This window comes from Megalobrama amblycephala, linkage group LG13 (genome assembly GCF_018812025.1).
Source record: "Megalobrama amblycephala isolate DHTTF-2021 linkage group LG13, ASM1881202v1, whole genome shotgun sequence".
In the NCBI taxonomy this organism is placed as follows: domain Eukaryota; kingdom Metazoa; phylum Chordata; class Actinopteri; order Cypriniformes; family Xenocyprididae; genus Megalobrama; species Megalobrama amblycephala.
Genome location: NC_063056.1, coordinates 38,346,936 through 38,491,114, shown reverse-complemented (window position 1 = coordinate 38,491,114; position 144,179 = coordinate 38,346,936). Strand labels below are relative to the sequence as shown.

At 36.0% G+C, this 144,179-nt stretch overlaps 9 protein-coding genes across 25 annotated transcripts in view; 4 read left to right on the top strand and 5 right to left on the bottom strand.

The window, feature by feature from the left end:
- ubr5 (ubiquitin protein ligase E3 component n-recognin 5) overlaps window positions 1-15,579 on the bottom strand; it is a 51,306-nt gene extending 35,727 nt beyond the window's left edge. For 3 of the 5 annotated variants that reach the window (XM_048153909.1, XM_048153911.1, XM_048153910.1), the window contains exons 1-9: window positions 15,328-15,579; window positions 8,159-8,203; window positions 7,962-8,043; window positions 7,563-7,639; window positions 5,582-5,701; window positions 4,525-4,795; window positions 3,441-3,600; window positions 3,200-3,349; window positions 798-1,009 (exon numbers count right to left, since the gene is read on the bottom strand). In XM_048153909.1, coding sequence (XP_048009866.1) covers window positions 798-1,009; window positions 3,200-3,349; window positions 3,441-3,600; window positions 4,525-4,795; window positions 5,582-5,701; window positions 7,563-7,639; window positions 7,962-8,043; window positions 8,159-8,203; window positions 15,328-15,389 — 1,179 coding nt within the window. In that variant the 5' untranslated portion in view covers window positions 15,390-15,579. The remainder of the gene's footprint in view (window positions 1-797; window positions 1,010-3,199; window positions 3,350-3,440; window positions 3,601-4,524; window positions 4,796-5,581; window positions 5,702-7,562; window positions 7,640-7,961; window positions 8,044-8,158; window positions 8,204-15,327) is intronic. The other 2 variants (XM_048153912.1, XM_048153913.1) reach the window with 2 other exon arrangements.
- Window positions 15,580-21,084: 5,505 nt separating this feature from the next.
- klf10 (Kruppel-like factor 10) lies at window positions 21,085-27,365 on the top strand. Of its 2 annotated transcripts, none has more exons than XM_048154054.1 (4): window positions 21,085-21,416; window positions 21,829-22,020; window positions 26,336-26,858; window positions 27,038-27,365. In XM_048154054.1, the coding sequence occupies exons 1-4, from the start codon at window positions 21,318-21,320 to the stop codon at window positions 27,316-27,318; spliced, it is 1,095 nt and encodes a 364-aa protein (XP_048010011.1). In that variant the 5' UTR covers window positions 21,085-21,317; the 3' UTR covers window positions 27,319-27,365. The 2 variants fall into 2 exon arrangements, with proteins under 2 accessions (XP_048010011.1, XP_048010012.1); XM_048154055.1 differs by having other exon boundaries at window positions 21,088-21,416; window positions 21,845-22,020.
- A 1,125-nt stretch (window positions 27,366-28,490) lies between these two features.
- On the bottom strand, window positions 28,491-48,386 carry azin1a (antizyme inhibitor 1a). Of its 3 annotated transcripts, none has more exons than XM_048153172.1 (12): window positions 48,190-48,386; window positions 43,470-43,591; window positions 41,987-42,177; window positions 41,722-41,895; window positions 41,392-41,564; window positions 38,198-38,332; window positions 36,343-36,424; window positions 34,094-34,168; window positions 33,841-34,006; window positions 30,193-30,311; window positions 29,816-30,012; window positions 28,491-29,715 (listed from the first exon to the last, which is right to left on the bottom strand). In XM_048153172.1, exons 3-12 carry the CDS (start codon window positions 42,086-42,088, stop codon window positions 29,601-29,603), a joined length of 1,338 nt encoding a protein of 445 aa, XP_048009129.1. In that variant the 5' UTR covers window positions 42,089-42,177; window positions 43,470-43,591; window positions 48,190-48,386; the 3' UTR covers window positions 28,491-29,600. The 3 variants fall into 3 exon arrangements, with proteins under 3 accessions (XP_048009129.1, XP_048009130.1, XP_048009127.1); XM_048153173.1 differs by lacking the exon at window positions 48,190-48,386 and adding an exon at window positions 44,872-45,098 and having other exon boundaries at window positions 30,193-30,308; XM_048153170.1 differs by lacking the exon at window positions 48,190-48,386 and adding an exon at window positions 44,872-45,097.
- An 8,469-nt stretch (window positions 48,387-56,855) lies between these two features.
- On the top strand, window positions 56,856-67,480 carry atp6v1c1a (ATPase H+ transporting V1 subunit C1a). Its single transcript, XM_048153425.1, has 13 exons — window positions 56,856-57,014; window positions 59,338-59,497; window positions 61,322-61,389; window positions 62,528-62,613; window positions 62,699-62,793; window positions 63,441-63,532; window positions 63,969-64,067; window positions 64,171-64,239; window positions 64,950-65,042; window positions 65,159-65,252; window positions 65,347-65,444; window positions 65,685-65,811; window positions 66,863-67,480. Exons 2-13 carry the CDS (start codon window positions 59,366-59,368, stop codon window positions 66,959-66,961), a joined length of 1,152 nt encoding a protein of 383 aa, XP_048009382.1. The 5' UTR covers window positions 56,856-57,014; window positions 59,338-59,365; the 3' UTR covers window positions 66,962-67,480.
- A 1,807-nt stretch (window positions 67,481-69,287) lies between these two features.
- On the top strand, window positions 69,288-75,400 carry baalca (BAALC binder of MAP3K1 and KLF4 a). Its single transcript, XM_048152145.1, has 3 exons — window positions 69,288-69,572; window positions 72,084-72,223; window positions 73,916-75,400. Exons 1-3 carry the CDS (start codon window positions 69,371-69,373, stop codon window positions 73,991-73,993), a joined length of 420 nt encoding a protein of 139 aa, XP_048008102.1. The 5' UTR covers window positions 69,288-69,370; the 3' UTR covers window positions 73,994-75,400.
- Window positions 75,401-75,931: 531 nt separating this feature from the next.
- Window positions 75,932-108,483, bottom strand: spire1b (spire-type actin nucleation factor 1b). Of its 6 annotated transcripts, none has more exons than XM_048152133.1 (18): window positions 108,356-108,483; window positions 106,956-107,345; window positions 103,498-103,529; window positions 96,355-96,594; window positions 94,523-94,648; window positions 92,598-92,672; window positions 92,002-92,166; window positions 90,593-90,679; window positions 89,262-89,391; window positions 88,733-88,774; window positions 85,384-85,532; window positions 84,398-84,491; window positions 83,038-83,180; window positions 82,421-82,558; window positions 80,912-80,982; window positions 80,754-80,781; window positions 80,378-80,526; window positions 75,932-80,274 (listed from the first exon to the last, which is right to left on the bottom strand). In XM_048152133.1, the coding sequence occupies exons 2-18, from the start codon at window positions 107,251-107,253 to the stop codon at window positions 80,016-80,018; spliced, it is 2,226 nt and encodes a 741-aa protein (XP_048008090.1). In that variant the 5' UTR covers window positions 107,254-107,345; window positions 108,356-108,483; the 3' UTR covers window positions 75,932-80,015. The 6 variants fall into 6 exon arrangements, with proteins under 6 accessions (XP_048008090.1, XP_048008093.1, XP_048008092.1 ...); XM_048152136.1 differs by having other exon boundaries at window positions 108,352-108,456; XM_048152135.1 differs by having other exon boundaries at window positions 108,316-108,452.
- An 88-nt stretch (window positions 108,484-108,571) lies between these two features.
- Window positions 108,572-114,479, top strand: cep72 (centrosomal protein 72). Of its 2 annotated transcripts, none has more exons than XM_048152139.1 (14): window positions 108,572-108,730; window positions 108,819-108,946; window positions 110,128-110,320; window positions 110,417-110,531; window positions 110,617-110,789; window positions 110,999-111,072; window positions 111,174-111,207; window positions 111,371-111,505; window positions 111,701-111,846; window positions 111,933-112,026; window positions 112,111-112,289; window positions 113,926-114,052; window positions 114,123-114,210; window positions 114,286-114,479. In XM_048152139.1, the coding sequence occupies exons 1-14, from the start codon at window positions 108,658-108,660 to the stop codon at window positions 114,344-114,346; spliced, it is 1,620 nt and encodes a 539-aa protein (XP_048008096.1). In that variant the 5' UTR covers window positions 108,572-108,657; the 3' UTR covers window positions 114,347-114,479. The 2 variants fall into 2 exon arrangements, with proteins under 2 accessions (XP_048008096.1, XP_048008095.1); XM_048152138.1 differs by having other exon boundaries at window positions 108,628-108,730; window positions 110,620-110,789.
- A 141-nt stretch (window positions 114,480-114,620) lies between these two features.
- On the bottom strand, window positions 114,621-137,743 carry LOC125242982 (tubulin polymerization-promoting protein). 3 transcript variants are annotated; one of them, XM_048152143.1, is made up of 5 exons: window positions 137,560-137,743; window positions 131,891-132,020; window positions 128,917-129,249; window positions 120,138-120,291; window positions 114,621-118,653 (listed from the first exon to the last, which is right to left on the bottom strand). In XM_048152143.1, the coding sequence occupies exons 3-5, from the start codon at window positions 129,243-129,245 to the stop codon at window positions 118,447-118,449; spliced, it is 690 nt and encodes a 229-aa protein (XP_048008100.1). In that variant the 5' UTR covers window positions 129,246-129,249; window positions 131,891-132,020; window positions 137,560-137,743; the 3' UTR covers window positions 114,621-118,446. The 3 variants fall into 3 exon arrangements, with proteins under 3 accessions (XP_048008100.1, XP_048008101.1, XP_048008097.1); XM_048152144.1 differs by having other exon boundaries at window positions 131,925-132,020; XM_048152140.1 differs by having other exon boundaries at window positions 131,937-132,020; window positions 137,560-137,741.
- Window positions 137,744-140,251: 2,508 nt separating this feature from the next.
- The window catches only part of zdhhc11 (zinc finger DHHC-type containing 11), an 11,085-nt gene continuing 7,157 nt past the window's right edge, over window positions 140,252-144,179 (bottom strand). Inside the window, exons 6-11 of one of the 2 annotated variants that reach the window (XM_048153876.1) lie at window positions 143,699-143,851; window positions 143,511-143,623; window positions 142,765-142,823; window positions 141,834-141,897; window positions 140,957-141,023; window positions 140,252-140,880 (exon numbers count right to left, since the gene is read on the bottom strand). In XM_048153876.1, the coding sequence (XP_048009833.1) occupies window positions 140,654-140,880; window positions 140,957-141,023; window positions 141,834-141,897; window positions 142,765-142,823; window positions 143,511-143,623; window positions 143,699-143,851 (683 nt within the window). In that variant the 3' untranslated portion in view covers window positions 140,252-140,653. Of the gene's footprint in view, window positions 140,881-140,956; window positions 141,024-141,833; window positions 141,898-142,764; window positions 142,824-143,510; window positions 143,624-143,698; window positions 143,855-144,179 lie in introns of both variants that reach the window. The other variant, XM_048153875.1, reaches the window with a different exon arrangement.

The window sequence follows — 144,179 nt, the reverse complement described above, 5'->3', positions numbered from 1 at the left end:
GTACATAAAACAAAATGACAAAATTTAAAATTAAAATAAAAAATATATATAAAAAAATATCAAAATAAAGACTAATCACTTTCAAATTAAAATAATTTAATGCAAACATTAATAAGTTATGCCATTTGACATGTGAAACTGAACTAATCTTGTAATGTCATAAAAGGTCAAATATGATATTTAAAAAACTAACATCAAGTAATGTTAGTTGACGTCAAGTAATAAGAAACTAAATAGGTTTTATAGCTGCCACATTACAACAAAACGGATGTTGCTAATACCTCAGTGACTGACTCGAACTGAATGACCAGTTTTTCAAATAACAATACTTTATACATTTATAATACATTTTGATGCATTTAAGCTCCACAAACAAAACAAAAAAGGAAGGAAGAAAATGAATGCAGAAATTGAAAACGTTAATCACTGAACCAGAACAATTGACCCTTAAAGGAATAATTTACCCAAAAATGAAAATTCTCTCATCATTTAATCAGCCTTGTACTGTCTTAAACCTTTATGCATTGCTTTATTCTGCGGAACACAAAACAGTTTCAGTTTCAATTGACTTTCATTGTACTTTCTGTCCAAACAATGGAAGTCAGTAGGACCCGAAACTATTCGGTTCCCAACATTCTTCTATATATTTTTATTCTATAGAAGAAAGTCTGAACCTACACGAGGTTGAATTAATTTTCATTTTTGGTGAAATTTTCCTCTAAATACATCACAACTTAAAATGCACCATAGTAATCTTAAGTCTGGCATTCTAGGACAGTGAAGGCTTAAAGGCCCACCTTATCAGGCCACCACTGGAGCTCTTCCCCCAGAGTGACAGGGCTCTGCAGCGGCACACTCTTCTTGTCAAGGCTTGGTTCTCCCTCGCGGCTGGTGGAGCCACGCTCCGCATCGAAGGAGGCTCCATCCAGCCACCTCCTCTCGCGCAGCCTCAGGACCGACTCGCGCTCGCGGAGCAGTTCCGAGTCTCGCTCTAGGGGGAGAAGGAGAACTGGTATGCAATAGGGTCACACCAGTGGGATAACAGTAAGCCACTCTCTGGGAAAGACCCTCGGAATAGTGAGATTTCATACAAATTAGATAGTACTATAATATGTAATAAAAATTAATTTGCTGTACTTCTGTGACACCAACCACCAGAAACAACTGACCATTGTGCCGTAAATGACACCGCTGGTGAAAAGGATCCATGACCATTTAGGTGATGGACCCCGTTTTAAAAATGATTGGGCTACATATAGACGCTATACAGACTGATAACTGGCTTTGTCAGCTGCTGGGTCGCATTAGCAGCGGAAAGATCTTGCTGACAGGGGTGTCCAGCATTTGCTGACATGTATGGGTATAATCTGCAGGGTCTTAAAGGTAACTGTCTGCACTGCAGGGCCTTTCGCAGAGGGCTCATTAAGGGAAACGACGACTACGACCATGCAGGACAATTGGACACTCTCTCAAAGCACAGACACTCACACACAACACAAACATGCAGCAAGGCATCTTGAAGTATTTGATAGCCACGGATGCTGTTTTTTTTCTCTATAATTCGGTCAAAGTCATATTCGGTCGGTGTTATTTGCACACAGGGCTGAGTGATATGGCCAAAAAAAATTCATATCAGTCGATATCGATAATTATCATGATAAAATGTCAAATCTTTATTTCTTTCAAGTTTAAAGGCAGACTTTTGCTTCTAAGTAAAAGCTGTAGAAACCTGTTAACTGTGGGTTTTAAACTACTCTTTATTGTCAGAACATAACTTCATGTTTTTGAATTCTTTACTTTTCTAGTCATTTTTCTTTAATAAAATAAATATCTTATTAGAAAAATTAATCTCTTAGGTTTCTGCATGTGTTAACAGGTGATATCGTTTCAAATATGAAACCGGTTTGTGTTGTCTGACTTTGATGACGTGTATCTTCAGCAGTTTGCAGTGCATGCTGCAATGTTAACATAATATTACAGATTGTGTCTCTTAGAAATGCACATTTGACAGTAACTCGAGTAGTAGGTTGTGTTAGGATGCAAATATGAATTTTTGTTCATTAACAAAAACGGTCACATTTGTAAAAATTGTAATAACCTAATTTTTTATAAAGTAATATTAACATTTTCTGACTGATTGAGTTTATTAAAATTAACCATTGGTCATCCATAGCAGCATACATTTAGATCATGATAACCACAGGTAAAACCTGTCAAATGTAACTATATGGTTTCTATGGTATCAGTATGAAAAACTTTAGCCTAAATACATTTAGTATTAATGAACAAATGCAATAGCTGTAATTATATTCCATTACACCTTTAATACATTTATTAAATGTCTACATAATATAATAAAATTCAATATGTATATCCCACATTTCTGCCACAATGCCATGGTGCAGTTAGTGTTACCACAGTAAAGACAGGGTAAATGATGCTGATTTGAGATTGAAAAGCCTTCTGACTGTATCGTTGCGCAGTGTTTGTCAGCGCCGTTTCATCAGGCTTAAAACTAGTTTAAATCACCAAGACATCTGTGTTCTTCACTGAATTCAAACACTCCTCACAGCGCCAATCAGAGAGTAAACGCATCTGCTCTAGTAAGCACTGCCATTTGAACGGAGAAATGGTCCGTGTGGCGCGGTTCAAATTAGTAGCGCTCTTTCGTTCCGCTTTTAGTGCATAAACATTATATTGAACATTTACCGTTTTATCAAGGAAAATTATATTATGTTAATTATCATTATTGTTTTATCACCCAGCCCTATTTGCACATGATTCAAGTAATGCTAAAATACAGAGTGGGACATGCCCTAAATTTATTAAGTTCTTAACTTAAGATGAGTAATTTACAGTTGCATAGAAACATTGCAACTTGATGCATCACAACAGATTTCACCTGATGCCAATCAGAATTTAGAGTATGCAATATCAGTTTTCTAATGATTTCTACTATTTGAACTCAAGTGTCTCATATGAAGTTGTTTTTGCTTTGATTTTTTTGTTCAACCCAACAAAGTTAGCAGCTTCCTTATGTTTCACATCTGCATGAATGTGTTGCGAGTAGTGAATTTACATATTAAACTACAGCGTTAACGAAGAACAAAGTGGTTGTGGCACAAGCAGTTCCACAAATCTTGCTGAATGGCGTCAGAGCACTAAGTGTATGCAAGCATGACTGTGTTTTGGCCTTTACCTCGTGAGGAGCCGAGACGAGACAAGGAAGAGCGTCGGAAAGAGGGGTAGCCAAAGTAGCTGATGTCCTCAGAGAACATGGCGTCTGCATCAATGATCACGCTGGGGTGAGCGGAGTGAATATCCGCGTCTAGAAGGGACATCAAGTCTTCTGTAGAAGTATGAAAGGTATTGGTCATAAAAGTTTGTTAAAAGGTGAAAATGACAGTCTTAACTGTGACTCATTTACTGTGTCCGTTTACCTCCAGGTAAGTAAGACTCGCTGGCCGTGTCGTCTCCATCATCTCCATCCTCATCATCTCTGCTCAGCAGGTTGTTTACAGCCAAGTTCACATCAAGGTTTGTGCGCTGCAGCTCTCGAATGATGACACTTCTGGACTTTCCCTGAAGAACCACCTGGGCCTGGTTGGAGAAGCAGAGCCAAACGATTATGAAATTTCACAGCAGGTCTGGCTCACATAATCCCCGTGTCTGTCTGTCTGTCTTGTCTGTGTCTGTCCCCTAGCGTAAAGGTTTGAAATAAATACTTTATTTTAAATAAATAAGTAAAATAATAATAATTAGTTGCAGCCTGGGTACACACCACAAGATAATCAGGCTGATTTTGGGCCAATTTCTCCCCTTCCGACAACCCTAGGTAATGTCCCAATTATCTTAGTGGTTCTACAGATTATTTTATCAGATTTTCCTGTGGTGTGAGGTGTGTTAAGTGTGACTGAATCTTCTCGGAAGAACGTCGGAGCCGCCTCGTTCACGAATCAGAAATCCGGATGTGTGGGGGGAACTCCGAGGACAAACAAGCTTGTTGATTTTTGGCAACAGCACGAGTGTTTACACAACGTGTCCTGTAAAACATAACTGCAATTTCTTCCTGTCTATCGTCCGCCATGTTCATTTTGAAGTCTCGAGAGATTTTGCGAGATTTCCCATGTTCACAGTAGGGATTCTGGCTGAAAATCTGTGTGTGCGTGGTGTGCGGTCTTTGTCACATCATGGCACACCACGGCACACCACACGCACTATAGGAGCGAAACGATTAAATCTAGGATTTTTTAGTGGCCTCTCACATTTTAAAAATCTTTTAGTGTGTACACAACATGAGTTATTTTGCTAAATGGTCACAAAATTATTTCTGCTTTTTAAACCATGTCTAATGTTTCTCAGTTGAAAATGAATGGCTGTTGAGTAAAAAATAAATAAATAAATAAAATTAGTAATTTATGCAAACATTACATTTAAGTTACTAAACAGACTCATGGTAAGCACATCCAGCTTAACCAGTAAAAGTCAGGAATGTGGAACAGGCCCCCTGAAGCAAGATTTTACCTGAGAGATGAGCTCCTCTGGGATGACAGAGGCTGGAATTACAGGCTGTGGCTGACTGCCCAGCAAGCCGGAGCCTCTATCTCTGCCAGTGCGGATCACGCGGGTCTGTCTGCGCGAATCTCGGGCTGCTGTGGAGGAGCGGCCTGAAGATCCTCCTCCTCCAGCACCTCCTCCTGCACCCCCTCCGCTCCCACTGCCACCTCCTGAGCCTCCGCCACTACTGCCCCCGCCTCCACTGCCCCCGCCATTTACTCCTGAACTCCAGCGGCTCCTGTCAGGGACACCAACAATCAGGATCAGAATACAGCCAACAAGATTCTCTGTGTGTGTGATACTGAACTCCAACAGACCATGTTTAGGGACTAGTTTTACATTCCTTGTCTCATGAATATGAGAGCATTAGGACTGATGTTTTTAGTGTCTCTGATTAAAACAATGTTAAAAAAAAAAAAAAAAAGTGTTACAGTGGTCAAGTTTAATCCTCATTTGCATTGTTAATTGCAACGTTAATTTTTCATCCATATTTAAATATATAAACAATATTATATATAACAATAATAAGAATAATAAAAATTATATAATATAAAAAAATAGTTAACACTATGTATTTTATATTAGTTCATAAATAAAAATGATTAAATATTTTTACTTGCACATTTTACATTAAACATTTTCAATCTACTTTGTAACAATGACTACTAAAAAAAAGCAAACGTTTGCTCCGTTTTGCATTTCATTACAAACACACGTGTATGCAAATTATAAAATATATTTAAGTTGGTTCAAAATATCAGGTTATAACTTGAGCTATATTGTCCAGCTCTACTAGCACACAGTTTCATTTTTCCTTAGTAATTTAGAGCATCACACACACAAACAAATATTTCAGGAAATGGGCTTATAATGTGAATATTTTCAGGAGGGATTTTTACGGCATGCAAACAAAACGCAGCAAAATCATCTTTAAACAGATTTCTTATAACCAAAGGCACCACTGCATGTGTGGTTGCCAACTTTACCTGATGGCTGCATTTCTGATAGCCCTGCCACAACTTACCCAAGGGTGTTGCCTGCCAGTCTGCCCAGTGTGTCAGAACCAGACAGGAACCAGGGCGGATCACTAGTCCTGCCTGGCCTGGAGCTCCTTCCTGCCCCTGAGACACTGCTCAACTTTGAACTGGAAACAAAAGATGGGAGATCAGTTACAAACCTATAGTCCCACATGTGGGACCATAACAGAGCCTGGAGACCCCAGGCCTACGAGCCAATCAGCCCTTTTGTACTGTGGGGCGACTAACATGGCAACACCCTTGGGAATCAGAACTGACTGCAGCTCATTCCTCAGGCAAGAGCTGTAGGAAAGGCTGGCAGGGAACTGCTAAAGATTTCCCCTAAATCATGTGCCATCATGCCCGTTAAATATTTTGGTCATATACAAACACTCTGGATTGCTTGCGGTTCACAAAAGGGGATTTGCACTGGTGCGACACAGCTTCAATCACAAAAACAACACGAAGAGAAACGCTAGCCCACCTGCTTAGTTCAAGCAAAGCACCACAAACAAACCGGCCACAATGTTCCTAACAAGCTGTTTTGACGTTTAGTTTAGGTTTTTTTTTTTTTTGTTTGTTGTAAAGTTCTAAGAGTTAAAATATATTTTCATAGAAGATCTCTTAAATTAAAAAAAAAATAATAATAATCGCATGAGCTCTTTTAAGTCTGTACCAGCAAATAATAAATCATTTATAAGCTAGCATTGTAACAAACATGTGTATTTGGTTTTGTGTATTTCTATATTTCAGTAATAAAACAACGTCGCTGATAAAACCAGACAACAAAAGGTGGCCAAACCTCTATAAAAATGATCTGAAGCACCTGAAGCCTGTAGATTCAGATTTACTGAGTTGAACCACTTCACAAAATTCACTACCTGTTAGAGCTGGGCAATTTTTCTGAATTTAATGTTTTGCCTTTTTTTTTTTTTTAATTATATGTAAATCAAGAAACCGTGATTTTGAATACAACTGCTCTCATGTGACGCTCTATGAACGTAGAACACATCACTAGTCTTAAGCGGCTGTTCACTCAGAAAATGCGTTATTGTGTTGAAAAAATGAGATGCATACAGTGGAATGGGAAAAAAGCAAAGTTATTCAACTCAAGTTGAACTTTTTTTATTAACTTGACCGCCGCATTTTTAGAATGCCGTTTCATGGGTGAGACGGAGCAAAAAATGCGAGACACGAGTGCAACAGTAAAACACGTCACAAAACATAAAAACAGGAAAAATAGTGAAATGAAATGCAAAAACCTGTGAAGAACTACTACTGTATGTTTGATATTTCATGTTTGCATGATGGTGATAGGCTAAAGGCTGCTGTTATTTTCTGTTTTAACAAAGCATTTGCTGTTAAAGCCTATTACTGGTGTTATTTATTGCTATTACTTTTTGGAAATATTTAGCATTTTTCTCTTTTTATATTATTTCTGAGTATATAGGATGTGTTTAAGATAAGTTTATACAACATTTGCCTTCATATTATTTCATGCATATTTTCTGCAAAGATACTTAAATCATTTGTTTTACATTTACACCATGTTGATCATTTCATGTGTGGTGCACTTGAAATATAACTTTAACCAGATTTTATTTTTTTACCATATTGCCCAGCCCTACTCCCTATCATCAATAAGAATATAATACAAAAGCATTTTCTCCATGTAACTACAGAAGGCTACATGTCTGGGATAATAACTGCATCATATATAGTTTACATTTAAGTGCATTCATGCAACACTAACACAATAATAAAAATAAACTTGTCTTCACACCAAAGCCCACAACACAACCTTTAATCTAAACATATGAGGTGGGTTGAAAAGTTAGCATACTTAAAACAGAATTAAGACAAACTAAATAGTAGGTCAAATTATATCCAGAGCAATCATAGGAAGGAAGGAACAGATCTAATCTAGTTATTTTGCATGCCAGCTTAAACATGCATTTTCCATGTGTCTAACGGGTATTCATTTCTCACCCATCATTGCCATCGGGCTTGCCAAGCTCCAGGCGGTCGGGCTGGACGGCAAAGCTTATCCTGCAGATACGTCCATCCTGAAACAAGAGTATATTATTTTCCACATTGCTCTGTGTTGATCAGACACAAACAGTCATTATTTATTCCCCCTCATTTCTAAGCAAAAAAAGCAGTAAAGTATATAGGACAATATAACAGAGCTTGACAAACATGGTCACTGTGAACTTAAATTTAACGGGGGAAAAAAAAGGAGCAAAAGCCAGCATACTGGTTTGGATCAACATGAGTACAGGCAAGTGGCATAATATTAATATTTAGAGTAAATTGTTCCTTCAAAATAAGGAAAAAGCCTAAAGCAATGGGTGATATAAAATAACAGTGCTGCATAATAAATGTTACCTCAAGGAGAAATCCAGCATGATTTGGTCCAACCACACACTGCTTAAGTTTGGCCTGCTCCAATGGAATAAGGTGTGGATGACTGCCGTGTGGACAGAGAAATGTTAGCCAAGTGTTTTTACAAAACTCAATACTTCATTGATGTGGAAAGAATTCTAAAACCACTGGGCTTAATGTAAATACTTGTCAAAACATACCTGTTACAGTTGTATTTGTTGAGCTTTTCCGACACTTCACGGAGCCTGTAAGAAACAAAGGCATGCGATTAAAGACAGTCTTTTAGGATTATGAACAAACGCAACGTCACAGTAAAAGCCTAAAATAATAATGTTTCACCCAAATGAGAAACAGCCAAAACGTCTGAACTTAAACTGGCCAAAACCTTCAGAGGATGACTATTATGGTTGAATACAAAACCATAAGAGACAGAAGGAAAACTGAGGAACAGATTGTGGCTCACGGTCAGAGGAATTAAGTGGCTTTGTAGGTCATTTTACCCTTCACTTTACAATGCAAATGATATCAAAAAGGGAAACCAGTATTCTGCACTGATCCCCGTCTCGTTTAAACACTAGTTTAACAAACATATGCATAATACATTTGGAAAAAGCTATTTCAAAAACTGAATCATTCACTGAATCAGAATACTAGATGTTCAAATAAAATGGGAGGCCTAGTTTATGTTCATAAACAAATTACTCCCAAGTCATAACTTGTCTCATTTGTAATAAACATGTGTAATGTTTTCACTCAATATAATGATTTTAGAATTGATCAGCAAATTAATCAAATAACAAATTATTTGCTAAATCCATTATCAATTCACAACACTGTTTTATGACTCCTTAAAATGCTTCCTTAGAGCTCAGCAAGATTTAAAAGAGCATATTCGTGCAAAAATACGCAACCAATACATCCGCTATGAATAATCATGCATTAAAGAAAAAAGTATATGAAGATACAATAAACATAAAACTTAGGTAATAATAAAATAAGACAATAAGTGGTTCGAGCCACATTAGTAAAAGGGAAAACAGTAACTGAACAAAGGCTCCACTGGAAATCATCTCTCTATCAAAAAAACGGTTTCATTAATCCCTCCATGCCGCAAGATAATAGCCCTTAAAACCAATGACTCTGTATAAAAAAAGATGTTTAGGCCCACTCCAAGCAATCAGACATAAAAACAAATACATACAATATGGTATAAGTGCACCGTGGACAGATAACACACTTGGACGGCCGCATGTTGTGCTGCAGCTTTCATATAATGAGTAAATGCAGACGCACAGCAGACAGTGACATATGAAGAAACAGGAGATTTGCAGCCCGGTCCAAATTGGCTGAGGAAAATAGATTTTTCTCAGATATTGGCCAACTTTAGCCCTTCAAGCTCTTCTTGGACACAAAGTGAGTCAAACTAGCTGTAAAACTATAATGCTACATACCAAAAACCTAGTCAGATTTTTTTTGTGATTGTTGCGGGCAAAAATCCTTGATTTTGCGGCACGTTTTCTTAAAAAATGCGATGGAATATTCGGGATATTTTTGCAATTTTATGCGATAAAATTGCGGGAACTTGCAAAAACTGCGGTTTGATGAAAAAGAGAAAAAAAAAAAAAGGTGATTTCCCCCAACACCCTGTTCTCACTAGGCTACTAGGCTTAATGTAAAGAGTCATTTCTTATTACTTCCTATGATAAGCAAGCATACTAAATCACAGAATATTTAATAAGTTCTCATTCTGTTTTATTTCAGACCTTAATTAACACATGGCTCAAACTTACAAAACATTGAGTCAAACAAGTTCTGTAGCTTTACAAAAGGAATATTCAACAACTTCTGTAAAAATGAATAAATAAAATATAAAAAAAATAAAATGTGTGCTTTCTGTTTTACAGAGGTAGCTATACAAAACAGACATCTTTTGTTGGCAAATGAGAATGATTTGCATGCTTCATCATGGTTTCACCGCGGGGTTTGCAGATGATGTTCACGTCGCATAATTACGTCACTTCATAAGGTTCCCATGGCAATGGGAAAATAATGGCGCTTTACTTGTGTGAAGTAAATGCAACATTTTTCAACTTTCTGCTAAGATATATGTGACTTTTTTGCAACTAAATACAGGGATTATGAAATCATGCTAGCCCCGCATATTTTGCTTGCTGAATTTATGTGGTGAAAGTGAGGCGAAAAAAAATTGAAATTTTGAAAAAATGCGACCCCCGCATAAATATGCGGACTTTGGCTGATTATGCATTAAATGAAGCAATCGCATAATCGCGTTTTTCCTGGAGGGACTGCCTAGTGAGCGGACTAAATAGGCAGCATTTTAAGGCACCATAGGACCACATTTGGTACGGCTCAATTTTTGCTGCTTTTCCACTGCATGGGACGGCTCGGTATGACTCGTTTAAATAGTACCACCTCGGTGGAGGATCCAAGCGTGCCATACTGATACTAAATGTGACATGTAAACACTGCAGATCACTGACTGGTCAGAGAGAATCATCACTACAAGCATCACTGGATTTGAAACATGAGACACCAAACCCGCTAGATTTAAATAATTAGTAACAGCCACCGCAGTATCATTGGTTCACGCAACTTTTTTTTTTAAATGACTTGCGTTAAACGACCGTCACACACAACTTGAAAAAAAAAATGGCTGTATCATGGTTAGTAGATGAGGTGCAGACTTGCTGGTAGCCGAAGAGCAGATCAACGGCAGTAGAGGCGGAGCAACTATACGATCAGTCTTTAATCCCACCCACTTTGAAGCGGTTCGTTTGTTTATGAAGTTTTTACACCATGTTAGCACCATGGCTATTTGCATGGCAAAAAAAAGGTCAGGATCATCCATAAAATTTACATTAGATAAAACATTTCAACTTAACATAAGATAGAAAATCTAAAATTCATCCACTTTGAAGCGGTACTAAACTGCAGTAAAAAAGCAAACCAAAAGTAAAGCGAGCCAAGCCATACCGAGATGTACCACACAGTGAAAAAGTGGCATTTGTATGTAGAGTACCATATATATGACAGAGGTATATATGTAGCACATTCCAAATCCCTTATAAGGTTTCATTTCAGTTAAGACGCTGCCTTAGTAGGCAGTAGATAGCAAGGCAGCTCACTAGGTTTTGGAACAGAGCCAATGTCTTGCTTGGCATAATCAGCACATTGGTACAGCATCATCTAAACAATAAGTGATGGAGACATTTCTGAACACATCCACTGAACTCAAACACGTATGTTTTTAAAATGATGAAAAAAGCTTAATATAGTTGTTTTCCAAATGCATAGTCAAATTATTACATGCAACCATCTAAACTTATTGGTAAGCTCTTCAGATCATCTCATTTCAATACAATCAATGCAAACCACTGAGCAGATCCTCTTTGTAAATGACCTCTAAAAGATCAATTCAATATGAAAACAAGAGAGTGCTGAAATGCATTTAACAGCTCATCTTAAAAAAAAAAGAAGCCAAAAACAATCTCTTTCCACAACACCATAATGCATGGTGCATCATATTATGCTGTAAGGGAAATACTCTGAATAAACTTAGGCTCTTTATTGCCATGATTGTTTTACATATGATATTGCCAAAGCAACAAAACATATGCATACACAGCCTCGGCCTTGCAAGATTTTCAATGCATGCACTTTCTGATACAGACTAAAAAGCCCATCATCAGACTAATACACATACTGCACACAGAATATCCTTGCGCAGCAGCTACAGAGATCATGCTGAATCTAGCTTGAAGAGGACACGTGTGCAGAAAGGTCCCTCGTTTCCTGTCAGTGCTGTGCAGCAGAAAAGCCTTCAAGTCACGGCTCATTATTGCAGGACATGTCAGTGAAGAATGAAGGATGAAAGTCTCCGCATACAAGCTGAAACGTTAATGACTAGTTCAAGTATACATCCGGTCTTGGGATCACAGATAGTAAAGAACACCACAGTCTAACACACTGACGAGAAATGCGAGATGATAATATGTAGTAGAGTGCTAAGTTTACTAATAAAATGGCTCAAAATTGCATTTAGTCTTGGTGCAATGCATGTTTTCCCTTTGTTGGAAAAGACTACCATTTGTTGCATTAAGTGACTAGCAAAGTCAGCATGAAACAGTGTTCACAACATTTTAAATTCTAAATGTGACATATTTCCATGTACTAACAAAAAAAAGGCTTATGATTCTTTAATATCATGACTATCAATAACCTAAAAGACACCTTTTACCTTGTCTATCTATCTATCTATATCCATCCATCCATCCATCCATCTATCCATCTAAAATGGCACCCGAAAATATAATTAGTACAGTCAATTACTCAAAAAAGCCACTCACCCTCAAATGAGTAATGCATAGTATTTTAATATTAAACATTATACACAGCCCAAAACAAAGATGAAAATAACTGTGTAACTATTTAGGAAATCAAGACGTAAGTATTGTCATTTTACTATAAAAAAAAAAAAAAAAAAAAAAATTAATATACTTATGAAATATTTATTCTAGGGATGCACCGATATGATTTTTTGGGGCCAATACCGATTTTAACAAACAACTATTGACCGATACCGATATTTGTCACTTCCTCTCTTATGTGAAATTTTGTCATCAAAATAGACAGTATTTTGATCATGTTTTAAATAAGCAAAGTTCAAAAACACCTGCATTAAAATATACTAGCAGGTTTATTGCTGCATCATCAAATAATTTTTAATGAACATGGATTGGATCCATTTAACATTCAGCAGGCCTACATAAATACAACAGAACAAAGCTACATATGAAATAAACAGTGCTTTTTAGGTAGGTTTAATAGTTTTCAGGTAAAGAAATAAAGTAAACAAATGTAAAATAGCACTGCATATTCTTCACTGTATAAATTGTGTTTTATATACATATTAATCCTTTATTGTAACAGACTTTATTGTGATTAATCTTCTAATTTGTTTTTGTATACATTAATATTTTTGTAAGTTTAAATATGTATAAGATCTGCATCTCCTTTAGTAAGGCGGGACTCTTATTTTGACGGGTATTCTAGTCTACGGACTGACAAGGAGAGCACGCAGTTCTTCAGTTATTTCGCAGATTTAAAGTTTGTCGGTTTATTAAGCATTCCCCAAAAAGGTATAAGATCTGTATGTATTTGTTAACTGTTAGTTGTAATAAGTGTTTTGAGAAATTCGCTGTATGTTGATGATAATGCAATGGAGAGAGAGTTTAATGCGCACTTCTTGTGCTCTGTAATGTTTAGCTTTTGTGGTGATTTGTTTGGAGTGAAAACGGATGCAATAAACTTTATAAAACATCAGTAAAGTATTCATTCATCATTCAGATGGGGTCCGTTACACTTATGAAAGTTACAAAAGTTATTTAGTCAAGAATAGTGTGCGATCTTTTGTTATTTGATTAACTTTAAAGCACAGACAGCAGCGTTAGGATTACGCAACAGTCATTATACAGCTCAGCGCCTTCACGCAGTTAATAAACCATCGGTTTGTTACATCGTCCTTTTTCCTGCTACAGCCGATGGTTGTAAATTTGGCCGATAAATATCAGCAGGAGATACATCGGTGCATCCCTAATATATGTATAAAAAAATTCTGAATATATAATCAGTACACTCAATTACTCAAAAAGTCACTCACCCTCAAACAAGTAATGCATAGGATTTTAATATTAAACATTATACACAGCCCAAAAAAGATGAAAATAATTGTGTAACCATTTAGGAAATTAAGACATAAGTATTGTCATTTAACTATGCAGATGTATTACAGTACTAATATAATATACTATTAATATTACTGTCTTAGCGATTATATTGTCATGTTGCTATAAAAATTATATTAAATGAATGCACACACATGTGTGAAGTTTCATGTTTTTAATATAGTGCAAAAAAGCAAAATTATTAGAATTAGAACATTGTAATAATTTATCTATTTTACCCTTTCTTTGATGATAAGCCTGATACAAGACTGCTCTCACGCCAATTGACCCTTCGCCGGGAATTTGATTGACAAGCAATCTAACCAGTCAGAATGCCGAATCCGCCAATTTGTCCGACAAAGCAGTCAGGAGTTAGAAGATTAACCTTGGTGGACTTGAACTTGAAAAATTGTGTGTATTGACATCTTTCCGCAATTACACAGCTTGAAAGCTTTGTTTAATATCATAAGTAACCTGCTCTGTCTTGTCTTTCGACGTGTTGTCAGTGTCCTCTTTGCTCCGTGATGTATTTTTCACTCTGCGTGGCGTGACAGAGACATGGCTTGTCACACAAAGCAACAGTAACTGAGGGGGGCGGGTCTTTGCAAAGGGTCAATTAGGCTATACATTTCCAAAACTGAAAACAAAATAAGCATTTTAAGGGATTTTTGGATGAGCTAGTATACTGAAGTGGAATGCTTGGGGAAACAAGGATTGGGGAAACCCCAACACACAGCTTTAAAACATCATTAGACACCAGAAAAAAAGGAAAAGAGAATCCCAACACCCATTTTGTCCAAAGATGCTTTCAGTGTTACTGGCCATCAGCTGAACACATGGATCCCTCCTGCAGCTGTCATCAGCCTTAACAATCACCTCCATGACCAACTGCATGGAATAAATCTGACTAAATTTAGTTCATTTATAACATTTCAAATGTAAAAATATAATATCAGTGACGTTACAACGAATGCTTTTGGATTGAGGTTTTCGAGTCATGACAAAGAAATAAACACTGCTCAAGATCCATGAAAACAAAACACAACTCAAAACATTGCAGTTCTTTATCTAGACCATCTTTAGCCGAAAACATCGTGTCTTCGTGTTTATAGGCAATTGTCATAACGAACCGTTCATCTATCCAACCCTGAATATGAAACAACCCAGAAGAATACAGGTCAAAAATAACATCACGGTGATTGTGATATAATTTACACCAAATTTATGAGGATAAATTAATTAAACGGATGAGCTCGCGCAGTGCTAAAGGCTAACCGGCTAACCTGAGCGAATTTTATCCACCAATTCTGTTCACATTCATTCGGCGTATCATAAAAAGCTTCAGTTAAACTTAATAAATAAACAGTAAATTTGAAATAAAAGTCTTTATTTGGTGTGTAAAAGTATAAATTTATCGCAGTTCCCTCTCTTTTCACCTCCCCATCCCCCAACCCGCATTGTGTCTCCAGTCACCCGGGCCTCGTTATTTTTAGACCCAAATGTCCAACCTTGAGCGTTTGCAACAGCCCTAAAACACTCTATATATTTTATTAACACTTTTTGAAAAACTTTCACCTCATTCAGGGGTAAATACTGATTATAAGCCGCTTCTTTCTTATAAATACCTGTCATTAAGCTGGTCTTCGGTCCCGGGTAACGGGTGAACCACGAAGTGAATGGACGTCATGGGCTCGGTCCCGGATAAATAATATTATGGGGGGGCTTTTTTTCTTTTCTTTACGGGTTAGGTATGAAAATGTGTTTTCTTCGCCAAAAGCAACCGAAGAGCTGAAATATACAACCTCCTCATCCACATGCCGCCATCTTAACTCTGTTTAAGCTTCTTTGGGTCTGTTGGAGAGGATGCGCATGTAACGGCGACGCTGATTGGTTGAGAGAAAGCATGTGTTGGGGAAGCGGATTGGCTGGGAGGGATAAAGGCAGGGAAGAGGGGAGTGTCATGGATTCATTTCCCATGTGTTGTCATTGTGTTGGCGTCTAGTGATCTGAGTCATTGTAGTAAATTCATGTTTATTGCAGCGTTATCTACTATGGAAGCGTTTCACTCACATAAGAAACAAAATCCTGATTTTGTAAATCATAATTTGGACACCAAAAGTCGAAATTATGGCATACTAAGTCATATTTACGCGATGAAATGTCGAAATTATGACGTAAAAGTCATAATTATTGCATAAAACGTAGAAATTATGACTTTAAATGTGTGTGTGTGTGTGTGTGTGTGTGTGTGTGTGTGTGTGTGTGTGTGTGTGTGTGTGTGTGTGTGTGTAGGTTTGGTTATACATGTGGGCCAAATGTCCTCACTTACATAGTGAAATATTATTACAACCAAAGGTGTAAAGTACTTGAGTAAATGTAATTAGTTACTGTACTTAAGTATCTTTTTGGCTACTTTGCAGTTGTATTGAGTATCAAAGATATTGGCAACTTTTACTCTCTACTTGACTACATTTTTGAGCAGGTAAATGTACTTTTTACTCCACTACATTTGTGATTAATAATGCAATTACAAATTACATTTTTCATGACACCTAACTTTTTCTGCAGCAATTTGTTTCTGATATAAAGAAGCGATATCGACATCTAAGTGCATTGAAGGTATTATATCTTAATAACATATAACAATACATAATAATAATGGAACACATAAGAAATGGAAGTAACAGTAAAAACAGAATTTCGCTATCTGGATGGAAGAGTTAAGAAGTTTCAGGGAGTTTTTTTGTAGTCCATCAGAGCGGATCTAAATGGATCTTCCTCACGCAGAGGGATAACTGTTTATATTTGTCAGGTAGCTGTGCCTTTAAACAGTACCCTTACAGACAAATCTTCCTGGACTAACTCTGTCAGAGCTCCATCCAGGGATAACAAATGCTTACTTCCTAATTCTCCCAGCTCTTTCAACCAGACAGCAAGATATAAAATGCATTAAAAGTCAGAAAATAAAAAGATGATACATAAAAGATATAAAATGCATTAAAAATGAAATTAAAAAAAGAAAAAGAAAAAGAGTTGAAAAAATAAAAAGATAGTACGTATAAAATAAAATGCAAACAGTTCGGACATAGCACAGTGCTCAATCAGCAAATGCATAAAAAGATATGTTTTGAGTCTGGATTTGAATGTGGCTACTGTTGGAGCACATCTGATCTCTTCAGGAAGCTGGTCCCAGCTGCGGCTGGCATAACAGCTAAAAGCAGACTCTCCTTGCTTTGAGTGAACCTTTGGTATTTCTAAGTGACTTGATCCTGATGATCTGAGTGATCTGTTTGGTTTATATTCTATGAGCATATCTGCAATGTATTGGGGTCCTAGGCCATTTAGTGATTTATAAACAAGTAACAGTACTTTAAAATCAATTCTAAATGCAACTGGAAGCCAGTGCAAGGACCTGAGGACATTTTATTGGTCCTCAATAGTTAAAAAGGCTTATAAATCTCTGTGTGTGTGTGTGTGTGTGTGTGTGTGTGTGTGTGTGTGTGTGTGTGTGTGTGTGTGTGTGTGTGTGTGTGTGTGTGTGTGTGTGTGTGTGTGTGTGTGTTTAAGTCATGCTTTGTGGTGTATAGGATTAAAGCTGTCATGCCCACCTCACTTACAAACACACACACACCCACCTGTAACCGTGCTTTGCATGAATTCAGAGGTGTGCAAAGTAAAGAAATCATATTTACATTGAATTTACTGTGTCAAAATTTAACTCAAAAGCCAAATAAAACTGACATTCTGTTTATTTGCATTACAAAAAATGGTAGTGTACCTTGGCATACTGATAAATCCCATAATGCTCAAAATAATAAGATGGGCTCTAAAGAGATTTTAGCTGGTAATGAAAATTGTGATACATTAAAGGTCACCTTCTTAATGTAGATGTTACGTCCTTTCTGCTATTCTACTATTAATATGACACAATGGTATAAGCCGTAAAGAGCAATGCCGTATATTTTTAATGGAAAAAAGCGAAGTATATTTTCATTAGTGTCTTAGACTTTTGGCCCACTGTATGTACACAAATATTCTGCAAAGTGAGATTGAGCAGGTCAATGCATAGCTAGTAAATAAAAATCTTTGAATTATTATTTTATTTAATCTTAAAAGGATAGTTCACCCCAAAATGAAAATTTTGTCATCATTTACTTGTTCCAAACCTGTATAAATTTCTTTGTTCTGCTGTACACAAAGGAAGATATTTGAAAGAATGTTTGTAACCAAGCAGATCTCACCCCCCATTGACTTCCAGAGTATTTTTTATTTCCTACTATGGTAGTCAATGGGGAGCGAGATCTGCTTGGTTACTGACATTCTATAGTATATCTTCCTTTGAGTTCAGCAGAACAAAGAAATTTATACAGATTTGGAACAACTTGAGGGGGAGTAAATGATGACAAAATTTTCATTTTGGGGTGAACTATCCCTTTAAAACACCAAAATATATTTTGTATGTAATGCTTGCCAGGGTAAATCATGTAACGTCCAGCAGATGTCAGCTTTTTCCTTTTAAATCACTTTCTCCTGAAGTCATGATTAGTATATTAGTACTTAGTTTTATTTCACCTCCATTACAGGACAACTGGAGAAAAGGCTGTCTCATCTTACCCCCACCCTTCACATGGTCCGTATTTTATCTCTCCTTTCTTTTGAATGAAATTATGACCAATAAAAATTAATCTTTGGCACCATTCTTAAATACAGTATAACACATGCATTTATTACACTAATGTGATGCACTTTGAATTACCATTGTGTATAAAAATTGGTTATGTAAATAAAATCTAAAAAAAAAAAAATATATATATATATATATATATATATATATATATATATACACAAAGTGTCTTTTAAAAAGGTCTGTTTTCTGTGCATACTATAAATTCTAAAGTTCATCATTCATTATACAAGCACTGACTGATAAATACATTTTGTCAAAAAATATTTCAACATTTATTATCTGGAGTATATTTATACATGGTGAATCAGTTGAGAAGAACAAATGACATCTGTGAAGAACATCAGAAGCTCAACAGATCGACAGCATTAAATGTTCAGGTCTCACATGTATAGGTCTTTCTTTGTTTATTCTATTATTTTATTCTGTTTAATTATTTATTTTGTTCATTAACCCATAGTTAATTATTGGTAAAATGAAGATAGCTGATTTTTTTTTTTTGGATAATGACATTAAATATATGTGTGAGTTTATCTTCAATCACATCAACACTCAAGGACAATCAATGTAGACATGATGTTATTTTTATCCAAAACTTTGTTTAGCGAGTTAAAGAGTGACTTTGTGTAAACACGTCACGTACTATACTGGGAATCATGTGGGTGCTTGAGTTTACTGCACTTTGTGCTCAGATGAGAATCTGCAAACTAAAAGAGCTAAAAATAGTGAGCAGCTTCAGTACTTGAAATGTGCTTCTCTAATCCTGATTGGTCAGTCGCTCCATCTGCGGTCTAATATTTTTGAATGATTGATCATTGTCCAAGGAAACTGATTTTAGCTGTGCTAGTTTCATATCATCTCTCTGCTTGTTTCTCATTTCAATCCACGCATCTTTATTCATGCATAATAAAATGGTTTTAAATCAAATTAATATTTAATGTCCATGTTTTTATTTATTTCATTAATAGTCACTATTTGTTTTAAAGTAAGCATGAAATGGAAGTTGCAATCCTCTTTTCTTCCCTTTTGTGGAATAAGAACACATGTAGGGCGGGGCTTGATTTTGTCCATGGGAAATTGATTGGATGGTTGTGGTTTGCTATTGGTGGATCTCATGTGAGTGACAGGTTGCCCCGCCCTCATGCCAATAAACATGTCATCAGAGAGGAGATGTTGCTGCAAGAGGCAGGGTAAGTTATTTTGATTAAAGATTACGAGGCAAGCTTCTTCCCAGGTTGGTGACATCACTAACCCTAAAATTTACATAAACCCCGCCCCCGAGAACACACAACAAAGAAAGTGAGGCCATGTTGGGCTGCTTTAGAGAAGAGGAAGAGTTGTTGTAGTAGAGTGTTGTTGACATGCCGTCATTTTACACCGGACTGCTTCACAAACGAGGGTCAATTCAACACAAAAGATGAACATGACGGCACATGCTAGTGGATGAGTTGAATCAACTCCACAGCAACTACATAAATTTATCCACTAACCATTCAGAAACGTCTAAAAGTTGTAACTTCTTCCTGAGTCTCTCCATCAGTGTCGACTCCGGTTTGAACAATGTAAGGCTTGAACACCGTTACTGACAATCCTCATTTTGGCTGCGTGAGATTCTCCAGCTTTGTTGTTGTTGAGCTGTTAAAGCTCCGCCCTCTTCTGGAAAGGGGGCCGGGAGCAGCAGCTCATTTGCATTTAAAGGGACACACACAAAAACGGCGTGTTTTTGCTCACAAATAGGGACAAATTTGACAAGCTATAATAAATGATCTGTGGGGTATTTTGAGCTGAAACTTCACAGACACATTCTGGGAACCCCAGAGACTTATATTACATCTTGTGAAACAGGCATTATAGGTTCTCTTTAATGGTGACTTTAATGCTTATTAATATCTGCACACTTTGCTTAGCTTGTTTGTGTGGTCACAAGTGTAGTAATACGATCACCAACTGAGAAGTCACCAAAATAACTCTGTCTGTATGTCGTTGAGTAAAGTACATGAGCAAACGTGCATTTGGCCTCTGATTTACACATGCACTCATACAAATCTAGAGCAAGGTTCAATCCAGGAATTCAGGCCTCGGATGACCCGTTAATTCTGGAGAGGGAAGCCGGTGTCGCTTAACAGTATTAGAAAATATTATCAGGAATATAGATTGTGCTTATGCTTCAGCAGAGAGAATAAACCAGCATCCCTGATAGATTGTCGGTTAAGTTACACTTTGGGCTGTTGGGTAACTGTTATTTAACAGCTTACTAAATTTAGGCTAACCAAATATTCAAGAATGGAGACACTAAATGCAAAAGGTTTAACAATCATCCACTGCAAAACTGCATATTGAATTATAAAATGAATACTGAAATTCATTTACTGGTTAAAGAACGCAAGTGCGTATCTTTAGTATTCTTCACATTCAAAATAAAAAAGGAAATTAATTTCTTTAAGAAAAACCTAAAAATGCTTATTTGTTATATACAGTTTTATTGTGCGTTTTGTTGAAAAAATGCCATTATATCATCTTTGTTGGATTCAAAACCACCTTTAAATGGAAGAAATCAATGACACAACAAAGAAGTTAATGCAAAAACACTAGTGGTCAACAGCATTAGTTTAATGATAAACGAATTAATGCACGATATTACACAGAAAATCAAGCTTTTTAAAGGCTTGCTGTGAATAAAACATTAGAGAAATATGAAATATGAATCAGGTTCAGCTGGGATCGTCTTGAATATCCGCACATCAGTCTCATGGACGGACAGCTGAGCTGCTGACCGACTGTGTATCATCCGCACACACTGCGCGGATCACTCACTGATCACGCACCGACACTCTCTCCTCATTGGCTAAGGCTCTGCACACCTTTGTCGACGATTGGCTGGAGATTAAACCACGCCCACCACGACCCAACTCGGTTTTCTGAAATATGTGAATGAATCTAAGACAGTATTTATCTTTGACTTACGAGTTCAGTCACAATAATAAACGAGAGATAGAATACAGCATCAGTATGACATCTCTATCTGAAATTGTAAGTAAACTATCTATATTTAAGAATTTTAATTCTTTCTGCAATTAATCAATATTAATCTGTTTAAACAGTTTCTATTGTATTTATTTAAATTGTTTATTGATTTATGTGTATTAAATGATCATTTAGAATAAAAGACTACTGGTCAAAGCATTATCAAACATTAAAAATGATTAAATTTTTTTTTTTTTTTTTTTGTAAAACTACTTTAATTTTTAAACAAGTATTAAAAATAAAACATTATTCTTATTATATAAAGAATATTTTAAAATAATAGGCCTAAAGTATTAAATTTGCTAGTTTTACTTATGCAAATTGGCAATTTCATGCTGAAATTATAATTTCTTCCATATCATATATTTATTATCTTTTCTTCTGTATCATTATTCCTTTATACTTTAACATCTAACAGCGTGTGACATGTACAGACACAAGATATTCAGAAGCTGTGGAGGCCCTGATATCCATGAACATTGACTGGGGGGCCGGAAATGTCCAGAAGAGGGAATTTCGCCCTTTGACACCTTGCTCTGATGCCTGTGAGGATTCAGTGTTTTCAGTCACTGCTGATTTCCACCAGTCGTCCTTTGTGAGCAAGACAGAGGTGAGACACGTGAATCTGACATGATCCAGGTCAAATTTCAGCCCAATATCACACAAAAATCAGTATTTTGATGAAAATAATGCATATTTACCCCTCACAAATTCTCAGTACTATACAAAAATATTATGCAAATCTCAAACGCATTACTGTAATGTTATTTAAACTAATGTCTTTGTGTATATTTTTGTAGTGAATTTAATTTTTAAACCTCCTTGATCTTAAGATAAAAATAAAACTATAAATATTATTATTATAGAAAGAATCTAAGAATATTTTACAATAATGTAATAAAGTATTACATTTAGTAGTTCTACTTTGTGAAGTCACGCAAATAAATTATAATCCCAGTTCTTTATACTTGTGTCACATCTAACAGTGTGACTCAGACACAAGATATTTAGAAGCTGAATATCATTATTGTTTAAACTGTAACATATTTTTACAAATATATTGTTGTACTGCATTTAATGTCTGCAGATTTAAATGAAAAAGTCCTTGTATTACAATAATAAAGTAAAAACCATAGAAAAAAAGGACTGTATTTCAGTAATCTAATGAGATTCTGACTGAAATTACCAAATTCAAAAGTAAAACATCTGAAAGTATAAAGTAATCATATAAGTGTTTATTATATTTAGACCGTGGCATGAAAGGTTGCAATGATGATCATTGTAGCCGATCACAGACATGTTGTTGAGCTCATGAAAGTGTGCAGAAACTAACAGTGCAAATGTGATATAACTAAAGAGATTCGTTGAATAAAACGGGAGTTTTGGCGCGAGTCCAGAACCGAGTCAATGATAAACTTGTGCTGTTTGATTGACAGCTCCATTGATTGCAAAGGGTGATCGCTTTCTATATATAATCACAGTTTAAATAACAGATTAAACAAGTAAAATATCTAAAAGATTACAATAAATTGAGCTTAATGGCTCAAATATCATAAAAAATATATAATATAAAAAGAACGGTACAATATGACCTGAAAGTGTTTTTGTGAGATTCACTCATAAATTTAAACTACATGCTGAATGAAAAAGCAAACTGTCAATATACATTCTTAAAAAATAAAGGTTCCAAAAGGGTGTTTTCACAGAAAAGAACCATTTTTGGATTCCATAAAGAATCTTTCAGTGAACAGTTCTTAGTGTGAAGAACATTTGAATAATCTAAAGACGTTTTTGTGCAATAGAAAGATTCCATTTATGTTAAAGGTTCTTCATGAAACCTTCAATGCCAATAGAGAACCTTTATTCTTAAAAGTATAAAGTATAATCATATAAAGTGTTTATTATATTTACAAACCCGATTCCAAAAAAGTTGGGACACTGTACAAATTGTGAATAAATAAGGAATGCAATAATTTACAAATCTCATAAACTTATATTTTATTCACAATAGAATATAGATAACATATCAAATGTTGAAAGTGAGACATTTTGAAATGTCATGCCAAATATTGGCTCATTTTGGATTTCATGAGAGCTACACATTCCAAAGAAGTTGGGACAGGAAGCAATAAGAGGCCGGAAAAGTTAAATGTACATATAAGGAACATCTGGAGGACCATTTTGCAACTTATTAGGTCAATTGGCAACATGATTGGGTATAAAAAGAGCCTCTCAGAGTGGCAGTGTCTCTCAGAAGTCAAGATGGGCAGAGGATCACCAATTCCCCCAAAGCTGTGGCGAAAAATAGTGGAGAAATATCAGAAAGGAGCTTCTCAGAGAAAAATTGCAAAGAGTTTGAAGTTATCATCATCTACAGTGCATAATATCATCCAAAGATTCAGAGAATCTGGAACAATCTCTGTGCGTAAGGGTCAAGGCCGGAAAACCACACTGGATACCCGTGATCTTCGGGCCCTTAGACGGCACTGCATCACATACAGGAATGCTACTGTAATGGAAAACACAACATGGGCTCAGGAATACTTCCAGAAAACATTGTCGGTGAACACAATCCACCGTGCCATTCGCCGTTGCCGGCTAAAACTCTATAGGTCAAAAAAGAAGCCATATCTAAACATGATCCAGAAGCGCAGGCGTTTTCTCTGGGCCAAGGCTCATTTAAAATGGACTGTGACAAAGTGGAAAACTGTTCTGTGGTCAGACGAATCAAAATTTGAAGTTCTTTTTGGAAAACTGGGATGCCATGTCATCTGGACTAAAGAGGACAAGGACAACCCAAGTTGTTATCAGCGCTCAGTTCAGAAGCCTGCATCTCTGATGGTATGGGGTTGCATGAGTGCGTGTGGCATGGGCAGCTTACACATCTGGAAAGGCACCATCAATGCTGAAAGGTATATCCAAGTTCTAGAACAACATATGCTCCCATCTAGACGTCGTCTCTTTCAGGGAAGACCTTGCATTTTCCAACATGACAATGCCAGACCACATACTGCATCAATTACAACATCATGGCTGCGTGGAAGAAGGATCCGGGTACTGAAATGGCCAGCCTGCAGTCCAGATCTTTCACCCATAGAAAACATTTGGCGCATCATAAAGAGGAAGATGCGACAAAGAAGACCTAAGACAGTTGAGCAGCTAGAAGCCTGTATTAGACAAGAATGGGACAACATTCCTATTCCTAAACTTGAGCAACTTGTCTCCTCAATCCCCAGACGTTTGCAGACTGTTATAAAAAGAAGAGGGGATGCCACAAAGTGGTAAACATGGCCTTGTCCCAACTTTTTTGAGATGTGTTGATGCCGTGAAATTTAAAATCAACTTATTTTTCCCTTAAAATGATACATTTTCTCAGTTTAAACATTTGATATGTCATCTATGTTGTATTCTGAATAAAATATTGAAATTTGAAACTTCCACATCATTGCATTCTGTTTTTATTCACAATTTGTACAGTGTCCCAACTTTTTTGGAATCGGGTTTGTAGATCGTGGCATGAAAGGTTGCAGTGATGATCATTGTAGCCGATCACAGATATGTTGTTGAGCTCATGAAAGTGTGCAGAAACTCAATTTCTGCACTCTAATGAATGCTTTCATCATAACTAACAGTGCAAACGTGATATAACTAAAGAGATTCGTTGAATAAAACGGGAGTTTTGGCGCGAGTCCAGAACTGAGTCAATGATAAACTCGCGCTTTGATTGACCGCTCCAGCGATTGTAAAGGGAGCGTTCTTTGATCGCTTTCTATATATAATTTAATCACCATTTAAATAACAGATCAAAAAAGGAAAATATATAAAAGATTACAATAAGTTGAGCTTAATGGCTCAAATAACATAAAATATATAAGAATATAAAAAGAACGGTACAATATGACCTGAAAGTGTTTTTGTGAGATTCATTCATAAGTTTAAACTACATGCTGAATGAAAAAGCAAACTGTCAATATACATTCGTGAAAATAAAGGTTCCAAAAGGGTGTTTTCACAGAAAAGAACCATTTTTGGATTCCATAAAGAACCTTTCATTGAACAGTTCTTAGTGTGAAGAACATTTGAATAATCTAAAGACGCTTTTGTGCAATAGAAAGATTCCATTTATGTTAAAGGTTCTTCATGAAACCTTCAATGCCAACAGAGAACCTTTATTTTTAAAAGTATAAAGTATAATCTTATAAAGTGTTTATTATATTTAGAGTGTAGCATGAAAGGTTGCAATGATGATCATTGTAGCTGATCACAGACATGTTGTTGAGCTCATGAAAGTGTGCAGAAACTAACAGTGCAAACGTGATATAACTAAAGAGATTCATTGAATAAAACAGGAGTTTTGGCGCGAGTCCAGAACCGAGTCAATGATAAACTTGTGCTGTTTGATTGACAGCTCCAGCGACTGCAAAGGGTGATCGCTTTCTATATATAATCAGTTTAAATAACAGATTAAACTAGTAAAATATCTAAAAGATTACAATAAGTTGAGCTTAATGGCTCAAATATCATAAAATATATAAGAATATAAAAAGAACGGTACTATATGACCTGAAAGTGTTTTTGTGAGATTCATTCATAAGTTTAAACTACATGCTGAATGAAAAAGCAAACTGTCAATATACATTCTTAAAACATAAAGGTTCCAAAAGGGTGTTTTCACAGAAAAGAACCATTTTTGGATTCCATAAAGAACCTTTCATTGAAGTTCTTAGTGTGAAGAACATTTGAATAATCTAAAGACGTTTTTGTGCAATAGAAAGGTTCCATTAATGTTAAAGGCTTTTCATGAAACCTTCAATGCCATTAGAGAACCTTTATTTTTTACAGTGCAATGTAATCTGGCCGAATCAATTTTAATAGTAAAGTAATATCAAGAAACATTCATGAATGGGTTGTTTGTTTTACTTCAGGCAGTGTCGTGCATGACTCCACCGTACAGTCCCGACTGTGACCAACACCAGGGGTCAGGGGTCACCAGATCTCAAGCCATCAGTGTGATCCGCCACACGTCAGATGCACTGAGCGCCAGTGACTCTGCAAAAAACCTTCAGCCTCTCAGATCTGATCCCCCATCAGCCCCTGCTGCAATGGGGTCCGATTCTTCTTCTGGAAGCATGCCATCAGTGTTCCAGATGGTTCCACTCACTCAATCCTTTGCTGGTTCAACAAACGTTTGTCAAGCATCTGTGGTTTTTGTGGCCGGCGTGATGGCCAAAGGTTCAGTTATGGTAATTCTGCCCCCTAAACAAACATCTTCATGTGGTTTGAAGTTTACGGCCATCGCTCCTGCTCCCGTCCACAACTCATCCACAAACAAGCCTGCGTCTGAAGCCGCTCCATCACGGACTCGTGACCATGTCTGCACTCATCCGCACTGTGGGAAAACATACTTCAAAAGCTCCCACCTGAAAGCACACCTGAGGACACACACAGGTAGAGAGAATGATGTTTCTCCAGCACTTGCTTTACAGTATTGTCTAATTAAATATATATATAAATTGCATGATTTAGATCAGTGCTTCTCAACTGGTTCTGCAGGAAGCAAATTTTACACTGGACAAAGTAACAAACTCAAAGTTGGGTTTACCATATATTTCTTCTTCTCCAACCAGGTGAGAAGCCATTCAGGTGCTGCTGGGACGGCTGCTCAAAGCGCTTTGCCAGATCTGATGAACTGTCACGTCATCGCCGCACACACACGGGAGAGAAGCGTTTTGCTTGCCCTGTTTGCCACAGTCGATTTGTGCGTAGCGACCACTTGGCAAAACACGCACGCCGCCATCTAACAGCCAAGAGAACACCAGTGTGGCAGGAGGAGGTTTGCAATCTGAACAACATCAGTCGCAATTTCAGTCGCAACCTGCAGCCTTTGGCTCCCAAGACTGAGAGCTGACAGACTGAAACAAGGATATGCCCTTATGTATCCATCTGCACTATTTTTTTAATTGTTTATATCATACACTATCAAAAGTTGGAATAATTATGAATTTTTTTAATGTCTCTTTTGGTCACCAAGGCAGCATTTATTTTTTTTCAAAAAACAGTAATATTGTGAAATATTACCATTTAAAAGAACTTTTTTTATTTGAATATATTTTAAAATGCAATTTATTCCTGTGATGTCAAAGCTGAATTTTCAGCATCATTACTCCAGTCTTCAGTGTCACATGACTTTTGCAAAGTTTAATCACATGCCCGTTTTCAAAAATGTTAAAGTTTGGATTACTAGAAATATGTGACCCTGGACCACAAAACCATTTGTAGCAATAACCAACAATACATTGTATGGGTCAAACTTATCGATTTTTGATTTTTAATGCCAAAAATCATTAGGTTATTAGGTAAAGATCATGTTCCATGAAGATATTTTGTAAATTTCCTACCATAAATATATATATAAAAATATATTTTTGTAAATAGATATGCATTGTTAAGGACTTCATTTGGACAACTTAACAGGCGATTTTCTCAATATTTTGATTTTTTTGCACCCTCAGATTCCAGATTTTCAAATAGTTGCATCTCGGCCAAATATTGTCCTGTTCTAACAAACCATACATCAATGGAAAGCTTATTTATTCATATTTATTCATTTATATATATAAAATAAAAAAACCCTTATGACTGGTTTTGTGGTCCAGGGTCACATATAGCAGCAAGAGACACAACTCACCTATATTTTACTATATTACAAGAATGTTTTGTTTAGTAACATTTTACATTAAGGTTACATTTAACTACATTAGTTAACATACTTCTAGAGAATTTATTAATCTTAGTGGTTTCCAGGCTTAGTTAATAAGTGGTTTTAGTTAATGCATTAACAGGACTTTACAATAAAGTGTTATTGCTCTTATTTAAATGGACTGCCATGAAGTTGAATCATTTTTTGCATACAGAAATAAAATTAATAAATTTTTAAACATTGTTTTCCCACCCATTTTCAGTAGTATGATGAAAATATTGATTTCAGAATTGGCAAACTAAAATGAAGTTTCTGTCTATTTGTTCACAAGTTTAAAAGTGAACTTTTACAATAAAAGGCAAAGTAAATGAATCCACAAGGCCACTTAATGCCATTTTATTGACAGCAAATCTGTACACGGTAAATGCTGTAAACGGCAAACAGTCTATAGTTTATGCTCTGACATTGAACACTAAACGAACACATTTCACATATTAAATTCCTTTTCATCTGTTGACAAAACAGGGTAAGAAACCACAGCACTTGCCTGGATCTTGCAAGTAAAGAGCAACACAACCGCTTCCTCTCACTTCAACCAGCACCACTTGCTCCAACCATCTTCCACACTTTCTGAGACACACTTGCAATAAAGCAGAGACGTCCTGGACAGAAAACATGTAATGCCGAGATAATGCTTGATATCCGAGCTGCTCATAGACTACTGCTTAGAAAAGCACCAACTCAGGCCTGAAAGACGCCTCTAGCCATGCAATCTCAATTTTGTGCAATATTGCATTGCAAAATGCATCTACAATTCATAACGCTATGAATTCCTTACTGCACTGCACACGTCTTCTTTCATTAAAACTCAATAACTTGCTTGTCACAGCAATGCAACACATACATATGTACAACTGCACCAGACGCTTGCATTTGAATACTTGCGTAAGGCGCATTCTGGGCGAGAGATTACAACAGTTTACAAAGTTTCCATTGTATTTTGTCCACAAAAACAACACGTTGCTCTGCTGGACTATTCCTGCAACAGTTCAAATAGGACGAATATCACAATTATCCAGTTTAAAACATATTAAAACAAATAAAAACAAGTGCACATTTCTTGAAAAGCATCTTATGATGTCATGAAACTAGACTTGAGGTTTAATAAATAACTTCCCCCTGTTGGGTACATGATCGAGTCACTTAGAGGAAATATATGCAATGTGTATATATATTTATAAAACAGACTTAAATATTAATTAAGTATATCTGTAAACGCCAACTGGCTCATTTGTTAAAGCTAATCGCAACTATTTGCTGTATATCCATCAGTTCCAATGGCTATGAAGTTGTTCTGGTCAATAACACTTCTTCAGCTCTGGTCCTAGACAAACTTCCTAGAAGCATCTGAAGCTTCGGAGAAGATTTCAGGTTCTTAAGCGCTTAAAGTCAATCTTGACAAATCAATGACATTAATTAGTGGCTTTATGTTAAGCTGGGGTAGAAATGGATGCATCAGACATGCTTGGTTGCAGGCAACATGGTCCCAGAGAGAAGTTCTTCATACTTGTGTCCAAATTGATACCACAATTATGAATCTCTTGCCTGCAGAGATGGAAAACAACTCGATTAAAAATCAAAACAAATGCAAAAGCTTTGAAATTCCACTTAGAGCTGCACCAAGACACAAACTTTCACTCCATACCAGTCGCATTCAGTGATGCTGTAGAAGACGGGCGGTTTGTGTTCAGACCCCAGACCGTTGGCTCCTGCGTTGCTGAAAAGCAGCCAGTCTCCTACACTGAGCTCCGGCAGCAGACATCGCTCCACCACCTGATCCAGATCATCAGCAGACGGACCCCACAGACTGCTGGAGAACAGTGGCTCTTCTGTGCTCAGCTCCTGAGAAAACAGCACATTACACATGACCACTGAGAGTATGTCAGCTTTATTAAAATCACTGTCCAATGACAAAGGAGATTATTATATTAAAAAAAAATTACATTAAAAATAACTTGATCTGTACATGTTTATGCATTGGGTCAATGCCACATTCTTTAGGAGAAACTGAAAAATATTTACTTTGTGCGCAGAAGGCGTCGATATTGAATCTTCACACAGCAGCTTATTGGCAAACGACCCATAAACACCATCATTCATGTAGTAGAGAAACTCTGGCTCATCGTTTGCTGACAGTACTTCTGAAAAACACAAACATGAGTTTAATAAATATCTGACGATCAAAAGTATCGCCTATTAGTAGGGGTGTAACGATTTATCGTAGTACGATATTTCGCGATGCAAACATGTTACGATATGCATCGTAGAGTGATGGCGTTACTTTTACGATATGACGGCAGTTTAATCTTATTGGTTGAGCTGCCGACGTTACCTACTCTGCAAGGTGGCAGTGAGAGAAGCTGGTTGTCACCGCATATAAATGGTGTGTCTCAATCAGCTCTCTAGTTCAATAAGTGTTTCGGGCACACATTGAATCTTGCAAGCAGGTTTAAACGTTTCTCATGTCAGTCTCTTGCATGGTCGCGTGAGAAAAGTCGTGGCTTTCTTTCACCGCAGTGCACAGCAACAGCTGTGCTTACAGAAAAGCAAAAGACGCTTGCGATGCTTTGCTTTAAGAAGTTCTGTGGGGCCGTTCACATATTGCGTCTTTTCCGCGTGCATGTCAGTTATTTTTTTCAAATGTAGCCGCGCGGCAGGCGCGCTTATAATGGGATCAACGCGGTCGCGACAAGAATCAACCGATCAGCTATGGCCTTTCCGTAACAAAACATCAAAAGCTCAGCCGAACAGCTGATCATAGCTGATCATAGCTGTTCATGGTGGTTTTTATATCTTATCTCCATCAATATATCTCGTAGTAAAACTAATGCAAGGGCTAGAAATCATTTATCCTTTGCAGAAACATCCTGATCCTCTTGGAGAGCTCAGTTCATGGTTGCATAGCAACGACCGACGCCACGGGAGCGCAAGCGCTTTGGAAAGGAGGAGAAGCGGTGCGGCCGCGCCTTCCACACGTTTTTAGACGCGATATGTGAACAGCACCTATTCATAATTCTAAGTTCATGTTAAATTTAACATTTTTTTCAGTGACAGACAGCCCTATTCAACTGTTAATTTGAATACAGAAGGTTTTTATTAAACCTTGAAATGTGATCTTGTAGCCTATGTACAACAAGGAAAATTATTGAAATTTGTTCATGTTTTTTGAATAAATCTTGTTTGAATTTCAGTTTCATTTTGTTCAAAATATTGTGATACGTATCGTATCGTGAACTCTGTATCGAGATACGTACCGTATCGTGACCTGAGCGTATCGTTACACCCCTACCTATTAGACATTTAATATTAATTGTAAGGGTAATATTGCAATATATTTATACAACTATAAGTTCTGGTTCTCTGATTGGCTAAGAGCTTTTTCCAGCCATGCGATATTCTACCAACTGTTTCACAACTTGCATCACTCCACTTGTTTGTGCCGGATCTATACTGGCAGCATTTCTCATAGTGAGCGTCAATGGTACTACTGTTATTGTGTCATGGAGTGCAGTTTTAAGAGTTTTTTTAGGCGAGAATGTAGTTGTTAAACCTCAAATATGCGATTTTTATATTTTTTTTATATATATATATATATATATATATATATATATATATATATATATATATATATATATATATATATATATATATATATATATATATATATATATATATATATATATATATATATATATATATATATATATAAACTAGGGGTGCAACGGTTCAAATCGCTCACGGTTCGGTTCGTATCACAGTTTTAGGGTCACAGTTTCGGTATGTGCTATGTTTAGGGAAAATAGGACTACTGTCAAATAAAAATAAAGAAAATAAGAACAAACAATCAAACTACAAGCAACATCACAAATAAGTACAATAAAGCAAATATTCAAATAAAATAAACAGTGCTTTTTAGGTATCTAACAGTAGTTTTCAGGTACAGAAAATGGATAAAGTAATCAAATATAAAATATCACTGCATATTATCTTTACTGTATAATATAAATAAAGATGAATCATTATTGAAGTTACAAAAACTATTCAGTCAAGAGCAGTGAGTGATTTCTTTGTTATTTGTTGTTTGATTTAACATTAAAAACAGGCAGCAGGAATAGTTTTTTTTCCCCCTTTAAGACATGCACGATCCATACTGTTACACATGCGCTGTCTTTCCCGACTAACATACGTTCACTTAAGACATAACCAACCATGTTTGCTAGGATACTCGCCAAGACGGGCATGCTGACATAATTTTTGTATGAATTTGTCCGCTGAAGCGCAAGACTTTAAAGATAAGTCAGTATTTGCGCGCTGACTGAAATAAGCGTGTGCGCGCTTCGGATGAGCGCACACAAATCTTCTCACAGCACGTACGAGTTCTCTTTCGCGTCTTGTTCTTGAAGGTTTAAATCAGCAAGGCTTAAATGAGTTTAGTTTAAACACAGATAGCAACGTGTGCTGTTCAGGTCTCACCTGCGCTCCCGCTCTATCAACACCCGGGTGATGACGGCGTAAATGACTGGACATTAGAGCATACGCCACTCGCAGTGAACAAAGTTTACAAAGAGTGACTGTTTTGTCCACGCTTTCTGATTATCGTTGTTGTAACGTTTTGCGCATCCATCGACTGAAACATACATTACCTGAACTCAGTGTCTGTCTTTCCACGTTGCTATTTTAAACAAACCATATTAACCAATAGATGCATCGTCATTCAAGATGGACCGCGGTGCAAGTGCGTACTGAACCGTACGGTTCTCCACTTACGGTTCGATTTTTTTTACCGAGAACCGTTGCACCCCTAATATAAACATAGGACCTATTTGACGATTTGTTTTGATGTTTTTGGAGATGTGAGCTCCAGGCCGTCAGCGGCTGTTCTGCGTTCATGTACCCGCAGAGAACAGCTTCAGCTCGGCCAGTCCTTCAGGAATTTGTCTCTATCTCTTATGTATCAAATGGGCAATTGTTACAGAGCAAATCGATTTGGCTACGTTAAGTTTCATAACTTTATATTTTTAATTAACTTAAATCCTGTATTAATTAGAGCACTGCTTTTGTACTTTTGACTGAACTATTTGCTTGTGTTTATTTCCTATTGTACAAAAACTTCTTATACTTTTAAAAATGGATATTATTGTTCATTTAAATATTACTGTTCAATAAATAATATTTTATTTTATATAAATAATATGCCGTATTTGGTTATGAGAAAGGGTCTATTTTGACTACAGTAAAAGTTACATTATTACGCCATTAGATGGCGGCCAATTAACTGTTTTCTATTTTAATATATTTTATTTAAAATGTAATTTATTCCTGTGATGAAAATCTGAATTTTCAGCTTTATTACTCCAGTCACATGATCGTTCAGAAATCATTCTAATATTCGGCTGTATTCTGCTTAGTGATCATAAGAGACTACTTTCAAAATCATTAAAATATTATTATATGGTTACACTTTATTTTGTGGCGTAATTGCTACAGTGTAATTATACAATCAAGTATTGTTATTTAAGTATACATTTAACATGTTTAACACTAAAATAAATGGTTTCCAAATATTTACATACCTTTCAGATGATCCAATATTTATCTCAATATATCCTCATCAAAATAAAAGCCACAATATGTCATGAATATCTGATTTGAACATTGACTAGTACTCACTGTGTGGTTGATCGCTGCAATCCCGAGCCACCGTTGTCTTCGCGATTATATTCACGGCCAGCGTGAAAGCAGATGACACATAATAAGCTCCGGGTTCGGCGATGATTGACAAGCCAGTCGAGAGAGGAAAATACATGTCCAGCATGGGTTTAAGCGTCTGGTGAACCTGCACACAAAAACAACACTAGAAGCTCAGGGGAAAAGCATTTATGAATGCAAAAAAATCTTGCAAATGTACAGCAAAATACAGTACCTTGTCTAACTGTGCTTCACTTCCATCAAAGCCGCCTCCAATGTCCAGAATATTCATCTCAAAGCCGAGCTCCTCCTAGGATCAAATTCATTTATAACACGTTACCATGGGGGAAATAAATACTTATGCAATCAGCAGTGAAAGTGACATTTTGATAAATAAATATCACTCCCTCTTGATCCATTAGGGAAAATCATGGCACAAAAGGAACAATCATATCAGGGCTCCAGACTGCAACCTTTTTACTTGCCAGTGCGACTAAATTTTGTTAGAGGTTGCACTGGTGTGACCACCACGTTACCCAAATGATAAGAGCTGCCATTTTTTAAACGAAACGAAACAAAACATTCCCATTTGAGCTGTGCGGCGTGGACAGTTTATCAGCTTGGACCAATATTAGACAGCACAGAGTGAGCTTAGAACAGGTTTACTACACAGCGCAGGGAGATCCATGTTTGAATTCGGTGCAGTATTAATAACATCGCTGCAAGATCTAGAGAGAAGAATTGAAATCCAGCGTAGATCAACCAGCGCTAACATGGAAACCAGAAGAAACATTGTGCCATGAACGAACCAGTTATAGAAGGTTTTACAATCTACAAATCACCAACATTCACCATGGATTTAATGTAGTAACGCTAACTGTAACCATGGTATTGTGGCAGAAATAGTCAAATGTTTTTACATTATTCATTTCAGTGTTCATACAACCTTTTGGAGAGGAAATTCAAGCACTTTTCAAGGACTTCAAAGCTCTAAATATTATCCAATTTAAATGGTATTTTTTTATTTATTTATAATACATTTATTTTACATATTACTAGGGCCCTATGAAATCAGTTTTATTTTTTCCCAAATTCCGTTTTATTTTTTCTCAAATTCCGTTTTAATTTTTCTGGATTCCGTTTTTTCCGTTTTATTTATTTTTTTGACTCCATTTTAATGGTTAAATTAAATTTTTGTAATCAAAAAGCATGTCTAATTAATTGAAATAATGAATCTTGTCCAATTTACCAACAATTTAATAAAAGTTTAACAAAAAAAAAATATTTTTTTTTATGGCTCTATGATAAACATTTTATTCTTTCCGCTCAAATTTTTTTTTTTTTTTAGCAAATTCTGTTTTCTGGATTCCATTTTAATGGTTTAATTCCATTGTAATAATCAAAAAGCATGTCTAAATAATTTAATTCTTAAAAACAACATTTATTAATTAAAGAATATATTTTTATGATTTTTTTTTTCAGAAGTTCTTTTCTGGCAATCAAATGAACACATACCATTTAATTTATCTTTTAATCATGAAATTAAACTTTTTTTTGTCAAACAATGTGCTGCACAACAGAGCTTTACTGTTAAAAATTAAAACATGGAAGAAACACTGAGATTATTGTTTAAAAATATATTTTAATAATTTATTGTTAAATTAATTTATCTAAATTCTACTGTACAACAGTAATATGTTTCTGTCAAGTTAAATAGAACTTTTATTTTGACGGTTTGCCTAGAGCTTTGAGTTTCTCTGTGTTTATGACGGTAGTTTTCTCAAACGAAGTGGTTAAATGCTGATGAAGTGACTTTCAGAGCAGCTCTGGAGATGAATTTGTGCGTTCATATAGTGAGGCGACAGAGGACGAAAACACTGCGAACGTCACACGTGCTTCAGCGTGCGTGCGCCCCCGCGCGAGTGTGTGAGGCAGTGTGAGGTAAATGAAAATGCGCTTCCGCATCATTCATTTCAGAGGCAAACAGGCATGCAGGATTCATGTTTAAATAGTCTTTCTGCAGTTTAATATTCACAGACACTAGTCTGTATCACAATTTAATTTAAGTGTACTGACCTGCTTTTAATTCATTCATCAAAAATTTGACAAATTCTGTGACATTCCGCGTTATATAGTAAATTCCGTTTTTATGAATGGATTCCGCGATTCCGTGATCGCGGAAATTATAGGGCCCCATATTACTGTTGTTAATAAAAGTTAATTTTATCTGCATCTCAACTCAAGCTCAGTGCTTTACTGTCAAATGTGCATTTTCAAGAAATAAACATGTAATATTATTAGTTATTGCACTTGTTAATGCAAAACAATAGTAATTTTACGATTAAAAATCCCCCTCCCCCATCAAATCATGTGCTGGTGCCACCATCTGTAGAACTTAGTGGCACCGGTGCTACTGCTCTCAAATGTTAGTCTGGAGCCCTGCATATGAAAATTTGATCCATGACACCATGAGCAATGACTCACCCCCATATCAAAGACACAGCGGGCATCGGACACAGCACGAGAGAACGCTTGTGCATCCTGACAACAACTGGGAATGTTGAATCTGTGAGCAAAGCATGAAACCAACAGCATGAAATCAAAACCTACCTCATTCCCTTGCTTTATAAATGCCCTTGGCTTAACTGTGCATGACTCATTAGAGCCTGTCCATGTGAAAAATTAAGTTAGTTCTAAGAAACACCCTCATTTGTTTACACGCTTGCTTTAATAACTAATGCAGGAGTTCCCAAATTTTTTTTGTCAGCCAAACCTCTGAAACATAAAATATTTTCTTGAAATACTGCTTGAGAATTTAAATTAACAAGTAATTTGCATGTTCACGGTTCTCTGCTGTCAGTTAATGGTCACATGGCACTTGGCATGCAAGTATATATAATTAATTTACATCCTGCCCTATGTTGTCCTACAAACATTGTTCATGCTGAAGGCTATGCTATGTGTTTTGTGCAAAAAAAGGGGTTAAAATTACATTACATTCCAACACTGAAACAACATTACAATCTAAAAACAAAAATAAGCAGAAGTTAAATTCACTAAACTAAAAATGAAATAATAACAAAAGCAGACTAAATGTGAAATGGTAAGAGGAACACAAATTCACTGAGCTTAGTAATTATATTGATTACCCTATCACAATAGTCACTTTACAATTACTGCTATAATAAAAATACACTTACTAGTAGGTTTAAAATCCTACATATGCACATTTAAAGGCACAATATAAGAATTTTGTATTAAAATACCCAAAAACCACTAGAACAATGTTACATATTTTGCTGACTTGTGTACTTCTGTTCCAACAATGTTTAAATCCAGTGCAATTTTAACCAGTGAAACGACCCGTGTCATTGCATCGCCTGCCAACATCATATCCCAGGGATGTGATTTTTCAGTATTTGTACAGATTTTATACAGATTTCTGTAAAAGTATGACCTACGTGAATTGTGTAAATCAAAGAAAAAAAATGGTTGGTTGGTTTGGGAGGGAAGACTGGTTACTTTATGATGATTGAAATTTGCGAAATTGCCTTAATTACTAAATAAACTGCAAAATGTTATGTTTTCTAATACATTTATTTCATGCACGGATTGCTTCTTACAGCGCTGCATGAGCTCGCAGCACCATCTGCGGGACACTATTAGCATGCTAGCCAGGGTTCAAAGTAAAAATCAGCCTTTTTTGACAGTTGCCCGGCAACTTTATGAATTTTGACAATACGTGGTTGTGAGAATATGATATGGCCTAGTGCGATCATCTGCAAGTGCTGTGTGTTTGAGTCGCTTATAATTTGCATCTGGGAACATAACATGCACTAACCATCTTCCCCAAATCGTAACGAGAAACGTTTAAATAAATCTGTTATAAACAAAGAGAAGCGTTAATGTCTCCCTGTGGTTTTCCACCAAAATAAAAGCTCAATGGTTTAACGTTTGAAAGCAAAGAAATTAAAATAACTATAAATATTATTATAATTATTACATGAAAAATATAATTTCATCCAAATACAAAAATTAAAAAGAAATATATTTATTGCAATAATACTGTAATGTACTGTAAAATGGTAGTTTAATAAATAAGTTTTATTTTCCAGAACAGCAGCACAAAAAAAAATGCATTCGAGTTCTCTTGCAAAAGTTTTGCGTTCCCCTGCAAAACGTTTACATTCCCCTGAGAAACTTCATGTTCATTTGCAAAGTTTCACGGGGAACACAAACATTTTGCGAGAGAAAGTAAAAGTATTGACATCATTTTTCCTGCCATCATGTCCCTTTAAGGGCTCTGTAAATATCCTCTCAACACTCCAGACAGACTCACTTGACTCCCGTAACGCGCAGGCTGAGCTCTCTGGCACACTCCAGCAGATGTCTGCAGTCCTTCAGCGTGGAGCCGAACGGTATGGCCATCTCCTCTCTCTCACAGCAGCTCTCAGATGTCAACAGCAATAACACCCTATTGCAGAAAGCAAGTGCAAGATGAAGGTTAGTGCTAAAAAATCCTGTGCATTCTTGTGAATGCAGCCTATTAGACTTGCTGTTGTCTATGATATCATCAGAAATATGTAAACTGCAATAATGCTGAGAAAAGGAGAAAAATCTCTCACAGCCATTTTCTGGAAAGCACTTTTTGTTAATTGCTTGTAATAATTTTTTTTTTTGTTTCCCCTTGTATGTTTTGAAGGTATATTTAGTTTGTTAAGAATTCTTAAATTTGATTTATTATTCATTTGTAATTATTTTATAAAGTGCTGATCATGTAGAGCCCTTTGAATCTGCAATTTGGACCTTCAAACCATTGTACCCCAGTAAAATCCACTATATGGAGAAAAATCCTGGAATGTTTTCCTCAAAAAACGTAATTTCTTCTCGACTGAAGAAAGACAGACAAACATCTTGGATGACATGGGGGTGAGTAAATAATCAGGAAATTTTAATTCTGAAGTGAACCAATTCTTTAACTGAGCGAGTTTTTTTTATCCTTAAGAAAATGTTTTTTATGTTTTTAATGTAATTATAGCTGAATTTCTTTAAAGAGATAGACACAATTAGTTCAATAAACCACTGTTTAAAGGTGCCATAGAATTGAAAATTGAATTTACCTTGGCATAGTTGAATAACAAGAGTTCAGTACATGGAAATGACACACAGTGAGTCTCAAACTCCATTGTTTCCTCCTTCTTATGTAAATCTCATTTGTTTAAAAGACCTCAGAAGAACAGGCGAATCTCAACATAACACCGACTGTTACGTAACAGTCGGGGTCATTAATATGTACGCCCCCAATATTTGCATATGCCAGCCCATGTTCAAGGCATTAGACAAGGGCAGGACGAAAAATGGCAGATGGAGCAATAATAACTGACATGATCCATGATAACATGATATTTTTAGTGATATTTGTAAATTGTCTTTCTAAATGTTCCGTTAGCATGTTGCTAATGTACTGTTAAACGTGGTTAAAGTTACCTTACTGTATTCACAGAGACAAGAGCAGTCGCTATTTTCATTTTTAAACACTTGCAGTCTGTATAATTCATAAACACAACTTCATTCTTTATAAATCTCTCCAACAGTGTGTAATGTTAGCTTTAGCCACGGAGCACCATCAAACTCATTCAGAATCAAATGTAAACATCCAAATAAATACTATACTTACATAATCTGATGCATGCTTGCATGACAAACATTTTGTAAAGATCCATTTTGAGGGTTATATTAGCTGTAATGTTGTCACGGTACCAAAATTCCAGTAGTCGGTACCGAAACCATGAAAATTTTACGGTTCTCGGTACCACAGTAAAATCTATTGGAACTATTTTACTATTTTATATAGCCTATTTTAAAAACATTAAATATGATTTGGAGTGTGTGTGTTTGTGTGTGTATATATAGGCTACCTCAATGAAATAAATTTTGAAATATAAAAAAAATAAATAATTAAATGCTCAAACATCCATTGTGTACTGTTGAAAAAACCAGCATATGCTGGTAAGGTAGGTGCTGCTGGTCCATACTAGTCCTGGACCAGCATAAACCAGCTCAAACCAGCATACCAGCTTCAAAACCTACTTTACCAGCATATGCTCGTTTTTTCAACAGGGGTAACAGACGTGCGTGTTTATTTTAGCTATTCCGTCAGAGAAACAACACACTACAGCCTGTAAAACTATGAAATAAATATCGGTAAATAATGGTAAACTAAATAATAACAAAGTTAAATATTATTTTAAAAAGCATTCGTTTTTTATTTCCACACAAAGACGCGTCATATATAGCCAAAGTCCCGTTATTACTTTGATATAGCCGCTTTGCGCTTTGAGAGGGATGTGGGACACGAGCAGCAATGAGACCATTTCTCTTTAATAATATCTTCGTTATCTCCTGATGTTGCAAACAACTGACACTTGTTGTAAAAGGTCTGAAGAGCGAGTTTTATCCTCTGCAGGGGCAAGACATTCAGGCTGTGTTTGATTTAGCGCTGCCAGAGAAAACGAAAGTAAAAATCACCAGCGTATGAAACGCGATATATACAAATAAACTTGACGCGCCTTATAAAGTCTAATAACAAGCACAAACTCTGTTAAATAGAAACTGATGTGCAAGCAAAAAGGTTTCTGTCCTACGGTGTTTTTTTCTACTTTACCACAGTAAAGAATGCGAATAGCCTATAGGCCTAAATGCGAACGAAAGAAACGTTATAATCCCCTGCGTGAGTGAAGATTTGGGAAAAGAAACAGATTCCATGTTCAGTGGAATAACTAATGGAATATTGTTAAATTCTCTGCTAATCAGGTGACCAGATCGCGATTCGGAAAACAGAATACGAAGCTTAAATGTATGGACTCACGCACCTCTCTTATTCGGCATTAACCAAAATGTTTCCATGGCTGCGATGTCACATTTAATTGCTAACCTATTATTTCTTCTGTAAACAAAGCTTTGTGCTTCACTCGTGTCATATTCAAGTAAATACTGGCACAGCCCTATCAGTGGGTACCGAATATACCCGGATTCTCGGTACTACAGAAATGCTGGTATCGTCACATTTTCAAAATTTCAGTACCGACTTGGTACCGTAGTACCGGTACTTTTGACAACACTAATTAGCTGTGTGAACTTTGTTTATGCAACGTATTATAGAGTTGCGAGCTCAGGGGCGGGGAGCGCGAGTATTTAAAGGGGAAGCAGCCTGAATCGACGCATATTTAATGATGCCCCAAAATAGGCAGTTACAAAAATTAATTAAAAAAAAAAAAAAAAAACTTATGGGGTACTTTGAGCTGAAACTTCACAGACACATTCAGGGGACACCTTAGACTTATATTACATCTTTTGAAAAAGCATTCTAGGGCACCTTTAATGTAAAAAAAAAAAAAAAAAAAAAAAGAAAGAAGAAAAAAGAAGCAATTGCTGTACCGAACTCATACCACAACATGACCAAACAGTCATGTTTGTGTACCGTTACACCCCTAGTGACAACCCTATTCAACACAATGTGACTGTACAACTCACTTTGCTTTGGGATGGCATCGTGCAATCTTTCTCAACTCTGCCTCATTATCGCAAACAAGGAGGGGGATGTTGTGTTTGGCCGCGTATTTAATATGGGAGAGCTGTTTACAAGTGCCACCGAGAATGATGTCCTGAGATGGGACGCCAAAGCCCTTCACCAAGTCCAGCTCATGCTGAGAGACAAGAACAGAAGCCAAAACAGATGAAGGTAATAAAATGTTTTAAAAGGTATTTTAAAAATAGCTTTCAAACAGACACAAATATAGAAAGAGACTTATTTTAGGACACTAAGCGATGAGGTATGAGACGATTTTTATACTTTATGTTCACCTTGTTTGAACAAACAAAGCCAGTTCCAAGAGCAGCCAGGATTTCAACAACCACAGGGCTGCTGTTGCTCTTGACCGCGTAGAAAGGCCGAATCTGGTCCATTTTAGTTCTCCAGCAAATTTGCTGCCGTATAATCACCCCAAGGTCAGCAACAAAAAACGCACTCTTCAGTGCCTAAAGAAGACCAACATACATCACGCTTTGGTACAAAAAAAGGCACAATAAATAAAACAACAACAGAGCAGAATGCCTTTGGTATACTTACAAGTGTTTGATCATGAATGTGTTTATCAATCACATCTCTGAGAGCTGCGCTTCCTTCCAGCAGCTCAACAGAATATTGGAGTTCATCCAGAGTTCCCTTCATACTAATCCGTAATCTGATGTTCTGACTGGCATAAAGCAGGTCACTTATTTATGAGAACCCTCAGAGCTCTTGGGTCCTAGCGATATCCACTGCAAACACAAGACAGACAAAAAAAAAAAAAAAAAATCAAGTCTTTAAAGAACATCAAGCATCATTGTGTTGAACAAAGACTTTAAGAATTAGTTCACTTCAGAATTAAAATTTCCTGATAATTTACTCACCTCCATGTCATCCAAGATGTTTACGTCTTTCTTCAGTCAAAAAGAAATTGAGGAAAACATTCCAGGATTTTTCTCCATATTTCTCCAAATGTCAGTTTCAGTGCAGCTTCAAAGAGCTCTACATGATCCCAGATGAGGAATAAGGGTCTTATCTAGTGAAACAATTGATTTTCTAAAAAAATTTTTTTTTTAACTTTTTAACCACAGATGCTCATCTTGCACTGCTCTGCGATGCGCCACGCATTATGTAATCATGTTGGAAAGGTCACGCGAAAGCACCGCGGCAGGGTGAAAAACTCCATCTCATTTTCTCCTCCAACTTCAAAATCATCCAACATTGTTGTTTTACCTTTTTTGTAAAGGCCGTTTGACTTAGTCTTTGCACGTTCGCTTTGTAGACACTGGATCGGTACTTCCACCAACTTCACGCATGGCCTTTCCAACGTGGTTACATAATGCGTGACGCATCCCAGAGCAGTGCAAGATGAGCATTTGTGGTTAAAAAGTATATAAATATTTATTTATTTTTTTTAGAAAATGATGATCGTTTCACTAGATAAGACTCTTATTCCTCGTCTGGGATCGTGTAGAGCTCTTTGAAGCTGCACTGAAACTGACATTTGGACCTTCAACCCGTTGGTAACTGTTGAAGTCCACTATATGGAGAAAAATCCTGGAATGTTTTCCTCCTTAATTTCTTTTCGACTGAATAAAGAAAGACATAAACACCTTGGATGACATGGGGGTGAGTGAATTATCAGGAAATTTTAATTCTGAAGTGAACTAATCCTCCAAAGTGCTGTTGGTGCTCACGGACCCCAACACTGAATTATTTAATGCTCTTTTCATCCTCTGTTATTTAAACTGTAAAAATAGCTATGGCACATTCAAATGTCACAATATCATGTTTTACGTCACAGCAGAAAGACTCCTGCAGTGGACATCGATCAGAGCTCCCAGCAAGTCAGAAGAGTCACTGACTTCCATTGACCTTGGCAATCTATTCTCAAAGCAGGTCTAAAAACAGCTAAGACTGAATTGCAACTCCTTTGATTTATAGGTGGGCGGTATGACCAAAATCAGAACTTCCTGTTGCACTTGAAGTGTATGCAAGTATATGGTAGCACACCATATGTGAGGTTACAGCAATGTGAACCTACACGGACAGGTCAGAGGACGACCTCTCCAGCTATCAGCTAGGATCCCAAGGGGGCTCCGCGTTGAAATCGAACTGCTCACGGTAGACAGAAGCCCCTAAGCTGTTCTCGTAGTTCACGAACACCTGCAAGAAAAAAATAAATCGTAAATGAGGCATGTCAAAATAGAGTTATTTAGTACATATATGTAGGAATGGAAATTTTTAGAGATGCACCGATACTAAATTTCTCCACTGATACCGATAGCCGATTATTCAGAGTGATATCTGCCGATAACGATAGTTTGGGGGTTCTGCCTTTTATACCTAGTTATACCATAGTTAAAGGTGCTCTAAGTGATTCTGGGTGGATTAACTTCCTGTTGACGTTCAAAGTGTTGTCAAACAAAACAGAGGATAGCTAGACCCTCCCTCCTCCTCCTCCTCCCCTCCATGCTTGATGAACGCGCATTTAAAATCATTCTTGTCGGTTATTGGCTGGAGCATGTTTATTATGTTTTAAGGGGCAAGCTGCACCAGTTTGTTTTTATTGCCGTTTATTTATACATAATTACATACAGAAAGTAAACAATAACAAAATAATAATTTAAATAAATACAATATTACACGTTGACAAAACGTGTATTTTTTATCATGACAGGAGTGAAACATATACTGACGTTTATAAGATGTATGGGTGGAGAAACAAAAAAAGCAAACATAAAATCAAGCCAATTCCCAATGAACAAAAATGTTACCATTAAGTTATGAAAATGTAATTTCTGAATGTTCAAAACATTTTTTTTTTTTACATAAATATAAACAACAGACGTCCAACTTTTGTGCTAAAGTTTTGAGAACATTAATAAAGACCAGATAACTTTGAAAGATTATAAAATATAACTCTATTAATGTTACTGGAAGAACGTTTGTTCATGACTTTGACAGAACCTTGCCAGGTTAGCTAACGTTCAATCAACACAAAGACAATAAAATCAATCAATTCAATGAATATAAATCATGAATACAACGAATATCAAAATAAAACATCCGGAAATGAATGAGGCGCCAATTTCACAAGACTTTTTCGCCGATTTAATACAAAAACGTCGCTCATATGCCTGTCTAGCTATTAGGGGAATTTGTGTGGTTTATTAATGATATCATTAGTGTTTATACCTCAGAAGATATTCGCGTTAAGGTTTAAATTACAGACTCGTTTACCGTTACTGCTAACCGTCAATTAGCCATCTAGCAGCTACCGGTATTAAAGTAATACGTTATTTATCTTAAAAACTCCATAACATAACGCGTTAATTCAGACTGAAAGCGTTCAAGAGTTCATAAACAACTTCACTTGTGTTTAGTCAAACATACACAAGAGGCTAACAGACACGCGTTAGCTTATGAAACCCAGAGCTACTTACATGGGAGAAATCGAGAGCATCTGAGGTGAACCGTTTCTTCCTTTTGGGCGGAATTTTTACAAAGTAACAAAAGCACCGATATGAGAGATAACGGTAATGTTTTGAGCCATATATCGGTCTAATACAGTGAGCAGCGGAAGGTTTGGACGGTTAAGCGCGCCTAGCTGAAGCCGCTGAACGATGTCGGAGGGACGGATGCATGAAGCGCGTGAGGGAGGCGGAGCGATAATTTAAATGAAGTGGTGAAGGGAGTGAGGAGGCGGGGCTTTTATGTTAATTAGGTGGTGAAGCGCATGAAAGAGGCGGGCTGTTGCGCGCATTGCGTAAAAAGGGGGTGGGGCTTCTGTTTGAATTATCCCAATAATATGCTGAAGCGAGTGAAGGGAGTTTAAATTATGGCGAAAGGGCGGGGCTTATGTTTAAATAATTTGATAATGTGAGATGGAATTAAAATAGGAGTTTTGTATCTTTTCTTTGTTCTTTTCTTTTAGCTTTGAGACCATCTATATTAAAGTGCAGTATATAAGTGTAAGGAATAATATGCAGTCAGCCAGTCACATATTTACAACAAATTCACAACAAACTTATATTTATCTACCCAGCATTAAAAGGTTAGTTCACCCAAAAATGAAAATTCTGTCATTTATTACTCACGCACATGCCGTTCTAAACCCGTAAGACACCCGTAAATTGTTTTACTATTAAAATGATATGAACTTTTTTTAGCTGGTCCTCAACCCAAGCACAAGTGCTACGCTTCTCCACAATGGTAACCGAATCAACTGAAATGAAAACCATCAACATAACAACAACTTTTAAATACCAACATAATAGAACAGTAACCATTAAAAGGACACTCCATTTTCTCATGTTGCTAAAAAATGCTTAAAATAACACTTTATTTCAACATTTACTCTCTACGTGCAGCCCCTTTGCAAAGCATGATGGGAAGTAAAAGTCCTGTTTGATTAACTCCTGGTTGGGTTAATTGATTGAAACACGTTATGAAAACAAAAGAGTAATCATTTCAAGTCAGTTTAACATGAATCAATCACATTTAAACCAGAAACCTGATACAATGGTGTTGAATCAAAATAAATTGTTTAAATAAAGTGAACAGCATCAAAAATCATTTATCGTAAAGGTGCTGCAATCTGTACTGATTTCTTTTGGAAACGAATTATATGTTAGTGTACTTAAAGGGTTAGTTCACCCAAAAATGAAAATAGTGTCATTTATTACTCACCCTCGTGCCGTTTTACACCCGTAACACCTTCGTTAATCTTCGGAACACAAATTAAGATATTTTAGTTGAAATCCGATGGCTCAGTGAGGCCTGCATTCACAGCAATGACATTTCCTCTCTCAAGATCCATTAATGTACTAAAAACATATTTAAATCAGTTCATGTGAGTTCAGTGGTTCAATAATAATATTATAAAGTGACGAGAATATTTTTGGTGCGCCAAAAAAACTAAATAACGACTTATATAGTGATGGACGATTTTAAAATACTGCTTCAGGAAGCTTCGGAGCGTTATAAATTAGCGTGTCGAATCAGTGGTTCGGAGCGCCAAAGTCACGTGATTTCAGCAGTTTGACACGCGATCCGAATCATGATTCGATATGCTGATTCATTATGCTACGATTCTGAAGCAGTGTATTGAAATCGGCCATCACTAAATAAGTCGTTATTTTGTTTTTTTGGTGCACCAAAAATATTCTCGACGCTTTATAATATTAATATTGAACCACTGTACTCACATGAATTGATTTAAATATGAAATGTCTCAGGCCTCACAGAGCTATCGGATTTCAACTAAAATATCTTAATTTGTGTTCCGAAGATTAACGAAGGTGTTACGGGTGTAAAACGGCACGAGGGTGAGTAATAAATGACACTATTTTTATTTTTGGGTGAACTAACCCTTTAAGTACACTAAATATAATTCGTTTCCAAAAGAAATCAGTACAGATTGCAGCACCTTTACGATAAATGATTTTTGATGCTGTTCACTTTATTTAAACAATTTATTTTGATTCAACACCATTGTATCAGGTTTCTGGTTTAAATGTGATTGATTCATGTTAAATTGACTTGAAATGATTACTCTTTTGTTTTCATATTGAAATAACATGTTTCAATCAATTAACCCAACCAGGAGTTAATCAAACAGGACTTTTACTTCCCATCATGCTTTGCAAAGGGGCTGCACTTAGAGAGTAAATGTTGAAATAAAGTGTTATTTTAAGCATTTTTTAGCAACATGAGAAAATGGAGTGTCCTTTTAATGGTTACTGTTCTATTATGTTGGTATTTAAAAGTTGTTGTTATGTTGATGGTTTTGGGGGTTACCATTGTGGAGAAGCGTAGCACTTGTGCTTGGGTTGAGAACCAGCTAGAAAAGTTCATATCATTTTAATAATAAAACAATCACAATAATAGTGATTTGGATAATGTTTACCAAAATCATTTTAAATCTAAATTGTTCATAGTTGTATTGGTGGCAATGGACCTATAATCAATTTAGAAAGTCATTATTTGCATAAATCATTTGACAAACAAATTTAATTGATTCAACAAGATAGATGTTCATTAAATTACCATAGTCATACATGAACAAGACATTAGTGTATCAAGGCAGAATTTAGTTGAATTAAAGTGCATTACCAGTAACACGATACAAACATTTTGATTCAACTAGTTGCAAAGAAGTTACATTGACATAGGGTTAGGGTTAGGGGTTAAAATCATGTTTAAACTACATATGTATATTGTGTTCATATAAAATATTCAAAGCAATCCAAGTTTACTTGATTTGATTAGACGCATAATGGGTGCTACGATTAAATCATGTTCATTCAACAGTTTATTTTTTTGAGTGTGCATCTGTTTAAATTATTACATGAATCACATGAAGCAGACAGCAGCAAAGAGTCACAATTTAAACAGTTCAAAATGAGACAAATCCTCACATAGACACAAATAAATTATAATCATGCAATAATTGAAGAACATTGACGAGACACTTAAATTATTGATTATTTGTTGATACTCTTCACACATTAAATTGCAGTGTATGCAGCTGCAAACAAGCATAAGCAAACATAATCTGTGGGAAACAGTTGTAAATGATGAAATGTGCATGAAATAGGCCTATAACTTCCTATAGCATACATTGAATAATATTAAGCACCTTCTAATCTTGTTTGATCATTTTTAACTTTGCAATTATGAAACTACTTACTCCAAATGATCAGTGTGATTAGATCTATATTTATATTAAATGTATTGATAAGCTATAAGAAATCTCATACCTGAATGCCCAAAGAGCCTTCATCATCTTGGCTACAAAGTTCCTGTCAGAACATTGTCCATTTTAAACTTTTATAGCGTGATTCTGGACAAAACATTATAAATAATCCAAAATTAGTTGTTAATGTCTGGACTGAATGTCCTCTTTCTACAGTATCTTGCTTTTGACTGATGAGCTGCTGCTTCAGTGTCCAGTCTCTGACGAAATGAATCTAGTGTCAACACTTACATCCACAGTTTATAGAGGGAGGCGTGTTTAACCTCCTCTCTCTTTCTCTCTCTCTCTCTCTCTCTGACTTTCTGCTCAATGTTTTCATGATCAGATGACTTTTCAAAGTTCTGATTCACCCCATTCTCCAGGGTAAATGATCAACCTATTGACTAATTGATGAAGATGTTGACTTGTGAAGTATACGCCAATGAAACACTGTAAATAACTTTTAACTTTAATAACATTAAAACAGTAGCATCTATGTGAAAAGCGCTGTACATTACACTACATTACAAAATGGACAAATCCAGAGATTAGGTTGTTTTAACCCATCGGTTGGGTTAAATGTTTGTCCAACATGCTGGGTAGTTTTATTTAACCGAAGTATTGTTTAAAAGTTACTAAATGGCTGATTTAAAAATAGGTTGGAAATTAAAAATCAGATACATAATTACTAGAGGCAACAATAATAATCAAAAGGTGAACATTTATTAATAAGCAATTTATTAAATGTTTATTGCTTTAATCATTATTCATTAAACATATTAATAAATGTTAATTTCCAACATACTTTGGGTTTATTTTAAGCAAGCAATACAGTAATTTTTAATCAATAGTTGGGTTAAATAAAACTACCCAGCAGGTTGGGTCAAACATTTAACCCAACCGCTGGGTTTGTCTATTTTCAACCCAACTTGGGTTGTTTTCAACCTAGCATTTTTTAGAGTGTACTTTCCAAATAAATAAATGGACAAAATATTGATTTTGAAGTTGGGTTAAAATGGACAAACCCAGCGTTTGGGTTGTTTTGACCCAGCGATTGGGTTTAATGTTTGACCCAACCTGCTGGGTAGTTTTATTTAACCCAACTATTGTTTAAAAATGACTATATTGCTTGCCTAAAATTAACTCAAAATTGGTTGGAAATAAACATTTATTAATATGTTTAATGAATGAAAAAATCATTAATACATTTTAAAAACCAAGTTGGGTTGAAATGTACAATCCCAGCGATTGGGTTGTTTTGACCCAGTGGGTGGGTTAAATGTTTGCCCAACGCTGGTGGGCAGTTTTTATTTAACCCACCTTTAAAAATTACTGTATTGCTTGCTTAAAATTAACCCAAAATATGTTAAATGTTAATTTCCAACCTATTTTGGGTTCATTTTAAGCAAGCTATACAGTAATTTTTAAACAATAATTGAGTAAAATAAAACTGCAGGTTGGTCAAACAAACCCAATCGCTAAGTTTGTCCATTTTCAACCCAACTTAGGTTGTTTTTAACCCAGCATTTTTTAGAGTGTAAGTTTAATAAATAATTAAATAATAAACATTTATTAAATTGCTTATTAATAAATGTTCACATTTTGATTATTATTGTTGCCTCTAGTAATTATGTATCTGATTTTTAATTACCAACCTATTTTGGGTTCATTTAAAGCCAGCCATATAGTAATTTTTAATCAATAGATGAGTTAAATAAAGCTAACCAGCAGGTTGGGCAAACATTTAACCCAATCGCTGGGTTTGTCCATTTTCAAACCAACTTGGGTTGTTTTAACCCAGAATTTTTTAGAGTGCATATTATTATTCAATTTATTCTATTTAACAACATAATGAGTCACCCTTTGCATGTGCAGAATGAGTTATTGAAAAGAAACAAATTGTTTCAACATCTGCAAGTTGCAACACACACACAACATTAGCAGTCTGAATAACAGTACTTCATGCTAAATAAATAAATGGACATAAAATATTGATTTTATTTGAAATTATTGCACTGTGATGAAGCTAGAACAGTTATACAATCAATGGTGTCATTATACAATAAACACACTCAAAAGAAATGCTGTGTTAAAAATAACCCAAGTTGGGTTAAAATGGACAAACCCAGCGACTGGGTTGTTTTGACCAAGCGGTTGGGTTTAGTGTTTGACCCAACCTGCTGGGTAGTTTTATTTAACCCAACTATTGTTTAAAAATTACTATATTGCTCACCTAAAATTAACACAAAATAGGTTGGAAATTAACATTTATTAATATGTTGAATAAATGAAAAAAATCATTAATATACTCTAAAAAATGCTGGGTTAAAAACAACCCAAGTTGGGTTAAAATGGACAAACCCAGCAGTTGGGTTAAAAGTTTGCCCAATGTGCTAGGTAGTTTCATTTAACCAAACTATTGATTAAAAATTACTGTATTGCTCGCTTAAAATGAACCCAAAATATGTTAAATAATATTTCCAACCTATTTTGGGTTCATTTTAAGCAAGCCACGTTGGTCAAAACAACCCAATCACTGGGTTTGTCCATTTTCAACACAACTTGTGTTGTTTTTAACCCTGCATTTTTTTAGAGTGTAAGTTTAATAAATAATAATTAAATAATAAACTTTTACAAAGTTGCTTATTAATAAATGTTCACCTTTTAATTATTATTGTTGGCTCTAGTAACTATGTGTCTGATTTTTAATTTCCAACCTATTTTGGGTTCATTTTAAGCCAGCCATATAGTCATTTTTAAACAATAGTTGAGTTAAATAAAACTGCCCAGCACGTTGGTCAAAACAACCCAATCGGGTTTGGGTTTGTCCATATTTAACCCAGCATTTTTTAGAGTGGATATTATTATTATTCAATTTGTTCTTCATTTAACAACATAATGAGTCACCCTTTGCATGTGCGGAATAAGATGTTGAAAAGAAATGAATTGTTTCAACATTTGCAAGTTGCAACAACACCCCCCCCCCCAACATTAGCAGTCTGAATAACTACTTCACATCATGGGCTGTTATTCTAAACGACAACTCAACCATTGATGTGTCAATATGTTACAGACAGAAATTCCTCATTTGTGTGTATAGTTCTCTTTTCTCCGATTGCTGAGTCCTTTACCAAAAATAGTTTCATCAGAATGTCAAATGAGCCAATTGAGCTTCACAATAGCTCTGTTTGTTTTACCCACGTCAATGTTGCTTGGACTACTACACTTGTCAGTGAAAGTTTCTCTTTTGGAGCACACAAAAGCAGTTCCGAGTTTTGTGCCTTCTCCCCCTAGACTATAAATGAGCGCATGGCATCTAATCTAACATAACATCTGAAGCAGCTTGGAGTGAACGGCGGTGTTTGATAACCATTGTTCTTGGTATAATAGCAATTTGCCTCTGTATGCTTGTTGAAGGAAGGACATGTGGTTCGCCTGCCATATGCAATAACACCCTACTGGTATTGAGCAACAGGAATTCTCCTGAGCTTTAAGGGCTCATATATGGAGCCTCAAATACAATACAAAATAAAGGAACTCTCCAATAAACTATAATCTGATAGGAGAAAACAAAGGACTTTTCTTCTTGTAACAATAAAATTGTGCAATGTTCCAGTGAAAGGAATTTGCACCATTAAGTGACTGAAAATGTCAACAATATTACATCATAGGGGAGACCGGGGCTAGTTGTCACACTTTTTAACCCAGAGAATATTCTTCACTTTTATAGTAATATTTCAATTTGATCACTTGCTGAACTGAAACAACTTAGGTTTACTTGATTATTTATTTATAAATCATGTTCAAATGTGAGCATCAAATATGATCCATCATGCTTTTGAGGAATGTTTATTTATTCATCTCTCTTGTATTGCATTGCATTATATTTTTTGAGCTTTTATGAAAACTAAGCATTTAAATATCTCAGACACATTATTGGGAAAATATAGAGTGATGACTGATATTTATATGCATTTTATGTAAGTAGTCTGTTATAAAACGATCTCATTTCATTTTTGGCCATTAATATCAGCTTATGCACCAAATTGCATATTTTTGATGCTCATGCAAAAAATATGATGCGCAACAACAACAAAAAAGTCTAAAAGTTCAATAAACTTTTCCATTTAAATGTTTTATTTTTCTATTATTTTATATGTCAGGCTTTATTGGGTTAAGATAAATTTAAACAAAATATGAAACTGAGGTAAGTTGTAGAGGATCTTGTTAAAGATCGTAAGCAAATGGAAATAGTTTTATTGCTTTGCTACATGTCAACTATATTTAAACACCATGTTTATGTGTTGAAAACATTTGAAGGCCATTGCCAGTGAGGTAAAAAGATAGACGGCGAGTTTATAACAAAAACAATAGAGCTTATCTTTTGTTTTCCATCACTATCTGTCACCTTTCATCTCTCCACCCATTACACAGCACCCAAATGAACTCACTTTTCCTTGACCTCAGAAATCCAATAAATATTCAACCTTATCCTGACAAAAAGAATCAGTTGGAATTAACTTGTAAACTAATCAATCCCCATTCAGTTCGAATACAAAGAATGGAGAATTAGATTTGAGAACTGCAGCAAATGGGATTATTTTCAATGAACAACTACTTTAAATTTGGTCTGTTCCTCACAAAAAGATATCATATGACTTATTGTGCATGAGTCATATATATTTTTTACAATACACGGTGTTCTTTTTGTCATACACTCAAATGCTGGGATAAAAACAACCCAAGTTAGGTTGAAAATGGACAAAAAGCAAATGGGCTGTTTTAACCCAGTGGTTGGGTTAAATGTTTGCCCAACCTGCTGAGCAGTTTTATTTAACCCAACTATTGTTTAAAAATGACTATATAGCTGGCTTAAAATGAACTCAACATAGGTTTTAAATTAAAAATCTGACACATAATTACTAGAGGCAACAATAATAATCAAAAGGTGAACATTTATTAAGCAATTTAATACATGTTTATTGTTTAATTATTATTCATTAAACTTATTAGTAAATGTTAATTCATTAAACATATTAAATGTTAATTTCCAACCTATTTTGGGTTATTTTAAGTCATTTTTGCTGGGTTAAAAAATGCTGGGTTAAAAACAACCCAAGTTGGGTTAAATATGGACAAACCCAGCGGTTGGGTTAAATGTTTGCCCAACCTGCTGGGCAGTTTTATTTAACTCAACTATTGTTTAAACTTTACTATATAGCTGGATTAAAATGAACCCAAAATATGACAGAATCTGACTGTTTTGTTAATGACAAAATATTGTTATGATCGAAGCCCCAGAGGACCTATTATTTTTGGAAATCCTTTCTCAATCACCTTGCTATCCTTTTGTGTTCCCCAAATTGTGTATTTGCATGTTTCGTGCATATGTTGGAATCTAAGGAAATGGATGCGAGGGTTATAACAAAAAGCTTGGGACAAATTGGAACCCATGGACTCTGGGCTGGACATCCCTAGAGACTAAACAAGCAATGTTCCTTATTCCCCAACCACTCGGCCTGGCGGGCGGGTGACTGATTAGAGCACGCGTGCCCAGACATGTCCCTATCGGTCTGGCCGCCGGCCAGTCAGTGGGCAGCCCACCCTGGTGTTTGATCTGGGGGTTTGGCTCCAGCCAGTCCCGGCATTGTATCCCAAACAATGCACCCCAGACCTACTGAACTCCATAAACATATCCCTTTGTGGGCTTTTCCTCGAACTCAGGGTGGGGGACACCCGCTGCCAGGAAGAGGGACTCCTATCTAAAAAAAGAATGCTGTGCCTCCCTCTTTGGACCTGCTGACTGGGCATTCCTGCCTTTAACCTCCAGGGAAAAGTCAGTTTCATAAATTCAGAGGCCATTGACTCAAAAAGGTGTGTAATGGCATGCTGAGTAAAAGTAACAGTCAGCTGTTGATTCTGTGCTACAAGAGTGCTGTTTCTCTTTAGAACTGATATTGGGCCTATTATAATTTGGATAAGGATTCTGGTTTATAACGCAAAAAAATGCTTCACTTATCTTTATTGGAAAGTTTAAAGGGGGACCTATAATGCCCCTTTTACAAGATGTAATATAAGTCTCTGATGTCCCCAGAATGTGTCTTTCCACAAGAGGGCGGAGCTTTAACAGCTCGTGCTTCGGTTGCTCAACAACAACAAAGCTGGAGAATCTCACGCAGCCAAAATGAGGATTGTCAGAAACGGTGTTCAGCCTTACATTGTTCAAACTGGAGTCGATACAGGAAGAAGTTACAACTTGTAGGACGTTTCTGAATGGTTAGTGGATAAATTTATGTAGTTGCTGTGGAGTTGATTCAACTCATCCACTAGCATGTGCCGTCATGTTAATCTTTTGTGCGTAAAAATGCCGGCATGACAACGACACTCTACTACAACAACACTTCTTCTTCTCTAAAGCAGCCCAACATGGCCTCACCCCCTTTGTTGTGTGTTCTCGGGGTCGGGGCTTATGTAAATTTTAGGGTTAGTGATGTCACTAACCTGGGAAGAAGCTTGTTGTAGTCCCTACCAGCTGTTTGTTGTAGTCCTTAAAAAGAGATTTCTGTAAAAGAAAATATCTTCCTTTGCATTGAACTGTGAGCGTCGTAACATTGCAGATGTTGTTTATGCTCAAACAGCAACATTACACACTAAAGTTAAAAAAGTGAAATCATAATCAACTTAAGACACTAAGGCTATGTTCAGACTGCAGGCAAATTGGATTTTTTTCCTCAAATCGGATCTTTTCATGCATTCTGTCCACACTATTAAGTGGTACTCGGGACTCTGAGTTTGTCCTCTGAATTTAACCCATCCAAGTTAGTGCACACACATTAAGAGTAGTGAGTAGTGATTGGGGGTTTGGGGCCTTGCTCAGTATTGTCAGTTTCTTGCCAGTATTTAGAATTGAATCTGTGACTTTTGGGTTACAAGTCCGACTCTCTAACCATTAGGCCACAACTGCCCCCAACCTATCTGCATGGGTTGCTTTGGTAACAACAAAAGAGTACCCTATAGGTGACAGAGGGAAAATGGAGGTGCATCGTCTCGCTCTCCAAATAAGAGCCCTGTCTTTGGACATACCATAGGGGCTTTTGCACCGAATAGTTTAGGATTGTCTAGGATTGTTCCCTGAGAAATAATCCCTGTAAACGCATTATTTACGCGACTGAAAGAGCAAAAAGTAGGGGTAAGAGACGTGACAATTTGCAGTATTACATATCCTCGAGGCGGAGAAAAGAACTGCAGACAACAGGTAAATCAATGCCAATGCTGTTTTCCATGTTCGCGAAGTAAATATGTTTACACAGCTTTTTAAAAATGCCGGGAGCCGGTGTTCTACGTGCGTTTGACCAATCAGCGTACACTTACGTCACTGATAGTTCCTGGTTTAGACCCTGCTCTGAAGTAGGAGCTAATTTAGTTCCCCCAAAAGGAGTTCCTACTAAAATCATTCCTAGTTCCTGTGGTGCAAACACGGCAAAATCCGGCAATTGCTCCTCAAAACTAAGCCAAAACTAGCCCAATTGCATTTCAGGGTGGTCCCACGGTAAAAATTGCATTCCGGGGGGTAAAATTCGACTCCCCTGGTAAAATTTGTATTCCAAGGGCTAAATATCACGTTACTTTGGGTCGATTCAACCTGTGGACATGAAAAACAACCCATGACAACAGTGTGGCAACCCGCGGCAACCGATCGTTTTTCTAGTTAAGACTCTTATTCTTTGTCTGGTATCGTTTAAAGCCCTTTGAAGCTGCACTGAAACTATAATTTTGACCTTCAACCGTTTGGGCTCCATTGAAGTCCACTATAAGGAGAATAATCCTGGAATGTTTTCATCAAAAACCTTAATTTCTTTTCGACTGAAGAAACAAAGACATGAACATCTTGGATGACATGGGGGTGAGTAAATTATCAGGAAATTTTTATTTAAAGGTGCCGTAGAACGTCTTTTCGAAAGATGTAATATAAGTCTAAGGTGTTCCCTGAATGTGTCTGTGAAGTTTCAGCTCAAAATACCCCATAGATTTTTTCTTATTAATTTTTTTACCTGCCTATTTTGGGGCATCATTAACTATGCGCCGATTCAGGCTGTGCGGCCCCTTTAAATCTCTCGCTCCCTGTTACGTAACAGTCGGTGTTATGTTGTTATGTTTTCCGGAGGTCTTTTAAACAAATGAGATTTATATAAGAAGGAGGAAGCAATGGAGTTTGAAACTCAATGTATGTCTTTTCCATGTATTGAACTCTTGTTATTCAACTATGCCAAAGTAAATTCAATTTTTGATTCTAGGGCACCTTTAAAAGTGGACTAATCCTTTAAAGACAATCTGAAATCCGATTTGAGCAGCCAGAGATGCATCTGTAAAAATCTGATTGGAATCATATTTCAAACCACCTCCATAGTGTGGTTTGAATTAGATTTGAAAAAAATAGACTTTCAAAAACCCATTTGGATAAAATCTGGATATGTGAAAAAATTGGCTGTCTGAACATGGCCAAACATCTCAAGAACTGGCAAATTTGATGCAGTCCAAAAAAGATGAGATGCACTGGTGGAAACACCACATAGGCTACTGACTCCTACTTCTGATCCTGACCCCGCAAGTAGTGTCAAAACAAACATAGTGTGCTCAAAAAAAAGCTGCCATACTTCCTCCAGATCTCCAGGTGTCGCTGTCGCCTGTTGCTGCGCATGCGCAGATCACAGTAGTCGATCAGCTGACAGTGAGTGAAGCCTTTGGAAACAGTGTAGTGTCATAATGAATATCAAATCCTAAAACTGATCCTTTGAAAGGTATTTAATTAAAACTACCAAGTAATCGTCGTGTCATCTCGTTCACGTTAAGGTAAGACCGCTGGAGAAACAGGCGGCCGCTGTTTGACCGTGTTGTAACGTCTGCAGCTTTAGCTGTGTTCGCTAGTGTGGATTAGAGGCTCATCTTGTGTTTATATGCTTTAAAATGAATTAAGTTTGTGTTTTCAGATTGTCTCTTGATATTAAGCATCTCAAAGGTGTCGCAGTGTCGATTTGAGTGCATTTGTCCAGTTCTCTTGTAATGTATGTATGAAATACTGCGTGTTTACACTGTGATGGTGTGAGCCATCGGCAGCCTGCTACTGTTGATGACCTTATATGATCGAGCATCTGATATCTGCACTAGCGAGATAGATCAGATGAGATTATTACTCTAATCAGTGTCCATTCATCAGACTCAAGGTCGCTCTGATGGTCCTCTGCTTTAACTCGTGACTGTCAAGTGTCATTCATTCATTTTGAGGAAATAAGCCAGTAAGTTCAGGCTAGCCATGTCCAAAAATTAATATTCTCTCTTACTTTAATGTTCATTGATTTATGCAGTGCTCTGATACTAAAAGTACATTGTTCCTGTTATTTGCCAAATAACATGAATACATTTTTTTTATTCAAAATTAATATTTTCAGGTTCAAATTATATGAAGTGTATATTTTAAATTCTGTATGTCAGGGTCAGAGGTGTAAAGAGTGCCTGAAAACCATACTTGAGTAAAAGTACTGATACCTTACATCGAAAATGACTCCACTACAAGTTACAAGTAACCAATTCCTTGAGTAAAAGTCTTAAAGTATCTGATTTTAACAGTATTGAAGTATTTTACTCATGCTGAATGTAGGATCAGAGATGCACTAGTCCTGAGAGACATGCCAGTGAAAATAAGAAACAATTGATTTGTAAGATGAGAAATCGAGTTTATTTTCTAAAATCGAAATAAAACTGAACACCTCAATGTTGCAATAAATCAAGGTCGACACAACAACCTTTTAAACGTCTACAAACTCTCAAGTCTCAGTTACGCTCAAGTGCACAGAAAGGTCATCAGTAAACCAATATCCTTCAAAACGGTCTTGTCAATATAGCGGATAAATAAAACAATGTTAAGTAAAATTAAATAGTCAAAGTCTACTGTATGTGCTGGTTTGAGCCTCATCACCAGCTGCAGTCATTTCCTCATCTAATAAATCAAACACCTGCGATCAGAAACTACCTGCTAATGCACTCACATTCACGTAAAGTATCCTTGTTGACACGTTTTGGGGGAGTGAAGACAAAATGCATAAGATATAATACCTTCAATGACCTTATATGGTGATATCGCTTCTTTATATCAGAAACAAACTGCTGCTGAAAAAGTTAGGTGTCATGAAAAATGTAATTTGTTATTGCATTATTAATCACAAATGTAGTGGAGTAAAAAGTACATTTACTTGCTCAAAAATGTAGTCAAGTAGAGAGTAAAAGTTGCCAATATCTTTGATACTCAGTACAACTACAAAGTAGCCAAAAAGATACTTAAGTACAGTAACTAATTACATTTACTCAAGTACTTTACACCTCTGGTCAGGGTCTGGCAATATCACGGAATATTGAAATTGTGATTTACATATATATATATATATATATATATATATATATATATATATATATATATATATTTTTTTTTTTTTTTTTTTTTTTTTTTTTTTTTTTTATATATATTTTTTATTACTTCAGCAGAAAGCTCAAAAAAAAATTTTAACCACAGTTAAGAAGAGGGAAAAAAACAGTCGGCAGAAGTAATGAGCACATTTATCCTATACAATAAAAATCAAAAAAGGTAGTTAAGGCAAATAAATAAATGTAAAAATAAGGTAATCAAGTAAAAATGAAATAAATACACTTAGATAAGTATATTGATTTACTCATGATTGATTCATGATTTTTCATGCTTTTAAAGTAATGAATGTCTATAATTCATATAACCGTTTTTCAGTTATGGTCTCCAGGAAGATATTGTTTTTTGTATTTTCTTGTAGAGGAAAACTTGTCTGCAAGTTATTGTGAATAATTTTGGGTCTTTTTTAGAGATATTTGCACAGCCATAATTTTAAATTTGCATAAAAATAATTTCTAAAAATGCCTTACCTACTAATATAAAACCTAATGTTAATTGAAAAATATAAATGTATATTTTTATTTTCCTGAAAATTCTAAAAGTGTTTCTAAATTAATTTCCAAGTCATTTTTGAAAATATTTTTTTATTGTATATTAATCTAAGCATTGTTGCATTTTCTTGATTTATTTTAATATCTGTAAAACACTAGTTGGTGGTGCAGTGTGAAGTTAATGCCTGTCAACATGTTTCTGCTTTAGACTCTTCATTACTTGTTCCTCAGCAGCCATGACAGAGTTCTGGTTGATTTCGGCTCCTGGAGAGAAAACCTGCCAGCAGACATGGGACAAACTAATGACGGCCACAACTCGCACCAACAATCTGTCCACTAACAACAAGTTCAACATTCCTGATCTCAAGGTCAAATTCTCTTCCTCTTCCTCTTCCTCTTTTTACAGTCTGAGTTCAGTGGCCTTTTGAGTTCTGGACAGAGATGCACCGATACTAAATTTCTCCACCGATACCGATTATTCAGAGTGATATCTGCCAATACTGATAATGATAGTTTGGGGGGTTCTGCCTTCTATACCTTCTTTTAAATGAATGATAATTTCATTATAATTAACAATTTATCATTATATTTTTAAAGAAATGCAAATAAAAACTTTATTTTCTCCATTTCATCAACTTATTTCAGTTATAAACAAACATTACTCAAATTAGTATTAACACACATTAACTAAATTCTGAAGATTAAATAAATATTTCTTAACTTTCTGAATGGTATTAATTAATATAATTACTATTAATATTAAACATCAAACTGGTTTCTTAGCATTTTCTTTACACAAAGCCCAAATTCAGTGCACTTTCCTGCCCTCATTTGATTGACAGGATATATCGGCCCTGATAATCGGCTGTTTTGTCTGAAAATTTGCTTTTATCGGCTGATACCGATTATTGGCTGATATATATTAGTGCATCTCTAGTTCTGGTATTATGATTGGTCAGTCATTGGCATTCTAAGATATATATATATATATCTCTTAGAACGCCAAAATAATACACAAATTACAAGCATAAATAAATAGAATAGAACAATAGAATAAGATACAAATTAAATAAGCAGTGCTTTATGTTTTTCAGATAAATCTAACTGTTTTCAGGTATACAGATATTGAATAATCAAATGTAAAACAACACAGCATAGTCTTCACTGAATAAATTAAATATAAGTAATATAATTAAAACAATTTATCTTTGTTAAAGCTACAAAAGTGATTTTCTCTTTCTCTTTTGTGGTTTGATTAACATTGGTGACACAAACATCTGCGGGTTTATTAGGCTGCTGTCACTTTAAGATGAATGCAAGGATCCAATATAATGATACGCATCCCTTTTCTTTCTCAATTGTTTACAATACATAAACCGACTGTTTTTACGAGGATACTCACCGAGACGGCCATTTTACGTGACAATGCACAAGTTCCAGTCTTCTTGCTCTTGACATTTAAACTGACAGGACTTAAAAACACATGCAAATGATAAACTGTTACTCTGTGATGGTTAAACTTTGCAAATCGCATGCGTTCCGAACCGGGGGGCAGAGGGCCCGTACGGATCAACTACGATCCCTATACTTGATATCGCACATCCTGCGATGTGACAATATATTGTGCAGCGCAAATATATATATGAAGAGTCCCATTGCAAAAACCACTAAGTCCATCTGACATCTTTTCTTTTAAATGAGCATTTTTTATCAGGCTCCTATGTTTAGGTTCAGTAATGTCACTTTAATGGCAATGAAAAGGTTGAACAGTTACTGAAATGCCTTATTTAAAAAATGTCACTTTAGTCAATTCATAGTAAATTCATTAGTCGATTAATTTTTTCGCAATAACCTCTTAAGTCCACCTCTTTGGACAACAAGACACATTAAAAAATGTTCACAGAAATCTTCATGTGTCATGTGGGTTTTCTCTGTTTGAAAACAAAAATCAGCCTTTTAAAGGCCTCGTTCCTATTTCCCAGGGTCAAGTGACCCTGCTGCCCTGTGTCGTCTTGACCAGTCACTTTCCGCCTGACAGGATGAGAACAGAGGCGGCGCCACTCTAAGCGCCGGCGGCCCCTGCTGTCTCTATGGGCCGATGCTGATCAAATCCAGCATGGCTGTGTTTGTATTGCTTCATTATACTGGATGGTGATCAAAGTGTCTCTGTTTCTCTTCTCTAAACGCTGCAGGTCGGGACATTAGATGTCCTTGTGGGGCTGTCTGATGAGCTGGCCAAGTTGGACTCTTTTGTTGAGAGGTAAAGTTTTTTTTTTTCTTTCTTTTTTACATTCAGCACCACAATTCTTTTTATATTTTTATGCAAAAAATGTCACAATGTGTGGATGGTTGCCAGGATATTTCTGTGTGATTGATGAGGTGTAACAGGGTGGTTGCTAAGGCGTTGCTATGGTGTAGTGGGTGGTTGCTTTTGTGTCCCAAGTAAGCAGAGATGTGTTTCGAATTTCTCTATGAAATTCTTGTCTTTAGGTTTTAGGCTTTCTAGGTCCCTTGTTCCAGCTGGATTTTTTTTTTTTTTTGTTGTTGTTGCATGATTTATTGTCTGTCAGATGAAATTTAAAAACCATAATCATTCTTATCTGTAACACAAACAGTGTGGGATGAGTTATGCATCAAACTCTAATATTTAGGGTTAGAGGATTGAATCGCTCACTCTATATGGGCAGTAGAAATAGGGACTATAATAATGCTCATTTAAAGGCCTTTCTGTCTAAAAGAATCAAACTTCTTGGAAATTTGAGTTGTTGTGGTTTCTAGTAATAATATATCAATCCTCAATGTCAAAAAGCCTTGTGTCTGTCAAACGGCATGTTTCTTTACTTTGGTGTGGTGAGGAATCTCATATAGAGGTGAGGTTGCAGTGGCATCTGCCTAAAATTAGGTATTAGCAGTTTGGTGACGCTCTAGCTTCTCTCTCAACAATCATATTTAAATTACTTGACTTATAGCTTATCCATAGATATGGGATTCTGTTTTTTGTGTTTCCCCTAAAGTCAAGTGTTTTTGCCTTAGATAAATCTAGAGCCTTGATAAAAGATGCATGCTTTAGTAGATATATTACACGAGGGGGATTTGATCTTAAGTTCCATGCACAAAAGCACTGTAGTTTTGAAGTATGTCCACTGCACACCAGACTATTTTTTTCAATAGTTATTTATTTTAATCTATAGACAGCCAGAATGTTCTCACATTTTTTAAAAAGCCTTAATATGATGCAATTTTACTAAATAAACCTGGGCTTCTTGGACACCTCAGTGTTTCTGAATCAACTAATGTATGTGATGTTTTGATGAATTCGGTGTCCTGGACAATCTTCAATCTTTGAGAATTGGAGAGAGTTTTCAGAGGGCTGTGATGTCTTTTGATGCCGTTCACAGTGTGGTGAAGAAGGTGGCTCAGTACATGGCCGACGTGTTGGAGGACAGTCGAGATAAAGTCCAGGAGAACCTCCTGGCAAATGGAGGTAAGAATCACTGGTATCTATGGTATGAAATGGGATCTTATACTGTTTTGTTGAATTTATTCTTGTTTTCCATGCTGTGTTTTAGTCGATCTGGTCACCTACGTCACAAGATTCCAGTGGGACATGGCCAAGTACCCTATCAAACAATCCTTGAAGAACATTTCTGAGATTGTATCCAAGGCAAGTGATCTGATCCAATGATTTCTATGTGACTTATGGGGCTAAAATCCACAGTGACCCTTCGTTTACCACCGGTTGTGGTCGTTTACCACATTCAAAATGTTGCTTAAATTTATATCACTCGTTGGGAATGTATTTTGAATATCTTTCAGCCCTGTTTAACATATGAGACCCTGGACCACAAAACCAGTCATAAGTCACACGGGTATATTTGTAGCAATAGCCAACAATACATTGTATGGGTCAAAATTATCCATTTTTCTTTTATGCCAAAATCATTAGGTCATTAGGTCAAAGATCATGTTCCATGAAGATATTTTGTAAATTTCCTACCGTAAATATATCAAAAATGTATTTTTGTGAGTGGATATGCTTTGCTAAGGTCTTCATTTGGACAACTTTTCTCAATATTTTGATTTTGCACCAGATTTAGTTGTATCTTACCATACATCAATGGAAAGCTTATTTATTCAGCTTATTTTTGATGTATAAATCTTAAAAAATTGACCCCTATGACTGGTTTTGTGGTCCAGGGTCAAATATATTATTGATATGCAGTCTTACTGTAATGATTGGGGCTCCTGGTGCTTGAATGGACACCTCAGATGCTGTTTTAAATGAAACTCTCTCCCCCTGCTGTTCAACAGCAAGTCTCACAGATTGACAATGACCTGAAGGCTCGGGCATCAGCCTACAACAACCTGAAGGGAAACTTACAGAATCTAGAGAGGAAGAACGCGTAAGTAAATTCCAACGTTCAGATTAACTCTTATTTTTAGGAGGTTTATTTTGCATGCATTATTTGGGCTTTATTTTGTTATACTTTTAGTAACCTGGAAACCTTTTATTTGTTTAGATGCATTGATGTTAATTGAATTTTATTATTGAGTAAGTTCATAATATATAATGCAACTTACAAAAAAATAAAAAATAAATAAATTGAGAATTATTACCTGTTATAAATCCTGAAAATTCCTTTGTTTTTCATGGAACACAAAGTATTTTTTTAAAAGAATATTCACGCATCTCTTTTCCAGACAACAGTTTATACTGACAAACTCCAAGAAAGTAGTCAAAGTCTTAATTTCTATGTTAGGGTTCCTTTAATGACTTTGAGAGTCATGGTTTGTAAAGCATTTTCCTCTGAACAAATGTGATGTTTGTGGTCTCCCCAGCGGAAGCTTGCTGACCAGGAGTTTGGCTGATATTGTCAAGAAAGATGATTTTGTGCTGGATTCGGAGTACCTCATTACTATGCTGGTGGTGGTACCAAAGTAAGTGACATATTCCAAAACATAAATAGCCTCTTTGTGGATGCACACAAACGTATTTTGTTGAATTTTTCTCATGCTGACAGCTTATTTTCTAACCCTTTAGAACAAATTATGTCGACTGGCAGCGCACATACGAGACTCTTTCAGAAATGGTGGTGCCACGGTCTACAAAGTAAGAAACTTGCAACAATTCTGTCAGTTATTTACTTTTATTTTCCTGGAAGTGTCTTGCATGTCTAAGGGATCATGCACTTTGTCACAAAATAGAAATAAAGGAAAATTTATCAAGTAATAAGACCATTAGTGATTTGACTTTAGATAATCAAATAATTTACTTTAATAGTTTCATATAGGTGCATTTTTAAAAAGGTGTTTCTTTGAACAACTACAGAGATAAAATGGGATTTTGGAAAACCTGACATGCAAAAGGTTGTTTGGATTTGATTTGACTAAAAGGCATAATCAATGTGTCTGCGGCTTGAGGAGAACATGTTTAGGACTTAACTAGACAAATTAGTGTTATGCCGGTTACTAAGGACATCAAATAACTAATGCAGCAGAACAAACAGACATCATTTTCCATCTGTCTGTAGTGTAAAATAAAAATAATATGTTTGGTTTCCACTTTTTATTGCAATTTTTGTGATTAAAGTAATGTTTTGACTGTTACTGACAGTAGTACTTTTGTATTAAAAATTAGTATAAATGAACAGTATAACAGTTACTACCATAAATAATTTTTATGCATTACTGTAATTACATTTTTGAGAATTTTCTTCATGCAAAATATAATTATTTTGTGATTTTGAGTGAAATATGAATAGGACATTCTCCCTGCTACACAACACTAAATATTTGGTGTTAATATTTTCTTCTTGGCAGTTTGCTTTTTGAGGACCATGACAGCGGCCTGTTTACCGTCACACTCTTCAGAAAGGCCATCGACGACTTCAGACACAAGGCCAGAGAAAACAAGTAAACAGCCAATTTTAGCTCCACCATGCGGTCATGAATCACACCGTTGAGATGTCTGAGAAAATGTCCAGTTTAAGGATCTTAATGCCTTAGTCATCCCAGTGTCTGCTTTGCAGGTTTACGGTTCGTGACTTCCAGTACAACGAGGAGGAAATGAAAGCAGATAAGGAGGAGATGACCAGACTCTCAACTGACAAGAAAAAGCAGTTTGTATGTTTCGGCTATATGGATCCTAAGTGCAACTGGCATGTTAATACATCAGTTTTGGTTATTTTTAACTCTTTCACACACGTGTCCTCTGCAGGGTCCTCTTGTTCGATGGCTGAAAGTGAACTTCAGTGAGGCTTTTATTGCTTGGATCCATATTAAGGCTCTGAGGGTCTTTGTGGAATCAGTGTTGAGGTAACGACACAACAAAACATCTCTTTAGGTTCTTAGAAGGCACATATCATGAGGAATCAAATGATTATTGAATTTTCTTTTGAAATGAGACTTTTTTGTATTATGCCAACTTTAACTTTCAAAACTTGCAACCTCCTACCCAGTCCAAAAAAGAACATTTTTCACATCAGGTTTATTTTTGTAAATCTCTCACAATGTAGCATTTCAAAGATTTTTGTTTATTTTATTCTAAATAAACAGATATGGATTGCCTGTGAACTTCCAAGCAATGCTGCTACAGCCCAACAAGAAGAACATGAAGAAACTGAGGGAAGTTCTGTACGATCTTTATAAGCACCTGGACAGCAGCGCAGCTGCCATTATTGACGTAAGTTTACTTTTGGCCCTAGGCTGTGGTTTTGATGTGGTTTAAATATAAGGAATTATTTTATGTTTTGTGGCATTTACAGCATTTTGGGCAACAGTTGCATTTCAAAAGTAAAAATTCCATAGGTGATTTCCATATTGAAACTGATGAATAGTGATAACATCAGTGAGACTATAGGGGGTGGACCTCCATCCCTCTAGTGCAGGGGTGCAAAACTCAGTTCCTGGGCTGTGTTTAAGTCCAGTTTATTGGGTGTCATCTGCGTAGCAATTGAAGTTAAAGACATGATGACGGATAATGTTACCTAAAGGAAGCATGTAGATGATGAAGAGAAGAGGCCCAAGAGCAGAGCCCTGGGGAACACTGTGAAAGACCGGGGCAGTAGTGGACTTAGCAAAGTGCACACTTTGCTTTAAAACACGCAGCGCAAACAGACTATATACCTATTTAATTAAATTGCAGTCTTGCAATTTGGTATGGGCACAAAGCCATATCGTGCTTTTGATTTGAGTTAGTTTGACAGATACTTTGCCAAAGCAATGGCGCAAAACAACATCAGAGAACCTTCATGTTATTATGAGAGGTTTTAAAATATTTCCCGTTTATTATAAAATAAGATATAGGTAATTAATTGGAAACACTGTAACTCATAAAACTTTTATGTTTTGGGCTGCTGAAAAAGTGTGTGGCACAGTGGCATTTTATTGTTGTTGCCTATTCAAGTCAGCATAAAACGGAATTTGCGATAGTCTTTTGTAACCTATTGTGACGTATATCCAAGTAAAACGGCTTCTGGAATAAGAAAAAATATGGGGTGGGACTTGATTTTGTCCATGGAGAATTGTGGTTTGCTATTGGTCAATTTCATGTGAGTGACAGGTTGTCCCGCCCTCACACCAGTAAACACATCATCAGAGAAAAGATGTTGCTGCAAGAGGGAGGGGAAGTTATTTTGATTAAAGATTACGAGGCACATGAATTAAAAAAAAAAAGATGAATTAATTATTAAGAATGTCAATTTTGATTTCATGGTGTCTTTTTCCTGTTCCAGCAATCTGCCATGGACATTCCTGGCTTGAACCTCAGTCAGCAGGAATATTATCCCTACGTGTACTACAAAATCGACTGCAACCTGCTGGACTTCAAATAGAAGAACCATACTCAATCATGTGCCCTTTTTTGTTTTGTCTCTGTGAATAAATCTAAGTTAATTTAAAATGTACATTGTTGAACTCTTGTTCTAGTCACCCTGTCATGCATGCTCATTCATATTCAGAGATACCTATCATTGCTGTTCAATCAGTGACGGCAGGAGAGTATCTATATCTACTGCCCCTAGTATGTTGTTTACATTTTTTTTAAAAGAATGTCATTGTGTTATCATATGTGCAGGTAAATGAAATTATGCATTTTAAGTCATTCCATTCATTTTTTGTCATGTGTAGTAGTTTACATCTGATGTTAGTGATAGATATTGTTTGTGGACAACTGTGTTTTTAACCCGTATTCTTTAAAATGCACCAGTGGTCCATTTAAAGAAACAAAATGAGAGAGAAAAAAATGTTACAAAGATGCAATATAAATGTGATGTTATGTACATTTGGTGTTTAAAGAGTTATATGTGCAAAATTGTGTCATGGAACCAAAATATAAAATTAATATAAATACATAAAATGTGTAGTGTTGTTTTTGTTGTTGTTGTTTATTAAGCACATTTACCAAATAAATTTGCATTTCCAGAAAGTCAATCACAATGTGCAAATTAATGCAGGAAAGAAGGCCAATTGCAATTCAATTGGCTCCTTGCAAATTAGAATTTAAATTATTAATGTTTTAATAATGCAAGTTAGGTTGCAAGTTAAGTATAAAATGTCTACTTATGGATTACATCTGTAATTATCTCTAAAAAAAATTAAGTGGAATCTACATACAAAGTAGTAATTAATGGTTAATTATGAATTAAGATAGGCCTACTTTTTAAATATTTTTACTCTCTAGAAATTTTTTGTTATGCCCTCATTTGAAACCATAAAAACCTTTAAGAAAATTCATTTAATTAAGTAAAGTGATTTTAAAATACCCATAAATAAATAAGACAATATAATATTCTGAAGGACAAATATTTTAAAGGAACAGATGACCCAAAAATGAAACTTATGTCATTATTTACTCACCCGTACGTGGTTTCAAAGGCATTGCTGTTTTTTGGACACACAAGGAGCCGTCAAGCTCCAAAACACCATAACAGCATCGTGCTCATGCAATTCCAAGTCTTCAGAAGTCATACAACAGATTTTGTGTGAGGAACAGACCGAAATTTAAAGGGTTAGTTCACCCAAAAATAAAAATTCTGTCATTTATTACTCACCCTCATGCCGTTCTACACCCGTAAGACCTTCGTTCATCTTCGGAACACAAATTAAGATATTTTTGTTGAAATCCGATGGCTCCGTGAGGCCTGCATAGCCAGCAATGACATTTCCTCTCTCAAGATCCATTAATGTACTAAAAACATATTTAAATCAGTTCATGTGAGTACAGTGGTTCAATATTAATATTATAAAGCGACGAGAATATTTTTGGTGCGCCAAAAAAAAAAAAAAACGTATTTAGTGATGGCCGATTTCAAAACACTGCTTCGGGAAGAATCAGAGCATAATGAATCTTTTGTGTCGAATCATGATTCGGATCGCGTGTCAAACTGCTGAAATCACGTGACTTCACGTGACAGCTGATTCGATACGCTGATTCATTGTGCTCCGATGCTTCCTGAAGCAGTGTTTTGAAATCGGCCATCACTAAATAAGTCGTTATTTTATTTTTGGGCGCACCAAAAATATTCTCGTCGCTTTATAATATTAATATTGAACCACTGTACTCACATGAACTGATGTAAATATGTTTTTAGTACATTAATGGATCTTGAGAGAGGAAATGTCATTGCTGGCTATGCAGGCCTCACGGAGCCATCGGATTTCAACAAAAATATCTTAATTTGTGTTCTGAAGATTAACGAAGGTCTTACGGGTGTGGAACGGCATGAGCGTGAGTAATAAATGACAGAATTTTCATTTTTGGGTGAACTAACCCTTTAAGTTGTTGTTCAATGGTAATCTTACCTCAGTCTTAATTTGGCGCCTTTGTGATTTACGCGCGCAAATCTTAAGCAACAGTCGCTCAACACCATATAAGGAGAAGAAGACACTATTTTGAATGTGAAGTGAAAAGACGTTAAAAAAAAAACGAAATAAGCCTAGTTAAATCAGTCATATAAACAAGTAAAACGTAAATGATAACACGTAATTTAATAAACATCCAGTTAGCCATTATAAAATCAAGTGATTTTTTTTTAATTTATAAAAAATAAAGAGAAATTGACTGTTGATGAATCAATCAATTAAACATAAAATGATTTGAAAACACGATTTTTAATGAAACAACTGAGAACTGAAATCACACGCGCGCGTGTTTATATGAATGCGCGTTCACGATGACGCACAACATCGCCGCGTGTGTCTGACACCAGATCTGCTGCATATCTGTGCTCGTGTGTGTGAGGATGCTCACGGGCTCGATGGGCTGCGGGGGAAGCAGGTCCGCCGCGATCGAACCCCGATATTACGAGAGCAGAGACACCGAGTCGACGTGGCTCACGAGCACGGACACGGAGACGCAACGGACAGCTGCCGGTAACGGAACCGGCGAGAGCGCGAGCGACAATGAGAAAACAGCAGCAGCAGCAGCAGCTGCAGCCGGATCAGGTCAGACACGAACATGTTTATTAAATACAGACATAATATAGAAACTATAGAAATGACTAGTGATACACACCCTAATGAAAGTATTACCATGAAAATATAAAATGGCACTCATGTTGTACCTTACTGTATATTTGAATATGGTAATCTGAAACCCTCACTGAGGCCCATAATGTATAATACACAGAAATATAGAATATCTAACACATATTTACCATAACAGTGCCCAAATTCCATAGTTATATGAATACTGTGGTAATTTGGTATTAGTCACGACTTAAAATGATTTAAAATAAGACAAAACAAGCATTAATAATAATAAAAAACCTGGATATATTAATTTAAAAGTCATATAAATTTAAAATTAGAATTTTTTTATAATGAATACATATTTTATTACTTATGCCAAGCTCTAAAATATTTTATCGGGTAGAAATTGTGAGTAAAAATATCTATTCATAATTCTTATCCAGTAAATCATGAATGAAATATAAATTTATTGGTTAAATAGAGTGGGAACCCTGAGAAAACTTCTAGAATCCTGAAATGTATGTTTTTTATTTTTATTTGTAATTATTATATATATATATATATATATATATTTAATTTACCGAAACCACAGTAATGGACAAAAATGTCCAGCTTAGGAAAATTGACATCCTTCCCCTTATTCAAATATTATAAAAAATTTGTTAAGGATTTTGTCAGCATATTGCGTAGTTGCTTTGGAGTCAATTGTTTTATTTGTGATAATATTGCAATAATAATGCAATGAAACACGCCAAAATGTGTCGACATTATTCTTGGCCAGGCTGTCATACAAAGTGCATGCAAAAACATTCATAATATTAATATTAACATGAATAATTAATAATATTAAATATTATTAATAAGTGATTATGTTGTAGGAAAGTCCCTTTAAAGGCGTAGTTCACCCAAAAAATAAAAATTCTGTCATCATTTACTCTGTTCTAAACCTGTACGAGTTTCTTTCTTCTGCTGAACACAAAAGAAGATATTGTAAAGAATGTGTGTAACCAAGCAGTTGATGGTCCCCACTGACTTCCATAGAATGAAAAAAAAAATACTATGGAAGTCAATGGGGACCAGAAACTGTTTGGTTACACACATTCTTCAAAAAATTATCTTTTAATTTCCACAGGACAAAGCAACTCCTACAGGTTTAGAACAACATGAGGGTGAGCAAATGATGACCGATTTTTTCTTTTTGGCTGAACTATGCCTTTAAGGCTAGCCATTTCACTCGGCGGCCATCTTTGAAACATCTCAGTCATGCAAGCAAAGAATATACACTAACAAGAAGCGACACTCAATAGAACGTTCCATTGAAACACCAGCAGCAGCCCTGCATTTCCGCCATTTTGGGGTGAAAGCGAGTCGCAGTCCACTAGTTTCTATGGCAATATCAGCTGCTTTGTTAAACAAAATATGTACAATAAAGTTGAAATCCAACCTGAATGATGACAACACAGAATAAAACACTATCATTAGTGATCATCAAATACTTTTTACAGTTTATTTTACACACTTTGTGTTTAAGTCTTCCACTTTTTTCACAAAACCTTTGCTCTCTAGAAACCCAGTCAGTTTGGGTTAAAATTCTTTAAAAGGCTTATAAACACTGAATTATTACAAACATTTGAAATTAAATTAAGGACATGCATCAGAAAAATTGGGAATGTTGGACAATAAATATATGAATATAACAGCTTGATTTTGCAGTGTTGTCTAATGTAGCAAAAGTGTCCAAAAGTGGGAATTATGGGATAACGGACACAGCAATGCATCATGTATTATAAGATTTATAGCGTGATCCATTAAAACGTACAATATAGCCTATTTCAGTTCAGATCTAGTTATTATTACTATTACTCCACTAGGTCTGAAATATATTGTTCGCTGCAAACATGATTATCTTAAATTTATTAATTATTAATTTACTATTAATAAATGTGTAAAGTTGCATAAAATGGAAATGCTCAATAAAGTAGGCTAACCACGTTACTTCAGATGGATGAATGGTTTGATTCCTCAACTGGTAATAAAACATATATAACACAATACAACATTTTACTGTAGGAGCCATACAATTTACTGGTGACTTAATTTAAATAACTGTTCTATTGTGCTTCTGATTTGGCAGTGAAATTGACCGATTTTGGGTGTGTAAGATGTGAAGGATTCTATGGTCCAGTTAGTATTTTCACCCCATAATGGTGGCCGCGCTACCGGAGCGCCGTCTAGTGGCTGTTACCCAAAAAGTATCAAAGTGTCGCCTCTTGGGTTCTATAATCTTTGATGCAAGTATATCAACCGGGCAGTTGCAGTGACGTAATGACTTTCCCGATTGCCGATTGGCTCTTTTATTTAGAAGGCGGGACTTATTCCGCCATATTGTGCGTTACACCGTCAAAGCCTTTGGAGTCAAAAAGTTTGAGATCCACTGGTGTTCATGTCATGCATATGAAGAACTTCTGTGTTGTTGCTGTAAAGGTCAAAAGGAAGAGAAGCCCATGACGGTAACCAGAGGCTCTTCTGCTAAGGAGAAGAAGCTGGTGAACGCTGGCACACAGTGCGGCAGACGTGCAACGCTCACCGACAGCACCCAGAGGAGACCAGCGCACAGAGACGAGGTCAGATGCGTCAACACTCATGGTCACATGTCATATTTTACCTCATAATCAAAAACAGATACAGTTCTTAAGTGACTTTTACTTCATGCAACATATCTTATTTCTTTTGATTTTGGGTTATATAAAGATGAGCTGGACCCTCAGCCATTATCTCTCTAAGTAAGGTTAATAATATAACTTCGATTACACATTTTTCAGTTTTACTCAAATTAGGGTGATGCAAAAATGAGTACACCCCACAACAAAAACTACTACATCTAGTACTTTGTCTGGCCTCCATGATTTTTAATGACAGCACCAAGTCTTCTAGGCATTGAATGAACAATTTGGCGACATTTTGCAACATCTATCTTTTTCCATTCTTCAAGAATGACCTCTTTTAGAGACTGGATGCTGGATGGACAGTGATGCTCAACTTGTCTCTTCAGAATTCCCCATAGGTGTTCGATTGGGTTCAGATCAGGAGCCGCTGAATCACTTTCACCCTGTTCTTCTTCAGAAATCCAACAGTGGCCTTAGATGTGTGTTTAGGATCATTGTTATGTTGGAAAAGTGCACGACGACCAAGGGCACGGAGTGATGGTGGCATCTTTTCTTTCAGTATAGAGCAGTACATCTGTGATTTCATGATGCCATCAATGAAATGCAGCTCCCGACACCAGCAGCACTCATGCAGCCTCACATAAGGACACTGCCACCACCATGTTTCACTGTAGGCTCCATGCATTTTTCTTTGTATTCCTCACCTTTGCGACGCCATACAGTTTTGAAGCCATCAGTTCCAAAAACATTTATCTCGGTCTCATCACTCCAGAGTATAGAGTCCCAGTAGTCTTCATCTTTGTCAGCGTGGGCCCTGGCAAACTCTAGGTGGGATTTTTTGTGCCTGGGCTTTAGGAGAGGCTTCTTTCATGGACGGCTCCCATGATGCCATTCCTGTGCAGTGTACGCCATATTGTGTCACGGGAAATAGTCACCTCAGTTTGGCTTTCTACTTCTTTAGATAACTGCAGTGAACTTGCATGCCGATTTTCTTCAACACTTCTCATCAGACGGCGCTCCTGTCGAGGTGTTAACTTCCGTGGACGACCTGGACGTCTCTGTGAGATGGTTGCAGTTCCATCTTTTTAAAATGTTTGTACCACTTTTGCTACAGTATTCTGACTGACAAGTAAAGCTTTGCTGATCTTCTTGTAGCCTTCACCTTTCTGGTGTAAAGAAATTATTTTATATTTCTCAGCTCTTGTGACATTTCTCTTCCATGTGGTGCCATTGCTGACAGCAAGAAATGGGAAGGGGTTTTAACACCCTTTTATAGTCAACTGTCCACCGGACACCTGTGTAATGAATAATTATTCTTGTTAAATTAGACATTTGTAGTCTAAAACTTAGATTTGCTCCAGAGACTTTCAGTGGGGTGTACTCATTTTTGCATCACCCTGATTTGAGTAAAACTGAAAATTTTGTTCTCCAAGTTATATTATTAACCTTACTTTCATGGTCTAAGTTAAACAGATGTTATATAAAACTTAATCTTGTCAACATTTTGGAAAATGTTTTTGTGTTCGTTGAGATATTGTTTAAAATGTTACTTTTCAAAGGGGGTGTACTCATTTACGCTGAGCACTGTATATTATGCATTATATCTCACCATGCAGTGCATCTCTATAGGCTGATATTCTTTTCTTGCAGGTTAAAAGTAAATCAAAGAAAATTGCTGAAGGGGTTAAAAGTGTCCGTCCGGCTGTAAACGCTGAGGTGATGCCCTGACGTGAGAGTTTGTGGAAGAGCTGCTGCCATCAAACACAATCACAGTGCCACTGTCTAACGAGGGACTTTCATTATAATTAAATGCACGTTAAATCAGATGGCAGATCTGATCTAGTTCCGTCTGTTTGTCTGCATGTAAACGTTGAGCGCTGGAGCAGGCGGCGACCCTAACATGCTGCAACACGTGTCATTTTGAACTGGATCAAACCTTTATAGAGCTGCATCTCTGTTTCTGAAGTATTCAGATGTTATTTATTTCCCTGCCATTGTTCATGATTAATATTTTGCTGGTATTATGTATTTCCATCAGTATTGTGCGGATTAGTGATATTCTAGTGCCTAATGAGTCTGTTTGATAATGCAGATATACAAATGTCTCAGGTTGCGATTGTATGAAATGAAGACACATTCAAACATAACATTGTCTTGTTCCTCCTGAATGGAAACTGGTTTCCAGTCTACAGACTGATTTATTTATGATTTAGTGAAGTAACATGTTTGATTTGAATCAGTCAATTTGTTCATCATAATTATGACATTTTTTACAGGGACGTTGGAAAGGATTCCCCGAGTAAAAATAGCACAAGAATATTTTGATTTGATATTTTACTATAAAACGAAGCAATTGATAAAAAGGAGCATAATAAATATTCTAAAATTGAAAAATTGTCTTATATCTTATAAATGACATTTATATTTCAAAGTGTTTGTTTGTCTCATGATATAAACATTGTAAAGTGTGATGATTTTACCACATGTGCAGATCATATTTTTCCTCAAAATACAGTTGTATACAGTAAAAATGAATAGCCTATGACATAAAAGAGTAATCTAATGAAGGGAAAATATAAAATGTTAAGTGTTTGAAGCGAACGTTATAGAGGGGCTTCAAACAAATGAATGAATTCCATAATGAATTCCATATTCCTTAATGAATTCCATAAGAAGTAATTGACGTCGGGTCATTGAATTATTAGAACATAATGCACACCCGAGGTAGTAATGCGGCCACCACGACGCGAAGTGGAGTAGCCGTTACACCTCAGATGTGCATTATTTTCTAATAATTCAACGGTCCGAAGTCAGTTATTCTGCTTATATTACGGTTACCACACCTCAAGACTGTTCAGATGTTGTATTTCAAGACATTTGTCAGCTTTTTGTCCTTAAAACACTTGTGTGTGGGACTAATTTCTTACGCATTTCTCACCAAAAGCCTTGTGCTAATTCCAAAAAACGTAATTTCAGAACTAGTAACAGAGACTTGAGCCATTGATAGCAGAATAATACAGTTATTAATCATAGTTATTAACGCAGTTAGAGAGAGAGAGAGAGAATAAGCATATGTGAATGAGTCTGTCTCCCTCACGGCAGCAGCAGTGTCTCTACTAACAGCGAAACTGTAAGTTTATCTACCTCAAGAACAGCGCAGTTATTACCTCGCTGGTGAGAAATGTCATGTAGCTTTTAAGTTGCTAAACTGTTTTACTGATTAACTCGTCAGAAGAGCGCGGACATCACGTTTCTGTGCGAGTGTGTGTCCGTCCTATACAGTACATGTGTACATTTGAAAGAGAGAGAGCGCAGAGTATGCGCTTTCAGGACACAATAAAACGCATTTTTGCGGCAAAAACCATGACAATAATTTGTCGTTTTTATCCTATTGTTTACTGTATTTATTTGCTTGGTCGGTGTCGTTGTGGGTTTTGTTTATTTTGCGGTTGTCGGCTGTAAAAACCTTTTGAAATAACTGAAATAATTTGGCGAAGTGATATGAAACTGTGTAATGCGGTCAAGACCTGCCTAGAACTACTTTACCTGTGCGTTTCCCTGAAAATAATAATTGCATGCCTTAGAACGTTCGACAACCAATCAGAATCGAGCATTCAACAGCCCCTTAGTATAATTATTTATAAATGAGTAAAATTCACACCACAATATTATTATTTTTTTTATTCCGTTGATCATCACTGGCTGAGAAAAATGAAAAAATGACAGTCATAGATCAAAGTACCATGTGGACTGTTTCTCATGCACGCAAATTGCATCTGCTTTTTTACACATTTATTTACATGTTGTTTTAGTTTGTATTACCTCAGTGATGAGTCTTATGATACTCCAACATGTGTCAGCAGTTTAAAAATCTACAGCATCTGTGCAGATGTTACAATGCATGAGCAGTTTTACTGCAAACAGACACATGATTTGGGACTGTATATTAAATTGACTTGATATTGCAATGCTTAAAAAGGCAGTGTTTATAAGGCAAATTAATTGCTTTAAAGAGGGAATCAAGAGACACTTCAGAGCAAATGAATAAAACAGAGATTTCCTCACAGCTAATGAATAAAACGAACATCCTCAGCACTCATGCACATTGATATCAGTCTCTCTTCATTTCATACTGGATTAATGAAGGAAAAAGGCAACAAGATCTTGCTTCAGTGATTTACCAGCTACAAATTAGATTTTTCTATAAAATTAAACACTGATTGTTACATTATCAGATGAATAAAAACAGAGGACAGAAACAACTAGCAAAATTATAAGTACTGAAAACATCAAATGAATATTATAAAACATTCTGAAACTCTGCAATCTTGTATTTTACCACAACAATGCGAGATATAAACTATCAAAAAAGTGAGATCCAAAGTATCAGCTGGTCGAAACATAAAAATACAATCCCCAGATAATAAAAAAACGAGATAAAATAGCTCTTTTACAGATGATGCCTTGGCAAATAGTTCTCAAAAAGAAACTGACTGTAAATTAATGTTTGACCCTAAAACGTTTGATTGACAGATCAGATTTAAATGGGGAATGAGTCGAGATTGCATTGACCTTTGACCCAGATCATATGAAACGACACAATACTTCATTGTCCAAACGCTTGGGAAGATCTATTGAAATAATTACAGTTCCTGAATGAGATTTTGGTACCATCATCATAATCACCACAAAATAATCAAAAAATCTCTGACTGACATGATTAAACGTTGTACATCCCAGAATATTACCTGACATATAAAGCATGAATTATGTACTAAAAATAAATGCAACTCTTAATGTTTATAAACCCGAACAATAAATAAAACGGCGCATACGGCTTGCAGGGGTACGGTGATCTCGAATTACTCAAAGTTAATCAACATACGCATAATTTACAGTCAAATCACAGAGATATGAGTATCATGAGCTGTACAACTATATACACACCGCCAACATATACAAAAGTCACGAATAAAAAACAATATCTCATGGTGTTTCTAATAGAATCCCAATTGATTTTCAGCTTCTGTGTTGAGTGACGTAGTTGTGCTTATTGGTTTAAATGTCCATAAATGAGACACACATAATAAATTGTAAACCTTTATACATTTAAAGTCAGCATGAACTCATAACGGACTCTTTTTACTTTCTTAATGCATGCTCCTGGTCTTATATAGAATAATATGCAATGCCCAATTTTATTGTCCCAGTCCTGCATTTTTCTTGTTGAATACCCTGGTTGCAAGTCATGAGACTTTGAGAGATAGTGAAAGTAGTGAATATTCAATGTACAGTCCAGCCCTAACGTCACATTACGGACGTATAACGGCTTATGAATATCGCATTCAAGCACTTTGTTGCCGGAAAGAGCAATCATGGAGGATACTAGGTTTATTCTTGCCTATTTATAGCAAAAATCTTATTAACGCCAAAATGATATTTAGTGTCCCATTCAGTGACAACTATAACATTAACCGGGCTATCTAGATAGTCAGCATGCTGACGATTCTGGAATTTCGGTCAAATACAGGCTATTTTCACTGTGTATAAAACATACGATAAGCTTCAAATGATTATTTACATTTGCAAATATCCACTACTTTAATGACAAAACAAAGTGATGTAGTTGTTGTGGAAACAACTAATAAAAAATAGTAGTCACATCCGCAATCGTTCTTCCCCCGCCATGTTTAAAGTTTATGGCACGCCCATCTCGGAAACTTGGGTACACGACTTGAGAGGGCATTCATTTCCAATTTTTAACTAGGAAAATATCTGGAAATCATGCATTGGTAGATCTTAATTAAAACATAGTCATAATTATGAGATAAAAAGTCGAAATTATGACATACCAAGTCATAATTTTGACCTTTTGTCATAATTTTGACTTTTTATGTCATAATTACGCCTTAGTAGTATGTCATATTGTGACTTTTTTATGCCATAATTACGATTTACCAAAGCATTTTTTATGTGATGGAAATGGGCTTCCATACTTAAAGGTGCAGTGTGTAAATTTTTAGCGGCATCTAGCAGTGAGGTTGCGAATTGCGGCTCAGTCCACCGCTCACCCCTCCCTTTCGAAGCACAGAGAAGCTTTGGTGGCCGACACAGGACAAAGATGTCATCATCTGAGACAGCAGAGAGCAATAAGCAGTTTGTCCATTTAGGGCTACTGTAGAAACATGGCGGCGCAAAATGGCGACTTCAATGTAAGGGGACCCGCAGATAGCAATGGCTCATTCTAAAGTAATAAAACATAACAGTTCATTATGTAAGGTCTTTATACACCACTGATAAGATTGTTATGTATATTATATTGCATTTCTGTCAATAGATCCTTCTAAATATTACACACTGGACCTTTATTCCCATGTTATGGCCATTCTAAACCCTGCTTTTAACCCAGGGTAAGGGAACGTTTAACACCCAGGGTTATGAAACCTTGCTCTTTAGCACTGCTTTTTCGGTGTTAGCCCTGCAATGCAGTGGCAAATCAAAGATGGTCTTATTCAGGGGCATGGTGCGACTACACCGGGCCCCACCCTTTAGGGGGCCCCAGAAGGCGATTGCAAACAGACCGACCGAGGGGGCACCGCTTCCTCTAACTCGCATTAGTCCCTGCCTCATGCTAGGGACGGCCCTGGTCTTATTATTAGGAGATACCAGGGTCCATGGTCTACCATCGGAAAAAGCATAACGGCCAACTTGGATCACATGTGCCTTGATAACCAATCACATACATTACAGCCTTGGTGTCATTGAATTGAACCCAACCTGTCCCAATACTGTCTGCGACTTCTCTTTCAAAACAGTGGTGTAAATCTAAAAATAGAACAATCCAAAAAGTGCAAACATGTTGAAGATTAGCTGTTGAATCATTCAATAATAAGCCGTTTTCCCACAAAAGCAGTTTCTTCAACGCAGTGAAGCCTCTCCTCCATTGACATCCATTAAAAAACGGCCTCTGGTCTCCTTCCCTGTGTACCGCAGAGTTACGTTTTGCGTTACGCTTGGAGGCTTGCCCAAAGTGGCTTTGTCCAAAATCTTGAAGTAGGAAAAATGCGGTGATAAGCCGCCTTTCCACTATCTCTGACAATCGCATACGGTTGTTGCATTTCGCCCCCTTGTGGCAGTCACACAGAACTTTGAAATTAGTAGTGAAACAGCCATTGCTTTCTATGTTGTATTTTTTTATGCCATTATTTTGACCTTTCTTTGTCATAGTATGTCATAATTATGACTTTGAATGTCATTATTTCGATTTAGTATGTCATAATGACTTTGAATGTGAATTTCAATTTAGTATGTCACAATTTGTACTTTTTATGTCATATTTTTTACATCATAAAGTTAAGTTTTTATCTTATGTCATAATTTTGACTTTTCAATCTGATAATTATGACCTTTTTAGTGGCAATGGACTTTCATACAATTGCGTTAATTCCTATTGAAATGTCTGGATTTCGCCCACAAAATTCACCATACAAATATGAGCTCAACTTGAAACGTGAAATAAGATATCCCAGGATTGTGACTCAAGGTTAACTATTTCAAACTGAGAAGGCCTAATGAGTCATAAAGTTCATTAATTACAGCATAGAATAGAAAATGGCCCACGTGTGGAAGAACTGCTACACATCCATACGAGTTTATTGGCTCTGTACAACACGGCTGACCGACCGATCTCTCGCTCGACCAGTTCTAATCTATACAACTACAACAGGATGACATACGGTGTGATCCGCGTCTAAACCTCCTTGATGGTTCTCTCCGACGGCCGGTATTCTGCGCCCTTCTCAGATGCCATGATGAAGGACTGAGTCTTGCGTTTCAAGCGCGCACGCTTGTTGGCTAGAGAGAGGCTGTGCTTGCTGGAGGCGATAATGTCGGAGATGAACTTCTTGCAGTCGACACAAACCTCCATGGCGTTCCAGTCTTCCATCAGCTCTTTCGGGAGCTCAATTTCCTCCTGAGATGAGGACGACTGCCGAGTGTGCTTAGATAATCTTAGAGAGATGGAAAAGAGACGGTATTGTCAGAATTGTGAGATAATAAGTTGCAATTATATTTGATTCTGTCAAGCTTCCACACTAGGCTGGGTTTTTGTACTTGGACATTGTGCGCTGAAGGCTGGGTCGATGGTGGCTCGTGCTGGGCTTCTCTGGCTTGTGAGCCGCCTTGTCCCGTTTCAGTGTGGACGTGGACGGACCCAGAGAGTAAATGGGTAGACTGGCGTAGGGCTTTGATGGCAGCCGCATCTAAAGCAACAGAAAAGGACTGTTATGAGCGCAAAATGAGCTTTTGATTTCCTAAGGGACAGAGAACAGAACGTTCCAAAGTACAGTGATGAGATTTACAGGACCATTGTGACCCTGGAAATGAAGTCACGTAGAGCTCGCCAAAAAAAAAAAACGTAAAATGAGAATTACACCAACATTTAATGAAGTTATGTGAACATGAACAGTACGTACAAATCATGACTTACTTTTTTACAGCATTGTGAACACACAGGCCTGCAAAGATCAAGAACAAGATGATACAGCACCACTAAAAATGTGTTTTTCTGTCTTAGTTTCTATTGAAACATCTAAAAATCCTTAAATGAGCACTGACTAAAAAGTTGGATGGCAAGTTATTTATTACCTTTTACAAAACTGACAGGTGTAGGACCAGGTAAAGAAGGAAAATCGTTTCGTTCGGCAGCAGAAGCACAGCTGTGAAAAGAGAAATATCAATGAGTTCCTGAGAGTCATACTCAGTATTCACAATACATTTGCAATGATTTTAAAGCATATGTATTTGTCTGTTAAGTTTGTGCCATTAGCTTCATGATTCCTCCTCGTCTCATGACTTGTATGAGACTGTTCAGTGTTCATATTTTAACAGTGTTTGATTTATACTTCAGAAGTAAAAACAGTTCAAGTTGGTAAGTTTGATTAATTTCTCTGAATCAGTTTGAAATGTCTCTTTCAGTGAATCGATTCAAAACAGTGATTCAGCGATTTGTTAATTTCAACTCTCCAAATGATAAAAGAAGTCTTTATGTGGCATTTATCATGTATCAAAATGTTTTAGTGGGATATATTGAATATACACACTACTATTCAAAAGTTTGTGGTCAATAAGATTTTTTTTTGTTTTTGAAAGAAGTCTCTTCTGCTCACAAAGGCTGCATTTAATTTGACCAAAATACAGAAAAAACAGTAATACTGTGAAATATTATTTCAATTTAAAGTAACTGATTTCTATTTTAATGTATTGTAAAGTATAATTTATTCCTGTGATCAATATCAATATCAATAATCATTACTGCAGTCTTCAGTGTCACATGATCCTTCAGAAATCATTCTAACATGCTGATTTGCTGCTCAAGAAACATTTATGTTTATTATCAATGTTGAAAACAGTTGTGCTGCTTCAGATTTGGGGAAACTGGTACATTTTCTTCAGAATTCTTTGATAAATAGAAAGTTCAAAAGAACAGCATTTATTTGAAATAGAAGTCTTTTGTAACATTATAAATGTCTTAAAAGGCACAATATGTAAGATATTTGGATTAAAATATCCACAAACCACTAGAACAGTGTTATATATTTTGTTGACTTGTGTACTTACATTATCCCAAATAGCTCCAACAGCTTTCAGCCGCACCCTGCTTCATACTACAGTAATGTTAATAAATCTTTAATACATTAGCTCATCCATGAATATGATTCTGCCAGAGTCCCGTCGGAGTCTTTTCCGCCAGCTGTAGACGTGAAGACAACGTGAAATCAAGGCATCATCAAGCTACGCCTTTGTTTTGAATAAACGACCTCTAGTGGCGAAAATTACATACTGTGCCTTTAATTCATCCTTGCTGAATAAAAGCTCTTACTGAGCCCAAACCTTTGAGCAGTATTGTATATATTTTAAATATTGCTGTTCATGACTGTTTTGTTATGCTGATATAAATGAAAATGATTAAATATAATAATTCTATAATAGTTAAATACAATGTGGAAAACATGCCTTGATTATATTTTAATTAAATTTCTCCTGTTTACTTTAAGCATTAAACCTTTTCAGTCTACCTGATTGCAATGACTGTTTTGCTGACATGATGCTTCCTCTCAATGGTTGCAGTAATGCACTAATAAAAGCAGTTCCCACCTTCCCCTTCTTCAGGGCATTGTAGACGTCTTTGTACTGCTGAAACTTCTCCAGTTCAGCTTTGACCAAAACCTGCCGAATGTGCATCACTTCCTCCACCGTCAGAGCCAGACACTCCACCGGGAAACAAAACTCCTCCTGTCCAAAGACATCGGCCAGACGTTACCAGAGACAAAACTACAGCAGCACTGCCGCCCATCGGCCTCTCCAGAGCCACAATACCAAAGAGAAACACGGTGTGCAGGGGAGTTCTGGGATATTGAAGCCACTGCAGCATTCAGACATTCAGATCAGTATGCTAATATATGCCACTCATTCCAGTATGTATACTGCAATATACTACAGTACAAACATTTCTATTTTTATTTGAATATTTGCATAGGCTGTCAAAAAGTTTCACTTAAAAAAGGCAAAATAACCATGTTTTTTCCTCAAAATGATAACCAGATGTCAGATGATTAGGTCATTTGACAACAGTGTAGCATAAGACTGAAACGTGTTGCATTGTTTGTTTCTGTTAATGACCCAACGCTTATGACTGAAAATCGGCTGAAGGGACGGCTGCAAAAGTGACAGAGGATGAAGGAGGAGTTTGTCAGTGTTACTTTCTTGCTTACTAAGGATTTTGAACTGTGCCTGGAGGGAGGCAGGAACTGGCGCACACTAGTGGGCGTTTCCTTCTCGATAGAGTGACGGCGCTGGGCGGGCTGGCGGCGCTCCGGCTGTGGCGTGGACGAGATGGGCAGGAACATGGGTGGAGCTGTGAGAGAGGACGATAAAGACCCATTATTTATCAATTTTACCAAAAAAAATTGACAATAACTGTCAGGTAAGCGGATTGTGATGCTGTGCATTTGCATTAAGATGAACTAATGATGAAATAAATCACATCAGAAAGGGGACATAAATGACCTCTGGTTGCACTGTGAACAACTCATAAATGAACACTTGCTTAGTAAACAAGGGTATAAAATGTTACTTGCTAGTTGGCCAGGGAACTTTATTAAGAGCTGCAATATAATAAATGCTTTAATCTAATTTTAAAAATGATAAACTGGACCCAGATATGAAGTGGAGATCTGTTGAGTGTACATTATCCTTCTCATTTAGCAAATAAAAAAATAAAATAAAAGGACATTAATAAGATCTATTTTTACATTTTCAATTTTAATTTTAATTTTAAAGTTTTAGAAATTTTGTTATGCGTTTTTGTCATTTTTATTAATTTCTATTTTCTATTCAGTTATATTAATTTAAGTATATCAACTTAACCTTAAGTTCAGTGTTTACTCTCATATCATAAATACTTAAAAAATATAAAATATTTTCCTCATATTTTGATGGTTTAATCGAACTTGTAGGGTAATTAAAAAACAATATTCCCTCCAGCATCATCTTTGGCCACTACTGTATTCCAGAGAGCTGTGTAAAAAAAGTAACCCAATTGACCCTTTGCCAGGAGTTTGATTGACAAGCGATCTAACCAATCATAACACTGAATCCGCCATTTTGTCCGATTAACCTCGGTGGACTTGAACTTGAAAAATGGTGTGTACTGACATCTTTCCACGCTTGAAACAACATTCCTTCTCATGTTCATTCATGTTTATTTGATGCTATAAATTAACTAGTTGGAAGAGATGATCAGTTCATGAGTCGCTTAAGCTGAGGTGCTACAGCGATCTGTCACGACACATTAAAGAGCCACAAAACGGTTTTTATTGTTCAAATTTCTTAAAAAATTACACAGTTTGAAAGCTGGGACTTTGTTTACTATCATAAGTAACCTGCTCTGTCTTGTCTGTCGACGTGTTGTCAGTATCCTCTTTGCTCCACGATGTATTTTTCACTGCGTGTGGCGTGACAGCGACATGGCTTGTCGGACAAAGCAACAGTAACTAAGGGGGGCGGGTCTTTGCGAAGGGTCAATTGTCCTCATTTTTAAAAATAAAATGCAAAAAAAGAAGAAAGACTCACTTTTCTTGCCCAGGACGGATTCTGGTGACGTGTCATCCACCATGGATGTAGAGATGCTGGAGCAGCTGGCCGACCTTTGACCTACGGTCTCATCCTGAGTGAAATAACACATCACTGAAAATAAGTGGTTTATTTATAGATTATAGACCTCTTTGGAGCAGACGTCACAATTACGTCACTTGCAGCTGCGCGCGCATAGTGGTTGCAGAAAAATAGCGGTAGCAATTGGAGGAAAATGTGCAAAATCCACAGAATAAGAGAAAAACGTTTTGTTGTGCCTCTGGATGTTGGAATCGGAATACAAAAAAATATAGTCTTCATTTTTACAGAAAACCATCGTTGAAAACGTCCTTTGAAGATAAATGAGATGTTTTACAGACTGGACTGATGACACCTGCAAGGATTAGTCTACTATTAAAGCAGGAATGTGATGTAAACAGTAAGTCTACATAATATTCACATATGCAGTTCAGAGGACATACATACATAGCAGTTACAGCATGAAATAATATTTAAACCTATAACATTTTACATAGATAACTTTTAAACATAGTCTATAAATTTTTTATTTCACAATTCTGACTTTTTTCTTGCATTTGTGTGTTTATGACTCCCAGTTCGGCCATTATAACTCGCAATTGTGAGTTTATTTCACAATTCTGAGGGGAAAAAAGTCAGAATTGCGGGATAAATTGCAATTCAGAAAAGACAGGATAACGAGTACGTTATATCTCACAATTCTGTTTTTCTTTGTAAGAAATGTGAGATATAAACTCAGGTTTGCGAGAAATAAAAGTCAGAATTGTGAGATATAAACTCGAAATTAACTTTTTTTTATTCTTTTATTTCGTGGCTTCCATAGACTGCTACTGCTCAACTGTCATTTTCTGCAACCAGGTAGGCTCCGCCCATAAAAAACGTCATCGCTGTTTGCAAACACCAAATTGGTCTATATGACCAAAAATGATGTCCATAAAAATCCTCACATCTGAATCGGAGCTGTCCAGTTCAGCCAGGGTCGGTGCTTTAAGCCTTTTCCTCTGAAACCCGCCAGAACCGTTCTGCTGAAGCGACACTCCGTTGGCCAATGACAGCGTGCTGGAGGCCTTCCGCGCCCCATCAGAGGACGACACATCTACAGAAAACAGCACAACACAGTTACATGAGGAGCAAAACACACATATAGACAGAGAGCTTAAAAAATAGCCTATTTTGACAGAAATTCACTTTCACTTTTGATTTCCAAAGTAAATTGTTTTTGTAAGGTAAACTACACTTTTTACAGTGTTACAAATCAGTCCGACATTACAAGAAAGCTTACTTTGTTAGATTTTTATGTCTGTATTTTTGCATTTTTTTTTGCATCGTTTTCCAAAAAATGGTATAGGGTTTACTTTAAGAAACTTTTCACTCAGAAATTGCTGGTAAATTTCACAAATAATTACAAAGAAACGGCAAATAACACTGAATTAGACATGAAAATTTTAAGTAGAAAGACTGAAATAGTATTTACTTGTAAAACATTTACTTCGAAAAAATATTTTTTTACAGTGCAGAAGTTTTGAGCAGCTCCTAAAACAACACTAGCAGAGTCAACAGAAACTGTGTAATCGGCACAATCTGCTAATGTTGGTCATTTGTTCTTGTACATGATGTTGAAAGTGTTTCTCTGCATTAGGTGTGAGTCACAGGCATCAGACACAGAGCAAACACAAGCACGTGAACACGACACCACAGATGAGAGCCGTGAATGAACGTGTGAGGTAAAGACAAAATATCAAACAGACTATATCACATACAGTTGGATCCAAACCTCTGAGACCGCTAGTGAAAATGTTTCTAAACATTTGGTACATTTATTGTGCTTTAATGACAGCAGCACTGTAATGACATGAACAAATCATGTCATGAATGACATGAAATCATGTTCTCCGATATGATTTGACATGATCCAAAGAGCCTGTACAAAAAGTCTATACAAAGGTCACATGGCCAATGTCACTCATTTTGATTAGTTACAAAGAAATAGAGCACCATCTGTCTTAAAGGGGACCTATTATGCCCTTTTTCAAAGTCTTGATTGTTTTTGGGCTCTACTAGAATAGGTTTTAATGGTTGAATGTTCAAAAAACACATTATTTTTCACATATTTGACTACTAATGTCAACCCTGCACTGATCAGTTAACACGTCACATGAGTAAATCACATCTTCACATGTGTTAATCTACTTCACCTTCATATGAATCAATAACCCTATAATTATTGAGTTGCGTAATTGATCTACTTCCCATCGGGCATGTTTCAGTCTGCGTGTTAACTCTTGACGTAAGGAATACTGTTTCCGAGTCCAAGCCTCTACTCGTTTCACTTGAGAATACTATCTCAACATTGTTTATGAGCACTATTTATTCATAAAACACATTTAAGCTAAGCTTTTAAAAACGTACAGTCTCATCTCAGACAACAATATTTAACAATTCATAAAAGATGAATCGCTGTCTGGCCATCTTGGATTTCAGTATGCAGATAAAGGTTGTTGTTTGCTTTTGGCATCTGATAGAGCGTTTGGACCCGGAAGTGTTGGTGTGTGACGAACAGATAATCATCAATATATTGTATTAATAATAATAATAAAAAAATTATTAACAGTGTTAATAAGATGAAATCAAAATGAATTTTAAATAGGTCACATTTCAGTTGAGGGTCAAAATAATTGTATTAGATAATTAATTAACTAAATGAGTTAATAAAAAATATCCATGATCTTCATTATTGAATCCTTAGGATGCTTGTTTCTGCCACAAAATAAATAATAAAAAAAGTAATTGGGACTTTTTATCTCACAATTTAGACTTTTTTTCTCAGAATTGCGACATTTGAACTCACACTTGCGAATTATAAAGTCAGAATTGCGTGATATAAAGTCAGAATTACATGATATAAAGTCAGAATTGTGAGATATAAAGTCAGAATTGCATGATATAAAGTCAGAATTACATGATATAAAGTCAGAATTGAGAACTATAAAGTCAGAATTGGTTGATATAAAGTCAGAATTGCACGATATCAAGTCAGAATTAGACAATATAAAGTCAGAATTGCAAGATATAAAGTCAGAATTGGTTGATATAAAGTCAGAATTGCGAATTATAAAGTCAGAATTGCATGATATAAAGTCAGAATTACATGATATAAAGTCAGAATTGGTTGATATAGTCAGAATTGGTTGATATAAAGTCAGAATTACATGATATATAGTCAGAATTGGTTGATATAAAGTCAGAATTACATTATATATAGTCAGAATTGGTTGATATAAAGTCAGAATTGTGAATTATAAAGTCAGAATTGCATGATATAAAGTCAGAATTACATGATATAAAGTCAGAATTGGTTGATATAGTCAGAATTGGTTGATATAAAGTCAGAATTACATGATATAAAGTCAGAATTGGTTGATATAAAGTCAGAATTGCACGATATCAAGTCAGAATTACACAATATAAAGTCAGAATTGCAAGATATAAAGTCAGAATTGGTTGATATAAAGTCAGAATTGCGAATTATAAAGTCAGAATTGCATGATATAAAGTCAGAATTACATGATATAAAGTCAGAATTGGTTGATATAGTCAGAATTGGTTGATATAAAGTCAGAATTACATTATATATAGTCAGAATTGGTTGATATAAAGTCAGAATTGCGAATTATAAAGTCAGAATTGCATGATATAAAGTCAGAATTACATGATATAAAGTCAGAATTGGTTGATATAGTCAGAATTGGTTGATATAAAGTCAGAATTACATGATATAAAGTCAGAATTACATGATATAAAGTCAGAATTGGTTGATATAAAGTCAGAATTACATGATATAAAGTCAGAATTGGTTGATATAGTCAGAATTGGTTGATATAAAGTCAGAATTACATGATATAAAGTCAGAATTGGTTGATATAAAGTCAGAATTACATGATATATAGTCAGAATTGGTTGATATAAAGTCAGAATTGCACGATATCAAGTCAGAATTACACAATATAAAGTCAGAATTGCGAATTATAAAGTCAGAATTGCGTGATATAAAGTCAGAATTACATGATATAAAGTCAGAATTACATGATATCACAATTACCTTTTTTTATTTTTTTATTTAGTGGCAGAAACAAGCTTGCATACTTGATGGCATAAAAAAACAACAACAACTGAGTATTAAAAACAAATTTAAAGCAGGACCCTCAAATGAACGGCTCCCAGTTTAATATATGAAATGACAGGAGACTAAGTTCTAATCACCACAGACGGCACTAATGGATCACATCACAGCTTTACCTGATGAATCAAAACTCTGAGACATGCTAAGAGGCCGAATGGCTGCAAGAAAACAGGCAGGGTGTTAAACACACAAGTATTTAGATTCACAATAGCAGAAGATAGCTAATTCAGTAATACTTATTGTGGATAGTGGTTACAGCAAGATTAGACTTGCGATTAAGACATTTCATCCATTTTCAATGTACATGGATGGACTAAATAATATGAGACAGATAATCATCAGCCATGTATGAAGCAGATACACGCCACACATAGAAGCTGGCACTTGTGTGACTGTTACGTTGCAATCAGAGCAAATGTCAAGACGGGTTTGTTTCTGTGATAGTTCATCATCTTAATTGAACATCACCAAGTCTGATTACAACATCGAGCTGCAAGCATGTGCAGTGACCTTCATACATGATCCATGATGCATATTCAGCTCCAATGACAGCTCTTTTAAATGACCTGCCCTTTATGTCCTTCTAAAGCAGTAATAGCATTTATAGTACTGCATGCTTTTGTGTGTGTGAGTTTAAAGACTCACCAAATCTACTTCTACGGATCTGGTCGGGCGACACGGGCCTCAGTTTCCTCTCTGATTTGATCTCCTCCAGAATACGCTCATGCAGACTGGGAGGACGTTCGGCCTGCGGCTTGAGCTTTCGCGCTGCCACCTGAAATCACACAAAGATATCATGGAGTATTTTGGGAGCAAAGAGAAAATTTGCATCAGTAAATCTCATTTGCCATGTCATAAATTATGAATCACTTCAGTTTCAAGTTAGTGTTGTTATCCAATTTATACAATTCCTTGATTGAATCATGCACTAAAACAAAGGCATTAAAATTCTCTGTTGCAGATCAGGGTGGAAATTAACAGGGGCTTAGGGCAAAAATGCCACCAAAATTAACAAAAATACCCCCCCCCCCCCCCTCCAATTCAAGATACAGGGGCAAAAATTGCCCCTGCACACATTGCATCAAAGATTTCTTTTTATGCTTTGTTTTTTGCAGCATTATAACCAATCACAGACATATTTATCATGAATGCAAAGGCCAATCAGAGGCATTTAGATTAGTCACCGCTGACAAAGAAATCTGCTACAAACGCTGGAGTTTGTTTCAGTGCACACACTCACTAACTGAAATCTGCACTCTTGTGAATCCTCTCATAAACAAAGTGCAAATATGATGTATGTAAAAGATTTATTGCAGTGTAGACAACTTCATTGATTATAACGGGAGTTTTTGTGAGCATGCAGAAATCACACCAAACGTAATTCATGAACCATTTCTGTGATGGGGAACGTTCTTTGCCTGCTTTCTATATATAATTTGAATAACCATTTTATTTTTTCATGCTGCTAAGATAACCAATGTGAAATCTTGATTTTGTAGAGCGTAAAACGCAATTAACTAATTCTTAAATGCTTCTCAACTTGTGTTGTCTATGTAGCCTACAAGAATCTCACATGCCTTTTCCCCAGACATAAAATGTATTCTATTAATCAACATTAATAATCATAATTGCAATATCAAGGGGAATAACTTACAATAAAATTTGAAAGCATTGCAAAAAGTATCCGTTTTATTTTATAGATTTGAAAACAGCCTTAATATTATGCAAACAGGCAATATAATAGCTGTTCTACAACATAATCTTCTCTTAAAACGATATTGGTCTTGAGTATTTAAATATAGTGATGGTTAAAGGAATATGATGTAGCCTTTTTTTTTTTTTTTTTTTTTTTACTTGAATAACTGAAAACATTGCAGACGGACAGCACATGCAAATGAATGCTGCCATCAGTGCATGCCATTCACTGTAAGTGAATTCCCTCCTAACTTTGTAAGAAGTGAATAAGGAGTACTCACAGGGTTGAGGGGGGGTCTGGACCTGATAAAGTCAAGAATGACCTCATGTGCGCTCTTCTTTAACTTGGGTGGAATATCTCCATTCACCTGAGGAAGAAAGAGAGAGACAGAGATCTGAACACACACAGGCATAGAGACTCTTTCCTGCATTATTAAAATTCAATAAATGCAGCCAGTGCCTCTTAAAAATGACTAAACATTACATCTGCATTTCATTTCGTTGTTTTTAATCGCTGATGTAAGAGTGCTGAACTTTCTTCTCCTGTATCCTATTCTTCTTTAATCCAGAATGGCAGCACAGCTAAAAGGTTAGTTTGAGCTGCGCCCTCTACTGTACAGGGATGAATTTGCATTTCCTTCAGCCTGAGGCTTATTCATTTCACTTTTGGTGTGAAAGGGCCTTTACATTTGCCAAAAATACAACTGCGGCAAGCAGGGCGGGGTCGAGAGCCGTGGGAACGGAGCCAGGTTGATGGCACGATTACTAATGAGCGTCACCTGTGTGCCACACCAGCCTCGAGTCTCACGGAGGAGCTCCGGAGGGATAAAAGAAAGAGTGACGATTGTGAAAGACGAGTGAGGACCAGACCTGGACTATTTATGTTGGTGTTTTGTTTTAGTTTAAGCAGCAGTTGTCCATGAGGGGATGCCGCTTTACTTTCGTTTTGTTGTTTGTTTATTTTATAATTAAAGTATTATGTTGAACGTTTACCAGTTCCCGCCTCCTTCTTCCTTTATCGTTTAAACCTTGCTACAATCATTTATGTTGTTATTAAAAACAAACAAATAAGCCCAGCCCAGGTGAGAAAAAGTAATGCAAAAGTAACGTAACACATTACTTGTTATAAAATAATGCAATTAGTTTCTTTTTAGGGAGTAACACAATATTGTAACGCATTACTTTTAAAAGTAACTTTCCCCAACACTGCTCCTAGTATTAATGTACTTTAGATATAGTCTATGTTCATCAACAAGCAATAGATGTTTTATTTACAACAAGAAATTAACATTTGTTTTGAATGCAACTTCCAAAAATGTTTTTCGTATCTTTTATAATTAAGCAGTTTATGTGTCTCAAACTAATTTGGTGCCACAAACCTATTTTTGTGCAATAATTTTGTTGCATCCGTTTAACGAAAAAAGTAGGGCAAGCCGTTTGATTTTCAGGGAATGCATGAAATTAATAAAATGCACGCCATGAATGCAATGTAAATTTCTTTGGATAAAAGAAATTTAAATGTAATGAAAATGAAATATGCATCAGATAGGTGTGCTGTGCATGTGCTGTCTGATCCTAGTACTTCTGTGCCATATATGTATAGTACTTAAAAATGAACTCTTCATATGGTTCTAAATAGAGCCATAAAATCCAGCCAAACGTCTCGTAGTGTTATGTGTTCTGAACTCACCATGACCTTGCGTAGCTTGTAGCGTTTGGAGCGGATGTCGTCCATGAGCATCTCGTACGGCGTGAGCTGGAACTCGATTGGCAGCGGGTTATACTGCCTTTCCTGCACCTTCTGCAACTTCACACCGTTCCTCAGATCTCGCATCAACTGCACCCAGAGCCACGTCTGACCACAACAGACATACATCAATACATTAGACATATTAAATATTTTTATATTCCAGGGTATTTTAAGCATAATATATTACTAGTGGAAAGAAAACATCCAAAATACACATTTAAGTATATTTTATTGCATTTATCTAGATTTCAATAACTATATATATTTAAAGGCAGTAAGTCAGAAATGTATCCAATGTTCAGATTTATTTTCTGGAAATGTATGCGAATGCATAAGTATAAACATGTCTTTTTAGAAAACTTGCAATACAGTTGTAATTCTTAATGTAATTAATCAACTGGGGAAGTATGTTGACATTTAATAGTTACATTTTGGTTCACCCTATTCACCTGTGGTGTCTTGCCTTAAACTAAATTAAATGAGGAATAAATAGAGCCAATCAAATGTCTCCATTCTTTGAAGGGCAGGTCACTTACCCAATCAGCATTCTGCAGCTCGTTTAGCTCCCTGCCAGGTTCGTCAACGGTGTCTCCCTCCATCTTACGCAGGTTCTGTCCAATCAGAGGGAGACACAATACTTTAGACAGCAGCTGAGTTAAGCAGAATCTTCTAGAATCTACAGATGCGGCAGTATGTCACTGCAACTGTCCGATATTACACCTAACAATATGTTGAATCTCACGAAACATATTTCACCCCAAATTCAAAAGAATGAAATAGGAAATTGCATTTTGCAAAAGGAAAATGAAGTCCGTTTAGAGATTTTTTTGCATTGTGACATTATTTACTTTTGCATATGCACATTTGTTTTCTGGAAGTTATGAATTTATAGGTGAGTAAAATACATATCTTTGCTATAATAACTGTGATTTTTCCACTGATTTCCCTTTAAAACAGAACAGGACAACAGAACTTGCTCATATTCGCTTGCCATGCATGTTTAGTTTTGTCTGTATTATGCATCATTTTATTTTAAGTCATTTCCCTCTGCGGCTGAGCCCAAATGGTGGCGTCACAATGACCGCATCCCAGCTTTAGTTTGGAAATAAAAGGCTTTACAGTGCAGTAACAGTAAACCCTCATGGGAACGAGCACAGAGGGAGACGGTTTGTGAAGGCGGATCGGCTCGTCTCATCTTACACTCAAAACCCCACAAAAAGGTGCTGTAGAGCCACAGCAGACACAGATTTTCCTGTGAGTGGAATAAAGTGAATGATGATTCAGAGCTGACATTATTAGCCTGAGGCACATAAACAAAGCAGACACCATTAGGACTTGAAGGCAGGATTTAAAGAAGTCATATCAAGAGTCTGAAGTCCATATATAATATTAATGAAGGTTTCGTGCACAAAGAAAAGCTGTAATTTCGTTTTTCATGACAACTGCCCATCCTCTCTTGGGCTGTTTTTTGCTGCTGTGCCTTTAAGCACCCTCTTCTCATGTGAAATGAGATCAACTGAGACAAAATAAAATACATTTCCATCTCTTCCAGGTCTGGGTTTTATGTTTCCCTAAGACAGTTTTATATAAGCCATGTTATTTGGCTGATACATAATAAAGGGCACAATCAAAGGAAACATGGAAATGTCACCATAACGTCTAAGGTCAGAGTGCTTAACCGCCTGCAGTAAAACCAGCAGCGACCCTCCTCCGTATGACATCATTACATTTATTCAATCACAAATCATGTTATGAGACCAAGAGCAAAAATATCAAACCTCAGATCAGGGTTATTAAGATTGACAAAAATATTAAACATTTTTGTAAATTGAAATAAAGCTAAAATAAAATAAAATATATATTATGTAATGGGTTATTGTTAACTAAAACTAAAACCAAAACCACAAGAAATCGTTTTTTTAAATTTGAACTACTAAAGTAAACCTAAATGAACTAAAACTAAAACGTAATAAAAACTGAATGAAAAAATGATTGAAAAAATTACAAAAACACACAACAAACATTACTAAAACTTAAAAAAAAATTAAAATGAAAACAAAGTATAAAAATAAAATCTAATTCAAAATATTAACAAAAACTATAATAATAGTATATCAATAATACTTAAATAACACTGATATAAATATTAGATGAAAAACTAAAATAAAAATCTGGAAATCAATAAAAACTACAAATGAATCAAAAACAAAATGGAAGGAAAAATAAATGAAGACTAAATAGTAATATTAAAAATAAAATACCAACTATGAAAATATGAAAATAAAAGCTAATTCAAATTATTACTAAAAACTATGATAGTATATAAATAATACTAAAATAACACTGCCTCAGATATAACCGTATGTCTACTGGGAGGAGAAAGGGATGAATTTCAAGAACATGTCCAGGTCAACCTAACATACAAATATTTGGCTTGAAGGGAGGAAGTATAACCTCTCACCTCTTTTGCACTCTTGATCTTCTCCAGGAAGGTGCGGAGCTCTTTGGTTTCGGCGTAAAGAGCTCGACACACGGCCTGGTAGTGATTGGGCGCATCCGCTGGGGTGGCCAGGTGAAGGATGCACAGCTAGAGACAGTGAAGAGGGCAATTCATTCAGCTACAATAAAGTTCACATTCAATTATTCATCACATGTCCATGTTGGGAACACACAATGCATGTTTTGAACATGAGGACAGGTCAGAAGGAGACGCATTGATCCGTATTGCGGCATACAAGCATCTCATAAATGAAATGAATGGACAGAAGGTGTGGTGAGTCACTCTTGGCTTCATACTGGCAGCAGTCTGTGCATTTTGCAGCCCATTAGTGCAACAAAAACATCAACATGGCACTTAAATCCTTGATTATAAATGCCCGATTATTTACCACAACAGATATGTGATAAAAATATGTGAATGAATGCATGTGTACCAGTAAAAATAGCTCAGCCCACACTGAAAGTTTTGCGTGCTATTTGCACTACTGCGTGCATGCATTGCATTGTGGGATACAGTATCTCATGCAGTGAGCTCTGGTTATATACTGCACATTTCATCCTGATATTCTATAATCACAAGTAACCTACTGAGATCACGTGTAGGGCGGCAACAACAAATCCATCAAATGAAAATTTAAATAATTAATTAAAAGATTAGTCAGTAAAGGCACTTCAAAGCACACACACACACACACACACACACACACACATATATATAAATGAACATACAACTATTTATACATAAAACATTTATATATTTGCATAATGTATGCATTTTGGTTATGCAAAATGTAATGCTGCTGTCGCCATTACAAGTGTCACAATTTCAATAAAACAGAGTTTAAGTAAGATATGAAGTGCAATCATTTACATTAATAAGCAATATTTGTTGCTAAAAGTCAAAACCTAATTCATTTTAAACTTGTTAACCTAATAAATCACAAATTAATCGCACATCAAATTTGGTTGAGAAATTACCCCCAAAAGATAATTTAAAGTCATTATTGTGTTAAATGGGAAAAGCATCAAATAGACATTACAAAAAGTAGCTTTAAAATGAAATATTATATTCGCCCCCTTGTGGCTGGATGCACTAAATGTCATAAACCCCACCCTCTCCATGTAATATAATGGGACGTGGGAAAAACTAAACAATTAAATAATTCAAAAATTTTTTTCCAAAGATGGTTTCTGTCATTTTATGTAGTTTTTATCACATTGATGTAAGTTCAAGTGTTCGTTTTAAAAAAAATAAGTTTGGTTTTTAGTTAGTATTTGATGCTATAAAAACGGGGGTGTGACGTCATGATTGACAGCTGTGATCGAAAGAGTCACTAAGGCACCAACTGACTTTTTTTGGGATTTTCGGAAGGAGATCAAAACTTTAACTTTAATTTCTACATTTCCATAACTGTTTATTTCACGCCAACATAATGAGCTGTTCTGCAGTAAACTGTGCTAACCGATTCTGCGGGCGTGTGGGCGGGGCCTTGATAGCGTGCGACTCCACTTCATGCTCACTACTGCGCAAAATCAGATCTCAAGTTCACTACTGCGCAGACTCAGGTCCCAAATCAGTACAAGATGTCGGCGTGGAGGTGCGTCATCCATAATAGGACCCCTTTAAACCATTTTTGCACACACAAGCATATTAATCAATTGTTTGAAGAAATAATTGTAAGATTAAAATAGTAAAACAGTTGACAGTATACACTTCTCAGTATTCAGTAAGTGTGTTAGTATACATTCCAAACACAGTCAAACTCTATAGACTGTTGATGATGTTTATAATACCTTGATTATGTCACGGAATCCGCGGATACGGCAGGGGTGGGGGGGATTCCCCTCCCGGTCATCCTCCTCTTCCTCAGTGGCGGCGTAGCCTTCGTCGGGGCAGGAGTCGCTCTCTGGGTCGCCCACATTGGTCATGAGGTCGATGAGCTGCTCGAGCGGCGGGCTCAGCTCTCGCTCCTCGTTCTCTTTCAGGCCGTAATCCAGAGCCTTATAGATCATGATGCCCAGAGACTCGATCAGCTGCAGCACAAAGACACAAACACTCCGTCAGCACAACCGAAAGAGCTCATTAATTGCAATTTTTTTTATTAATCAGTTTGTTTGTCTTGTTTTCTCAGTAAAAATATTTGAACATGCTTCAAACAAGATACATTTACTTGCATGACATACCGAGGCTTGTTTCAGAGAATATAGCTTATATAATATCTTGACAATACTTCCAGGAAATTTTTAGGGATTTTAGAGCACTGGAAGGATTTTGTCTCCATTAGAAGTGCACTTAATACTGAAGTAGGGACACAAGAAACAGATACGGATTATGTAAAACCTCAAATTCAAAAGTAAACTAAATATATTTCGTCTCAAGTTTTCTAACAGTCAATCCTGGGGCTGAACTGACAGGGTGAAACTTTCTCTGTGACCTGATATGGCGAAACTAGTCTATTTACATTGTGTAAGCCTGTTACAACAGCTGTAAACTGGGTAAGGCGTCAATTAAAAACCGGTTGGGTTTCTAATAACACACACACAGAAGGATACAGCAGTAGTTATTGACTTTACTTCACAACGCAAACCTGTAACCTGTGTTTAATATAGCCTGGGCTGTATTACCTTTTACACGTGGAAAAAAAAGGTTTAGGATTTACTCTGAAACAATTTTGACTTAGAAATTGCTAGTAAATTTCACAAATAATGCAGAAATGTCAACACATTGAATTAAACATGAATTAAAATTTTTCTTGTAAAATGCAATCCAATAATCTTTGTATTATTGACAACTTTGATAATAATAAATAATTTTTTGTTCATTGTTTTTTTGATGATGAGTTCACATCACATTACAGTCGGATTTGAACCAAAATACTGTAGCGTTTGACTGAATTCACAGTCTTTGACATCATCAACAAAATATATTTTCTTCTCGCTTGTATGAACGGATAAATCAGAACAGTTGCGTGACCCAGTTTTTGGGCTGTGACCCACCAGTTGAGACTCACTAGACATAGAGAACAGAGATGAGGTCTATTCAGTAAAAATCAGCTGCCCATTTAACAGTCCTTGTTTGGTTCAATTTCACACTGAAACAGTTACATTTGCATTGCTGAATAAAAACACACAATCCCACAATGAATTTCAGGGCCTAAATATTGTGAAATTTTCTTTTTGAATATATTTTAAAATGTACTTTATTCCTGTGATCAAAGCTGAGTTTTCAGCTCCAGTCTTCAGTGTCACATGATCCTTCAGAAATTATTCTAATATGATGATTTGCTGCTCAAGAAACATTTCTGATTATTATCAATATTCAAAACAGTTGTGCTGCATCATATTTTTGTGGAAACTGTGATTTTTTTTTTTTTTTCAGGATTCTTTGAGGAACAGAAAATTCAAAAGAACAACATTGATTTGAAAGAGAAATCTTTTGCAACATTATAAATGTTTTTACTCTCACTTTTGACCAATTTAAAGGGTTAGTTAGTGGTTCGGCGTGCCAAAGTCACATGATTTCAGTAAACAAGGCTTCGTTACGTCATAAGTGTTTCAAAATTTCAATAGTTCACGTGACTTTGTCAGTTTGATACGTGCCCCGAACCATTGATTTGAAACAAAAGATTCGTAAAGCTTCATGAAGCAGTGTTTTGAAATCGCACATCACTAGATAAGATATTGTTGAATAAAGAAAAAAAAAAAAATTGTTTTTTGGTGCACAAAAAGTATTCTCGTCGCTTCATAACATTAAGGTTGAACCACTGTTGTCACATGACCTGTTTTAAATACGTCTTTAGTAACTTTCTGGGCATTTGAAAGTGTAAATTAACTTACTGACAATGCAGGCCTCACTGAGCCATCGGATTTCATCAAAAATATCTTTATTTGTGTTCTGAAGATGAACGAAGGTCTTATGGGTGTGGAACGACATGAGGGTGAGTAATTAATGACTGAATTTTCATTTTTTGGGTGAACTAACCCTTTAATGCATCGTTGCTGAATAAAAGTATTAATTTCTTTAAAAAAAATATTCTTACTGACCCCAAACTTTTGAATGTGTGCATGAAAAATGAATTGGATTTATTCATTAAAATGTTTCAATACTAGCTATCGAAAGCACTCACATATATAGCCTACCAATGAGCATCACAAATACATTCGTCTTTACATTGGTTTAGAAGGGGTTCTCAACTCGAGTCCTCGAGGTTCACTTTTCAGCAGTTTCGCTCCTACCTTTATCAAACTCACCTGCCTGTGATCCTGAAGACCTTGATTTTTCAGGTGTGTTTGATTAGGGTTGGAGCTAAACTCTGCAGGATTTTTTTTCCCTGTGCTTTTGGTTATTATCATGTTTAGACAAAACATCAGTTGCTCTTCATGACCTCACTCGTGGTCATGGCACTTATTTTCTTTATGAGATTCTCAGGGTCTTTTCTTTATGAGATTTACCCATGGATTAGGGGCTGTTTACATAACACTGGTTTTAACAAAAAATGTAAAACGTTTTTTGCGGTTTGGACGTTTAGACAACAACAGCGTTTTTGGGGCTTTAAAAAATGCAAACTTTTGAAAATGGTATTCAAAGTGCAAGTTTTTGAAAAGATACCGTTATCGTCTTCATGTAAACTACAAAAATGAAAATTTGTGAAAACGGTGACATCATGCGCATGTGTATTAAGTGTGTTTCTTTACAAAGTGACATCGCGAACTACTGGCCTGGCAGCAGAATACAGCGTTTTTTATTGTTTTCGCTGATCCGTGTGAACACAAAGGTGTCCTCTGTACATCACTGTGGTGTAAACATACCCTTTGAATATAATAAAGATGTTACTTTGAGTATTTTAGTTTCAGCATGTGTCTATCTTTCCACATGATTTAATGGTAAAATCTGTTGCCCTTAAACTCTTAAAAATAAAGGTTCTTTATTGGCATTGATGGTTCCATGAAGAACCTTCAACATCCATGGAACCTTTCCACTGGACAAAAGGTTCTTTAAATTTTTAAAATGTTCTTCATACTCAGAAAAAAAAAATATTCTGTTCAGAACTGATCACTGAAAGGTTCTTTGGGGAACCAATAATGGTTCTTTTATGGCATCACTCTGAAAACCCCCTTTTGGAACCTTTATTTTTAAGAGACCGGAGATTAAAACTCATATAACTCATATAATTCATATTTATACATTTGGCAGACCCTTTTATCCAAAGCAAAACTTTATAAGTTCATGCATTCGAAATACATTCAAATACATGAACTTCTGTCCATGTCATAAAGAGCGCTTTGTTGATAATCTCTGTGATGTTAATCAACCCAAACAGTTCACCGACAGATTCTTAAGATGAATTTCATCCAGAATGCATGAGCCTGCAGTGAAGTGGACAACAGACTCCTTCACTGTGATGTCTAGCAGCCCATTACCTCCATGAATAAAATTACTGGGTAACAATATCTTCAGTTTAAAAACTGATCATTAACCCCAAGAATCTCATAAAGAAAATAAGTGCCATTACCACAACTGAGGTAATGAAGAGAAACTGATGTTTTGTCTAAACAAATGATAATAACCAAAAGCACAGTAAAGTCACTGAAGCACAGGAACTGGATCTCAGTTGCATAAACACAGCCACTAAGTTAAGACTGTGTCTTAAGAACTAGTCTGACCAACTAGCAATTGTTTAGAGCTAATCAGTATTATCTTTTTAACTTGTAAGACTTGTCTAAGCAATTTATACAACTGGCGGGTCCAACTTAATCAGTTCTTCATGCAAAACATCTAATTGCATCTAGTCTCATGAATGTCAAATAATCCAGTATGACAAAGTGAAATACAAATCAACACGTGCAAACAACATTACACACCTACAGGGCTTTAAAGTAACCATGAAATCAAAATGGACAATTCTTATTTTTTATGGAATATAGCAGTATTTATTATAAATTATTTATTAACGAGGGCGGGGCAACCTGTCACTCACATGAGATCCACCAATAGCAAACCACAACCATCCAATCAATTCCCCATGGACAAAATCAAGCCCCGCCCTACATTTGTTCTTGTTCCAGAAGCTGTTTTACTCAGATATACAGTCAAACCAAAAATTATTCAGACACTAGATATAATTTATGATATATTTGTACTAGTGGGTGCAGGACACTATAGTTCATTTATGTAAGTGAGGATAGCAAAATAAAGTAAACTGTGACATATTATAACCAAAAATTCTTCATACAGTGGACTACCAGTAAACTGATAAAAAATTTGGAACCAAAAATTATTCAGACACTTTGACCTGACCATGTTTTGCTTAAGTGTTATCTGACATAATTAAGATTAATTTTTTCTGACACAGTTTAACTCTGAGGTCTTGTCATATTTTATTACCATTTTTTAAACTATAGTGAATAAACTATAATAATGAATGAAATGTTCAAGGTGTCTGAATACATTTTGGTTTGTCTGTACATCACAATAGGGAAGAAAAAAGATTGCAACTTCCATTTCATGCCGACTTTAATTTACACTGAGAATATCGCATTGAATTCGATCCAGTCTGCAGATTATTCTTGCCAAGAACTGCCAACTAGAACAGACAGAGAAATGAAATGCAACCAAAGACAGAAAATAAACAGTTCTGCTTGTGGATGTCTAGTTTACTTGCTATTAAATGCCTTGGACAAAACTCTGAACACTTCTTTCAGTCTGTTAGAGCTCTGCAGCGGGAACTCATCGCTTCTGGAAAGCTGCTTAACAAGGATTTGACTATGGAGTGAGTCTCATATACACAAACTGTAAAATGGGTTTGCTGTAGACTGCAAATCTGTGTGTGTGTCCTTATCCACCAGCTTGCAGTGCTAGACCTGTCAGTGCTTCTGTCAGGGACTGTTACTAATGCTAAAGTAACAATTATTCACATTATATAAGGACACTAAGACTATAGACTACATTAGCTATGTTTCCATTTAAAGTTGCAAAATTAACTTATGAGCAAAATTGGAATGTCGCATAAAACATTTGCGAATAAAGCAGCGTTTCCATCCCATGTGTTCAAGAGAACAAAATCATCACTTCCTGGAAAATTGCCGTCAAATATCTGTAATAAATACTCAAGTTGCTGCAATCTGGGATTTATTTGTTAAATGTGTTTCCATCATAGTTTAAGTGCATGTCTTCTTATCAGATAAATAATTATCCGACACAATTAAGCACATACTTTTTTTATGAGCATTTTTAGAATTTATGAACATATTGGCATTTCCATCCAGTGTTTTTTTATGAGATATCCCAAAATGCGCATAAAAATAGGTGGATGGAAACATGCAGTAGCTATTGAGATTTTGCTGAATGATCAAAATATATTAGCAATGTTCGTTTGCTTTAGTTCCATATAAAGAGAAAATAAGCAAATGAGACTAAAAACCTTTCATTTGCAAATTTGATGTATGTTCAACAAAAAAATAGCTGTACCATGAATACAATCAGCCATTGATTCACAGCGACTGAATGAAGTTGAGTTACATGCATATTTGAAATAATAGTCAAGTGACAGTCTGTCACACAGTCAGCTCTAGTCGATCTACTCTACACATCATAAACCTGAAAGGTCAAAGATTCTTGGGATGCAAACAGGGATCTGTCAGGTCTATACGTCTCTAATTGGCCTTTAAAATGTCACCAGCTGTTGACATCAAATTAATGAACTTGTGGAATGACAAACTGGACAGAGAGACCCGAGAGAGCAGAAAACATGACCTGGTGCTGATAGCTCACATCTGAATTTAGAAGAACACAGATGTGCCTGCAAATGTCTCTAAGCTGCAGGAGATACTGTGTTAAATAAAGCTGCTTATTCACTATTAGACTATTAAAAAAATTGTTTTAATTGAAAAAAGCTGAACTAAAATAAAATATAAAAATGAAATTAAAAACATACACATATTTAGGCAACATTTCTAATCTAATTTGAAGCACTAAAATTACTAACTGGAAATAAATAAAATCTAAAACGAAACTAAAAATATATTAAACCTAAAAAGTAATATTTAAAAAAAAAAAAATCTAATAAAAAATGACAAAAAAGCACATAAAAGAAATATTAACAATTTAACTAAAATTAAAATGAAAACATAAAGCTATAAATATGAATACAATTTTTATTATTAAATGTATTATTAAATTATTAATAATATTATTAAAAACCATAAAAGTATATAAATAAAACTAACAATGTAAAAGAGGGATCTAAGGCATATCTACAGACCAGAAGATCACGGGCGACACAATTAAAGGATTAGTTCACTTCAGAATTAAAATTTCCTGATAATTTACTCACCCCCATGTCATCCAAGATGTTTGTTTTTCTTTCTTCAGTCGAAAAGAAATGAAGGTTTTTGAGGAAAACATTCCAGGATTTTTCTCCATATAGTGGACTTCACTGGGGATCAACGGGTTGAAGGTCCAAATGTCAGTTTCAGTGCAGCTTCAAAGAGCTCTACATGATCCCAGACGAGGAATAAGAGTCTTATCTAGCGAAACGATCAGTCATTTTACGTAATGCGTGGCACATCACAAAGCAGTGCAAGATGAGCATTTGTGGTTAAAAAGTATATAATTTTTTTTTTTTTTAGAAAATGACCAATCGTTTCACTAGATAAGCCCCTTATTCCTCGTCTGGGATCATGTAGAGCTCTTTGAAGCTGCACTGAAACTGACATTTGGACCTTCAACCCGTTGGTATCTGTTGAAGTCCACTATATGGAGAAAAATCCTGGAATGTTTTCCCTCAAAAACCTTCATTTCTTTTCGACTGAACAAAGACATAAACATCTTGGATGACATGGGGGTGAGTAAATTATCAGGAAATTTGAATTCTGAAGTGAACTAATCCTTAACAAACACATTTCATGCTGTCATGAGGAAAGAGCTTCATCACTCACCTGTGTTGATGATCGGATGGGATTACGTACACCTATGGGAGAACAGAAGAGATGACAGTCAGACGACAGCTTACAGCGCTCACTTCACATCCGTTATGTAATTGACTGGACATTCTGCAGTGCTGTTTGTTCTTACATAAACACACTGAAGACTGCAAATGTGATACACATATTCTTTATGCATCTGATGACTATTAACTCTAAAACAGCTATCAACCTGAGTGCATCAGATAACGTCAGTCGGCTTTGATTGAACATGCAAAAACACATAATGATTCTGAAATCCACTTAATCTCAGGACAAGGCAAAGTCAGCAAAGAAACAGATCTCTCCACTGTTATTCTGCAGTCGACAGCGAATGAGGAACATGTTTATCACCAGCACTTTTGACAAAGCAACTTGAACCTGCTTTCTCCACAAGACATATTGATCTTGACACCATGAAAGCAATGACAGTAGGATTTAATATTAAAAGGGAAAATGAATAGAAAAAAAATGGAAAGAAATCCGACGGACTCGGGCAGAAATCATGATCATGGATGAGCTAATGTGTTAAAGTTTTATTAACGTTACAGTGGCATGAAGCTGGATGGGTCGAGAGCCGTGGGAGTGGAACGATGCCGCTGGAGCGAATGCTAATGATAGACACCAATCTTGAGCCCAGCTGAGCTTTTATTATGCTTAATATGTAGTCGGCCACTTCCACTCTTTTTGTTGTGTATGTGGGGTAACGCAGCGCTGTTTTACATACTTAAAACTCATACTAAATACATTTGAGTGTGTTGAAAGTTGTTATAACGTTACTCTGTGCGTTCGCTCGGTGGCTGCTATGAGTGACTTGTTGCACTTTGCAGTAATCTAGATCGAGGCAGCACGGATATGACATCATTGACAGGCGACGCAATGACGTGTCCTGGTTAAAATTGCTGATTTCTCTGGATTTAAACATTGTTGGAAACATTTGGGATAATGTAAGTACACAAGTCAACAAAATATATATTATTGTTCTAGTGGTTTGTGGATATTTTAATCTAAACATCTTGCATATTGTGCCTTTTAAGAAAGAGAAACTTCTGAGCAATAATGTAATCCTCTGGAATGGCAACAAATATGTTAATCTTTTAAACTGCGGATAAGCTACACAGTGAGCATATTTCATTATTATCAGCAGCATTTTAACATGTGAAACAATTAAAGCACTGGGGATAATGCAATGCCTTTAACTGGGCTTGAACTAAAAAGATATTAAACTCATTCTCCATTCACAGGTGCTTTTAATATCACTGAGATATTATAGCTTTTATTAAAGGATTAGTCCACTTTCAAATAAAATTTTCCTGATAATTTACTCACCCCCATGTCATCCAAGATGTTCATGTCCTTCTTTCTTCAGTCGAAAAGAAATTAAGGTTTTTGATGAAAACATTCCAGGATTTTTCTCCATATCAAAGGTCAAAATTACAGTTTCAGTTCAGCTTCAAAGAGCTTTAAACGATACCAGACGAGGAATAAGAGTCTTATCTAGAGAAACCATCAGTCATTTTCGAAAAAAAATGTAAATGTATATGCTTTATATAAACAAATGTTTGCCTTCTAAGTGCTTCCGCCAAAACCGCATTTCCGTATTCTCCAAAAAGTTTACACTGTATGTCCTACGCCTTCCCTATTCTACTTACTGAACGAAAGCGGCGCCAGTTACATTTTTTCCGTAAGTAGAATAGGGAAGGCGTAGGACATACAGCGTAAACTTTTTGGAGAATACGGAAATGCGGTTTTGGCGGAAGCACTTAGAAGGCAAACATTTGTTTATATAAAGCACATACATTTACATTTTTTTAGAAAATGAGTGATGGTTTCTCTAGATAAGACTCTTATTCCTCGTCTGGTATCGTTTAAAGCTCTTTGAAGCTGCACTGAAACTGACATTTTGACCATCAACCGTTTGAGCTCCAGTGAAGTCCACTATAAGGAGAATAATCCTGGAATGTTTTCATCAAAAACCTTCATTTCTTTTCGACTGAAGAAAGAAAGACATGAACATCTTGGATGACATGGGGGTGAGTAAATTATCAGGACAATTTTTTTAGAAAGTGGACTAATCCTTTAAAGGGTTAGTTCACCCCAAAATGAAATTTCTGTCATTAATTACTCAACCTCATGTCGTTCCACACATGTAAGACCTTCGTTCTTCTTTGGAACACAAATTAAGATATTTTTGATATGCTGTCAGATTTTCTTCCATTGACTGCCTTTGCAACGTCCACTTTGACGCTTCAAAAGCTTCATAAAGAGTTCGGAAAACTAATCCATATGAATCGAGCTGGTTTAGTCCAATTTTTCTGAAGAGAATCGAGCGCTTGTTATGACGAACATATTTAATTTAAGCTTTTACTCGCATGTAAACTTTGATCTGTGGTAATTGCAAAGGCAGTCAATGGAAGGAAATCTGACAGCATTCTGTCATCAAAAATATCTTAATTTTAAAAAGTCCTACAGGTGTGGAATGACATGAAGGTGAGTAATTAATGACAGAATTTTCATTTTGGGGTGAACTAACCCTTTAATATTTTTCCATTTTCATTTTATTTAAAGTTATAGCAATTTTGTTGTTTTTGTAATTTTATTAAAAAAATATTTTTTATTAAGTTGTATTTCATTCCGTTTTAGTTTTTGTTATTTTAGTACATCAAGTTAAACTAGAAATGCTGAAATAAAACAAGTTTATGTCCTTTTATATGTTATTTTTTTCAGTTCACATTTTTTAATGGTTTTAGTTTTAGTTAACTATAATAACCCTGTTTCAGACACACCCCAAATACAAATCCTAATACCAGAAATCATGGGCTTCTGGATCATTTTAGTGCATTATGTCAAAATATGTGTGACATAGCATACATAATTCACTTGAACCTATAGTGAAATTACATTTTGCAAAGAATATGAACATGAAATTTCCCAGGCCCTGAGCTCTATATTGTGTTTATCAGCATGTGCATCAGGGAGCATCTATAACTGTAAACAACAGTGACTGTGAACACAACTTATTTATGCTTCATTAAAGCTGTCTTGTGTTTAATTTAGACTCATGCATGCACGGTTTTCAATTTAGTCCACTGATTGTATCCTACTGGCCTGCTGATAAAGGCCTATTTCACAATCCCAAATCATTCTCGGTTACATAACAGATCAGTGATGTCAAAAATGCAAAAACTAAAGAAATGTGAAATATAAGATATTAGGAGGAGCATGACACAATTGCAAAACATTTAACATGCAAATTTGCATATCAGGTGATCACTCAATATTGTGCAATTTGTGATGCAGAACACTATAGGGATAAAATGCAAACATATATAAGATGTTCACTTGCACGCAAATGCATGACAATTAACATATGTTATATATAGAAATGCACATGCCGATGTGTGTAATGGACGCGGAAGGTCTTGATTTGTCACCTGATCTGCCTCCGGAATGTAACCGCACCGCTCCGTCTTTATAAATCCTCACATCTCCCGGTCCTCCGGCACCAGCAGAGACACTGGAACCGTCCCTGTCCTCCAAAAACGAGCGACAGCACTGGTAACACACAGCCCACGCCTGCTCCTCATTGATGGGCTGCTTGTATAGATGTAAAATCTCGTCCAGGGACAGCGCATCTCCATCTTCACTGTCCATGATGGGATGCGCATCATCATCCTCCTCTATCAGCTTGTGTCCGTCATCTTCATCATCATCATCTCTCCTGCGAGCCATCGTGTCATCCTACCCAGCAGAGAGAAGACAGTGCTGGAGATGAATGCACCTGCGCTCGGTGTGGATGCTGCTGCTGCTGCTCACTGCTGTTTCTGCATCACAAACGTGAAGAATGGAAAACTACGTCAAACAGGGATGTCAAAGTAGGCGGGGCTCAAATGAAAAATATGGCACAACTATGAGTATGAGTGAGAATAATACTTATATAATAATTTATACAGGTTAATATATATATATATATATATATATATATATATATATATATATATATATATATATATATATATATATCAAATATAATAAATTATATTAATATAATATATTAATATATCATAAACACACACATTATATATATATATATATATATATATATATATATATATATATATATATATATATATATATATATTTAAACATTTAACTAAAAAAATTGAAGCGCACAGGTGTCACGTGTTATCTGTTCCTTTGCTCAGCGCTGGCCATGATGAACCAATCAGAGTCGTTTGTGATCACATGATAAGGATGTCGTTACTAAATAAATTTGTAGAAATCGCTGAGGTGGACTTTAATTTTAATGTCAAGAAACGTATAATTAATAGATTTAAACAGTTACACTTTTTAGACTATAAATATCTACAGTACTTCTGAGAATCGAATCTGAGCCCTTTAGCGCCCCTTGTGGAAACACACAGTATGACACAAAGGAATCGAGTGGCAATGTTTGCTGTAATTCTATAAAATTTCATACCGTTTTGAGAATTAAAATACATATAAATTACTACTAATTAAGATTCTACAATAAACTGATATGATATATATGCTCACATCCAGTAGTTTTGAACGCATTCTGCTGTCTTTGTGGAACACGAATCTCATATATTCATATATAGATCGGAAAAACGAAATTATTTTAATATGGATGCTTTGAATTACAATTCGATGTTGTTTGCATTCATTATATGTGGTTTGTTTCGGAAAAACTGCCCTGAGTTAGCGTTGATTTGCCACCAGAGGGAGATACGCAAACATTTCCGTTCATACTTTCTCAGTTGAACACTTTACCAGAGAGAAATCCTAATCTGTTAAATGAATATTTCCATAACTTCAAACTGTCCTTTGATGAAATATATTTCTGGACGGCGTCCTGGGTCGAAAGACTAATCATAAATCATACTAATCATGCCGCTGCTGTTGCTCGGTAACCCTCAAACGTTCAAAACACGATACATAATTAATATTTATGAAGTAAGTCTTTACCAGAGTTTGATTGGCTAATACACCAACAGACTCTCCAACGTCTGTGTTTCAGCAAATCAGGCGGGCCTGCGTAGCATTACGTATTTAATATTCATAAGCCAGTCATTGGCGCTGCTCATGCGCACTGTGAGGTAAAGCTTCAAAACAATGGCGGTAGACGGTTTGACCATAACAGAGCAATGGATCAGAGAGAAATTGAACCTTCAACACAGCTGCTTAGGTAAACACAAATATATTGATATTTACATGATATAGTCTAATATATAGGCACAATTTGATAAACTAATATTTTGAATAATTTATTGCAGCGGACGTCCGATCATTGACTCTTCCAGGAACATATGAAGGGAAAATCTGTCATTTAGGAACATCCCTAAAAAACTTTGTGCGTCTGAAAACACTGGATCTTTCACATAATGCACTGGTTACAGTTCAGGTAAAGATTATATATAATTTATATACATACATAAATATATATATATATATATATATATATATATATATATATATATATATATATATATACACACACACACACACACACTACCAGTCAAAAGTTTGGAGACATTATTATTTTTAATGTTTTTGAACGAAGTCTCTTATGCTCACTAAGGCTGCATAATAAATACAGAAAAAAACAATAATGTTGTGAAATATTATTACAATTTAAAATTATGGTTTTCTATTTTAATATACTTTAAAATATAATTTATTTCTGTGATCAAAGCTTTATTTTTAGCATCATTACTCCAGTCTTCAGAGTCACATGATCCTTCAGAAATCATTCTAATATGATGATTTATTATCAGTGTTGGAAACCGTTGTGCTGCTTAATATTATTTTATAACCTGTGATACTTTTTCAGGATTCATTGATGAATAAAAAGTTAAAAAATATCAGCATTTATTTAAAATAGAAATCTTTTGTAACAATATACACTACCGTATCAGTATTTTTTTTTCTTGCCTTTTTTTTTTTTTAAATAAATTAATACTTTTATTCAGCATGGATGTGTTAAATTGATAAAAAGTGATAGTAAAGATTTATATTGTTAGAAAAGATTTATATTTTGAACAAATGCTGTTCTTTTTAACCTTTTATTCATCAATGAATCCTGAAAAAAATCACAGGTTACAAAAATATATTAAGCAGCACGACTGTTTCCAATTTTGATAATAACTGAGTATCAAATCATCATATCAGAATGATTTCTGAAGGATCATGTGACTCTGAAGACTGGAGTAATGATGCTGAAAATGCAGCTTTGATCACAGAAATAAAATAGAAAACCATCATTTTAAATTGTAATAATATTTCGCAATATTATTGTTTTTTTCAATATTTATTATGAAATAAATGCAGCTTTAATGAGCATAAGAGACTTCATTCATTCCAAACTTTTGACAGATAGTGTACGTGTGTGTATTTATATATGTGTGTGTGTGTGTATATATGTATGTATATGTATGCATGCATGCATGTATGTATGTATTTGTGTGTGATTAAAGTGAAAGTTTGTAATTGACTGTACATTAAGTACTTGTTATTAGCAGCCACTGACAGTAAATCAAAATGTACAGAAAGGTGAACACTGTTGCATATCTGTGATATTTGCAGGGGATTGAGCATTTGGAAATGCTGGAGAGACTGAATCTGTACTACAACAGACTGGCGTCTCTACAGGACGTCTTTTCCCTGCACAAGCTGCAGAATTTAAAGGAACTGGACTTGCGGCTGAATCCTGTGGTCAAGAGACACCCGCACTACCGTTTGTACTTGGTCCACGCAATGACCAAACTCCGCAAACTTGGTACATCATCTGTTTTCTCTCTGTTACTGTGTCGGGTTGACTGGGACGCCCAAATCAGTGTTTTGAATTGTTTTTTTTCCCCCTTCTCTATTATAGATGACCGTCCAGTGCGAGACAGAGAAAGAAAGGCTGCTCTCATGCATTTCTCATCAGAGGCAAATCTAGACACTAATCATAAGAAACATGTCTTAACACAAGACACAACTTGCAGGTAATGCGGTGTTGTTATTGTTAACCAAAACTAAAACTATTAAAAATAGTTTTCAGAGGTCATTGATTATGCCACTGTTTTACAGAAGTAGTGAGCTCAGAATAAAAGCAATGCAGAAGATGATGAAGACGCTCTCGCTTCTAGAGGGGAATGAGGAAGTTGCACTCAATGACGTTTCTAGCAAGACCTGGAATAGCAAGAGACCTCAAACTCTCTCCGTCCGCTCTGAGAACGAGTGCAGCCCTCATCTGTTACAGGGTAAACACTGCACAGTTACCTCACACTATATATTTTGCTTTATCAGTATAATCTAAAAGACAAACAGTATTTATTGCCAATATATATAGTTAATTTTTAATACATCACCCAGCCATACAGAGAGACAATACATACAAATCACATAACCGTGCTTTACCATGTTTAATGCATGACTTGCCAATTGTTTTTCTTTTTTCTTTTCTTTTTAGAAAATCCATCTGAATCTGAAATCATACATTTAATCAATGATTCTGATTGTGAAACGTTGCCAAAACAAAATCAGGTGCATCATGGTCTATACAATATTATTTGCAAATACTATTTCAGTTCTAAATATAGTTATTGTTATTTATTTAATCATTTATTTAATTGTCTGTCATGTAGGAATCTGTTCCCAAGAGCTCAGATTATAAGAATGGTGAATTTTTTTTTTGTTATTCCACTTTATGTCCACTATGGAGTGACATTTCTCTCATTTTGTTGTACAAGTGATTTGTTGTTTAACCTTTAACCATATATCTACTCAGTACTGTCATTATTATTGTGGAATAATTATCCTTTTTTCTGATTTACACCATTAGAGGCTTCCGTTCGTTCTCATAGAGTCACGTTTGTGAGCCCCATCATGGAGAGCCGTCAGTCGGTCAGGAGTGTGACAGTTCGAGGAGAACACGTCTTTACACCACATCCTACAGACACGCGGTCTGCTTCACAGGGTACTTCAATACTAGTCTAATAATAGTTTACTCCCAGACTATTCTCTTTTAAACCTGGCATTGCATATTATGATTATTTTTGTCTCTGTGACGAATTGTTTTTGTTCCTCTATTTTAAGTGGCTTTGGATAATATCATCTGCTAAATGCATAAATGTGAATGAAAATAGAAATAATGTACATTATTTTGTTGCAGAACTTGATTGCACAGCCATTAAATGGCGAAACCAACATCAAGACAGAGCAAATCCAGTCTTGCATCCTCCCAGATTAACTTACCAGAACACAGGAACCTCAGATAGAAGCCCAACTGTGTCAGAGAGAAGACACAAACCACAGAAGGTCAGTAACGGTCTCTGTTTCTGTAGGCTGCAACTCCTCAAACACAAACAGACCTGACTGTATCCTTTTTCATTGATCTGAATCAGGGCGCCTACAGGAAGCCCATGGAGTTGCTCCTCAGCATGATGGAGGAGCTCTGGTCTGGGAAGGAGGAGAATCAACAAAACAGGACGTTCCTCAGTAAGTGATCTTCTCCGTAAAAGACCAGTCCATAACTGGTAAACTAGTCCCACTAATCTAGTGCTTTCTGTCGGTGATGTCCAGTGAAGATGGTTCAGATCCTCAGCATGATGGAGCAGGATGTTGTGGGAGGAGAACAGGAGATCCAAACTCTTAAAGAGACTCTCAAAGCCTTGACCGCTCGGAATGAACTACAGGAAAAACAACGTCAGTCTGAGATTGAAGATCTCACACTTCAGCTTCAGCAGACGCAGGAGTCTATCGTAAGATAATTTCAATTTAAAGGGGTCTTATTATGCTTTTTTTACATTTTCAACTTTCTTTAGTGTGTAACAAAGTCCCTGTGTCACAAGTGTCACTGTTTCTGAAATGCCTCCATTGAGTTTTCTTCCAGGAACGAACACGTCACAATATTCCTCATTTAAATATTTCCCGCCCAAGGCAAACTCAAAATAAGGGGCGGGGTCTGGTTGAGTTAGTAGTGTGTTGAAACATTGCAATGTTTTTGTCAGGAGTAACAACTGCAGATTATGAGTTACCTGCGGTGAGTCTGACATAATGAATCCACTAACACGACACAGCGAATGCCGGTGGTAAACACTCGTGTTCCAATACTCGTGCACGAGTTTTGGGAGGCGTTCCCTCGAAATGAGCTGTGAAGGAGGGGGTTGTTCTTACGCATGCGCTCATTTCAAAAACTCACTAACAGTCTTTGGTTTCTCAGTTGTTGAAAACATCCTCTATAGCACCTTTAAGCATGAAAATCTATTCTAGTAGACTTTGAAAAAGGGCATAATGGGTTCCCTTTCAATTTTGAACTAGTTTATTAACTCAACTGAACAATGTCCGTATGATTTGTGTGCTATACTGTATATTTTCAGGAGATTTCGGTGAATATGCCACACAAAGCTATCGTATGATTTCAGAAGTCTTGGGGTCTGGTGTATAAGCATTGCAGTGCGTGCATAATTATTAGGCAAGTCAATATTCTGATCATATTTTATTTCCAAGCACATTTTACCAATTCCAAATCACATCAATCTTAATAACTATTAATTTTGTATGTAATTTATAAGTGATATATATTTGGTGACAAGTCTCTGATAATCTGACACCTTGTACTTCTGGAGACTCCAGGAAGTTTGCAGTTATGTAAAATGGTGGCACTGGAGACTAATAGGTTCCTGATGGTCTTTTGCAGTTAAAATCTTTCAAATCAACCTGTTAATTGTTTTTTTTTGTGACCCTGCTGCCCCAGAGAGGATTTCATCCAATGGTCTCACCTTAATATTGCATTTATGGGCATCTAATCATTTTTTACTTTTCAATGCGAGTTAAATCACTTTTTTTTTTTTTACCCATTTCACCTGTAAAAGAAATCCAGCTCAATAATTATGCACATCTGAATATAAAATATTTTTAACTTCCAGTCCTAGTCAACAATTATATGTCACTTATAAATGATTATATACAAAATGAGATTGATGTGGTTTGGACTTGGTATAATGTGCATGGAAATATCAACTTGCCTAATAATTATGCACGCACTGTACAATTTTCCATGCACAAATCGGAATTTATAAAAATATAAACATGGATATTTTCATTCTAAAACAAGGCAAATACTGATTGATTTTAGCAGTGTAATGTGAATGGCATTTACAAGTCTGTATGTAATATTTTCATTGCATTTTGTACTGTTAACAGGGTAGTTTCACATCGATGGGAATATGCATATGGAAATTTATGCTAAATTATGTTATGCATTGTAAAACTAGTTTTATTCATGAGGCCCTTGGTGTTTTTTGTCCTTTTCTTCCTTTTTAGAAGTAAATAATGACAAGCGGTTTACTTTTCATTCTTTCTTACATCACATTTGTGCTCTTGTCTTTAATACAGACAGCCCTTAACGAGCAGCTGAAGAATGTGTTGGAGGAAAATGTGTCTTTACAGAAACAGCTTATCAGAGCAGAAAAGAAGCTGCTGTCCTCTCATCTGAAGAAAACCCCAAATATGGAGAGCAGAAGTTAGTACTTCAATTCTCAGGTTTTAGTATGAGAGTGAAACTGCTTTGATAATGCTTGGTGTGTTTTTAGGAGAGCTGTCAGTCCCTGAGGATTTGAATGTGAAAAGACACACGATTCAAGAGGGAAATGGAGCGAATGAGCAGCTAGAGAGCTACAGGTAGGTGTAAAGGTGATCCAAATGCTACGCAGCTATAAAACCCACAAAATTGTGTCCATTTCTTTCTTTTTGCAGGACTTTGATAGCCAGAAATGAGCGTTTGCTGCAGCAGTTGGAAGAGGCTCTAATGAGCTGATTGGTGCAAATGCTTCCAGTAGACAGTGTGACATCTGCATTTAAAGAGTTTTAATTTATTACAAATCTGGCCTTTAAAAGATGGATACCTCTTTTTGTAAAAGCCTTTTGTTTTATAAACAGTCTCAACATGTTCACGTGTTCTCTGTTTATTCCTACATCCGAGAATCAATCGCATATTCTTGATCTTATGCAAATGTGTTTGTTTGACCAGAAGGCAAGTTTTCTGTACAGACAGAGCTTTCATGTGGATAAACGAAATAAACGAGAACCAGGCAGTTTGTTTTTTTATTCAATACGATGCTACAAAACACTAACACGTTAAAATCATTTTACCATCACCATATAACATGCATATCAGGATACTGTAGAACATTAAAAAACATTATTTAAAAAATAAGACAGTATTGTTCCTCAAAATGGATGGTTAACAGTATTTGGCATTAAGCACACGAAACATTAAAATCATACATTAAATAAGACAACATGTATACTTATTTGTGGTTTATTATCATAAATATGAGCCACTTTCTGAGCAGAATCTGCAGGAGAGCTTGACATTTATGATCCGTTGCCACTTTTCTTATCTGAAAATAGATGTTCTGTAGAAGAATATGTCTGTACACTCTCACTCATCCCTTCTCTCCGTAGACGTGGACAATTTCATCTATTTCAAAGGGTTCCCACGATCATGTAAAAATATCTGTGTTTTCCAGGTCTGGAAAAGTCGTCATAAAATCTTAAAAGGTCTTAAAAGCCCGTTCACACCAAGAACGATAACTATATTTTCGTCCACACAAATGAATGATAACCGGCTGTTTATTCTATGCACGCTTGTTGCGGTTTCAGTGTGTACAATATGTCATTGAACATGTTTTTGTTTTGCTGTTCTTGTTGCATTTACGGCTTTAACCAGCAGATGTCCTCAGCATGCTATGTTTCGAGTGAATCTAGCTAGTGTAATCGATCTAATCTAACAGTGAATTTAGCGAACAAAGCCAAAATAGTGGAATAAAAACAACGGCTAGTCTTTTTCACTGCAACTTCAAAGGAAGCAAGACAATAGCGCTGGATACCTGAGGTAATTTTGTGTTACACAATTTATTCCGAGAGTATGACCAATTGTTTTCCATTTTTTAATGTGTCCTTGAAAAGGGGGTTTCTGGACCTCAGCGATTAACTCGTCCGCCATTTTAAATGCGCAAGCCCCTAAATTAGAATGGATTCTGATTGGCTGTCAGTGTTTTATCGTTCAACAGCTGGGAAAAAAAAATCGTTCTGAAAGTGATCCCAATTATAGTTATCGTTCTTGGTGTGAATGGGTCTTTACTCTTGAAAATATAATGAATATAGATTTTACTAGTGATGCTCTATTTTAAAATATTAAATTAGCTAATAAATACTGATTTTGCATTGAGTTAAACTCGTTCGCAAGCCATGAGGTCCGATTTGTGAGCGAATCATTCTTTTGAGTCGGTTGTCTTTAGTGAATCAGAATGATTCAATAGTGAATCGGAATGAATTTTTTTTTTTTTTTTTAAATCCACATCCAGTACTCACAAAATGACTGGAAAGGTCATGGAAAAGGCATTGAAATTCATTGGTCAGAAATGTGGGAACCCTGAAGGTTGGATCTTGTCCAGTGTGTTCAGATGGCAGTGCGTTTATAAATAATTCCGAACACTAGTTATGGTAAAGGGAATGTATTCATTTATGCCATGCCAGCGTTAGTTACAGCATGTCACTTCTCTTGTAAACATTGTTCTGTAGGCAGAAACACTGCACGTATTAATAAAAACAGCAAAGTGCCTTGATAGGACATGTTAAATATAACAACAGTGCTTTTCAAACTAAAATCCACAGCAGAATACAAAATTCCTTTTAATACCTTCATTTGCAGTTTGATCTATTGCTGATAAACAGGCCCAGGCATAATCTGCAAACCTAATCGTATTTTCTATGCTGATCTGCATAATGGATTTAAATATGGTAAAATGTGCTAATAGAGCAAAAAGATGATCACATTAGCCAAAATATTTCATTAAAGAACATGCAACTCTGTTCTGATTCAGTGCTGCGGATTCTGCGCGAGTCTGATTATACGTGTTAAAAAAATCATTAGAAACTTCTATATTGTTTTTGGCATTTTGTTTACCCAAAGCTCCTAGTTAAGATACACAGAGGAGTTTTTGAAAGGACAGTAAGCCATTAACCCTGCTGGTTTGACATTATTTAGTCTGTATTGAGGTATGATAATGCTGGTCAAATGTATTGTGATGCAGAGAAGAAAATCCTGAACCTATTGCTGATGGTGTTTTCTTTTACATAATATGGTTAATCATTCCACAATTAAAAACACACAGGCAGTGTTTCATATTATGCCATTATAGAATCAAAAATACATAGTTAGCTATGCCATCGACTTGTCAAACCTACAAAAACATCGACCAAACAACTAGATATACAATCTTGAGCACCAGCGGTCAATTCTTTATGCATCAAACAACAATTTATGATGGTTGGACTTTTGCATTCAGTTATAGATCATAGAGATGTGTATAAAATATATATGAAATTCAAACAGAATCAGTAGATTTTTTTAAAATGTAAAATCTAGATGATCTTGGTACAGGTAAATTATCAAGTCAGTTTTTAAAGCCACAAATGCATCCAAATAACTCAAAGGGGTCATGACATGAGATATCAAATTTGCCTTGATCTTTTGACATAAAAGAGGTCTCTGAACTATTAAAACATCCATTAAAAAATCCTCGTTAAAAAAACAAAGCATTTATTTAATCAAGCTTCAAAAATGGCTGTTTTGGATATTGTGTGATCACATGGGCAAATACATTTGCATATGCCTCCAGGGCAAGACATCGACGAATAGTTTTACGTCATCACATAATAGGCCCCGCCTACTGGCGTTAAGTCACTTAAAGGCACATTATGTAATTTTACATGTAATTAAAACAATCTAAATACATTTGAGTGTGTTGCGTTTGCTCGGTGGCTGCTATGAGACACAATTTGGATCGATATTGGTAAAACTGGAAATCAAGGATAACGCGGATATGATGTCATTGACAGGTGATGCATGGACACGGTTCGTGTCCTGGTTAAAAGTGCTGATTTCTCTGGATTTAAACATGGTTGGAAACATTTGGGATAATGTAAGTACACAAGTCAACAAAATATAACATTGTTCTAGTGGTTTTTGGATATTTTAATAAAAAAATCTTACATATTGTGCCTTTAATGGCTGACATTTGCCGACACTAGATGTGAGTGTCGTGTCAAAAGCAAATAAAACCATTATAATCACTGATTTTGAATCTCTTTGAATCCTCATGTGAATCTCAAGGAACATTAAAATCTCTGTCATGACCCCTTTAAATTATGCGTAATTTATAATAAGTCTGTCAAATAAATTTAAATATATATCTTTTTTTAACTTAGGCCTGAAACAAACTTTACATGCATGCCACTAGCAACGTCATGGGTTTGATTCCCAGGGAATGCATGAACTGATCAAATTTATACCTTGAATGCAATGTAAGCATCTGCCAAATGCATTGAAATATAAGTGGAAAATATAAAATACGTGACCACACTTCTAGTTTTGCAAGCTCAGTTTTGTGTGCTATTATAATGCAAATTGTTTAACGGCACAAACGTTTAAAGGAAACTTTAACTTTCCCATGGGATCATGCACTTGCATTGCATTGCTCAAGCGTTTGCGTGTAACTTATATTTCAGGCCTGATTCTATTGCATCATTAGAGAAGCCACAAAACGCCAAATACTCATATATGCATTTCATGTCAATATGTACGACAGATTATCAGCAAAAACCTTCACTAATAGAGCGTGCAATTCTGTCTTTCTCTTGGCATCATCGTGTTTGTTAGGAACGTACCAGCTGGTGACGTCGGTGTTTGGATGTAAACAGCGTTCCAGTTAAAAGTAATAAAACACTTAAAGGAAGAGGAACATACACTCAATGTTATTCACAGGAAAAAGACGTACTCTCAATGGAAAATGGAAAATTCCTTTGTGCTTTATAGAGTCGGGTTTCGCGTTCACTGCTGGAAGGAGAATCTCACATGGGTTTTTGTGGAGGTTTTTGAACCTTCTTCTCGTATGACCCCGCGTGCTTGTATCCAGGGACGTATCCGGACGTGTCCACCACTTCCACGCGCCCTGCTTTCCCCTTCCCGCGGCCCGTCTCGTCGAAACGCTCCTTGTGCGATCCGGTGAACTTGGTGGTGTCAGTCAAGCGGGACACGGTCGGAGAAGCCACGGCTCTCTGTGTGTCGAGAAAGAGAAAGAAACTTTGAAAAGGAATAGTTCACCCAAACATCATCAATTCTGTCTTCATTTACTATTATTTTCATTTTTCCGTAGTTTTTCTGGGAGAATTATTCCTTTAAACAAGATTGCATTGTGAAAACTTATACATGTACACTACCATTTTAAAGTTTGCTTTAAGATGTTTTTCTGCTCACCAAACCTACATTTATTTGATCAAAAATACAGTAAAAACAGGAATATTGTGAAATATTGTTACAATTTAAAATATCTGTTTTGTATTTGGAAATTATTTTTTTTTAAATGTAATTTATTTCTGTGATCAAAGCTGAATTTTCAGCATCATTACTCCAGTCTTCAGTGTCACATGATCCTTCAGAAATCATTCTAATATGCTGATCTGCTGCTCAAGAAACATTTATTATTATTATCAATGTTGAAAACAGTTGTGCTGCTTCATATTTTTGTGGAAACCGTGACACATTTCTTCAGGATTCTTTGATGAATAGAATGTTCAAAAGAACAGAATTCATTTGTAACATTATAAATGTCTTTACTGTCATTTTTGATCAATTTAATGCATCTTTGTGGAATAAAAGTATTACTTTCTCTCAAAAATAACTCAAAATCATCACTATTATTAGAAATCAGCCGACAGTTTAGCTGTTTAACTGTAAACACTAATTATTCACGTACTGTATATTTAAAATAAACAATTAAAGAAATTTGTTAGTAGATTTCATCCATATACTACAGCAAGGATTCCCAAACTTTTTGTCAGCCGAACCCCTTTAATCTAAAATATTTTCTTAAAGTCTCCTTGGGATTTTAATTTAATATTTTATTAATTGAACAACACATTCACATGTTCACAGGTCTCTGATGTCAGTTAATGGTCATATGACATGCAGGTAAACCAATTAAATATTTGTGTTTTGATTGTTTTTCATTTTAAAATGATTTAATAACTTCTTAGCTTTTCATCAACTCATAAACCCCCAGTTTGCGAAAAACAGGATACTGTTATTTACATCTATTCATTTAGCAGACGCTTTTATCCCAAATGAGGAATACACCAAGCAATTCATCTTAAAGGGACAGTTCACCCAAATATGAAAATTCTGTCATCATTTACTCACCCTTAAGTTGTTTCAGACCTATTTGAATTTCTCTTCTTCTGCTGAACACAAAACAAGATATTTTGAAGAATGTCAGTAACCAAACAGTTTCTGATCCCCATTGACTTCCATGGTATTTTCCCCTCATTTTCCCCTTATTCTTTAAAATATCTTCTTTTGTGTTCAGCAGAAGAAAGAAACTCATACAGGTTTGGAACAACTTGAGGGTGAGTAAATGATGACAATTTTCATTTTGGGGTGAAATAAGCCTTAATAAACACGAAAAGTGCTAGTAACACAAAGTTTCAGAATATAAATGTTTATTAATTTAGAGAAAAAACAGCACTCTTGCTCTGGGCCTTACCGTGACTCCAGATATAATGGGCGATTTCCCTTCTATCATTTTGTAAACCTCTTGTGCGGCGTCCTCGCTGCTCTTATCTTTGAAGCGTTTCCTGGCCAGCTCCACGAGTGCTTCTTTGAACTGGCTGTATGTAATAGTGCGGCCAGATTTGTTCCTAGAAAACAATAACATAAAGCAAAGACAAATGGATGATAAATCCATCAGTATATATTGTGGCATCAAATATAAACACATAGTGAAGCAGAAACCTGCAAGACCTGATTAAAAGAGCTTCTGTAAACACACGAGAAATGCTTTAGATCTGATTGGCCGGTCTGTCTGAGAACGACACACATGCAAATGATAATATCATGTCCCAAACCTCTTCTGTGAAACAAAATTAAATTGATTGAAAAAATGAAATTTACCCCTTTTACTCGCCCTCAAGCCATCTTAGGTGCATATGACTTTTCTTTCAGATGAACACAATCGGAGATATATTTAAAAATATCCTTGCTCTTCCAAGCTTTATAATGGTTGTGAATGGGGGGCGAGATTTTGAAGCGCAAAAAAGTACATCCATCCATCATAAATACAAAGTTCTGGCATGAAACTCTAATGGGAAGGCTAATAGCTCGTAATCATATCATTATCTTTAGGACAAAGATGATTGGTTCCTGCTGTATTAGTAGCCAATGAGCTTGCTCAATCTTCAAATACATGAGTAGCATTTGCCTAGCAGTGCAGCGTGCTTCAGAAACCCTTCACCTTCCCCAGCTCCACCTGTATACAGTCCCTCCAGAAAAACGTGATTATGCGATCGCCTGATTTAATGCATAATCAGCCAAAGTCCGCATATTTATGCGGGGGTCGCATTTTTTCAAATACGCCGCACTTTCGCAACATAAATTGCCGATTTCAGCAAGCAAAATATGCGGGGCTAGCATGATTTCATAATCCCTGTATTTTTGTTGCAAAAAAGTCACATATATCTTAGCAGAAAGTTGAAAAATGTTGCGTTTACTTCACACAAGTAAAGCGCCATTATTTTCCCATTGCCATGGGAACCTTATGAAGTGACGTAATTACGCGACGTGAACATCATCTGCAAACCCCGCGGTGAAACCATGATGAAGCACGCAAATCATTCTCATTTGCCAACAAAAATAAGTGCAAAAGACCGTGTGAAGCAGTTTCTGTCTGGTTTGTATAGCTACCTCTGTAAAACAGGAAGCACACATTTTATTTTTTTATATTTTATTTATTCATGTTTACAGAAGTTGTTGAATATTCCTTTTGTAAAGCTACAGAACTTGTTTGACTCAATGTTTTGTAAGTTTGAGCCATGTGTTAATTAAGGTCTGAAATAAAACAGAATGAGAACTTAAATAGTCTGTGATTTAGTATGCTTGCTTATCATAGGAAGTAATAAGAAATGACTCTTTACATTAAGGTAGTAGCCTAGTGAGAACAGGGTGGGGGAATCACCTTTTTTTCTCTTTTTCATCAAACCGCAGTTTTTGCAAGTTCCCGCAATTTCATCGCATAAAATTGCAAAAATATCCCGAATATTCCATCGCATTTTTTAAGAAAACGTGCCGCAAAATCAAGGATTTTTGCCCGCAACAATCACAAAAAAAATCTGCGTTTTTCTGGAGGGACTGTGTATAGATCTGCTACGGGTAATTCATGCATGCTATATTGTACAGCAGCAGCATGTCTTACTTTCTTAAGTGTCGTGTCATGTATGTATTGGCAGTAGCAAGTCCGTACTTGCTCTGCAGCAGCAGCAGCAATAAACTATGGAAAATTCCTCTGATCCGACGCATGACGCAATGACGAACGCAGAAGTGCAGAGAATAGAGCAAAACAAAACACTGATCACAAATTAGAAGTCTAAAATGAGACATTTTAATTTATAAGAGAAGAGGAGCCTGAGTTTGTTGCACAGCCCTATTTGTTTGAACTGTGAGATACGTAGCTTAAGCCCTGGGAATAATTTGTTTTTTTTATGCATACGCTAGTGTATGCGCACAGCCGAACGCACAGCATTGCAAAGTATACTTCATTTGACTCGTACGCATACACAGGCGTTTGATGCATGCGCAGATTTAAGCAATCTCTCGCCACGAGTTACAACCCATGTAAATATATTTGTATTCTTTCATTCAAAAGTTGTACAAATTAGGGTACTTTCTAACCTCTTTGCACAATCTCTCGTCTATATAGGCCTCCATTGTCGCTGTAGCTTGCATGTGTTCCGTTCCGGTCTGTTCTGTTTATGCACAGTAAGGACACGGTTGCCACCTTGTGGATAAACTAATAACTGCAAAAAAAATTAAATGCGCATATGCAACCTGCGTGTACAAGTATGTGCGGTTACAAAAATCAGACGGTGCGCGTACACTTCTGATGACCAATGTTCCCTCTAAGCTGCGCGCGTGCGCGGCAGCGCAATTCTGAAGCCGCGGCCGCGCAGAAGAAATAATTTCCGCGCAGAGAACAGACATGAAAATGATTGTAGTAGTTTAAATGAGAAATAATTGCAGTGCTCTGGACAACCGCTATAGAGTTATTGTCGCTATAGAGTTGGAACCGGTGAATGCAGTTTACAGGTTTCATAGAAAGAGAACGATTGAGCGCGTGTGAGCTGGCTGGCCCTGAGCCAAATCAGTCGCGGTAAGAATACTGTCATGTTTGCGGACTAAATACATCAATACGAGAGGCAACGCGAAACGAAAAGAAATGTGAAATAAAACGTCATGTTTTAAAATACATAAGTACCTCAGTTTAAATAGATTTTTGTGTGTGGTGGTGTGGGTTTCAGGGATGTTTAGATAACTATAAACGAGTTAACGTTCACTTTTCTTAAAAATATTTAGCTATCAGTTTAAATGCTTCAGTTTGTTTTCACTATATAATATATTAAAACAAATTGAAGCATTTAAACTGATATTATACTGTATATCAGTTTAAATACTTAAATGTTATATTATATTTTATTATATTATAATGTAAACCTAATAAAAAAATTGATCTCACAAGGGGATTGTTTAGGGCTCCTTGCCACGAAAAATCTTAACCTCCTGGTATATAAAATCTGAGAAATTCATAAGCAATAAACATGTAATTTTGATGGTTTAACACTGTCTGTTGCTAATAATTGACTGTACAAAAACACATTATGGTTGTCCCAAACCATCATTGTAACTGCTCATATTATATTATTATAAAGACCGGTACAGTTAATACAGCAATGTGAAAAAATCTCAAGTAACCTAAAATGTGCTTAATTTAGTGACTGAACTGCTTGTTTTCAAACATATTATTTAATAAATCACTAAGTTACATCAAGGGTCAAATAAAATAGAAACGGCACATTAAAGTTAAATGTTAGAGTTGCATGATAAAACCATTTTTGTGTGTGATTACGTTCATTGTACAGGTCTGATATAAAGTATGTTTTTGTTCAGGTGGCCAAAATGTGCGCTCAACAGAGAAAAGTTTTGCTCAGCGAGAAAAAAAATGAGAGGGAACATTGCTTATGACAAAATTTGTGTCACGTGCACTGTACGCTGACCCTCGTGTACACATAAAAATAAAGTATACTTTGAGCCTTACACTACTCCTACATCCTGCATCAGGGGTTACTCTTGTGGTGCAAGTCGACTTGCACAGTATGTGTACGGTCGTCTGCCGGGAGATAGTTATTTTAGTTTATAAAGTTCTAAATATGGATATTTTTCTTACAAAATCCCATCGCTTCGCTTCAGAAGGCATTTATCAATCCCCTGGACCTGTATGGATTATTTTTATGATGGATGGATGCATTTTTTTGGGCTTCAAAATCTCGCCCCCCCATTCACTACCATTATAAGGCTTGGAAGAGCCAGAATATTTTTAAATATATCACCGATTGTGTTTGTCTGAAAGAAGAAAGTCATATACACCTAGGATGGCTTGAGGGTGAGTAAATCATGGGCTAATTTTCATTTTTGGGTAAACTATCCCTTTAACATCAAAATAATACAGGTTCAGAACATCTTAAAGGCGAGTAAATGATGCTTTTTGCTTTTTTGAGTTTGCATGGTAACTGCCTCGATAAAGGCCTCTGAAAGTGCTGCATGCTCTCCGTCTGAACTGAGTTTCCATAAAGAACAGACGCACTGTAAACAGCCGTGTGCGATAACACAAACATGTCAGCTCTGAGGGGCCCAGCGTTTGGGTAATTACACACGGCCAACAGACTCACTTTTAATCAACTTTTAAAAAGGAGGAGATGCTTCTCATATCTTATTTGTCGATGTCAAGGGCCGAGCGTCCAATCAAACTCAACAGTATTTCATTTACTTCTGTATGATAAATAGTTTTGGTTCTGTATTTGGTCACCAAAATCAGGTTCACTCTTAAAAATATTGGTTCTTTATTGGCATCTATGGTTCCATGGAACTTTTCAATTCCACAAAAGGTTCTTTATAGTGGAAAAAGGTTCTTTTAATTCTCAAAATGTTCTTCACATAAAGAAAAAATGGTTCTTTTAAGAAGTGTTCACTGAAAGTTTCTTTGGGAGACCAAATATAGTTCTTCTATGTCATCGCTGTGAAAACCAAACCTTTATTTTTAGGATTGTTCCTAAAGCAGAACTAGTTGAGAACGCCTGATTTATCCGAGCTTAAAACAGGATTTGCCTTATGACTCCAGATGTGCTCGGATGTTTATGTTGTTTCGGCGAACGCATTCGGCCCATAAAGCAACAATGTTTAATACCACTGTGGCGCTTCTCATTTCCACGCTAAAACAGTGCATAGTAACACAAACACAAACAGTTTTACCGTGGTGATCAAGAACCTAAACAAAGCCCCATAAAGCCTGTGGTCTCCCCCAGCAACCTGCTGTCATAGCAACATACTTAGGTAAACACGCCTCTTTGGCTTTATAATTAATTTGACTTCTTTGGTGAGTCGTTTTGTTTGTGCGATCCTTCAGCGCTCCGACTGTTCGCTGCTGCCTAATGTCAGCCAAGAAATTCAGTGCTGTTCAATCTCGGTGCGTCTTCTAAACTCTGAGTATGCACTGAATGATTTCATATTTACATGCACACAGAGTCAAAAACAGATTATTTTCTATTGTAACATATTGTAAAATGTAATTTATTCCTGTGATCAAAGCTGAATTTTCAGCATCATTACTCCAGTCTTCAGTGTCACATGATCCATCATTCTAGTATGCTGATTTGCTGCTCAAAAAACATTTATTATTATTATCAATGTTGAAAGTTGTGCTGCTTAATATTTTTGTGGAAACCGTGATAATTTTTTTTAAAGGATTCTTTGATGAATAGGAAGTTCAAAAGCATTTATTTGAAAGAGAATTTTTTTGTAACATTATAAATGTGTTTAGTCAATTTAATGTATCCTTTCTGAATTTAAGTATTAATTTCTTTTTTTTTCTTACTCGCATACTCAACTTTGAAATGGTAGTATATCACGGTTTCCACAAAAATATGAACAGTTTTCAACATTGATAATAATCAGAAATGTTTCTTGAGCAGCAAATCATAATATTAGAATGATTTCTGAAGGGTCATGTGACACTGAAGGCTGGAGTAATGATGCTGAAAATTCACAGGAATAAATTACATTTTAAAGTATATTCACATAGAAAACAGCTATTTTAAATTGTAATAATATTTCACAATATTACTGTTTTTACTGAATTTTTGATCAAATAAATGAAGCTTAGATGAGCAGAAGAGACTTCTTTCAAAAACATTAAAACAACATTTGACCAGCTTATATTGAGACATTTTAACACATAAAAACATATGAAGAACTTATTTGAGAGTTATTATGATTTTAATTCACTTTTATCAAGTCTATTTGTCTATAAGGTGGTATTATGTGCTGAACGGGGGAGTTCTGTAGTGTTTGCATTTCTGTGCTGCAGCTTTAAATGAACCAAGGCTTTATCAAGCATCATTAAGATGAATCGACTCATGAGAGGCTTTAATCGCTCATGGGCCGCACTGATTAAAGGAAACACGAGTCTTTAGTTCTGTGATATTGATCGACCCCTTTTAAATTCAATCTTAATCTTTGGCCTGAGCCTCTGTACACATGCACACACACACACACACACACACACACAAACACACACTCTTTCTCTCACGCACACACACACACACTGACTGACTGCAATCAAGCTCAACAAGGGCAAGAAAAATTATCAAAATATTTAACTGAAGTAACTTACATTTTGTTTGCTTCACAAAACAAAAGTTGTCTTGACTACTGTCATGAGATTTTAATTTTTTTTGTCTTTTTTGGAGCTTTGCAGAAGTGGTGTATGGAAAAGAGCTGCATAAAAATAACAGCACACGGGTTTGAAATGAATGGAAGCCATTAAATAAAAAAATAAAAAAGGTAATTGCGACTTTTTATCTCACAATTCTGACTTTATATCACACAATTCTGACTTTATATCATGCAATTCTGACTTTATATCACATAATTCTGACTTTATATCATGCAATTCTGACTTTATATCTTGCAATTCTGAGAAAAAAAGTCAGAATTGTGAGATAAAAAGTCACAATTACCTTTTTTTTTTAATTTCATGGCAGAAACAAGCTTCCATAGGAATGAGTAAGTACGAGTGAGTAAATGATAACAGAATTTTCATTTTTGGTTGCACTTTTCCTTTAAATGTTAACGCACACATTCATTCTTTCTGCTTCTTGTTTCTGCTCTTTCTCCACAGCCACATTTTTCTGATGCTGTCTAGCAGAATAATCTTTATTCTCTCTGAGTTGGGGTGAAACAAATCTCTTGATAAAAGGCAGAGAATTTCTCCTATGCATATATAGTACAAAGATTATAATAAATTCTCCTCGAACAAACAAGCAGTGCTCTCTAAACATCTTAAAATGAATGAATCAGTGTGTCTATGGTGCTCTATATTAAGAGCACATCATTAAAATCTGTCCCATTTGAAGCAGCGATGACTCTTTCTGTCCTGCAGTCATCAGGGTTATTCAGCATGAGCCATCATGGCCTGTGGCTGTGGGGGAGGAGCACGACTCCTCTTATCTGCATATTCAGAAATATGCATGAAAAAAAAAAGCATGCACTGATTAAAGAGCAAATATGTTACTGTTACAGAAAATATTACAGTTACACTCCTACACATTAAAGCCTATAGCACTGATCTGATATTTTGACACTTTGACACTTGTGCTTTTTTTAAAATATATTTTCAGCTTTCATTAGTGTGTAATTTTGCTGTTTGAGTCACTCCAGTGGGAGTTATTCTCTATATCAGTGTCACTGTTTCTGAACTCCCTGAAACGCCTCTATTGTAGTCTTGAGTTTTCTTCTGGGAACGAACGAACATGTCATAATATTCCTCATTTAAAGAGGTCATGACATGGATTTTTAAAATATTTTTAATATGTTCCTTGAGGTTCAATTATAATGTTAATACATTTTTTTGCATGGAAACATGGAAAAAATGCCATTTACAGAGCATTATGCTGTGCCTCGCTTACAAAACAAAATGCTCTGAACAAACATACAGTATAATCCTTCAAAGTGATCCGGGATGCCATTAAAATAAACCATCCACTTGTTTCTGACACTGAGATTCTTCGTACAGAGACGCAAATGAGCTGTTTAAACTTGAAGTGTCGAAGCAAATGTTCTTTCACTCTTCCATTTGTCCTGTTGTCGACAAACTCAAGCGTGTGGAGTATGTCAGAAACTGAACACGCATCTGTATACTGTATCCAGTGTAGACAGTGTCAGTGATTATAATGGGTTTTTTATTTGCTATTAACACGACGCAACGCTCGTGCAACTTGCAGGATGTTTTAATGGTACAAAGACCTCTTATATGTCAAAAGATCAAGTCATGTCATGACCCCTTTAAATAATTCCCATCCAAGGCATATGCAAAATAAATGTGACGAGGCCTGGTTGAGTTGCGTTAGTAGTGTGTTGAAACTCGTGGTTATGGTAAGGGGCAGAACATTTTCCAAACACACACAAAGAAGTTGACCAATCACAACACACTGGTCCAGCCAACCAATCAGAGCACATTGTGCTTTTCAGAAGGAGGGGCTTCATAGGAACTAAACAGAGCGTTACTGACAGACTGGGAAAAGAGGAGCTGCAAAAATGTAAAATATGTGAAAAATAAGGTGTTTTTTGAACATCCAAGTATGAAATCCTATTCTAGTACAGTGTTTTTGCTGTTTACATGCATGCAACACACTATTCCAGATGTTTACGAGAAAATCCAGTTGGGTGCAAGTCGTGTCCCTCGTGACAGCATGCTTGAGCATTTGAGGCACAACGTTTTGGACAAAATCTAAGAAAGCACCGCATGTATGCTTCATAGAAAATGCACTGCAACTAACTCAAAGTGAGTGATTCAAGAAGGCAGATGGAAATTATGTATATTTAATCAGTACTAATTATAAGTTCAGAATTGTATGTTCATCTTATTGTGAGTATCAAGTCATTAGCGTTGCACTTTTAAGACCCATTCACACCAAGAATGATAACTATAAAGCATCAATCACCATTATCATTTTGTTTATTATAAGCATGAGCTGTGATGTGGACTCTGCTATTCTTTTACATTTAGAACAATTTTTATAACTATATATTTATCGTTATTGTCTTGGTGTGAACAAGCCTTTAGCATTAAAGAACTGTTTCTCTATGTAGAAAATTAATGGGACTTCTACTTCCATAACTCTACTCCTAAATGTTTAAAATTGGTGCAGATGATGGCATACTTGACTTTAGAGAAGACTATATCCACGTCTGTTAGGGTGATGCTCTTGCCATCGATGACGCCGCAGTCTTTACACAGTTTGGACCAGTTCTTGCCGTTCATTTCTTTCCCGGTGGCTCGCGTGTCTCCGTGAATGGCGAAGCGGCGAAATGCCTCCTCCAGCGCGGTGATCTCCACGGGCGTTTTGCAGCCCGCTCCTCCATCGCTCGTGCCGTTTGATGCGGAGGACAGGCGTTTGGCCGCGTTCTCTTTCGAGTGCTCGCTGTGCGGCCTCATGGGCGAGCTGTTGGGTACGGGATGTTTGGCGGTCTGAACTTTAAACTCCTCCATGTTGCTGGTAAAGAACATGAATGTTAATGGTTAATTAGTTATTACTGGTAATATTATTGCAATTCAAAACATGTATTTGTGCATCTTCATTGTATCTAAGGTTGTAAAGTCATTCAGACATGAATTAGTGTCTGAATACTTCTTATGTCTATATATCCATATCATACTGTTCGTGTTTTGACAACATTCATGCTGATCATGGTTATGCTGGTCAAGCTGCATCAATAACCAGTTGGGCCAGCTGGTACCACAAACAGTTCAGCATTACACAGTCAAAATAAGTTAATCATCTTGTTTAATCTTCAGCTGAGATTTCAGGAACATTAGATGATATTAATGATCAATGTCTGAAATGCCACTTATAGGAATTTGTACTTTTTTTTATTAGTTATTTGTTATTTATTTTATTTATTGTTTATTTGCATGTAATTTATTTACATTAAATTTATTCAAATTCATATAATTTATAGTATATATATTATATATAAACTAGTGCTGTCAAAATTAGCGTGTTTACGCATGCGATTAATTTTTTCAGTTTAATCGCGTTTAACACAATTAATGCAGCATCCGTTTTTTCCGTCATAATTTGGCTAGCGTTACATTATAAGATCACGCTCTAATTCAAGCAAATGCTTTTAAACCATTCAAGCACCACAAGACAAACGAGAACGCGCTGTCTGTGCATGTCATGTCTGTGTGACATACACACAATTCGTGTGCACAGAAAGATGCGCGCCAGTATCGAGTTCTCTTTCTCTCCTGAACAAACAATAACACAGAATTATGACAAAATGCCCATTTTGTCGAGTATCCTTATAAGAGCAGTCTTAAATGAGTTAAATAACATCTTAAACTGTGAGAAAATGAGATGTGCATCAGATCTGCATCATTTTCAGCAATGGCAGCTCTTAAAGTGACAGCAGCCTAATAAACCAGTTGCTGTGATGTCTGTCATTAATATTATTCAAAGAACAAAGGTAACAGAAAATTTTAGCTTTTATAAGGATTAATCTATATTTCATCTATAATTTATGCAGTGAAGACTGTAAAGTGTTTGATAACTTTAATCAATATCTGTATGAAGGCCACAGGTAATTATGACATTTATTATTATAATGGGTTTATGTGAAGATTGCTTTAAGTTCACTTAAATTAAAAATTGTTATTTTTTAAAGCCTAATAAATGTTGAAATTGATAGCTTTCAGTTATACTGTTTTTAAAAAATCATTTTCATAGAGACATCAGTACCAGTATTAGTATCAGTGAAACCGGCTTTCATTCATAAAAAGATGCAATTAAACAAATATTTAAAGGTGCCCTAGAACGTTCTTTCACAAATGTAATATAAGTCTGAGGTGTCTCCTGAATGTGTCTGTGAAGTTTCAGCTCAAAATACCCCATAGATTTTTTTTAATAAATTTTTTTAACTGCCTATTTTGGGGCATCATTAAATATGCACAGATTCAGGCTGCGGCCCCTTTAAATCCTCGCGTTCCCTGCCTCCCTCGAGCTCTCGACTATAATACAGTGCATAAAGTTCACACAGCTAATATAACCCTCAAAATGGATCTTTACAAGATGTTCATCATGCATACTGCATGCATGCTTCCGATCATGTGAGTATAGTATTTATTTGGATGTTTACATTTGATTCTGAATGAGTTTGATAGCTCCGTGGCTAACGGCTAATGCTACACTGTTGGAGAGATGTATAAAGAATGAAGTTGTGTTTATGAATTATACAGACTGCAAGTGTTTAAAAATGAAAATAACGACAGTCTTGTCTCCGTGAATACAGTAAGAAACGATGGTAACTTTAACCACATTTAACAATACATTAGCATACATGCTAACGAAACATTTAGAACAACAATTTACAAATATCACTAAAAATATCATGATATCATGGATCATGTCAGTTATTATTGCTCCATCTGCCATTTTTCGATATTGTTCTTGCTTGCTTACCTAGTCTGATGATTCAGCTGTGCACAGATCCAGACGTTAATACTGGCTGCCCTTGTCTAATGCCTTGAACATGATCTGGCATATGCAAATATTGGGGGCGTACATATTAATGATCCCGACTGTTACGTAACAGTCGGTGTTATGTTGAGATTCGCCTGTTCTTCGGAGGTCTTTTAAACAAATGAGATTTATATAAGAAGGAGGAAATAATGGAGTTTGAGACTCACTGTATGTCATTTCCATGTACTGAACTCTTGTTATTCAACTATGCCAAGATAAATTCAGTTTTAGGTTCTAGGGCACCTTTAAAATATACCGTCTTTTAAGTTGTTTCTACATTAATTTGGACAGTGACTGTAAAATTATTACAATATAAAAATATTAAAAACTTCCAATGATTTTAATCACAAGTAATATTACAGAAAAAAATGTGCGATTAATTAGTTAATTTTTTTTAATCGATTGACAGCACTAATATAAACTTTAAGCATAATGGGAAATAGAATTATTAAATATAATTATATTTTAAAGATAGATTGATTGATTGAAATTCCTATAATTCCAACTCAGCATCCTTTGTGGCCAGTTCAAGTTATGTTTGCACTCATTTCAGGCGCACTATTTTAGATATACTCAAGAGCATGTATTTCCATATCACCAGTGAAATACATACTTTTAGTGTGTAGAAGTCTGACATAGCTTAGCATCTCTAGTCTGACCTTTGCCCTCTGCTGCCCCTCCAGCGCTCTGATTCCACGTCAGTGTTGCTCAGTTTGAGTCGCTCCTCGTGCTTCTTGATGCAGCTGAAATGACAGTAGTACTTTTGTAGTGAACAGGAGTATTAAATGATTCAAAGCAAAGAGCAAATCAAAATAGCAATAATAATACTAGTTTGATGGTTTTGAACTAATACGAAGCTGTTTTTGATTCATTTGTTTGTTCTGAATCATCTGATCCTTTGGATAGAGTCCATCAAGTTACAAATAAAAAGAGTAAATTTTGATAATTCTCTGGAATACTAAAAATAGGCATTACCTCATGATTATATAATATGGTTTCCAACAAAAATAACTATATTATGATATATATACCATTAATGTGATAGAAAACGTCTACAGTATCAAGTTATTGTACTTTAATCACCACTAGATCACAGTAGTTTTTCTAGTGCACAGTTTGTTTCAGGTCAAGCATTACAAAGATGAGAATAAGTGTTTCCTTCATGATGTAACCGTCCAGGATTAAACACAAACCCTTCAGCATGCTTACCATTACTCACTCATGCTGGTTAGTTCTCATTTAAAACTTTCAAAGAGCAAGATTTATTGCTAAGTTAAAATACAATAAAAATGACCTTATTTAATTTCTTATATGTGATTCAAATCAAACACAGAGCAAAAGATGAGATTATTCATAACATTTGCATCAAGAACACTTTTAGCCTGAAGCCTGTGTAAAAAAATAATGGGACTTTTACTTTCGTTAGCACTTGGTTTGGTTTGCATTTGAATCATGTAATAAGAAAGTAAATGAATGAATCAGTCCAGAAACATCTTAAACACTTGAGTTCAAAGCAAAAGACTCAAAACCACAATTGCACAAAAAAACAAAACCAACTGTGATTGGTCGCTTCGCACGTCAGACGGTCTCTTCCTGTCTAAGTGGGCGGTACTTGGTCAGAATAACCTGCAATGTGCTGATGTCCATGTACACAAGACTAATCTCACATGATTTTGCTCAAGAACACATGCACCTCAGTCACACATTTGTCCAGGTACCAACATTAAACCGTATTTCAATGTTAGGGTTGTAAAAAATGAACACAAAGTAAATAATTTTCTCACAGACACTGAATGCTCACCTCCCAGAAGCTCCCATAGTGCAACGTCATGACACCTCTACAAAGCCAAAGCAGCTCTTGCTCTTCTTTTCGTTTTAAACCACTAAAGTCAATCTTTATAAAACACAGTCTGGACCGGCACTAGCAGTATCTTCAGTCCCAGACCAGACAGAAAGGTTACGTCACACAGCCGTAACGCTGGACACACGGGCTACAGTAGATGAATCTGTCTTTATGGTCGCACAGAAGAGCTCTGTAGGGCCAAAGTGAACTCCTCAAGTACAGTCAATGTACAAGAGGACCCTCAAAATCCACTTGAAGATGTCCCTATTCAAGAGCGTTGTGTTTTACTTCTCTTTCAACAAAGAAACAAACCTTTATGAATCACTATCAATCATGTCTTTCAGCTCTGTGGGCCCATTGTGCAGTCTAGTGTACTACATACACACGACCGCGTCAATGGTGACATCGCCACTATCGCTGGCATTAGCGAGCCAGAGAGACAATAAAAGATAACATTCTTATCTTTCTTGCTAAAAAAAGAAAGAGAAAGAAATATCAAGACGAGGAAGAACTTGGGAGTTTAGTTGTTTACTGTTGGAGTTACTGCACTGATTTCAGATCGATTCATCAAATTTTTATTATGAATATAGTCGGATCTTATGCTTTGCCTTTGTGTCCATCAAGCTACAAATGAAGAGAGAAAATAATCAAACTTTATTTGTAAAAGTATTTAAATCACTGGATTATCATAAGAAATTATTGATGTATTTGTGAAATAATCCCAATTATAATATATAAATAATTACAATCAAATTGCATGAAGCAATACACAATGTGTTTGTATATATACACACACACACATATATATTTATATACAGTGTTAAAATTTTTTGGTTTAACTTAAAAAAGTAAGTTACCTGGTTGCTAATACAATGAAGTTAATACAATGAAGGCGATTGGTTTAATCAACAGAAACTCAAAATATTATGTTATCTGAACCACATTAATTATTAAGTTGATCTGACAAAAGAAAAAATGTTGTGACAACAAATAATTCATCATTTTTTTACAGTGTGTGTACATATATATATATATATATAAATTTTTACAGTGTGTGTATATATATACATATATAAATATATAAATATAGCGATATATATATATATATATATATATATATATATATATATATATTGCTATATTTATATATTGCTTCATGCAGTTTGATTGTAATTGAGATTGTGTATGTATTTAAAACAAAACATTATAATTTTTTTCATAATGTAGTGATTAAAATACTTTACAAAGAAAATGTGCTTCATGCAATTATATATATATATATATATATATATATATATATTCACACAATTTATATTTTACAAAAAAAAAAAAATGACTGTGTTCCCTTAAATACTCTCATGAACACCCAGTCAATATAATTTCTGCAATTATTAACTACATAAAACTGATACTGCTAATAATTGAACTGATTATAACAGATCTCTTAGTTCATGTTTATTATATGATATATGTAAACACAACTATGCAATCTAACCGAGTGCAATTTAAATGCTTTCATAAAGCAGCGATCAAGAAAGACATCTGCTATCTAATGCTGGAGGAAATTCTGTGAACTTCAGAAAAGAACAGTGTATGATGGAGCCGTCAGAGAGGGAGAAATGCTTTTTTTTGCATGCACACAGACCTCAAGAGAATATGGAGCACATGATGACATGCATTCGCCTTCTGGTCATGCATTACACAGATGAGAGCTCAGGCAATAAACTGACCTATTTTAAACAAAAAACACTATTTATATCTGCAAAAAAAATGGACATGGAATTCAAAAAATATCAACAACATAAAAAGACTGACACCAATGGACTGAGAACAGAAACAGGATATGATGTAATGCATAAACATTAAGAGAAAAAACAGGTAAGCACAGGTAAATCAAAACCTCTCAGTAGTTAATACTGTCAAACTGGTTTAAATAAAACTTCTCAAAAAGGAAACGCATCATCTTATAAAATACCTTGAATGCAATGAAAGTTGCTTTGGATAAAAGCGTCTGCCAAATGCATAAATGTAAATGTAAAAAAACGAAAGCAGACGAACATGTCTCCACATGTCTGAGTTCAGAGATGCCCTCAGATCACCCTGCTGAATCTGATCGGGTCAACTTCATCTTTCATTACATCACCCGCCGCTCCAGTGATGCTCCTCATTTATACAGACATTTCTTTCTCGTCGTAGATGTCCCTACACTCTCTCACACTGAATGCTATTTGTCTCCAGCATGAAAATGTATATGTACACTGACTCTGCAACAATGCAGTCATGATGCAGACTATGAGTACGACATGTCAGATGCACAATCTAGGCCTTGTCTAAAGGCTTCAACTTGTAACGTCTGTTCTAGATGTTGGACTAATAGTTGACGTCAAAAGCCAGTGTTTTTCACAATATAACCTAGAACTGAAAAATCTGGGCCAAACTCAGCGAATGGCTGCATCCTCTGGTCAGGCGTAGCTAATCTATGAACATATGGACAAAACAACTGTGATGGGAGATGAAATGAAAAACCTCAAGCATTCTTCCTTCATCTGATCAGCACAGTTCTTAAATTAATGAATGTTAAATTTCACTCTGTGTCAGATATTAAAGGGTCAGTTCACCCAAAAATGAAAATTATGTCATTAAGGACTCACCCTCATGTCGTTCCAAACCCATAAGACCTTCGTTCATCTTCAGAACACAGTTTAAGATATTTTAGATTTAGTCTGAGAGCTTTCAGTCCCTCCATTGAAAATGTATGTACGGTATACTGTCCATGTCCAGAAAGGTAATAAAAACATCATCAAAGTAGTCCATGTGACATCAGAGGGTCAGTTAGAATTTGTTGAAGCATCGAAAATACATTTTGGTCCAAAAATAACAAAAACTATGACTTTATTCAGCATTGTCTTCTCTTCCGGAATCCTTTCCATTGAATTGATTCCATCGAATCCTTTCATCTGTCGGCGTTGGTAATGCACTTTTACATCGCCGTGGTTGTTTTTGGCGATTAGGACATCCGTGACATTTTGAAGCATCGAAAATACATTTTGGTCCAAAAATAACAAAATCTATGACTTTATTCAGCATTGTCTTCTCTTCCGGGTCTGTTGTCAATCCGCGTTCACAACTCCACTTCTTCTTCTTCTTCTTCTTTCCTGTTTTATTGGTGCATTACCGCCCCCTTCTGCTCCGGAGTGTGGTTCACGACTCCGCAGTGACGCTGCTGATGTAAGATGCTGCTGACGTGTTATCCGGTGCGCCCGAGCTTCGTTTACAGTCTGAGGGAGACACATGCTGTATTCAAGCTATTCTACATTGTTTGTATTTTGGTATTGCTATATTTTTTAAAATGGTGCGTAAGTGTGCATGTCGCGGATGTCCTAATCGCCAAAAACAACCATGGCGACATAAAAGTGCATTACCAACGCCGACAGATGAAAGGATTCAATGGAATCAATTCAATGGAAAGGATTCCGGAAGAGAAGACAATGCTGAATAAAGTCATAGTTTTTGTTATTTTTGGACCAAAATGTATTTTCGATGCTTCAACAAATTCTAACTGACCCTCTGATGTCACATGGACTACTTTGATGATGTTTTTATTACCTTTCTGGACATGGACAGTATACCGTACATACATTTTCAATGGAGGGACAGAAAGCTCTCGGACTAAATCTAAAATATCTTAAACTGTGTTCAGAAGATGAACGGAGGTCTTACGGGTTTGGAACGACATGAGGGTGAGTCATTAATGGCATCATTTTCATTTTTGGGTGAACTAATCCTTTAATGCACAAACATACTTAAATATATAGAATGATAGATCGATAGACAGATAGATAGACCGACAGATTGATAGACAGACCGATAGATAGATAGATAGATAGATAGATAGATAGATAGACAGACTAGACAGAAAGCTAGACATACAGATAGAATGATAGATAGATAGAGCATAATCATCATCTATATATATTTTAATTTATTTAAAATTACATTCTTCATCTCGTTTGATTACACTTTTAATAGTAAAAGGCACTCATACACTCCTGTAGTTTATGTAACAGCTCTATACATTTCCAGCATCACACAGGCGTTATATAAACTCGCCATGAGCATCATGATGAAACACGTGATCATTGTTATTGTCATGAACATTGTGCATCTCTTGCATGTAACTGCAGCACTGCATCCTGACATGCACCAACACTGACAAACACAAAACAAAACCAGCGCAGAATTGCGCAACAAAACAAAAATGAAACCAAAATCAAATGGACTTCCGTGACAACGGTCAAAAACGAAGCACGAAATCTGCTCGGTTTGTTTTTGAGGTAAAACGATGAAAACATAAACACGCTCGTGATCAGTTATTACGCTTCAAATGCGTTTAAATCGGATGGTATGAGAGAAACGCGCTGCTCGAAACACAGTCTTACCTGAATGAGGTCTCTGTCGCTTTCTTCTTTCTGTCAGTGTCTAGCAGAACATGTTTACATGAGACATCCGCGGGAATGAGAGGAGAGACGCGACGCGACGCTCGCTGCGATCCGCGCGTGAATGTGCGCCGCGCTGGAGAGCGCGCTCGAGAACGAGCAGGCGCCGCGCGATGATTGGCTCACGCGCTGTCACCTCAATCTCAATATGCCTACATGAGTGCACAGGAAAAATGACTGAATCAATGAATAAAAGACTTGTACTATGAGCTTATCTGTGTTTAAACACATCAACACAAATATAATTTTAGTTTTATCTTTTTACATATTTTGCCATGCCTATGTTGGCTTATTGCTCTCATTTGAGTTGTCAACCATTATATTACCATATCTAAAATCGATTAATTATTCATGAAGTCAAACAGTTGAATGGAAGTTTCACTTTCTTGCATCATAATCCAACACTGACACTAAACATAAACAAATAAATCAAAATGAGTGAAAATGCAAGAACAGAATGTCTCCAGTAGGCTGGACAATGTTTTCCCCACAGAGAATAGATGTTTCCTCTGAATGTAATCAAGATGAAGCCTGTTAATGCAGATGGAACATGCTGGAATGCAGGAAAGATGACTAAATAAACAGCAGGTTTATCAGTAATGTGTCTGTTTCCTGCAGTAATGCTTTTCTTCACTGTGATTGAGAATAAAGCATAAAAAAAGAGGAAAAATAATAAAGCAGAAAACCCACAAAATGTTACACAACTAGTGAAGGGTTCTAGACAGCATTACATAATAGTCCTTCTGAATAAAAGGGAGACTGGGGCTAGTTGTCACACTCTTTTTGCTCCAGTGAAAGCCTGAAATTTCAGATTTTAGGCACAAACTTTTTCAGCATCATTACTCCAGTCTTCAGTGTCACATGACCCTTCAGAAATCAGTCTAATATGATGATTTGCTGCTTAATTATTATACTCAAATATTAATAATGGTTCATAAATTGCATACACACACATTATATATATATATATATATATATATATATATATATATATATATATATATATATATATATATATATATATATATATATATATATATATATATATATATATATATATATATATATATAAAAAAATCTCGACCAGGCATAACATTATGACCACCTTCCTAATATTGTGTTGATCCCCCTGACCCGTCGAGGCATGGACTCCTCTAGACCCCTGAAGGTGTGCTGTGGCATCTGCACCAAGATGTTAGCAGCAGATCCTTTAAGTCCTGTAAGTTGTGAGGTGGAGCCTCCATGGATCGAACTTGTTTGTTCAGCAAATCCCACAGATGCTCGATTGGATTGAGATCTGGAGAATTTGGAGGCCAAGTCCTCAAACTCATTGTTGTGCTCCTCAAACCATTCCTGAACCATTTTTGCTTTGTGGCAGGAGCATTATCCTGCTGAAAGAGGCCACAGCCACCAGGGAATACTGTTTCCATGAAAGGGTGTACATGATCTGCAACAATGCTTAGGTAGGTGGTACATGTCAAAGTAACATCCACATGGATGGCAGGACCCAAGGTTTCCCAGCAGAACATTGACCACACGGGCCAGCCTTCGCTCCCCACGTGCATCAATGAGCCTCGGCCGCCCATGACCCTGTCGCCGGTTCACCACTGTTCCTTCCTTGGAGCACTTTTGATAGATACTGACCACTGCAGACCGGGAACACCCCACAAGAGCTGCAGTTTTGGAGATGCTCTGACCCAGTCGTCTAGTCATCACAATTTGGCCCTTGTCAAACTCTCTCAAATCCTTACGCTTGCCCACTTTTCCTGCTTCTAACATCAACTTTGAGGACAAAATGTTCACTTGCTGCCTAATATATCCACCCACTAACAGGTGCCGTGATGAAGAGATAATCAGTGTTATTCACTTCACCTGTCAGTGCTCATAATGTTATGTCTGATCGGTGTATGTGTGTATATATATATGTATAGATAGATAGATAGATAGATATAGATAAGAAAATGAAAAGCAAATATAGTACAGCAGATAAAAGGTTCAATAGCTAAGCCTGCTAGCATTGAAAGCATACAATCGCCACTGGCTGCAAATCGCTGTCCAAAGCCACGCCTCCTCTAAAACACGTGAACGTGTACAGACCAGAAGCAAGACGACTAGAGACAAGGTTATTGGATTACATCATGTGTCATTCACCGGTGAGAAAACTACTACTAAACTAAAGCTAGGATGTTTGCCTGCCATTCTCGCTCTGTCTGCACAGCGTACTTGAACGCGCTGATGACGTATGATGTTATCTGCACAGTCAGGGAACACATTCAACGATTGAACGAACATTTTATAGATCTACGTCTTCCACAGACGATATATATTTATAGACTGCTTAACATAGTGATTGCTATTAGGATATGAGGAGACTTTCAACCAGCATAACATAAAATGTTTCTGTAGAGAATCACCTGTTGCACCTTTAAATATGGTGATATTTGCATTAGTTTGTAGGGCAGAATTTCAAACTGTTCAAACAAGTAGATGTTTAAAACCAACAAGAGAAATAAAACCCCAGAGTGATCTTGAACTGGATTTCAGCCATGAGAGAAACGAGCAAGACTGTCATGTGTGTAATGATGTCATCATCACCCAACAGCCCCATCTAGTGGTGCATCAAACACACGCCATCTTGAGAAACATCTGTAGGCATTTATTTTAAAATATAAAAATAGCAAAATACAGTGGTGCATTAATTCATCTAATAGTTGTGTGATAAAATTGGTGGCATTTCATCCTTAATGAGTTATTACAATCAATATAAATCATAAAATAAAACCAGCTGTACAATGTAAACAAAATATATTACAGAAAAGAACATCAGAGGGCGTTGAGTGCATATTTCATTGTACAATGTTCGGTAATTTGTTGCTGAGTACTGAATATGTTTATGGTGCGAGCAAGTAAAAAAAGTTTATTCTGTAAAAAATTTGCTGGAAATCTCGCTACTATGTGCCTCAAACAAATCTTAGATTTTAGCTAGATCTTGCGGTTTTTATGTGCAATATGCATGAGACGATCAGTTTGCTTGAACTTATGGCATCTGCTCTCTGAACCCTAAATACTGAGGATGCAAGGCCTCCGTCTGTGCGTCAGTCATCAGCTGCTGATGAACCACCGCTGCATCCATGATGGAGCTTCCCAGTGGGTCTTGTACGATGGGCCGTCCCTCCACAGGCTTCACGTCGCTCCGACCTGGAGCTTGAGGCTTCTCTATCCCGCTGAGGTTCCAGACCACAGGAAGTGACATCATAGGTTCACCTACCAGCAGGATATAGACAGACAGCTTTCAGTTAACACTTATCACTCCATAGCTTAAATCACTGCAGCTTTTTACCTGGAATCATTTGTGTTGGTGACTGAGAGCTGTAGTCCAGATGTTTCTCTCCACTGACTTCCTCCATCTGTAATGACATCATGCTCTGATAATAACAAATATGGGGTAAAATAGTCTATTTTTGGCACTGAATGAGTCTGCTATTTGAAAGAAGTTTTTTTTTTTTTTTTTTTACTGAGCTCATCTCAATGCATCATGGGATTGCCTCCTGCAGAAAAAGATCAATTCAATGCAGTGTCATTTTAGAATTAATCAGTTCAGTTCATATTTATTTCTATAGTGCTTTTAAAAAAGTTTCAAAGCTGTTTGCATGTTTTAAATATTACAATCAATATTTATAAACAATACTAAAACACGGCATTGAATTTAATAATATATATAATAATTTATTAACTATTATAGTATTTATTAATATTTTGAATCAGCTTTGAAGTTTTTAAAATATGTCTATTTAATGTTAATTTTATTTCAGTTTTAGCTAACTTAAACTTATTTTTTTTTAGTTAGTTGACAAAGCAACATTTCTAATTTTTGCTTTTTTTTTTTTTTTAAATAAAATTTTATCCAAAATTGATATTTTGTTTTATTTCAGCTTTATTTCAATTATCCAAAATCATTTTTAATAGCGTTAGTTTTACGGAGCATGACATGCAGGAAAAAAAATTAAATTTACTATTACTATTACTATTTTATTCCCTCGGTTTATAAATCGTGCACACAATTTACTTTTTTTCCATGCATGTCATGTGCGGGACTCACGGGAATTTTTGTTAACAATAACAACACTGATTCAATGCTAATCTGATGTTGCATAATCTAAAATGCTGTCTAGATAGACAGCTCACTAGGTTTTTTAGTGGGTAGCTTGTGTGATTACCTCAGCACAGATAGGTTCTGGCAGTCGACTAGATGTTTGTCCTCTATCTTCCAGTTTGAAGGTACTAAGGAGAAAAAGAAGCAGAACATCTTAAGCAACTGCCTATGAGAAAAATCGGTAACACTTTACTTGAAGCCTTTATGCATAATGCATTATAAAGGTATTCATCATGTACGTTATCATCAGGTTAAAATGCATTATAACATTAACTTAATGCATTATACTTTCTAAAGGTGTAACAATGCATAGATAAGTATTATAATGTATTATAACTATAGTTACAATTATTCATGAGATCATATAATGCATGCATAACTAATGCATAAAAATACTTTTATAATGCATTATATATAAAGGCTTTAAAGATATTTAAAGAAAAAGCCTTTCTCCTTTCTCTATTAGCTGTTTGATAACATAGTCAAGCAAAAGACTAATCATATAAATTAAAATCTTTGGTCTGTCTAGGGGGGTCCGGGGGCATGTCGGTGGAAAAGGGGTATCTGAGCATGTGACTGCCTGTCTGAGTTTTGTTGACAGCCGGAGGCGGCACGAAATTTGAAGGAGGCGGCGCCTTGTAATTTCCTATGCAGGAAAAACCCTGCCATTGTGCAGCGTTTACTTACTCTGTAAGTTGACAGAGTGGATCTCTGAGCTGGCGTGAGTGAGTGAAGGCGGGGCTAGTTTGCATATTCATTGATCCATGTATATTAAATGAGCCAAAGGTGTAGAGTTACATTCAAGCTATTTTAAAGCATGAATAATTTTTTTTTTTCCACAGGAAAAAACATTTAAATATGTAATTTTGGTGATCAGAGAGGAGTTTTAAAGGATAAAATTATTGAGTACAGAGGGACTTTAAGTAAATGTCACCAAAAAAATCTAACCACTAACTATCCGTCTCTAACAGACTAAGTGTGCACTTGAAGCTTACCAAGACCTGCTGGACAGCGGAGCTTCACAGTTCACAGGTGATTCCAGCGGCCCAAGACTCTAGGAGGAAGTGAAAAGATAGAGGTAGTTGAAGTCTGTGCAAATGTGCATAGCATTTATGGGTGGGACCTTGTTTTGATCTAAATCGAAGCATAAAATTAGTCTAAAACTTCCCGTCTAATCCCATGAGACGATGCGGTTAAACATCATCAAATTCTCTTTCCTGAACTGAGAAAAAATTGTTTGAAACTGTATTTTGCATCAATTTTAAAAAGGACCTATTATGTCCTTTTAGTCTTGTTCTTGTTTGTGGACTGTACTAGAATAGGTTTTCATGCTTAAATGTTCAAAAAACATTATTTTTCACATATTTGACATTGTTTCTTCTCAGTCTGTCAGTAACGCTCTGTTTAGTTCCTGTCTCTATGAAGCCCCTCCTTCTGAAAAGCACAGTGTGCTCTGATTGGTCAGCTGGACCAGTGTGTTGTCATTGGTCAAGCACTTTGAGAGTGTTTGGGAAATGTCATGCCCTTTACCATAACCGCGAGTTTCAACACACTACTGACTGACTCAACCAGGCCTGCCCCTTTATTTTGCATATGCCATGGGCAGGAATTATTTAAATTAGGAATAATAGGACCATAATAGCACCCCTTTAATACAAAATATTTTATCCTCATGCAAAGGAATTATTTCGTGTTTTGATGTGTAATTTATTCTTTTATATCTGTTGGCGAGCGTTTGTACCTGTGCGGCGGTTCCGTTAGACGGCTGCACCGGAGGAACCTGCTCTTTCTCTTTGGGGTTAGGTGACTGACGCTTCCTAATGATGTACTCGTATGTGCTGATTCCATGAGACACTGTGACAAGATACAGAATGAAATAAAAGCTGCTATCTACCTCTAAAAGTCAATAACACTTGGATCAAGACTTACATAAGTAAATATGGAAGCAGAGTAAGTGGGAGAGCAATAAGAGAGCAGCCAGAGCCAGCAGGACGGTAATGAACGCCAACGCCAGCAGACTAATAGAGCTGGTCTCTAAAGGTGCTGCCGGAAGGAAAACCAGCCACGTTCCATTTCCTTTCACTGCTAGGAAATATGAAAGTAGAAATTAAAACAGGAAAATGAGAACTTGCTCTACTGTGCCGTTCGGTGTCAGTTTAATGTTTTTAAAAATAGTCTCTTCTGCTTAACAAGGCTGCATTTGTTTGGTTAAAAATAACAGTAATGCTGTGAAATATTATTACAATTTAAAATAACAGTTTTCCATGTGAATATATTTTAAAAGTAATTTATTCCTGTGATCAAAGCTGAATTTTCAGCATCATTACTCCAGTCTTCAGAGTCACATGATCCTTCAGAAATCATTCTAATATGCTGATTTGCTGCTCAAGAAACATTTCTGATTATTACC

Coding starts and splice junctions, on each gene's coding strand:
- klf10 (XM_048154054.1), top strand. CDS start 21,318: ATGAATCTAAGACAGTATTTATCTTTGACTTACGAGTTCAGTCACAAT. Junction 21,417..21,828: donor TGACATCTCTATCTGAAATT/GTAAGTAAACTA, acceptor AACATCTAACAG/CGTGTGACATGTACAGACAC. Junction 26,859..27,037: donor ACACCTGAGGACACACACAG/GTAGAGAGAATG, acceptor TTCTCCAACCAG/GTGAGAAGCCATTCAGGTGC.
- azin1a (XM_048153172.1), bottom strand. CDS start 42,088: ATGAAGGGAACTCTGGATGAACTCCAATATTCTGTTGAGCTGCTGGAA. Junction 36,425..38,197: donor CTGCGCGTTACGGGAGTCAA/GTGAGTCTGTCT, acceptor CTTTGCTCACAG/ATTCAACATTCCCAGTTGTT. Junction 30,013..30,192: donor CGACGCCTTCTGCGCACAAA/GTAAATATTTTT, acceptor CTGTTTTCTCAG/GAGCTGAGCACAGAAGAGCC.
- atp6v1c1a (XM_048153425.1), top strand. CDS start 59,366: ATGACAGAGTTCTGGTTGATTTCGGCTCCTGGAGAGAAAACCTGCCAG. Junction 61,390..62,527: donor TTGGACTCTTTTGTTGAGAG/GTAAAGTTTTTT, acceptor TGCCGTTCACAG/TGTGGTGAAGAAGGTGGCTC. Junction 65,043..65,158: donor CACAAGGCCAGAGAAAACAA/GTAAACAGCCAA, acceptor TCTGCTTTGCAG/GTTTACGGTTCGTGACTTCC.
- baalca (XM_048152145.1), top strand. CDS start 69,371: ATGCTCACGGGCTCGATGGGCTGCGGGGGAAGCAGGTCCGCCGCGATC. Junction 69,573..72,083: donor AGCAGCTGCAGCCGGATCAG/GTCAGACACGAA, acceptor GTTGCTGTAAAG/GTCAAAAGGAAGAGAAGCCC. Junction 72,224..73,915: donor GACCAGCGCACAGAGACGAG/GTCAGATGCGTC, acceptor CTTTTCTTGCAG/GTTAAAAGTAAATCAAAGAA.
- spire1b (XM_048152133.1), bottom strand. CDS start 107,253: ATGGCTCGCAGGAGAGATGATGATGATGAAGATGACGGACACAAGCTG. Junction 88,775..89,261: donor GATCCGTAGAAGTAGATTTG/GTGAGTCTTTAA, acceptor GTTTTCTTGCAG/CCATTCGGCCTCTTAGCATG. Junction 80,527..80,753: donor GTTCACAATGCTGTAAAAAA/GTAAGTCATGAT, acceptor CTGTTGCTTTAG/ATGCGGCTGCCATCAAAGCC.
- cep72 (XM_048152139.1), top strand. CDS start 108,658: ATGGCGGTAGACGGTTTGACCATAACAGAGCAATGGATCAGAGAGAAA. Junction 108,947..110,127: donor ATGCACTGGTTACAGTTCAG/GTAAAGATTATA, acceptor TGATATTTGCAG/GGGATTGAGCATTTGGAAAT. Junction 111,073..111,173: donor CGTTGCCAAAACAAAATCAG/GTGCATCATGGT, acceptor TCTGTCATGTAG/GAATCTGTTCCCAAGAGCTC.
- LOC125242982 (XM_048152143.1), bottom strand. CDS start 129,245: ATGGAGGAGTTTAAAGTTCAGACCGCCAAACATCCCGTACCCAACAGC. Junction 120,292..128,916: donor ATAGTCTTCTCTAAAGTCAA/GTATGCCATCAT, acceptor ATTGTTTTCTAG/GAACAAATCTGGCCGCACTA. Junction 118,654..120,137: donor CCATTATATCTGGAGTCACG/GTAAGGCCCAGA, acceptor CTCGACACACAG/AGAGCCGTGGCTTCTCCGAC.